The sequence below is a fragment of the Gordionus sp. m RMFG-2023 genome, chromosome 1 (genome assembly GCF_954871325.1).
Source record: "Gordionus sp. m RMFG-2023 chromosome 1, tfGorSpeb1-WG-v2, whole genome shotgun sequence".
NCBI lineage: Eukaryota > Metazoa > Nematomorpha > Gordioida > Chordodea > Parachordodidae > Gordionus > Gordionus sp. m RMFG-2023.
The window spans coordinates 81542105-81647249 of record NC_088775.1 but is presented as its reverse complement, the minus strand read 5'-3'; the positions used below and the strand labels follow the sequence as shown (position 1 = coordinate 81647249).

The 105145-nt window shown below is 27.2% G+C and overlaps 5 protein-coding genes and 1 long non-coding RNA gene across 7 annotated transcripts; 4 read left to right on the top strand and 2 right to left on the bottom strand.

The window, feature by feature from the left end:
* The first annotated feature begins 5440 nt into the window (after positions 1-5440).
* LOC135930809 (protein asteroid homolog 1-like) lies at positions 5441-9065 on the top strand. The gene is made up of 2 exons (XM_065467598.1): positions 5441-5522; positions 7144-9065. The coding sequence occupies exons 1-2, from the start codon at positions 5441-5443 to the stop codon at positions 9063-9065; spliced, it is 2004 nt and encodes a 667-aa protein (XP_065323670.1).
* Positions 9066-20224: 11159 nt separating this feature from the next.
* LOC135931748 (uncharacterized) lies at positions 20225-23416 on the top strand. Of its 2 annotated transcripts, none has more exons than XR_010573144.1 (5): positions 20225-20243; positions 20349-20562; positions 20628-20686; positions 20775-20882; positions 22271-23416. It is a non-coding gene; the product is annotated as an uncharacterized LOC135931748 (long non-coding RNA). The 2 variants fall into 2 exon arrangements; XR_010573143.1 differs by lacking the exon at positions 22271-23416 and adding an exon at positions 22109-22229.
* An 8472-nt stretch (positions 23417-31888) lies between these two features.
* LOC135930808 (ATP-dependent DNA helicase pif1-like) lies at positions 31889-51865 on the top strand. Its single transcript, XM_065467597.1, has 3 exons — positions 31889-32045; positions 32125-32664; positions 51633-51865. Exons 1-3 carry the CDS (start codon positions 31889-31891, stop codon positions 51863-51865), a joined length of 930 nt encoding a protein of 309 aa, XP_065323669.1.
* Positions 51866-55469: 3604 nt separating this feature from the next.
* LOC135922644 (protein scribble homolog) lies at positions 55470-88039 on the top strand. Its single transcript, XM_065457069.1, has 23 exons — positions 55470-55737; positions 55783-55900; positions 55947-56025; positions 67035-67124; positions 67313-67433; positions 71324-71540; positions 72732-72804; positions 72950-73079; positions 73314-73429; positions 74494-74666; positions 75525-75701; positions 76358-76467; positions 77044-77202; positions 78068-78197; positions 81654-82015; positions 82190-82519; positions 82867-82944; positions 84039-84276; positions 85891-86006; positions 86456-86590; positions 86800-86883; positions 86998-87113; positions 87663-88039. The coding sequence occupies exons 1-23, from the start codon at positions 55576-55578 to the stop codon at positions 87766-87768; spliced, it is 3420 nt and encodes a 1139-aa protein (XP_065313141.1). The 5' UTR covers positions 55470-55575; the 3' UTR covers positions 87769-88039.
* A 638-nt stretch (positions 88040-88677) lies between these two features.
* On the bottom strand, positions 88678-91987 carry LOC135931320 (N-alpha-acetyltransferase daf-31-like). The gene is made up of 6 exons (XM_065468354.1): positions 91945-91987; positions 91799-91897; positions 91699-91757; positions 91296-91502; positions 89490-89568; positions 88678-89119 (listed from the first exon to the last, which is right to left on the bottom strand). The coding sequence occupies exons 1-6, from the start codon at positions 91963-91965 to the stop codon at positions 88775-88777; spliced, it is 810 nt and encodes a 269-aa protein (XP_065324426.1). The 5' UTR covers positions 91966-91987; the 3' UTR covers positions 88678-88774.
* Positions 91988-99459: 7472 nt separating this feature from the next.
* Positions 99460-101617, bottom strand: LOC135930807 (uncharacterized). The gene is made up of 3 exons (XM_065467596.1): positions 101603-101617; positions 100526-100700; positions 99460-99764 (listed from the first exon to the last, which is right to left on the bottom strand). The coding sequence occupies exons 2-3, from the start codon at positions 100695-100697 to the stop codon at positions 99460-99462; spliced, it is 477 nt and encodes a 158-aa protein (XP_065323668.1). The 5' UTR covers positions 100698-100700; positions 101603-101617.
* Between the last annotated feature and the right edge of the window lie 3528 nt (positions 101618-105145).

Genomic DNA, 105145 nt, shown 5'->3' with positions numbered 1-105145 from the left:
ACATAATAAAATATTATTACACTGGAAAATAATTTATGATATCAATCTCTAAATAAAATGTAAGTCCAGGAAGATAGATGGAAGTAATATGGAATAAAAACGCGAAGTTAAAATAAATGATTCCACAAAAAAGTTAATAAAATTTTAAAAAATATTTTTATTTTTAAAAATTTTTATGACACCTAGAACCCTTGGACCCTCCACTTTTAAAAAGGGTCCTAGTCCGAGTTCGGGTTCAGCCAAAATACGAGGTTCAGGAGGGTTCGGGTTAACATCACTGCATTAACTTAATAGTTTTGTTTTATTAACACCAACTTAAAATGATAGTGATTGTTTTTTTATTATAAAGGAGGATGAATTGGAGAAAGAAAAAAGATGTAATTCATATTTTAACTTACGGGGATTATTGTATACATATTAAAATGTGATGCTAAATATAAAACGTAATTATTATATATATCAAATAGTGATGCGAAACATGATTATGATGAATTCAATAAAGACATCTATATACACAACTTATTCTCACTAATTCTTCATAGAGACCAAGCTATGTGAGCTATTTCAAAATTTGATATTGATTTCGTACTTTATATGCATTCTCTATAACCCTTTTATCTGAATATAATTCTTTATCGAAGGATGCCTCGAACAACCCCACCTATATGGCCGAATTCGTCCAGCTGGATTTCCCTAAATTTAGGCGACATCAGCGCTTATATAAGAAAATTGCAAAAATTTTTCGACACGAGCAAGATCTCCAACGGGGAGAAGGCCGAGTTATTTCTTCGAAGACTCCGGATGACGAATTTAACAACATTGGAGCAATCTGTAGGGAGGCAGACCTAGAGGACCCAATAGCTCTTCTCGGCAAATTCAAGCTTCAACATCCCTCGAAGACCGAGAATGCCAAACTCTCCATATTTTATATTGCCACCCAAGGCAAGGAGGAGACTTTTCAGCATATGTTACACGCGTAGCTAGACTCGACAAAAAATGCAAATTTGATGGCATTCTGCGCAATATCGAGAAGGTGAGAGTTGCTTCGATTTCCAAAGATGTCAGGAGAGCGGTCAGGATCTCTATGACGATATAAGATATTTACAATCTAGGTCTATAAGAAGACATCAGAGAGCCAAGTGACATCATAGAGTGATGAAAGTAAAAGCCATTAGAGATTAATCACATGGGCAGAGCCAAAAATAGCCATGTAACCATAAAACTCATTCAGCTAATGCACATGGTAAATCTCTCGTAAAATATGATGCTTTCATTAAGCAACCCCAGCTCATATATGACAACCGCCACGGACAACATTTCGATGAACGTTACGATGTACGTTACGACAGCTGCCGCGACAAACGATTCGATGAACGTTACGAGATACGCTACGACAACTACTGCGACAATCGCTACGATCAACGCTATGATAAGCGACAGGATAATCGCAACCCTTTCGATAATCGCTACGACGATCGATACAACAATCCGGGTACTTCCATGACAACCTCCGCGACTATCGTTGTGACCATCGTCAAAGCCTTGATCAATGTGATGATTGCTATAGAGGCGATAACCGAACCAACTGTCCACGTCGCGGTCAGCTTAGACATAGTCCATATCCTAATAATGGTTTTCCGAAATATTTGTCGAGGCCCAAACATTAATTATATCAACAGATCTTATGATTATAAAGATCGTGATTGTCAATCAAACACCAACTATACTATGAGCATCGAAGAAATCGATGATGAGGACATCACAGTAAATTCAATGCTAATGGGAATTTTTATTACAATATGCAGATTTGAAGAAAAATATTAATCAAGTTAAATTAGCATTAATGGGTCAGGTGAAATTTTAATTAAATTATAGTGTGCAGATTTGAAGTAAATTATATATATGCATTTTAGATATCAATTAGAAAGACACATCTAATGGTGTTTTAAATTTTTCACTTGTTTTTATTTTAGATAACAGGCTCTATCTTAGCTGTGATGACCGTCTCATTTATTTTTGCAAATTAATATCAATTTTATTCTGTTTTAAATAAGATCGATTATGATCTTTATTTTTTTTATATAAATAAATATTTATTATTGTTTTTCCTTAATGTCATTAATAATTTATTTATTATTTTTTTTGCATGTATTCGAAAATAGAAAATTAAAATCATTATTTTTTTTTGGTAGAATAATGAAAAAATATAATTATTATTCAAAATTAAGGGAAAATATTATTATTCAAAAATAAAGAAAAGGTCATTATGTGAGATAAAAAAAGGGGTTATTTATAAAAATAAATAAGATCTTGTACTACTAAGAACCGGTACTAGAAAATTAGCCTCCATTAATGATTATATAGATGCTGATTTTTCTGTCCTTAATAAAAAAAAAGATGGCAGGTAAATCAATCAAAATAAAGTTAGACATCTATATATATTTATTATATATATATATATATATATATATATCATAAATGGTCTTCTTATACTTTTTTACATTTTTGATTACATCTATTTTAGCTACTGATGATATTCCCACTATTTCTAGCGAGTTGAACTTAATATTGACTATTTTGCAGATTCAATGCATTATAAATTTTTAATTTTTTCTTTTGTTTTTATTTTAGAAAACAGACCCTAATCTTCACCACTCTTGATGATTTTACAAATGTAATCAACAAAATAAACATTCCTGAGATCACAAAACAACAAAATCTACCATCCATATAAAACAAAGTTAGTCATATAAAAATGCATAAATGTTTATGCGTACAAAATATTTTTAAATATATTTTTCTTATACTTTCTTGCATTCATTTTATATTACATCTATTTTAGCTTTACAAACATTTGATAATATTCCCTATATTGCTAGAGTGTTGAACCTAATTCTGACTTCTTTTCCGATTTAGTGCATTATTTTATAAAAAATAAATATTTATTTTAGATAATTAGCCCATCTTATTTCCTCTTTATAATAATATATCTGTCATTAATAAATAATGAACAAATATAAAATAAACTTTCAGTAGATCATGATAGCCATGATAAGTCCTCAACTAGATAAAATATTTTTTTGATGTAGCCTCCCAACTACTAGTGATATGCATTTAATAATGTCCCCTCTAGAGATGATTCAATACCAATTTTTCCCTGACTACACTCTCCCACCTCTGCCGAAGGCCTGGTCAGGAGATCCTTTGCTAATATATATAATAATGGACCTTCATTTAATAAGGAACTGCACCTGATATTAAATCCTTTGCAAGTTTAGTTTATTATTTTATTTAATTTTCTAGGCTAACCCTGCCTTAATTCCTCATAAGCTCAAAATCATGATTAATCTATCATAGAAAAACTAAGAGAATAATGACGCGTTAATAAACATCTTTACCTTTCTATACATATTGGTAGCCTATCTATTCACAAAGATTCTATCTTTTTTAAAGTTTACCAATTATTTTCCGGGAACAATATTCCTTTTTATTCATGCTGATTATTTTGTAAAATTCACTAATAAATTATATATGGTCACTATTTTTATTATTTAAGGATCGAAATAATACAGTAAAATAATTTTATTAAAAGATCCTACCCCTTTTTAAAGTTAACCATTTTGACGTTTCTAGCATTATTCTCTTGCATTTCTAATAATTATTTTATATGACTCAATATAAAATAACGATTGGTTTTATGATTTTATTATTTATATAAAATTTTATATCTATTTCAAAATGAAGATACATATTACGACAATTAATTATTTAAATAAGATTCTATTTATAGGTATCCTACCTTTTTAATGTTTCCAGTTAGTTTTCCGGAACAATATTCCCCCTTTTCAAAATTATATTGGATACGACTGGGCTTGGAACCTCAAAATTAATATTAGCTTGCACCTGACTTGGGAATATCTTTTAAAATTATTAAGAGTTGAGCTGGGCTTGATAAACATTTTTATAATTATAAGATTTTGGATGCTTCCTAATCATCTATCGTAAAAAAATGAATAAAAATCTTATTCCCCGTCCATTTTGACGGGCTTTCTACTAGTTTAATTAATTAATTATTATTTAATTATGATTTAATATCTATTTCTCTTTTGAAGTTTTTCAATAGATTTCCCCGGACATTATTCTATTCTAATCATGTTGAATATTTTGCAAAATTCATTAAAAAATTGACATGTTTTATTATTTTAATCGTATCTAATGAACAATACAAAGTATGATAATTTTTTATTTAAATAAATTTATATATCTATTATTAAGGCTTTTTTTACAACCTGTCATTTTGTCTGGCCGAACGATGCTCTATTAACCCTGTTGATTATTTTATATAACTCTCAAAAAAAATATATAGTACAATTAATTTAGATACTATTTTATAGGATTTTATAACTATTCCAAAAAAATGATATATAGCACAATATTTTTTTTAATTAATTAAAATAATATATCTATTCTTAAGAATCCTATTTTTTTTAATAATACTCCTTTTTATTACTGCTATTTTGTATAACTCAATAAAAAAGACTATAACTAATAATTTATAGGAAGAAACTTATTTTATTTTATTAACTGAAAAATTATATCTTTTTACACTGTATATATACAATAATATTGTATACAAATTAAGTTAGTTAAAAAATAAGTTTTTACATATCAAAAAAAGAAAAGTATAATAAGGTCATATAAATCTATTTCAAAAAACGAAAAAGAAAGAATGAATACGAAAAGGTCGTCCGAGACTTATTTGTCAAAGGTCATTTAAATTATTTTACAAAAAGAAAAAGAAAGAAAAAATACAAAAAGTTTTAACATTCAAAACATCTTTAACAATAACTATTTTCTATTTTTATTATTTAAATAGAATTTTACTCTTTTACAAAAAAACAAAACATAGTAGATATTTTTATTATTTAAATATTATTCTATATCTATTCCAAGGATCCCTTTATTTTTGAAGTTTGTCAATTGCTCTCCGAATAATATTTTATTCATGTTGATTATTAAAATTCATGGTTTACTATTGTTATTATTTAAGTCGGATCGAAAGAAATTGGTATCTCTGCACAATCCCCTCTATTTTATTTTGCACAAATCAGAAAAGGACGATATGTGGTATGCTCTATTTATTATTTAATTTAAATACCCTACCTTATAAAAATATATGAGAATTGGTTCCCCTAAACTATATTCGTCTTTATTCGCTATATATTTACCATTTGAATAATAGTAAATATATCTATTATTTTTATTTATCATTGTTCCTGCACAATAAATAAGCTACAGATAATACGCTCATTTATATTATGGCGATACATTATTTATTTTTTAATTACCTACTCTACTCTATACCTATATTATATTTTAATTTTTTATAACTTTGATGTGTGATTCATCGTTATTTGTCACTCACCACTATTTGTGATTCATGGCTATCTCTGATTTCGTGCCATTTGTGATTCCCATGCTACATTCTTCCCGGCTGAAGGCTGGGCTCTGGCAACGCCCGAGTTAATAATAATATCCATATTAGTGAACCCTCAAATTATTCTGCCAATAATTTGGAAACATCCAAATTGTTCAAATGATTCTATTGATCATTATAATATAAAGGATAACCAAAAGATCTTCTAGTATATTAACTCGTTCTCTTCAAAAATAATAGTAAATAAAAAGTTATAAGAAGATATTATAATGTTAGAAGATTTTATTTAAGAAAATTAAATAGGTTGAAAATGAAAGTTAATGAGGTTATTAAAAAAAACAAAGAAAATGATGAGTGTATAGGTGTTAAATACAATTTGGAGGGGAAATATTAGAAGTAATTGAGAAATTTCTTAGTAAGATTAAATGTCTACGAAAATGGGAAAACGAGAACAGGACTTTAAAAAATGTTAAGTTATAATAACCATTTAATTCTAAAGAAAAAAATTGATGAATTTACTTATAGATCCAAGATGAATTGTGGTATTGAAAATGGATTGGAAATTAAGAATTTAAAATAATGAAAGTGATTTATGTACGATAATTTATGAATTCAAAATATATAAAAAAAATGAAAGTGATTTATCTACCATATATAAAAGAAGTTTTTTAAAATCTATCAAATCAAAATTTAAGAAAGGAAAAATTTGGGGAAGAAAAACATAGAAAATCGTTGATTATTGATACTATCGGAAAATTCATAGAATAATAAATTCAAAATATATAAAAAAAATAACTAATTAAATATTTTAAAAATTAATAAAGTAGTTATTCTCAACAACTATATGTGGTATCAAAAAAGGATGATACGAAATATAAATTAACTGTGAAGTTTAAAGGTAGGACTTATTAAAACAAAGATCATGGTGAACACACCTAACCGGTATGAACGTGTAATGAGTAGGCCTAAAAACTATTTAGGGAACAAGGTTAAGTGAATTTAGAATTGATGGGTAAACGGAAAAGAAAAAAATAAAACTCATATGGATTCACAAAGTTAAATCCAACATCTAAGACAAATATCATAGTGAACAGACTTAATTGGTATGAACGTATGATGAGAAGGCCTAAAAACTATATAGGAAACAAGGTTAAGAGTTTAGAATTGATGGGGAAACGAAAGAGAACAAACTAAAACTCACTTACAAAGTTAAATCACTAAATATAAATTATAGAATGGATTACATGAATAATATTATATGGGAAAAGTTAGAAGTAACTTACCACCTGAAGTGAAACCTTAAAAAAAAAATTGTTTTTTTCGGCTATATATGAACATATGTTTTTTAAATTTCCCGCCAATTATTTTTACGGTTTTTAAAATATTTTTCAATTATTTACCGAGCAGCAATCTTATATTGTTCTGTTTTAAGATTTAAAGATTCGTGCAATTAATTCCATTATCCACTTGAAATATGGGAGTAAGAGGGTTTGGCTCATATTTAAAACACAACTCATTATCACTTAATGAAATTATTTTAAAAAATGATAAATTGATAATTGATGGATCCAATCTACTTCATTTTCTATATTTTTCAAATTCTATTAATTCTCATTTTAATGGCGAATATAGCAGTTATAAATTAGTGGTTATAAGATTTTTTGCTATATTACATTATAATAAAATAATACCTTATGTTATACTAGATGGTTGTTCTGATCCTTATAATCATAAAACAGAAACTAGACTTCAAAGGCAAAAAGTAAGATTGCAAAAATCTTTAAAACCTCTACATGGCAACACATTTATATTACCAATTCTTTGTGAAGTTATATTTATTGAAATTTTGAAGGAACTTAATATACCTCATTATCAATGCCTTTTTGAAGCTGATAAGGAAATTGCTGAACTTGCTAATTATTGGAATTGTGCAGTTTTGAGTGAGGATAGTGATTTTTATATTTATCCACTGACTCATGGCTATATTCCACTTTCAAGTATAAGCTTTATTAAATATTGGTATCAAGATATCCTTAATGAAAATTTAGTTTTCTACCCCTTTAAAGCAAACATATTTCGTCAAAAATTGTTATTATCTGAATACCCAGGATTAAAATTAGAGTTATTACCATTATTGGCTGCCATAAATGGAAATGACTATTCTCATGATGATTATACATCATTTTTGGAAAATATTGGTTTTAATTACAAACTAAATGACAAAAGGTATCAATCACGTATTAAATGTGTACTGTTATGGTTATCAAACTTTAAAACTATTGATTCAGCTCTAGAAAACGTTTTATCTCATTTCGAACTTAATCTTAAAATTAAAAGTCAAATTTGTACTTCAATTGAAATATATCATTTATCAAATGAAAGTTTAGTGTCTTGTTTCTTTTCACATAAAGCTATAACTATTATTAAATGTGAATATCCAGATGTATTCAAATATAATTGTTTACAAAAATTTTATCACATGAATGATAATATTCAATATAATTGTACCAATTGTCATGTCTTAAATCCAGAGTTTATCAAGTTAGTGAAGGAAAGGCTGTTTGATCAAAATGATATAAATTTTGGATCTAATTCTCATAAAGTTTTGTTATACCTTCAAAATGAATTTCATGAAGTGAATTATAATTACCAATTATTGAATCTATTATTTAAAAGGACCTTACATCTATCTACTCAAGTTGAAAACTATCATGATGAATCATCATATAATATAAGTCAAGATATCCGTAAACTTGTATATATAATTTTTTTGGGGAAAATTTTACAGCCTTCAACTAATGCCAAGAGCAATTTGAGCTTATCAATATACGAGTATAAAAGAAAGTTGGGGAATATGTTTTTTGATGATATAGAAGTAAAACCATATGGGAATTTCCTCAACTCTTCTGCACCAATAAATAACCAAATGACTTTACCAGAAGATCTGTTTACCTTTATTATTTTTAAATCTTTCGGAATAGACCATGATGCATTTAATATCATATCCCAAGATTTCAAATTATTTCTGATCAGTTTAAAATATTTTCATGCCACATCTTGTCAAAAATATGATCCTACCAATACATCGGCTGCCCCCTTCAACTTAGAATGTCATACATTTCCTAGCTCCTCACATATCTTTATAACCATAGCCTTGATATTAATGTTATTACCCCCTCTTCTTAAAAGTACTCAGTGTTTAACCCGTTATTCTAAGGAAGAAATCAAAAATTTTCATGAGCAACAGGCAAAATTTATGTCCAAGTATAAACAAATTCATAAATTCACAATAAATTCTCAACGCTGCAAAAGCATGGATATGGAGTTAATTCATGGTATAGCCCAATGGCAAACGTGCCTTTATGCATTATATTTACTCAATCAAATATCCAATTTTGCATTTAATTCTCACTCAACTTTGATACCATTTTTAGCATTTATAAATTCTTCCCAGATTTATAATTTAGCAAAACAATTTAAAAATTTGAACTATACAAATAAAAATTTGCTGAATGATGATCGAAATGTTCCTAATCCTGTTTTAGGGTTTCTAAGGACAGAATTGTTCAAGGCCGACAATGAGATATATAAATTTTTTACGAATCTTTTACGATGTATAGTTATTTAGAAAAGATATTTTACACTTTTCTATATGTTTTTTTAAATTTTTATATATAACGTTATATTTTTTATAGGATTTTATTTGAACTTGTTTTAAATTCGTTTTTAATAAAAAAAAATCGCATTCTTAAAACAGTAACGAAGCTTCCTTAGAAGCAAGGGTAACATTGCTTCCCTTGGAATTTTTCCTACAAAGTTTTTAAATAAATTTAATATAATCTTTATAATATGTTTAAAAAAATAATCTGACTTGTTAAAAAATTAATATAATTTTTATAACGTTAAAAATATTAATATTATTTTTACTACGTTAATAAGAATTATTATTATATATGCGTTAAAAAATATTATCTTACTACGTTAAAAAAATATATACATGAGGGAAGCAAATTTATTATTGCTTATTTTTTTTAATAAATAAAGAGAAAATCATGCCATGTACATTTTACATTTAAAAAAATATACATTGGGGAAGCAAATTAAAAAATGCTTATCTTTTTTAATAAATAGAAAAAAAATTTTTATATTATATTTTTTTCCTTACTTTTTTTAATAAAAAATTTTTCTTTTTTTGCAATAATTAATGCATAATAATTATTGAAAATTTATTAAGATTATTATAGTTTTCTGAAGATTGGATTTGGATATAATATTCGGAGAAAGATAAACATCAAATTAATTTTAATAAAGAATAAAATTTATTCATTGAAAATACAAATCTCAATCTTTTTATAATGAAATTTGTAACTAATATAATTCATCCACAATTAGAATTAGTGTAGTTCAATAAAAAAGAAAAACAATTTAAACTTTAAATGTCATTACAAAAACAAGTAAAGGTGAATTATAAATAAAAAAACAATTAAAACTACTTAACATTTCATTCTTTCTTTTTTTTAAAAGTTTTGCCCTCTATCTATCATCTTATCGTTTGTTCTTATCGGTTTCTTCATCATTTATTGCTCGTTTGTCCTTTGTCGATCATTGAGAGTTATCGTTAGTCATCACTAGTATATTTCATTAGTTTTGATCAAAGAAAATCTTGTTTATATAGTATAAGCTATTTAAAGTTTATTTTAAATTTAAAAATTATTTATAACAAAAAAATAGATATTTTATTATTTATTATATATATCTATTTTAATCTTTTTTTATATTATGAAATTTTAGAATTTTTTAGGCAATATTATATTTCAGATAGGTCTTTGACTGTTAAGACTCTTGTACTTGTATACTTTGATTTCTTACTGGTTCATCATCACTTCTTTTCCTTCTAAAATTTAAAGTATAAGGTATTGTATTATTAACATATGTTTTCAAATCTGTTGTACCATTATTAAGAGGTATAATATTCGTTGACCTTTTTTTAATCTGGTCTAAATGTCTTTTTATAATTTTGTTTCCAGTATCTATTTCATATGATAAATTCCAATCTTTACATGTTACCCTACCTTTGACCCAAATGTTTTCCTTGAAAGTTTTATACCAAACTTTGTCACGCATCACAATATTTCTATTTGACGATATATTTTGACTAAATTCATTCACTTTATCATCTTGTGATTTAATTAAATCCCATCTGGTTCTTATAGTTCTGGAAAACATCACTTCGCTTGGTATTTGTTGATTGTTGCGTTTGGTGTGTTACGATAACTATATAAGATATTTTCTAAAGAAGTCTATTTTATTATTAATTTCCATATTCCTTTTTATGCTTATTTTCATTGATCTTCAGGGACCGGAGTGAACCGTAAAGAACAGTTAAACCATTATAAATCGTTATAAATATCTGAACCATCTATTTAAATAACAAAAAAGCCATTAAACACTAATGAAACTTTTATGCAAATTAAATATATATATATTTTTTATTGACATATAAATTTAGGCTAATTTTTTTAAAAAATAATGAGGTATGTTGTGTATTTGATAAAAGAGCAAATCCTTGTTGACATTTTTATTTTTGATGGAAAAAGCGACAAAATAAATCTGAAGATTGTCTGGAAAGGAAATAATTGATGTACAATTTCATATCATTTAGGGTTATAGATGAAAGTAATGACGGGTTACCAAAGCAGTGTACAAAACACAATATGTCCTGATAAATTTGAGTCATATGCCTATGCCTTGGGATACTGGTAAAAGAAGAACGCAAAATGATATTTCTATCAATGTCAGCATTGGTAGCCCCCTCTAAAATAGAATCATGAACGACAATGTTAACTGAACCTTAAAAAGGTAGTAAGAATTGTTATAAAGGCCACGAAAGAACTACTGCATATTTTTCCATTAATAAAGTTGATGAAAATGGCCGTACTGCACAATCAAGTTTGAACATTCCTCTAAATATTCATGAATGAAAGTTTCTCAGAGAATCCGATAAAGTAATATTTATAATAACTCCTAGTGAAGTGAATGATAGTACGGAATTGAATGCTTATATATGTTAAAAAAATAGGCAGAGGTGGCATAGGGAATGTGGTAGTAGTGATAGAAATATCATTTGGAGGCAACTGGGTGAAAATAAAATAAACATATAAATATGAAACATAAGATAAAAAAAAAAAATAAACCTCCAGAGGAGTTAGTTTCAAGCGTAGTTTTTTATTATTTTAGCTACCAGTAACTCTAGAACTGGCAAGGCGTTTGTTTATTCGTCATTATTTTCTTTGCTTATCTTTAATAGATTCATCAAGTTTTGTAGCATTGTGAGGGATTAAGGTTGGGTTAGCCTAGACAAATAAAGAAATCAGGCAAAAATATAAATAAACATTATTATTGAAATAAAACGAACATTAAAATTCTGTAAACCAGTAGATGGGTCAATATTAGATGCATATATCTAGTAGATGGAAGGATATCATCAAAAAAAAATTTTTTTTTGGGTAGGGGGGAGGGTGGCTTATCAAGCCTATTATAATATTCTAAAGGTATATTTTGCATTTGTGCATTATTAATAGCTGTTATATCAATATTTGAACAATTATAAAGAGGAAATAAGATGGGGATAGTTTTATAAAGTAAATATAAAATAATTCTCAAGTTAAATTTATAAGGTAGGAATAGAATAAAATACCATTCGTAGAGATCAATTGGCAAATTTTTTTAAAAAATAGGATCCTTGTGAATAAGTATAGAATAATTTAAATAATATATAAATACCGTAATATGTATTTTTTTTTGAATAAATATAAAATCATAAAAATGAAAAATAGAAAATAGAAAACCCCGTTTAGTATTTTTTATTGAAAGAATAAAAAGGAGTATTGTTAAAAAAGGTAGGAACTGTAAGAATAAATATATAATTTTAATTGAATAAAAATAAATATAGTATTATATAATGATTTTTTAGAATAGATATAAAATTATATATAAAAATAATATACTATGTATATTATTTCGAGCATTATACATAATAATCAGCAGGAATAATAGAGCAATGGTGGATCCAACAAAATGGTAAGCTTTTAAAAAAGTAGGACAAAGATTGTTATATTAATTTAGTTAAATCTTAAAAATGTACTTTGTTTAATTTTCAGTTAGACAAAATATTCATCAGAGATAAAAGGGTATGCGGCCCGAGAAATGGATAGCTTAGGTTCAACTCCCTAGAAATAGTAGGAACATCATCAGAAGCTAAAATAGATGTATTCTAATAAAAAAGTATTAAAAAAAATATATACATATATAAGGCTAACTTTATTTTGCGTTGTTAGTAGATTTTGTATGGCCTCACTATCCCTGGAGCGTTTCTTTTTTTGATTGACCTGCCATCTTTTTCTTTTATTAGTGACAGATAAATCACCACCTGTACAATCATTAAGTGAGGTTAGGACATGGCTTGTTATCTAAAATAAAAACAAAAGAATAATTAAAAAACATATTAATATATTAAACCTTAAGAGGAGTCAATATTAGGTTAACCTCTCTAGAAATAGTGGGAAGGAATACCATCCATCAGAAGCTAAAATAGATGTATTCTAAAATGAAAAGTATAAGCATTTTTAGTATATATAGATGAATAACTTTATTTTGCATTTGGTAGATTTTATTGGGCTTCACGTCATATGACCCAGTATAATTTTTTTGCTTGAATTGAATTAAGAATTGAATGATTGATAAGCCCAGCTTTCGGCTGGAGTGTGTAGCCTAAGGTAGGGAAATAAGAGAAAATTAAATGGAAAGAAAATAGGGAAATTAAAAGGGAAAGGAAGGTAAAGGAAGGTAAAGGAAGGTAAAAATAAAGAAAATTAAAAAGTGAAGATAGGAAAGGGAAATGACAAGAAAGGGGAAGATAATAAAAGAAATTAAAAGGGAAAGAAAGGAAAAGAGAATTTTAGTATTTTTTAAATTTTGATTTTTCCCATATTATTTGAGACTGTTGTATGTTAGTGATATCTTTAGTAGGGATACATATGTTGTCGGCATAGCATAATCAGTCTACATTTTGTATGTTACTGAAAACTATTCTTTGAGTTAAAATATATATTTTATAAAAATATTTACATAAGACTAACAAACATTTAACATTAAAAAATCCAAATCTAGGTTCAAACCTACAATATCTGGAAAAAAATATCCGAGCATCCAAGATCTTAATAATTTAAAAAGATTTTCTCAAGCCCACCTCAATCCCTAATAATTTTGAAACCAAGCCCAGAGATATTAAATTTATAATTAATGAAGGGGAAATCTCTGATTTACCAATTAGTCTACGAATAAAATATATTACTTTATGATAATAATAACATAAGACTAACATTTAACATTAAAAAATCTCAATATAGGTTCAAGCCTACAATATTTCGAAAAAATTTCCAAGCATCCAAGATCTTAATAATTTAAAAAGATTTTCTCAAGCCCATTTCAATCCCTAATAATTTTTGAAAACCAAGCCATTATTAATTTTGATATATATTTTTTAAGCCAAGTCCAACCCATAATAATTTTGAAAAAATTTTCCCAAGCCTAGAGATATTAAATTTATTGAATTAACTCAGTTATGAATTTCTATATAAAATAATAATAATATGTAATATTTAGTAAATAATGTAATACTTTGACAATTGGTTTTAATATGGCCTCCTACAGTTGCACTAATTTTGAAAAAAATCATGTGAATTGGAAATAAGGGAAACTGTGAAAGCCTGAACAAAGCACTTATTAGTGAATCATGTCAAAATAAGATTTGCATAGAAAATTTAAGTTATAGGATCATCTGTTTGTATAAAATAAATAAATAAAATCAACAATAGTTAATAGTGCATTACTTTTTGGTTTTAATATGGCCTCCTACAGTTGCATAGAAAATTTAAGTTATAGGATCATCTGTTTGTATAAAATAAATAAATAAAATCAATAAATAAAAAATAAATAAATACGTACAATGACATGACGTAACGATGATATGACGTAGCGATGACATGACGTCACGATGACGTAGTGAGGACATCCGAAAATTATAATATAGATATTCATTTGCGTCGTGAAAATGTAGAAGTCTCATATTAATACCTAACCTTAATGGCACTATATGCGACCATAAATACGATCGTTTTAAGGTTGAGTTAACAATGTCGCATCTTCCACCACGTTTAATAACAGGTAAAATCTGTAAAAATCTCCGCCAAAAATAATAATTTTACCACCAAACGGTTAATCCAATTTTATTATCTATATTATAATTTTCCGATGTCCTTACTACGTCATCGTTACGTCATGTCATCGTTACGTCGTGTCATCAGTACGTATTTATTTATTTTTTATTTGTTGATTTTATTTATTTATTTTATACAAACAGATGATCCTATAACTTAAATTTTCTATGCAACTGTAGGAGGCCATATTGAAACCCAAAAGTAATACATTATTTACTATTGTTAATTTTTTTGTTTATTTTATACAAACAGATGATCCTATAACTTAAATTTTCTATGCAACTGTAGGAGTCCATATTAAAACCAAAAAGTAATACATTATTTACTATTGTTGATTTTATTTATTTATTTTATACAAACAGATGATCCTATAACTTAAATTTTCTATGCAACTGTAGGTGTCCATATTAAAACCAAAAAGTAATGCATTATTTACTATTGTTGATTTTATTTATTTATTTTATACAAACAGATGATCCATATTTTCTAACCTTATTTTTTATATATTTTTTATTCTTGGATTTTCTTAGAGTCAAATACAAAATATTTTTAACACTCCTTCATTTTTCTTTATTATATATATTTTTCACGATTTTTCAACAAAAAAAGAATAAATAAAAAACGCCGATTTTTACAAAATATAATATTTTTTTAATATTATTTTTTTATCAATTATTTTTATATAATAAATAAATATTTATTATAATACATGTACCCCTTTTTCAAGGTACTACATGCCACATTTAACCGTAACTATAATTTAAGAATGTATTTTTAGATTCTTTTGATTCAATCATTGAAATTCTCTTGTTATCGACGTTGAGCGAAACTTTATATCGTTGATATTTTCGGTTAATGATGCTTATTACCAAGTGAATGTATGGAAATATTCTAAATACCAACCTAATTTGCTAAATACCGACCAAAATTTATTAAAATGTAATAAGATCATTATTATTAGTGTTGTTAAAATAGCGCGCTACTTTTTTCAGTAGCGGTAGCTATAGCGCGCTACTTTTTAAAAAAAATAGCGATAGCGGTAGCTCGCTACTTTCAATTTTACATAATAAATACATCTAAAAATTATTAAAATATATTTTTTATAAAATCTAAAATTATAATCCTTATATTTAATTTAATTTTGAAATTTATATTTATATTTAAAAATATACATTATTGTTATATATTAGATATAAACAGTTGTTAAATAGCAATCTGTATTTAATTTATATTTCGCGCATTCATTAAATTATATATTTTTGAAATTCCGTTATTGGTATGTCCTTGCTTTTATCTTATTTTATATTTCATTTTACATTTTATATTAAGCATTATAAATCTTGTTATGTGTGAGATTGTTGAAGATATTGAAATTTCTTTGGAATGAGCAAAATATAGATGATCCTTTCCCAAAATTCAAGAAATACTTTAACCTTGAAGAAAAAATTATAACTGGATATCGGTTTCGGTGCAAGATGTGCCGCAAAATTATCTCTTCAAATCATACGAGCAGCTTTAGTTTGAAAAAACATTTAAAGGTAATATATTAAACAAATTTAATATCAATGTGTAGGCTAATCTTTAATTTTTAAAATAAATTAAAATCAAAAACCAATTATTTTTTTATATATTCATAAATTTTATCTAAATTATTTAAAACATTTTAAAATAGTTATTTCAATCATTTTTATGTACTTATCTCCTACATAATTTTTATTCTAAGTATTTTATAATTTTAGACTGTGCACACTTCAAATTATTAAGAGATTGAAAAATATCTCAAAAGTTTTGGGGTAATGGAAGAAGATAAACCCACTTCCAAATCAAATTTAATACAAACAAAATTAACCAATTTGGATTCATCAACACCTGGTGTATCCCAAAAATTGGCTGACAAAGTCATTATAAACTTTATAATAGATACAGTTCAACCATTATCCTTGGTGGATAATGATTCTTTTATAAAGATGACAAACACTTTTTCTCCACGGACCAAGATATTTTGCCGGCAGACATTGATGGCAAGAATTTTGGAGAGCTTTAAGGAAATGAAAGAATCTTTGATATTAAATCTATCAGATGTCTCCTACGTCTGTACAATGGCAGATTGCGGGACTCACAATAAAAGGTAAAAATGTTTATTTTCTGATTTATAATATGTCATATTTTTAGAGCTCTGCACATTGAATTGATCCTAAAAATCTTAAACGAAAATCTGTAAGCTCTAAAGAGAATAATTGGCTGTCAGACTTATGACATTCTAGCCAATATTATTGTAGAAATCCATAGGTCTTACAAAATTCAAAACAAGGTTTGTAAGATGATTACGGATAATGGGTCTAATTTCCTAAAGGACTTCAGGTTTTAAATTTATTAAAATTTTTTTATAATATGATATAAATAATATGGAATATTTGGGGAGGATAATAATAAAAACAATACTAGTAATATTCCTGAAAAAAATATTGAAGATGGAGAACAAGAAGAGGATGATGAAATGGAGTTTGAGATAATTGATGTTCATGACATCCTTGGTTTTAAATTATTTTATATTTAATTTTTCACCAATATAAAATAAAATTTATAATATTTAGGATTTTCAATAAAGTCTTCTACGTTACCTAGCCATCATCGTTCTTCCTGCCACAACCTACCTAAATTTAGTTGCGACAGTGGATGCTGAAGAAGCATTATTAAATGAGGATTTTAAAAGAGTATCAAGATCTACATTTTCTAAATGCCAAGCTCTTTGGAATAAACAAAATAATTCATCAAAGACGTCTGATATTTTCAAAAAAAAAAATTAGGACGTTATTTACACCAAACACTACAAGATGGAATAGTGTTTACAATGCTATGAAACTTTTAGCATTGTTTCTAGATGAGAAAAAAATGGAAATGAATTATATAGATCAAATGGGAATACAGTATTTTAATGTGGAGTAGCATACCTTTATTAAAGAATATACTGAAGTATTTTTAATTAACCTCTAAATGCTTTTTTTAAATCTAAAAATACTAATTTAAATATTTTTGATGATTTTTTTCATATAAAAAGTTTGTTTATTAAATTTAATACTGCGTTGCCCTCAAGTGCTAGTGCTGAACGATTATTTAGTATGGCAAAGCTTATACTTTCTAATCGTCGCTCTAGACTTGGGGATGACAGTACCGAAATGTTATTATTATTAAAGTGCAATAATAAATAAATTATATATATATGTAACAAATATAGTCATGTTTTTATATCAATATTTTATTTGTGGAAATAAAGTTACGTAAAAAAAAATATTTAAAAAAAAAATCATAGTAGCTTTAGCAACTTTTTTTAAAAGTAGCTAATAGCGCGCTACTCATTTGAAAACAATAGCGGTAGCGATAGCGCGCTACTTTTTTTATAAAATAGCGTTTTATTTTTAATTATGTGTTCATTCGGCCATAACTTGTAAAATTTATTATAGCCCATCACAGATATTGTTGCCCCTGTATCCAATAACATCAAAATCTCTTTATTTCCTACATTCACTTTTACTCTTGGACATTGATCAAAATTTTTATTATCTTCCAACTTGAAAATCGGTAAATTATTAATATGTATATTCTTTAGTGTTTCATTTTCCAACATATTTTTATAAATCCCATAAGTGTTATTTACATTTCCTTCATTTTTTCTTTCTATTTTATTATGATCATTTATCTTATTCTTATATATATTTTCTTTCAATAGATCCAACTCATTTTTTGATGTAACTCCTCTAAATGTTTTTATTTCACAATCATAGAGTCATCCTACTGTACAATCTCTCGCATAATGACCAATATTACGACATTTAAAACACGTTATATCTTCTACATTTCTTTTTTCATAAATATTATTCCCTTCATGTTTTTCTATATTCCACGGCTGGAAATGCTTTGGAATTTCCCTGTTGATTTTTATTACACCTATCCTGATTATGCCCTAACTTTCCACAATTTTCACACGCCGCTGTATTTTTTTGTTTTTCATTTAATAATTTATATGCCAGAACATAACATTCCTCAGCATTATGTCCTCGGTTTTCACATCTTTTGCAAACTACGCGTAACATTTTTTTATTTATTCCTTCATTACATTATCTGCTTATATGTCCATATTTTCCACAATTATAACACGTTCTATTTTGACCCGTTCCACTATTATACCTTTGATTTGCTTCATTCAATTTTTTAATTTCCCATTTCATCTCTTCAACTCTTTTAAGTAATTCTTTTTTTTCTTTTTCTTTATTTTCCCTTTCCAAATTTTATTTCTCAATTTTCCTTTTTTTTATATCTTCAATCTCTATTTCTTTTATTACTATATCCTTTATCATATTTGTTATTTCAATTTCATTATTTTCATTTCCTATATTTTTATTTTCCGTATCAATTTCATTTCTTTCTTTTTCAGAATCTCTAATAATCTCTGTTTTATCAACATTAATTCCAAATTTTCTTTTTTTAGAATCTCCAAAAATATCTGTTTTTAAAATTTCATATTTTTCATCAAACTATTTCATTATATAACTTTTCCATTATCATATTTTTCATTTTTTTCTCTATCCATTTGTTTTAAAAATCTTATTTTATTTGCCTCTCTATTAAAATTTCTTCTTTTATACCAAAAATAAATACTTAATATTAGACTTAGAAGTAATATTAAATAAATACATTGTGATAAATTCCTGATTTCTATATAATTATAAGCTTTTATCACTTTTTTATTAAACATAATTTTTTTTTTTTTAAATTTACCTTACAATTTATTCAAATTTTTGTGTAATTATAATAAATTTATTAAAAATTTTATTATATAAATCTTTATAATTTTAAATAAAAAAAAATACGCTAAAGCTATTAATAAAATTGTTATAAAATTCATTCAAATAAAAATATTTTACCTTTTATTATTATAAATTTTTCCCCTTTTTTTTTATTTTAAATTTTAGCCGTCATATAAGTGGTAGTAATTGGTTATGCCAAATTAATTCTCAGTGTCGTTTTTACACGGCACCACTTTTCTAACCTTATTTTTTATATATTTTTTATTCTTGGATTTTCTTAGAGTCAAATACAAAATATTTTTAACACTCCTTTATTTTTCTTTATTATATATATTTTTCACGATTTTTCAACAAAAAATGAAAACGCCGATTTTTACAAAATATATTATATTTCTTTTTTAATATAATTTTTTTATCAATTATTTTTATATAATAAATAAATATTTATTATAATACAACACTATAACTTGAATTTTCTATGCAACTGTAGGAGTCCATATTAAAACCAAAAAGTAATACATTATTTACTATTGTTGATTTTATTTATTTATTTTATACAAACAGATGATCCTATAACTTAAGTTTTCTATGCAAATCTTATTTTGTAATGATCTCTAATAAGCGCTTTGTTCAGGTTTTCTCAGTTTCCCTTATTACCAATTCACATGATTTTTTTCAAAATTAGTGCAACTGTAGGAGGCCATATTAAAACCAATTGTCAAAGTATTACATTATTTACTAAATATTACAAATTATTATTATTTTATACTCCTCTTCAGGTTTAATACATTAATATGTTTTTTAATTATTCTTTTGTTTATATTTTAGATAACAAGCCATGTCCTAACCTCACTTAATGATACAGGTGGTGATTTATCCGTCATTAATAAAATAAAAAGATGGCAGGTCAATCAAAAAAAGAAACGCTCCAGGGATAGTGAGGCCCTACAAAATCTTAAAATAAAAAGAGGGCAGGTCAATCAAAAAAAGAAACGCTCCAGGGATAGTGAGGCCCTACAAAATCTACTAACAGCAAAATAAAGTTAGCTATATATATATATTAAAAATGCATAAATGTTTTTTTATACTCTTTACATCTTATTTTAGCTTCAGATGATGTTCCCACTATTTCTAGGGAGTTGAATCTTATATGGACTCCTCTTCAGGTTCAATGCATTTATATTTTTTTAATTATTCTTTTGTTTTTATTTTAAATAACAAACCCTGTCTTAACCTCACTTAATGATTGTACAGATGGTGATTTATCCGTCATTAATGAAAGAAAAAGATGGCAGGTCAATCAACAAAAAGAATAGCTATAGGGATTAATCCCAGCAAAATATACTAACAACACATAATAAAGTTAGTGTATATATATATATACTAAAAAGGCATAAATGTTCTTATATTTTATTATATTTTAGAATACATCCATTTTAGCTTCTGATGATATTCCCACTATTTCTAAGGAAAACCTAATATTGACTCCTCTGCATGTTTAACGCATTCATTTTTTTAAAAAATTTTTATTTGTTTTTATTTTAGATAACATACCCTGCTTTATTTCCACCTTATAATTGTTTAAATATTGATATATCTACCATTAATAATCAACAAATACAAAACAAATGTTCAGAAAAACATGATAGTCTTGATAAGTCCCCAACTAGACAAATTTTATTTTTTGATGATAGCCTAATTTTTTAGTTTAAATGCAGACATCTTTTTCCCGCAAAACTACCGCAATTGGAAATCTCCCGCAAAAATCTACCGCAATTTTTTAATTTCTCCCGCATTTTTTTTTTTAGAATTTTAACATTTTTAAAATATAAATAATCATTTTGAGAGACATTAATTGATTAATCTTATATTTTAAAATAATTTTAAATATTTATTCGAAAAACATGTCCTAGTTTGATATTTAAATATTTATTATATTTTAAATGATATAATTTAATATTTTTTATTTTATAATATATTATGAAAATTAATATTTATTTGATATCTTTTAATAAAAAAATGATAAGCTGCAATGTAAGTTAAGTAATATCATTTTTGTTACAATTAATTAGTGATTTTCACGCCCAAATTTTAAGCAAAATTTGATTTGATTTGAATTTTAAATGATTTTTTCTTTTTTGTTAACAAACTTTTTTAATTCTTTTGTAAATTTTATTTAAATAAACATTTTTAGTTGAAATCTTTTATTTATAGGTTTATTTTTATCATTTTTGTAAAATTATCTATTTTTTTAGTATATAAGAACTAGTTTAAATAATTTATTTTTAAATATTTATATTAAACTTTTATAAGTTATTTTACATGATCGTCTTGACAGAAAAGGATAAAAATATAATTAAATTCATATTTTTAATTTTTGGAAGGCAATTACGCCAGGCCTTAAAGGAGGGGGATGCCAGAAAATTATTTTAATGATATACCCCCTTTAAAAATTTTAAACTATTTAAAAATTAGATTGCAAATCTTATATTGCTGATAAGTTTCAGCAGATAGAGGAATTATTAATTGCCTTCCAAAAATAAAAAATATAATGCTCCCAACACTCACGATTTCAAATTCACATCAAGCGTTGAATTAACACATCTAGGATCGCCTGTAGGAGGACACGAGGCAATATGCACCTTTCTTCATTCCACACTTGACATACTCCTTAAACTGGAGGACATCTTTACACTTCTTCCATCACACAAGTCCTTTTTTTTGCTAATAAATTTCTTTTTTATACCAAGGATTCTTTACGCACTTCGGTCAACACCAATTTTTAAATATCCCATTCCTCTCCAAACTTACGAAAAAGGAATAAAGGACTAAAATAGTAAATATCAGATTCAACCGCCTGGGCCCAAGCAACTCTTCCAACCAAATTTGGTGGTCTCGGCATCAGATCTCCACATGACTTAGCAATAACTACTTTCATATCGAGTAGTCTTTTGACAAAGCCAATAACCACCGCCCATAATTCTAAAGAAGACCTTTCCTTAATCGTGGCTATGGATATTTGGAAAACAAGGATCAATGCTGATTCTCATCCCCCCACAACCCATAGACAGAAAGACTGGGATGCACCAGTAGCTCACTGCGTTGAAACTCTCTTATCTAGCATGCAATCTACCGACCGCACCCTATTCTCTTCCCTGCTCAATGGTACGGGACATGAGTTTCTTGAGGCCATCCCATCTGCCAATCTTCAGCTTCAACTATCCAACAATGAATTTACCCACGCCATCGGCATTCGTCTAAATTGTTCCATCACTCACCCTCACATCTGCTCAGGGTGCAACTCGCCAGTTGACTCGAAGGGTAGACATAGTTTACATTGTCGCTCCTGCAATGGACGATTCATCAGACACAAGCAATGTAATACAATCATCCAACATGCACTGAAATCCGCCCAAATTCCTTCCACTCTAGAACCACGGGGTCTTTTTAGATCTGACTGTAAACGTCCTGACGGGATCTCTCAAATCCTATGGAAGAGAGGCCAACTTTTGGTATGGGACTATTCCTGTATTGATCCCTTGGCCCCATCCAACCACGCCATCAACATCCTTGACCATTAAAACTTCTAAATACACAATGAACGATCATTGCTTCATCCCAATCATATCAACCACTCTTGGCACCTTCGGCAAACTCGCCTTATCATTTTTCAAAAACTTAGGATCACAAATCAGCAAACTCTCAGAAGAACCTCGAGAGGGTTTTTTTCTTCGTCAACGATTATCCATAGCGATTCTCAAAGCTAATTATATCAGTTTCAATGGTAGTCTTCTAGCCAAAGAGCTATCCTAGACAACACTTACGTCCCTTTTTCATTTTTGTTTCCCTGCGTCACACCATCTCCGTTCTTTTTTTTAATAGTATTATTATATATTTTTCAAACATTTTTAAATATATTAAAACATAAAATATTATATTTTCGTTTTTTTTAATACTTTATATTATTTATTATTTGAAAATTGAAAATAAAGGATATAATAAGAGAAAATAAATGATATCCTTAATCATTTATATTATAAAGATGTTAAATTATAAATTTAATGGTAATGTTCCTTTCTAAAAATGACAATTATCATAATCTATATTTTTAAACATATTAGTTTATTTTTGACGCTAATGGGTAAAAACATAAATTGTAAATATGTTAAATTAAAATTTCAGTGAAGATGTACCCTAGATAAGTGACAATTGTCATAATCGTTATTTTTAAAGTTTTTTGAAATTTTTTGACGCATATAGATAAAAATATAGATTGTAAATACGTTTAAGTAAAAATTTAGTGAAGTTGTACCATAGATATGTGACAATTGTCATAATCGTTATTTTTAAAGTTTTTTGAATTTTTTGACGGAAATAGGTAAAAATATATAGTGTAAATATGTTAAATTAAAATTTCAGTAAAGATGTACCCTTGATAAGTGTCAATTGTCATATCGTTATTACTAAAGTTTTTTGAAATTTTTTGACGCAAATAGGTAAAAATATCGATTGTAAATAAATTCGATGAAGATGTAGGTTAATGATGCTTGGTACCTTAAGGTACCATCTATCAAATTTGAATTTTGATCATTTTTCATTTGGATAGGCACTACCAAATATATTTATAATATATATTTGAAAAATCGTGATTTTTGGAAAGCCTCTATGGCCTAGTAGGCAAGAGCTTGGTTTACTTATCCCATGGTCCTTGGTTCGAACCCCGGGAATGATCATGTTTTTTTTCTTATTCTAACTTGGTGGTTGCATCCTTGGGGGAATAATATATAGGAGGCCGGACTCGACCACGTGATTCCGTATTAATATATTAAATAATAATGATCTTATTACATTTTAATAAATTTTGGTCGGTATTTAGCAAATTAGGTTGGTATTTAGAATATTTCCATACATTCACTTGGTAGTAAGCATCATTAACCGAAGATGTACCCTAGATAAGTGACAATTGTCATAATCGTTATTTCTAAAATAATTTGAAATTTTTTTGACGCACATAGATAAAAATATAGATGGTAAATTCTTTTAATTAAAAATTCGATGAAGATGTATCATAGATAAGTGACAATTGTCACAATCGTTATTTCTAAAGTTTTTTGAAATTTTTTGACGCATATAGGTAAAAATTTAGATTGTAAATACGTTTAATTAAAAATTCGATGTAGATGTATCATAGATAAGTGACAATTGTCATAATCGTTATTTCTAAAGTTTTTTGAAATTTTTTAACGCAATAGATATGTGACAATTGTCATAATTGTTATTTTTTAAATTTTTTGAATTTTTTTAAAGTAAATAGGTAAAAATATATATTGTAAAGATGTTAAAATAAAATTTCAGTGAAGATGTACCATAGAAGAGTGACAATTGTCATAAACGTAATTTTTTTTAACTTTTTTCAATTTTTTTGAAGCAAATGGGTAAAATATATATTGTAAACATGTTAAATTAAAATTTTAGTGAAGATACTACAGAAAAGTGACAATTGTCATAATCGTTATTTTTGAAATTTTTTGAATTTTTTTGAAGCAAATGGGTAAAAATATATATTGTAAACATGTTAAATTAAAATTTCAGTAAAGATGTACCATAGAAAGTGACAATTGTCATAATAATTATTTTTGAACTTTTTTGAATTTTTTTAAAGTAAATCGGTAAAAATATATATTGTAAAAATGTTAAATTAAAATTTCAGTGAAAATGCACCATAGAAAAGTGACAATTGTTATAATCATTATTTGGAACTTTTTTGAATTTTTTCAAAGAAAATAAGTAAAAATATATATTATAAACATTTTATATTAAAATTCCAGTGAAGATGTACCATAAAAAAGTGTCAATTGTCATAATCATTATTTGTGAACCTTTTTGAAAATTTTTAAAGCAAACTTGTAAATTATATATTGTAAACATGTTAAATTAAAATTTCAGTTAATCGTTATTTAAAATATTTTTGAATTTTTTTGCCCAAATGATCTGGTTTTTAGCCCACGCCTTTCTATCAAATTGGGCTGGCTAGCTAAATAATTTTAAAAGTGCTAACGGACCTTTGAAAAATTTTAATAATGGGCTCGCTAATAAATAACTTTTATTTGTTATTTAAAATTTATTAGGTAAACATTAAAAAAATATATTCTTCATAACTTTTTTTTAAATACCAGATTATCGATAACTGTTGTGGATCTTATCGTCGGAAAAATTAATGAGATAAAAAAAAAACTTGTTGGATTTGATTTGAAATTATAGGGTCGAAGTATTTCGTTCAGAATTGGTCAAATTATAAGCATCAGAACGGTTTTCTGCAAAAAGAGAGTTTATTTTTAATGTGCAATATTATCCTAGGCATTTTGATAAAAATAATAGTAAAGGTATTTCTGAAAAGGCCTTGGAAAAAGCTACACAACAAATATATTGAATGTTAAATAACCTAACGAATTGTGTTCATTTGCCTGTGAATTCAAAGATTTAATAGCAAAATTAAATGAAACTGACGATGATATCGTATGAGCAGGTGAGGCATAGGCGTATCCAGGAGGGGGGGACAAGGGGACATTCCCCCCCCTTCAGAAATTTATCACTTTTTGTAAATATCATTTTTAGCTAATAAAAAATATCCCCCTTAGTCCTCCCCCCACTCCCTGACCCTCAAAAAGTATGCATATATCTTAAATAATAATTTAAAAGAAAGAATGTAAAATTTGTTATTTTTTTATAAAACTATTCATCATAATTTATAGATTTTTGGGAAAATAAATTTATAAATATATAAAATGAACCAAAAATGTTTTTTAATAAATGGAATATAAGCCAAAGATAAGTCTTAAGACAGAAGTGAAATGTATTATAATTATTAATAATAGATCCATAAAATTACTAAATAATATAATATATTTTTTTATAAAGTGAGTAATTTTAATTTATTTATCTTAATAAAAGTAAAATATAATTATAAAACTATTGATAAAATTAAATCATAAATTAAAAAAATATTAAAGCACAATACAAACAGTGGAATATTATATGTGGTAGATTAGTATATCTAATTTTATTAAATATCATATGGCAATCAAGTAATTTTTACTAATATAGCGAAATATATATTTTACAGAAAACTATAAAATATTGATAAGGACATAAGAAAATATCTTTTAAAGACATTTTGGGATAAATAATATCAAAATTAATTTTTAATATCATTTATTATTAGAAATAAATAGATGGCATTAATAATTATTTAATATCAAGAGCATTGATTAGTAAAATTTGTTAAATTATTAACTATAAAATATTCTCTAACTGTCAAATATGTCTGTAAAAGTGGAATTTTACCTATTATTTTATAACTAATTCTATATAATAGAGTAAAATCAACTATATGTCTACTTACTTTTTATAAATAAATTTCTTATAATTGTTTGGAATAAATTATTACCATGCTTTTATATTAAGGTATATACAATACAAGTAATTTATTATATTTTTATTTTATATAAAATAATAAAAATATATTTCATATTTGTTCCAGGCTTTTTTTAATTTCCCCCCCCCCCTTATGAAAATCCTGGCTACGCCTATGAGGTGAGGAGTCTAATGAAAAAATAGAATAAGATAATAACTCAGAATGTGAATTGTGATAATAAATGTAACAATTGTTTAATATGCCTATATGAAATTCTTAAAAGATACAATATGCACACAAGTGCATACACTAATTTATTTTTCTCATATGAATACATTTCTTTATCATTTACTTAAGTTAATTGCGAGAGAAAATTTAGTAAATTATTAAAAATAGGCTGAGAAATAATATAGACGAAGAAAAATTAGGGGATCGTTTTCAATGTTAGTTTTATGAGAACTTTTAGTGGAGATTGAACTAAAAGATATTCTTGTTTATTTGCGCAAAGGTTCAAAATGAGATTTATCAACATAAAAATTATATATTATCTTAATTCTTTTATTTAAAAATCATGTAATACATATAAAAGAAAAAACATTTAAAAAATTAATAAATATTGTTATTTAAAATTTTTTTAACACAAAAAATTTGGATACATTTTGCATTATAATAACAAATAATATGAGTAAATAATAAAAAATTTTTTATATTATCATAAATAGTTTGATCATAATTTTAATCGAATATTTTTTTATAAAAAAAAACTTACTGGTGCCATCGAGGCGCTATAATCATTGAAATTTAAGAATAAATATATAATACATTTTAAATTGAAATAATTTAAAGAACCAAAAAATCTTGCTATTGTTACAAATTTTAAATAACAATGGGAGAGAGAGACAGGGGAGGGATTGGTCATTTAATTTCTATTTTAATCTTTATTTTTCGGATCTTTTCTCAATTTTCATTTAATTTTTTTAGAGCAATAATTAATTTTGATAAATAAATTTATAAGTGAGTGCTCATGGCATATTATATTGATATGGGTGGAAATTTTATGTCCCCAAAAAATTTTCTGCAATTATATATCAGTACCCCCCCCCCCCCAAAAACACAAAATCTTACGAAAAAATATTCTAAATAATATTATCTAAATGTCAAGAAAGGGATTTATTTCCTGATCCATTATATATATACATGGATTTCGAAAAATTTGCTATGAGCGAGGTTAAAACTGTCATTGGTATGATCATTAATATGTTAAATTAATTATATTTGTTTTTTCAATTATGGGATCATATTATAATCAGAGGATGATTTACCATTTGTGTCAAAGTACCCATAGAAAACTACAAAAGCTATGTCTGGAAAGCCAATACACAACCGATGAAGCCCTAAGCTTCTTTTGTGGCATGAGGGGCGGCTTAGCATTTGTTCCTTTATGTGATATGGGCAATGCAATGGCATTCCTGAGATCGTTACTCCGACCAATGGTAAAGATATTCTTGAATATTTCGATAAAAATTACATCAATGGAGTCAAGGGAGGTCACAAGAAGCAATTCCCAATCCCAGACACGTCGAATTGGGCCTCGATTTCCTCCTGAAACTTGGAACGTGAATGAGAGCACCCTATCTGATAAAGAACCCACAAATAATCAATGCGAAGGTTGGGATCATCATTTTTCAAATCTTGTTGGGAATAAACGCCCATCAATTTGGGTATTGATTAATAAAATGAAATGCGAGGTTGCTGCCGATGAAACCAAACTTGAACGATGGTGTGTAGGTAGTTGGACACCAAAACAAAATCGCAGAGTTATAATACCCAGATTCGGTTAAAGAAACTTTGCGAGGAATGCCGTGATAGGGTGCAAAGCCTTCTAGATTAGATTTTATAAGGGCGATTTTTACCTTTATTTGATGTCAACCGATATAATTATTATTCTAAATTATTAAATTTGTATATATATAATGATTTTTCAATAAAATAAACAGATCTTATTGCAAATTTTTAGTCTATTTAATATAGTAATTAAGGATGGATATTGTATTTATTACTATAGCAAATAATTTTTACGAAAATTAGTAATACATGGGTTATTTTACTGGGGTAATTTTTGTCCCAATACCAATTTGAACATCAGCATTTTTTATGGAGGGTATATGAGTAATCTTTAAGTAATGAATTGGGGCCTAAAAAATTTATTATTAAATTATATTTCTATAATAATTTTTTCTAAAATACTAATTTGCCTTTAATTTATTAAATCCAAATAAAAATATTATTATTAGGTCCTAAGTATCGGAAAAAAATTTCGGGGTTTTTTACGGGAGGTTTTTATTCCGAGGTTTTTTTTCTGGGTTTTTTTCCGGGATTCCATATTTTATTATATGAAATTAAAAATAATATTGACATTATAGGGAAAATGTGCCATAAATGGCTATGTCTTTGCCTTTTTGAAAAAAATTATTAAAAGAAGAAAAGATTTGTTTTGACTTTTAAAGAAAACATGGTACGTCTGATCAATTGCGAGAAAAATTTTTTTGAGGAAGAATTATGAAAATCGATTTTGCGAAAAAAGGTTTAGTTAACTACCCCCCCCCCCCCATTTATTCTTAAATACTTTATATAAACAATAACAAATTCAGTATCATTTTGTAATATTTTTTAAAGAAAATACATGTTCACATTTTTTAGGCGTGGCGATTAAGTGTGTGAACCCCGGGTCTTTTTCAGAGGCTCATGATCAGAGCTGGTTTAGTCAATTTTTAGACCAAAACAATGGGTCTGGGGGTTACACAACTAACCAATTAACAAAACTTAATCTTTTTTTTTATTTAAATAGTTTTCAAATCAAGAAATTTATTTATACGTGTAGATTTACAAATCAATCTTCTTACTTTCAAATTTAAATGGTTATGTAATTAAAAAGTGTGCTCTCCTCCTCGCCTAATAAGATAAACGGGCGTAGGCTAAAGGTCACCTCGTTTTAACAAAAAAGTTCAAAAATAACGATTATGACAATTGTCACTTTTCTGTGGTATCTTCACTAAAATTTTAATTTAACATGTTTACAATATATATTTACCAGTTTTCTTTTAAAAAATTCAAAAAGTTGAAAAATAATATTATGACAAATGTCACTTTTCTATGGTACATCTTTACTGAAATTTTAACTTAACATGTTTGCAATAAATATTTTACCTATTTGCTTTGAAAAGATTCAAAAAAGTTCACAAATAACGATTATGACAATTGTCACTTTTCTATGGTACATCTTCACTGAAATTTTATTTTAACATCTTTACAATATATGTTTTCACCTATTTGTTTTAAAAAAATTCAAAAAGGTTAAAAGATAACAATTATGACAATTGTCACTTTTCTATGGTACATCTTCACTGAAATTTTAATTTAACATATTTACAATATATATTTTTACCCATTTGCTTCAAAAAAATTCAAAAAAGTTCAAAAATAACGATTATGACAATTGTCACTTTCTATGGTATATCTTCATTGAAATTTTAATTTAACATTTTTACAATATATATTTTTACCGATTTACTTTAAAAAAATTCAAAAAAGTTCAAAAATAATGATTATGACAATATCTATGGTACATCTCCACTGAAATTTTAATTTAACATTTTTCAGTCTATATTTTTACCCATTAGCGTCAAAAATAAACTAATATGTTTTAAAATACAGATTATGATATTTGTCATTTTTACAAAGGAACATCATCATTGAATTTATAATTTAACATATTTATAATATAAATTATATTTTTACCCTTTTGCACCAAAAATTTCAAAAATGTTAAAAAATAACATGACAATTGTCACATTAAAATATTATAAGACGATCATGTAAAATAACATAAAAATTTAATATAAATATTTATAAATTATTTAAACTAGTTCTTTTAATAAACTAAAAAAAAAATAGATAATTTTACAAAAATGATAAAAATGAACCTATAAAGGATTTTAACTAAAAGGTTAATATTTCACAAAAAAATTAATTAAAAAAGAAGATTTTAAATTCTTATCAATTCAAATTTTGCTTAAAATTTTTGCATGAAAACCACAAATTAATTGTAACAAAAATAATATTATACAATACCTATTCCAAATATTCGTCCTCTAGTCGACTTAAGTTCCCGACTCAAGTGGAAAACTCATGTTCTCGACTCAAGTCAACTTGAGTTCATGGCTCGAGTTGACTGGAGTTCACGATTCGAGTCGACTTGAGTTCATGACTTGAGTCACGACTTGAGTTCACGACTTGAGTCGACTTGGGTTCTCAACTCGAGTTCACGACTTGAGTTCTCAACTCGAGTTCACGACTTCAGTGAGTCGACTAACGACTCAGACTCTGAGTCAGATTTGGGTGAACTCGACTTTTTAAGAATACTACTTTATGGCCTCCTAAAGTTGCATAGAAAATTTAAGTTATAGGATCATCTGTTTGTATAAAATAAATAAAATAGTAAATAATGTATTAATTTTGGTTTTAATATGGCCTCCTATAGTTGCATAGAAAATTTAAGTTATATGATCATCTGTTTGTATAAAATAAATAAGTAAAATCAACAATAGTAAATAATGTATTACTTTTTGGTTTTAATATACAGTTGCATAGAAAGTTTAAGTTATAGGATCATCTGTTTGTATAAAATAAATAAATAAAATCAACAATAGTAAATAATGTATTATTTGTTGGGTTTAATATGGCCTCCTACAGTTGCATAGAAAATTTAAGTTATATCATCATCTGTTTGTATAAATAAATAAAATCAACAAATAAAAAATAAATAAATACATACATACCGATGACATGACGATGACATGACGTAGCGATGACATGACGTAGCGATGACATGACGTAGCGATGACATGACGTCACGATGACCTAGTGAGGACATCGGAAAATTATAATATAGATAATGAAATTAGATAAACCGTTTGGTGGTAAATTTATTATTTTTGGCGGAGATTTTAGACAGATTTTACCTGTTATTAAACGTGGTGGAAGATGCGACATTGTTAACTCAACCTTAAAACGATCGTATTTATGGTTGCATATAGTGCCATTAAGGTTAGGTATTAATAGGAGACTTCTACATTTTCACGAAGCAAATGAATATCTTATTAATAATAAATACTCAAAATTTCTTTTAAGTTGGTGAAGGCTATGAAACATTTGATGGCTCCAGGGATAAAATAAAAATTCCTGAAGATTGTTGTATAGCTTCTAATGATGTCGAGGATATTATTGCTTTTGTTTACAATATAGACAAAGACAATACGTCCTTTAACCGTACATCATTTGATCAAAATGCAATCCTGACCCCTAAGAACGTAGATGTCGATTCTATAAATATTAAATTGATTAACAAAATTCCGGGGGATCTAATTACATACATAAGTGCTGATAAAACGATAACCGAGGATGAAGCGACGTTTTATCCCACTGAATTTTTAAACTCTTTAAGTATATCAGGATTACCACCTCACAAACTTTTACTCAAAGTCGGGGTACCTATAATGTTAATGCGTAACTTAAATTCTGCTTCTGGTTTGAATAATGTGACTAAATTGATTATAACTTCTTCGCTACCAAATATAATTGAGGCGGAATTTGTTTCTGGTAGTTTTCTCAGTACTAAAGTTCTCATTCCTAGAATAAGTTTAATTCCTACAGATTCTGGCTTGCCATTTTCTTTTTGTTATAGTAGGCAGGGAGTAAAGCAAGATATTACAAATTTTTTTTATTATATAAATATATTTTAAAATGTTTAACTACAATATATGACTAAAAAAACTATAATTTTATCCTTTATATATAAGCAAAACTATTAAATAATTAAATGAAACTATCAAGTTAAGTTAAATGAAACTATTAAGTTAAGTTAAATGAAACTATCAAGTTAAGTTAAATGAAACTATTACGTGATACGTGATATATAGCGCTTTTGCCCTCTAGCGTTGAAGATTCAACAGAGCTACGCTAGGTTTTCCTCATTTCCATCTAATTGGAACAATTTAATTTGGGTATAAAAGTAAAAATATGAGGAGCCCTCCACACCTTTGTGGGCAAGCCGCATGTGCTTGTAGGCACAACATTTCGAAAAATGTTGCTTAAACCTCTATAGGCTTTAATTTAAAAGGAGTGGGACAAAGAAAGAGCCTATACCCAAAAACTAAAATATAATTTAATTACTTTAAGGGTGGGCGGTGGATCGTTTTTAATTTAAAAATTTTACAATTTTAATGCAAATTTTAGTAAGGAAAATTAAAGAATACTTCCAGAAAAAGTTGAATAATTGTTGATAGGGAACCTTTAGATAATATGCAGCGTCTACATAACAGGATTTTCACTGCAAACCCCCTTCAAAAACCTTTGCCTACCCCCCTAAAAAATCACCGCCGACTTCGGCGGCGATGTCTCTTTATCATTATTTTCACCTATTTATTTATTGATACTCTTTTAAAGAATTTATAAAGTATAACTTAAATTAATCTATCTCTACTACCAACTATCGATATTTTTGAATATAAATAATTTATTTTTTAGATAATAAATTCAATCAAAACCTCCAATATTTACAATGAATTTATTATTATGGCATTGTGAGCTTGCTGAAATATCTAAACCTTTATCATTATATTTAAAAGGATTGTTTATTTGGAAAACAATGTGTATGATTGTTTGCAAATATAGATTTGGTCGATAAATTGTATTATAATAATACTATAATAAAAGTATTATTTTACAGCAATAAATTTGTCCTATTTCATCTCAAAATTTAATAAATAATCCCCAAAAAAATTTATCCTACCCCCATTAAAGAAGCTTACCCCATACCCTCTCAAAAAAATAGGATGCAAACTGTTCCTATCCCTCCCGCTCATGTAAACGCTGATGATATGTGAGCAAAGAACTTCAAAATACGTTTTCATTTGAGGTAACTTTTTTTGATGCGGAAAAGTTGGATCTTTTATTGTTATTAAGTTTTATGAATTGTTTCATATTGATATTTAAATCCATTATATCTTTTATGGATTTATAGTACCATAAGGATTTATATTTTGTATATTGTTTTTCTTTATGTGTGTACAACCATGCTATGGCGTCATGAGCTAAATTGTGGTCGGAGTTCCTTATTATGTGGGCTAGGAACTAATTACGGTGGTTTTTTACAGTGATATTAATTGGCGTGTGATTAGATTTTTTCCAGAGATTTTGGTTTGATAAGACTCTTGGATAGAAAATGTCATTTATTGTACCTAGACAATTATTTATAAATGATTGTAATCGTCTCATTTCTATCTTATTTGCTTCCCAAATTTCCCCTCCATATAATAGAACCGGGACAATTGTCGAATTGAATAACTTCAGTCTGGTAAAAACAGAAATCTCTTTTGTTTTCCAAATTTTCATATACTTGTAGAAGGTACTCCTCGCCTTTTGCTTATCGTCATTTACTCTTTACCACTACCCTTGTTGTCTAGTGTTATACCCAAGTATCTAATTTTATCTACAACCTTAATTATTTTTCCTCCAAAAGTAAGATTGTCCATTGGTGGAGCATTTGGGGAGGGGAGAATAACAGTTTTTTTGAAATTTATTTCAAGCTCAACTCTTTGACTTAGGGTCTCTAGTAAGTATTGTCACAACGACAAGTTTGTCATTGTGCATCAAAACCTAAATATAAAAATAGAAAACAAATATATATATATAAAAAGGAAATTAATAATAATTAGGAATCACGAAATCATAAAATCAACTTTAATTCTTTATTCAAAATTATAATAGTAAAAATCATAAAAAAATAAAATAAAATATCATTAAAGGTAAATTTTAGTTAAAATAATAATCCCCTTTTTCGCCTCATAATTTCTCCATTATATATCCTTTTTCTTTAATCCACATTTACATAGTCTCACTAGCGAAGAATAAAAAGTTCTACATCCCACTTGTTAAAACTGTTAAAGTATGAAAAAATCTACAAATCTCACGCGTTTTTTTCTCATTTACATAGACGGGGATATTTTAATAAAACATTATTTTTGTTTACGATTTGCATAATGCATTTTTTTAAACTGCAACACCCTTCCACTTAAGTTAGACCCACCAATCTGCGAATAATCAATCTTCTTTCGATCTCGACTTATTCTTCTAACGAAGGCTTTGTCGCTTGAAATTTTTGAATTCTATCTGTCGCTTGTCACCCTGTGAAACGATCAGCTTTTTATCGCTGTAAGCCACTGACGAACTTGATACACGCCTGTTTTCCACTATCCACGATTGATAACGATTATCGATGACATCCAGTTTCCTTTCCTCTCTTGTTTTTTGCTAGTCTGTCTTAATCTTTTTTACAATTTATCATAGCTTTCTTATCAAGACTAAAGTCTCGGAATAATTGGCTATTATTGGTCAGCGATTAACGATTGCAGCATAACGTCTTGACCCTCTTTTCTATCAATTTGCTTGTTTTCCCCCTTTCTCTTGTAATTGATTGGTTGTTGCCTCTAATTCTTGTAATCGTATCTATCTTTCAGACTTTCGGGTCTTCTACGACAGTTTGTCCTTGCTGAGATATCGGGTTATCACATCTAATCTACTTCTACCTAAAATAATCTATTTACATATCTACATTTATCTCCTCTAAACTAATTCTGCCTTTAATAAATGGCGTAAATTATACTAAATCTTAAATTTTATAATACGTAGCAAAATATAATAAATTATATAAATATATCACATTCTATCACCCCTCTCCCCTTAATGAAGCCTAGACCCATATTTTCATTGAAAAATTTACTTGTATTTAGCTATTGATCTCATCTTCTTTTCAGCCATGTCTAAATTTATATCTAAAAATCCTATTCTAAAATATATATCAAAACCTATCTTTTTTTTTAAAAAAATTATCATTGTGTATTTATTTCCTCATGTACTCTTTGACACTCAGTCTTTAAAAAACTGCTGAAATATATAAATCTCTTTTCATACATACGTTGTTGAGAAATCAATGACCTAATCATAAAAGTTTTCATACTTACGTTTATGAACAACCTCTTACTTCTAATCACTATGGTTTTCACCCCACGTCTTTGAAGAACTTATGAAATTTAATCATTATAATTTTTCGCACAACCGTTGTTGAAAACTGATATGTATATTTCTAAAGCATGTTTTTGCTTTTGTATTATTAGAATAATATTGTATGATTCTTCTTAAATCTTATTCATGATTCAAAATAAAAATCCGATCTCAAATTGAGCTCGATTGCGGCATAAATTTTCTAATGACGAAAAGCCGATTCTCTCTATGAAGATTTTTTGGTTAATCTACAACCTAATATACTAATTCACATTAATCCTTGAGGCTGTTTTATCTCTCGCAGCCCTTAAAATAAAAGTTAAACGTAAATCTTCAATAAGAATTTAATCAACTATTTCCTAACAATAAAGTTATATTCTAATCTTATTCACCGAATTTTTTAATTATTATATCTCAGCAACCTATTAGTTAAATATTAACTTTCGCAATTTATGTTTCTATTTCTTTGTCAAAGTTATTTCTAGTGATCACTTGATAATAATTCTAAAATCTAAAATATCATAGTCTTTATTAGTTTCAAAATTCCATTGGTTTTTAGTTTACCAGTAACTTCATAAAATTCCTAATGTCTTTAATTTTAGATTTTATATTCCTACATAAACATAATCTTAACAACATAATTTTTCCTTTTCATCTTTATTTACATATTTTTCTTACGTTCTTCTGGAATTTTTTTTTGTATTAGAATACAGTTTGACACATCTCCTTGTTGTCCCACCGGTCCCAGACTGAAGGTTGTAAAGGGCCGGTCTCCTCCGCTCTCCAACACCATTGTCACAACGACATGGTTGTCATTGTGCATCAAAACCTAAATATAAAAATAGAAAACAAATATATATATATAAAAGGAAATTAATAATAATTAGGAATTACGAAATCATAAAATCAACTTTAATTCTTTATTCAAAATTATAATAGTAAACATCATAAAAAAATAAAATTAAATTAAATTAAAAAATTAAAAGAAAATTTTAGTTAAAATAATAATTCCCTTTTTCGCCTCATAATTTCTCCATTATATATCCTTTTTCTTTAATCCACATTTACATAGTCTCACTAGCGAAGAATAAAAAGTTCTACATCCCACTTGTTAAAACTGTTAAAGTATGAAAAAATCTACAAATCTCACGCGTTTTTTTCTCATTTACATAGACGGGGATATTTTAATAAAACATTATTTTTGTTTACGATTTGCATAATGCATTTTTTTGTAAAGTAAAACTGCAACAAGTATAATAAATTTTTGGTTTCATCTATGCTCTTGGAGATTACAATCTTGAGCATATGATATTATTCTGTTAACAAAGGATATGGACTTATCAGATCTTAGATCAACTAGATCAGCTGCCCCTAGTGCTTCTCTTATAACTTTATTAAATCATGTTGAATAGGAGTGGTGATAGAGTACACCCCTGTATTACACCTTTTTTAATTCTAAAGCAAGGAGATATTTTATCGTTTATTCTAAAACACGCCACTAATTTTGAGTAGTGGTTTTTTAAGATGAGGATTATTTGGGGTTCTATTCCGCATTCAGCCAGCGTATCCAATAGAGCTCCGTGATTAACATTATCAAAAGCTCTGCTAAAATCTATGAAAGTGTAATAGGAGGATATTTTGTTTCAAAGTTTCACTGCACAGAAACGTTTAACTTAGCAGTTTATTTTTTTTTTACCTTTTTTTTTATTAATTTCACAACAAGGAATAATATCTTCTTTTTTTTTTTAATTTCACAACAAGGAATAATATCTCGTCTTTATTTTTCTTTTAAAAGAAAGAAGAATTTTTAAAAAAAAACAATATATAAAAAAAAATATAATTATAATAATAAATTTCCACTTTTTTTTTAGTTTATATATGATTATTTTTTTATAAATATTAAATTATTTTTTACATAATAAATATTAAAAATATTTATATAATAATGTTCATGATGACTGCGCGAAACTAAAAAAAAATATTAAAAATAAAATTCCAAACAAAAAAAAAATATTTCATGACTCATACAAAAAAAATAAAACTATTTATAACACGCCCCCATTAAATGAAAACCCTTGAACATACAAAAAAAAATTAAAATTGTTGTTTAACAAAGACAAACAGGAGGGTTTTGTACATAAAATCAAAATGTAATTATTTATTATTCTCTACATATGTTAACATAAATAAAAAAAATATATGATGTAAAATATTTTAAAAGTTTTACTACATATATTAATATCATATTTTAATTATTCCCGAAAATCTATTAAGGAAAATGATATTTAAAAAAAAATTGTTTTATTATTACAAAATTTGTAAAATTTATTCTGGTCCCATTATATCCTCCAACAATTCCTGAATCTCAGAGGCCGACAAATCAACCATCGGCCACTCTTCAGCGTAATAGGCCCTGGGACTCACCTCCGGCGTTTCTTCTCGAAACGGCTCAATAATCACCACCGGTCGCCCTATCGCAGTTATGGATTGATCTTGTTGCGGCATTGCCCCTATCGTCAAAGGCGGCAAAATGGTCCTAACTGGGCGTGCGTCGCTCCTTCCCGGGCTTCGGCTTCTGTGGCTCGTCGTTTCCCTATTATCATTTAAGTCTTGCCTACGATTTGGCCCACGGGGGCACCGCATTCGCAAATGACTAGGCGAACCACACAAGTAAACGTCTCCTCCTCGAGCGCATGCTGAGGTGCCGGGGCTCCGGTAATTCGGAGTGATCTAAATTATTCGTCATTATCCCGGACACTCCCCTTTGGACCTGGGGCGATCTACTGCTCCGGCGTATTGGAGGCGATTGGTCTATTATGTTTCGGTAAATCGAAGGCGAGATTGGTCGCCCATCCTCATTAACATATCCTCGGTAAATACTTATTCTAATGGTAAAATTCTCCCAATATATACACCGATGCCTCCCCGACATTCTTTTTTAAGAAAAAGGTATAATATAAAAAAAATTAATAACAGTTTTCACTCACTTTTCTTTTGGGTCAAAATGAATAAATACAGGAAAATTTTCTTTAACAAAATTAACAATTAAACAAATTATAATTTTGCATTTATAAAATTCCCCTTTTAAAGCCCAATTATTGGAACCTTCCTTGTTTTGTGTCTCGCTTCCAACTGTCATTGCCGAAATCTTTTCCGTGTTTCAGTCCAACTTGGAACCATTTTTTATTTGTTTCCTAGTCCAATTGTCACTCCTTTTTATTCTATTCTCCAACTATATACAAGTTCTATTTCCAACTTTTGATTTACGATCCCGACATCTCCCAAAATTATCCCTTACTTTAATTTATTACTTTGGTTAACATACCCAACATTTTTAACTTTTTGTGCATTATTTATTGGCACTCTAACTAAGTTCCCCCCTTTTTTTAGAAAAAAAATACTCGCTTTATTCCCCGAATCACGAAATCATTGACTAACTGATATCATTGATATTTATTTTATTTTTTATTAAATGTGATGTAATCCCGTAATTGCGGAGGTATTAATATCTTGGGTTAATTATCATTATCGATTTTTTTTTTTTAAATTAAATTTGATTTAATCTCGGAACTGCGGAGGTATTACCATCTTGGGTTAATTATCATTATTAGTATTATTATTTTCTATGTGCTTTAACTCGAGAATCACGAAAGTTTTTTTTTTATATATATATAGCCCCTTAACCTCCAACATTATTAGCACCGGTTACCATTATTATTATTGATCCCCTTTTTTTTATTAAATGTGATTTAATCCCGTAATTGAGGAGGTATTACTATCTCGGGTTAATTAATATTTATTTTGTTTTTTTATTAATGTGATGTAATTCCGGAATTGCGGAGGTATTACTAACTTGTGTTAATTATCATTATCGATTTTTTTTTTAAAATTTGATTTAATCTCGGAATTGGGGAGGTATTAATATCTTGGGTTAATTATCATTATCGATTTTTTTTTTAAATTAAATTTGATTTAATCTCGGAACTGCGGAGGTATTACCATCTTGGGTTAATTATCATTATTAGTATTATTATTTTCTATGTGCTTTAACTCGAGAATCACGAAAGTTTTTTTTTTATATATATAGCCCCTTAACCTCCAACATTATTAGCACCGGTTACCATTATTATTATTGATCCCCTTTTTTTTATTAAATGTGATTTAATCCCGTAATTGCGGAGTTATTACTATCTCGGGTTAATTAATATTTATTTTGTTTTTTATTAATGTGATGTAATTCCGGAATTGCGGAGGTATTACTAACTTGGGTTAATTATCATTATCGATTTTTTTTTTAAATTTGATTTAATCTCGGAATTGCGGAGGTATTAATATCTTGGGTTAATTATCATTATCGATTTTTTTTTTAAAATTAAATTTGATTTAATCTCGGAACTGCGGAGGCATTACCATCTTGGGTTAATTATCATTATTAGTATTATTATTTTCTATGTGCTTTAACTCGAGAATTGCTAAGATATCTATCCCTCTCTCCTCGCCGCATCATGGCTGGATCTCAATCTTTCAGACTCTACTCTCTTCCGTATCTGTTCTACGTGTCTAACTCCTTCCTTTCCGTCAACGAATTTTACTCTCACCATTTTATGCCCCATGTTCTGTATAATTATTCCTGACTCCCATTTTCGGGTACCTCCAAAAATTCTCGCCCATATGGTCTGACCATTCACGAATTCACACTGATTATCCATTGAATTTTCCTCCTGCGCCGGTTTGGGTCTTAAGAAATCCAACTGAATACGAGTTCTACGGCCCAAAAACTTTTCTGCTGGGGACAATTCCTCTCCCTTTCGACTATTGTTATAATATGCAATCGCTATCCAAATCTCTTCACCCCCATATTTCGACTTCCTCAACCAACTTTTCACCACCGCCACCATCCTTTCCGCCTGCCCATTTAAGCTTGGGTGGGCGCCAAAATGTGTCTCGCCTCAGTTTCAGTACAAAATACTTTAAATTGTTTACTTATGAAAGCGGGTCCTCCATCCGACACGACTATTTCCGCTACCCCAAATTTTGCCCAAAGATCTTTTAACGTCTTAATTACTACTTGCGTTGTTAACCCCTTTACTTCTTGATACTCTACACATTTTGAGTAAGCGTCCCCCACGAGGAGATATATTTTATTTTCGAAGTCGAAAAAGTCTAAGTGCACTCTTTCCCATGGTCGAGTAGCCCTAGGCCAAATACTTTTCTTGTCCTTTCGAGGCATACTTGCCCATGAATTACACATTTCACAACTTCTCACCATATTCTCGATTTCTTTATTCATGCTAGGCCACCATACGTATTCCCGCCCCCATTGTTTCATTCGTTCCATACCCGGATGTCCAGCATGGATCATTGCCTTTACTGCCTCCCGTAATCTGGACGGCACCACTCCCCGACTTCCTCGTACCACACACTCGTCCACTATCGTTAGCTCTTTCTCCACTTGCTTGAACTTTTTGTCCCCATCTCGCCATTGCTTCCGACCCAATATGCACGCTTTGATTCTCGTCAACTCGCGATCTTTTAAAGTAGCATTTTTGAGTTGTTCCTGCAACTGGTCCTCCTTTAGATATTCCGACTATCGCTCTAATCAACCCGTGCTCATCCTCTTCACCCATATCTTTCGACCTACTCGTTTCGCAATCCTCTCCCGCTCCACATCTAGAAAGAATATCCGGTAAGTAATTTTCTCTTCCTCGTCGGTATTTCACTTGCACGTCGAAACTGCCTACCAGCAATAGCCATCGCTGCAACCTAGGCGACAACATGAGCTCCTTGTTGTCCTTCCTGAAAAGATGAACCAAGGGCTTGTGATCCGTATATATGACAAATCGACGTCCGATCAAGTATTCCCTACATTTAGTCAATCCAAATATAACCGCTAGCGCTTCTTGCTCGATCACTGAATATCATGTCTCGGCCTCTCTAAAGATTCTTGAGAAAAATAAAATAGGTCTCTCCAATTCGTCTATACAATGTAATAGCGCTCCACCCACACCCCTATTCGAAGCGTCAACGGCCAATATCACTGGCACATCGTTATCAAAACACACTAGTACTGGTTCCCTTCCAATCCTCAATTTCAACTCCTCAAAAGCCTCCTCCTGTTCAATCTTCCATTCAAATCTTTCTCCTTTCTTTAACAATTTATACAACGGCGCCGCTATCTGCGCGAAGCCTTCCACAAAACGGTGATAATAATTCATCATTCCCAAGAAAGCTTGTACTTCCACTTTATTATTAGGCTTCAACATGCTTGTTATATTTGCCATATTTTTGTCTAAAGGTCTGACCTCTTTCCCATTGATTTTATGCCCCAAATATACGATTTCTGATACTCCCAACACACTTTTTTCAACGCTTGCTCGCAATCCTTTATCCTTGATCCTTTTGAACACCTCCTCTAATCTTCGTTCGTGTTGCTCGAGAGTCTCTCCCATCACCAATACGTCATCCATGTAGTAAAATACTCCCTCTAGTCCTTGAAAAACTGCCGCCATCGTTCGTTGAAAAATTGGAGCCGACACGCTAAGTCCAAACGGCAATCTACAGAAGGCATACAATCCCTTCGGAGTCGTGATCGTTAATAGCTTTTGTACCTCGGGTTTCACCTTCAATTGTAAGTAAGCTTTCGAAAAGTCCACCTTTGAAAAATATATGCTACCCTTCAAATTAGCAAATATTTCTTCAATCCGAGGTAACGGATATTTTATCTCCACAACCCACGGGTTAAGCGTGACCCGAAAATCAGCGCATAAACGAAGCTTTCCATTGGCCTTCTTCACGGGTACTAACGGTGTTGCCCATTCGCTATATTCCACTGGACAAAGAATGCCCTTCTGCACCCACTGCTCCAATTCCTTGTCTACTTCATTTCGCCATTCGAACGGTATCCGACGTAATGCACAAAACTTGGGCACATATCCCTACTTTAATTTGATATCCACTTCATAATCTCGGAGACAACCCAACTTCTCATCAAAAATCTCCTTGTAATTTTTCATCAAGTTTCTCACTCCCTCTTGTACTTTGATCATACCAAATTCTATCTCTCTATCCCGCAATTCCCTCTCTTCCCGTCGTCTCGTTTCCTTTCCATCCATTTCCATTTGTTGGCTATGTGTTCCCTTAGTATTTCCTTGTTCCAAATCATCATCTTCTCTAGTTTCTTCTTCTGGCAACATTATTTTCCCATCTGCCAATTCCTCCAGCTCCGCTTCAAACTTTCCTTGATCATGAATTTCTTTCTGTTCTTTGGTATCATTTCTTTCTTCCTTTCTCCCAAAGTCGCGACAACCCCTAAAATTTCCCCCCGATATCTCCCCTATAATTCCCCCCGATACCTCCCCTATAATTCCCCCCGATACCACCCCTATAGTTCTCCCCAATACCTCCCCTAAAATTCCCCCCGATATCTCCCCTATAGTTCCCCCCAAGACCTCCCCTATAGTTCCCCCCAAAACCTCCCCTACAGTCTCTAACAACCCTATTATCCTCTCCTCTCCTTTCCCCTTCCAAAAAGGTTTCAATTCCTGACAAACTTTCTCCATACCACAAATTCATATCTCTATTTTCTTCACATCTTGCAACAGGTAAAAATACACCACACCATGCGAATACCCCCCAAAAACCACAATCTGGACCAATTCGGGTGATCCAATCCCATCCCACTACTGACTCTACTTTTCGATCTACTATCCATAAGTCCAAAATCTCCACTCTATTCTCTAATACCACCTTTAACTCCACCCTTCCCATCACTGCGACTTCTGATCCATCCAACTGACGGATCTTGATGTCCTCCCGTTTAATTATCCTTTCCGACCAAATACTCTGATATTTCTCATATCCCATCACGGATATGGCTGCCCCGGTATCAAATAACATGGATACCATATTTCCATTCAAATTTATCCAAACTCTAGGGCAAGGATCATGTATCCTTTCCTCTTGTATCATATTTATGCCCTTTGATACCCAATCTTTCTCACTATAATCTAATCTTTCCATCTCTTTCGCCCAAAGCCCCCCGATCTTTGCCGCATGCTCTTTACCATCATATAGTCACAAATACTCGCAATCTCTCGCCCCATGTCCTTCCTTCCGGCAACGGAAACATATTCTGCTCTTTATTCACAGCCAAAAATGGTATTCCTACCTCTTTATTTTTTTCACTTTCTATAATTCTAACATTTGGAGCACTTTGCCCCATGTCCCTCTGTGGAAAACCGCCTCTAGTTTTGAAATTACCCACATTGCATTCCTCCCTATTGTGACCAAATCGACCACAACCTGCACATCGTAGCTTATCACGTCTTCCTGGACAAAACGTGGCTATATGTCCATATTTTCCACATTCAGAACGCTTCTTGGCAATCTCTGACCATATGTCCCTGTCTTCCGCAATTATAACAATTCATTCTCCCCCTTACTCTAGAATCAAAGTTGGGTCTCATTTCTCCTCTCCTTCCCTGAGAACTTTCTCTAGGTCCCCTATATGTCCCCAATCTCTGATTAGTATATGAATCTCTCCTTTCAGGCCTATAGGTTAATTTATCTAATTCGCTATCTGTCCACCCATTAATTAACTCCTGCACTGGGAACCATGTTACCTTTCCCATAACATCCTCTTCCCCATTATGTCCTTCTATCGTCAATGTCTGCCCCTTTATTTTCACACTTCGACTTCTTCTCAACTTTCTTCCCCATATTAAGCTACACATCCATATTACTAATGTAACCAATGCCCCAAAAATATTATACTGTATTTCCCAGTATTTTACAAATTTTAAACTTTTCATTTCGACCTTATAAAAAATTTATAATTAATTTCAAAATAAAAATTTTGGTTATTTGTAATGTTAATAGATATGATATTATTAATAGTGTAAACAACCCAATAATACACATGTACATCTACAGTTAATAAGTCTAAAGATACAACAAAAATTTGGGCAAATTTTGTGTAACAGATTTACAACTCGTAAAATTCGGACAGCACTTCCGTACGATAAGATTTTTTTTTATTTTGAGAGAGAAGAAAAAATAAATAAATAAAATAAATGGACAGCTGATGTCGATGATGAAGACGATGTACAATTCACTTCAAGACTCAAATACCACTATATGATATTTTTCACTCGAAGACTCAAATACCACTATATGATATTTTACCATAGATGTAGATGATGAAGACGATGTACAATTCACTTCAAGACTCAAATACCACTATATGATATTTTTCACTCGAAGACTCAAATACCACTATATGATATTTTACCGTAGATGTAGATGATGAAGACGATGTTCAATTCACTTCATAAATACCACTATATGATATTTTTCACTCAAAGACTCAAATACCACTATATGATATTTTACCGTAGATGTAGATGATGAAGACGATGTTCAATTCACTTCAAGACTCAAATACCACTATATGATATTTTTCACTCGAAGACTCAAATACAACTATATGATATTTTACCGTAGATGTAGACTCAAATATCACTATATGATATTACAACAACCGCACTAACCAGGTGGTTTTGTATAAACACGGCACCAATTTCAAAGTTTCACTGCACAGAAACGTTTAACTTAGCAGTTTATTTTTTTTTTACCTTTTTTTTTATTAATTTCACAACAAGGAATAATATCTTCTTTTTTTTTAATTTCACAACAAGGAATCCCAAATTTCCCCTCCATATAATAGAACCGGGACAATTGTCGAATTGAATAACTTCAGTCTGGTAAAAACAGAAATCTCTTTTGTTTTCCAAATTTTCATATACTTGTAGAAGGTACTCCTCGCCTTTTGCTTATCGTCATTTCCTCTTTACCACTACCCTTGTTGTCTAGTGTTATACCCAAGTATCTAATTTTATCTACAACCTTAATTATTTTTCCTCCAAAAGTAAGATTGTCCATTGGTGGAGCATTTGGGGAGGGGAGAATAACAGTTTTTTTGAAATTTATTTCAAGCTCAACTCTTTGACTTATGGTCTCTAGTAAGTATAATAAATTTTTGGTTTCATCTATGCTCTTGGAGATTACAATCTTGAGCATATGATATTATTCTGTTAACAAAGGATATAGACTTATCAGATCTTAGATCAACTAGATCAGCTGCCCCTAGTGCTTCTCTTATAACTTTATTAATTATCATGTTGAATAGGAGTGGTGATAGAGTACACTCCTGTATTACACCTTTTTTAATTCTAAAGCAAGGAGATATTTTATCGTTTATTCTAAAACACGCCACTAATTTTGAGTAGTGGTTTTTTAAGATGAGGATTATTTGGGGTTCTGTTCCGCATTCAGCCAGCGTATCCCATAGAGCTCCGTGATTAACATTATCAAAAGCTCTGCTAGAATCTATGAAAGTGTAATAGGAGGATATTTTGTATTTATAACATTTCTGCATTATTATTTTCAAGGCTAATATTGGTTCTAATATATTTTTGTTCGGCCTATAAGGACAAATGAATTTGGGGAGAAGATGGGACGTCGATTGCACAATTTTGTTTTTTAATAACGTCATAAATATTTTAGATACACATGATGTCAGAGCGACGGCGCGGTAATCTGTGAATTTCCGTGGGTTTTCAATTTTGGGGAAATTGAAAAAAAATGATTTATTCCATTCCTCCGGAGTTTTCCCACATTCCCATATTTTGTTAAAAAGGGTCAAAAGGAAGGAAGAGACAGTCCTAAGTGCAATTTTCAGATACTCAGCTGTTATGTCATCAGGCCCCGGAGCTTAGTTTCTACGTAATTATTTTATTATATTAGCGATCTCATCTATAGAAAAGCCACATGGGGGTGAGACAGAGATTATATTTAAGCTAGCTGGTGGGATTGCTTTCCTTGAATCGAAGACTGTGTCAAGCCATACAGCTATTTGTTCATCTTGATCTATGATCACTTTCCCATTCCTTAAGGCAATGGAGGGGAGTTTCTTAAAGCTACCAGGTTTACAAAAATATTTTAATTTTTTATATGCGTCATATATCCTGTTTCCTTCATATCTCTGTCAATGTCAAAGGCTTTCCTCGCGATATATATATTCGTCTATCTCTGCGTAGTAGTTTCTGTATATCCTTCCATAGGTCGCTATTCGAGCCGTTCTCACTTCTTAACAAATTTATTTTCTCTAGAGTGTCATTAGCCATCCATTCTTTCCTAGAGAAAGGAGTCGCGTTTGGCAAAACGTTGTATGATTCTGTAAGATCGCTTTTAAAAAGTTTTCAACATGCTTCTAAATTTTCCTGTCTAGTTATATTTACAAAGTTAGCTACTTTCCTAATTAGCATTTGATCGAAGAGCCTCGCATCTTCTGGTGTTTGTACTTTATTGGGTTTGCGTGTTATATTTGTGCGCGAAAGATAATTATTAGGACCGATTGAAGTTTGTCTACTTCCACTGTGATAACTCCATAGGTTTTTAACTGTAATGTTTGCTCTGAGCATTCTATGATCTAATATGTTAATATTTGTTAGTACTTTTACATCATCAAACCACCGGTGAACGTTCGAAATGAAAAAGTCAATTTGAGATTTTGCCGAGCCCTTACAAAGGTGTAAGTGTTACTTTCATGGTGGCTAAAGAAAGTATTCTCGACTTGAAATTATTGTTTATACAGAAATCTAGGAGTTTCTTACTATGTTCACAATTTCTTTGTAGTATTGTATCATGCCCAATAACATTACTATTTACATACTTAGCTTCTTTGCCGATTTTCATGTTAAAATCTCCTAAGATAATTATATTATATCTTCCCGGTAGGGAGTGTATCGTGTTTATCATAGAATCAACGAAACTTGAGCTCTCATTCCTATTGGGAGGGACATAGAAATTTATGATCAAATATAACAGTCCGCATCTTTCTGATACCGGTACGAATTTGATTGTGTGTTTCTGCATACGTTTATTTATAAGGAACGTTATCCCGGACCAACTATTCAAGGTGGTGCCTGAACAGAAAATTTTATAGTCATTAAAAATAGCCGTGTTTACCCCTGGAAAGTGGGTTTCCTGAATGCCAATAATGTCGATTTTCTCAGCTGCTAACATCCTTAGGAGAACCGCCAGTTTGTTTTTCATTCCATTTATTTTGGGAGACGCTATTTGTAGCTTGCCTGTGAACTTATACTAGAGAACCAATGAATGAAACCAATAAAGAGAATAAAAACGTCGGAAGTAAGTATAAGTAAAATCCAAAATGTAATTTGGGAGAAAAGTATTAGTGTGGAGAAAAGTATATAACGGAGAAGGCTACCTCATTATGTACTACTTAGGAGCCGCATAAGATGTAATATAACATTAATTTAAAAAGAGACCTTCTAAGATAATTTACAATGGTACTAACCCAATATATAACACTATACAACACAATTTTATGGATATTATTATTATTATGAGGTGGTCGCCAGTTTCAAAAGAGCCCAGTAAATGAGGGTAAAAGAACTCCTTTAAAGTTAAAAAACTAAAAATGAACTTAAGTTTGACTAAAAATTCTGAGACTACAGGTTTAAAGGGAAAACAAATTCAAAACTAAAAAGTTAACGTTAGGCATTTTACTTCCATTTATCCTAATCATGTTACCATTTTTTAGTGCCAAATACAAATGAAGGTATATAACATTTCATAATAGTTGGAGTTTTTATAATAGAGAAACTTCCCAGAAAGATAAAATTAAGAGATAAATTTAATACCGACTAATAATATCAAAAGATATCCAAAAAATTTATTTAACTAATGTTAGAAAAATTATATCTATGATAGGTTTACCTCCATAACGGTGTACTGGCTTGAATCCAAAAAGTGTATTGACGCAATTAGGAAATTAAAAAAACAGAAACAAATAATAATATAATAAACAAAAGAAGGTAATGAACACTTAAAAATTGCCTATTTGAATTTAAATTTACAGGAAAAATTTTCAAAAATATTATAAAACTGCCAATTCATATTACATTTAAAACTAATATTAAAAGTTTTTTCCAAAAAAAAAACTAAGACAAAGGAACCAAAATGAAGAAAAATGATTATAAAATTATTTCATGAACAAAAAAATATTTTACATGAACAGAGAAATATAAATCAAATCAAAATCAAAACGGCGCCTGAAAGAGAAAAGAGAAAATAATTACAATTAACATAGGCGCCAAAAATTTAAAGAAATTATTTAATTTGTAAATTTATTTTTACACATCAACTTTGGCTAGAAATGTATAATATTAATTAACGTAAGGAAAAAACAGACATCAGGAAAGAAACTAATAACTCTATATAATGTAATATACAACACGGAGAAATTAAAATTAGAATGACTGAATATATTATTGGCTAGTTACATATAGAGTAATCGTCCCACGAGAGAAATAAACCTAAACTACTACCGATTCAAAGTAATAAATGAGAAAGTACTGTATATCAACTGTTGTTTGTTCGTATTAAATACCTGAGAAAGGATTAAAGTCATGCTTCCATAGAAGTATTAGAGCATTAAAACCACTAAATAAAATAGTAATATCTTATCTGGGAGAAATTGGGATAAATAAGGATAAAAATTAACACTCATTCGCTATTTAAGGTTCAAGTTTATCGACCGGGAACCTAAAGATTTTAAGATTGAACTTATATATAACCTAAATAATCTAAAATATTTATATCTGAAGATATGTATATGGTGTTAAAACCGATCGATGCATATAATATAATATATAAATAGATTAATATATAAAAATTGATTATACTAATACCGACATGATAATGTAAATCCAATAATATCATTGAAGGTAATAATACAAATGAATTATTTATATTTTAAGTTGAAAGTTGTTAAACTAGAATACCCAGATATAGCTTATGTAAAATTTAAAAACCTTACAACTAGCTAAAATACTAAAATTTAACAAATGTTGATTTTAACTATATACAAAAAATCCTCTGTAAATAATGTTACAAGTTTAAATCTAATTAAAGTAAATATAATAAAAGTAAATATAATTTAATAGTTGTGTTAAGGTATACAGACATTAAGAGCAAACATGACTAAATTCAGCTAATGTATAATCAAGAACCATTGAAAGCTTATTAAAGCATTTTACCAATATTAAATTTCAACTATAAAATTTAATGTCATATATAATGTTTAGGGGATATAGAGATTATTTAATTAAGAAGGTATACTAATTAAGTTTATTTGACTGGCAATCACTTCATGAAATATATTAATATGATTGATTTGTATCTATGACATTTATATCATTGATAATATATATATATGACATTTATAACATTGATAATATATAATATAAATCTCATTTATAACAGAAGGGACCTAGATTAATTAAGTTACTATGTAAATTAAAACATGTTTAAACAGAAAATTTTAAATTAAGAGAAACAAAACTATATATTTAACTACTTCTGTATTTATATTACCAGACAAAATCATGTAAATAAATGTGTAAATATTTGTTCTATAAAAGTAAGAGGATATTATAAGTTAAAAAATATCCAAATTTAGCTAATATTAAGTCAAAGTATTAAGAAATAATGAATATTAAGTTTCAATACTAACTTTCAACAATAAGAAAATAATATTTATGATAATGGTGAGTATCTTTATTTAAGAGGGGATATAAATTAATTAGTACCATGCAGATTAATATAACTTACAAACAAAATTAGTGATTTAGAGAGACAAAACATCTTTAAAAAATACAATATGAATTAAAAGGGTATATTTAATTTTATGGTGCTGAAATTACAATAATATAAATTAGAAATTAAGTTTAAATCAAACATAAGCCTTGAGTGGAGTTTAACCTACAAACTAAATAAGTATATTTATATAAATGTTTAATTGTAAAGATACTTCCAACTCTAGTCCAAAACAATTTATTTGTAGTTTCCTTGCAATGATTAAGAGAAAAATAAAATATACCTCAAATCAAAGGAATAATCTGACCTATACTAATCTACACATGAGTTGACCAATTAACGTAATCATGGAACCATTTGAAAGCATCAAAAATATAGGTAAAACCAAGTACTTAGCTTGATTTCCATCATCCAAAAATATAGACCTTCCAAGCATTATGAATGAATCGATCTAGCCAATTAAGCTTTGACCAAAATGTCTACTGGTTCACACATCGATCAAAAATGTTTTTAGGAATAAAAATTTGCCGTATCGAATTTTTAAATCCAAAATTGCACTGGAATTGAATTAACTTGCAATAATTTTCAATGTTTTCATGCTTAAATTTTATTACATTTATGAAGGTATTGAAGTATACAATTAATAAAGTTCATGGGTAATAAAATTTTTTTTATCCAAATCGCCAAGTTTAAAATAGCAAAATATTTTTGTATCCTGTTCATTCATCGAAGGGATATTTTTTTCACAATAAAATCAAATTAAGAAATTTAGAAACAAAAAGTATGAATCAAAACTATTAAGTTAAGTTAATATAAATGGTGTTAAATGAATGTAACATACAAAAATTTGCGCTATATAATATCCATTATAATAAAATAATAATCCATGTTCAACACCTTTAAACGCCGCCAATTTCCCGTGAGACCTGCCTTTGTCATGACAATTAATAAAGCTCAGGGACAAACGTTGAACAAAGTTGGCATCTATTTACCTCATCCTGTTTTTTCACATGGACAGCTATATGTGACTATGTCTCGAGTTTGTTCTCCTCATAAATTAAAGATTATAACCAATGATAAAACAAGAACTACAACCAATGTGGTGTATCGTGAGGTTATATCCGATTAATCCCGGCTTATACGAATAAGAGTGAACATTACTTAGTAGGATATTATTTTTGAATTTAAACAATTTTATATTATTTAAGCATCCTTTTGTCGGGCCGCACAATATGCCCTTTTATCTCTGATGAATATTTTGTCTAACTGAAAATTATACAAAGTACATTATGAAAATTTAACTAAATTAATATAACAATTTTTAAGGATCCTACTTTTTTAAAAGCTTACCATTTTGTCAGATCCAACATTGCTCTATTATCCCTGCTGATTATTTTGTATAACGCACAAAAAAATATACATAGTACATATTTTTTATTATAAATAATTTTATATATGATTTTATATCTATTCCAACGCTGATTATTTTGTATAATGCACTGCACTTGACATGATATTATCTTTAAAAAATTATTAAGGGTTGAGCTGGGCTGGATAAACTTTTTAATAATTATATGCTTCCTAATATTGTGAGCTTGGATCTGGCATGACATCTATCGTAAAAAAATGAATAAAAATCTCATTCCCCGTCATTTTTGACGGGTTTTCTACTAGTATATATAATATTTAAAATTATATAAAAAAAATATATATAAATAGTATTTTTTTTCCATTTTATATTTATAGATATCAGTTTAGGATTTTTTTTATCATGCAAATGAATTTATAAATCCAGCCATGACGCCCATTAATTATAGACAATACCATTAACGCATAAAATTATTTTAAACAAATAAATTTATTTAGAATTTTGTAAAATAATTTTATAGATATTCCGCTAACTTTTAATGAATAAATTATAAGTTTAATGTAAGATTTTTTAAAATTATAATTCTATTTCTGATTTCGATTGAGAAAAAAACTTATTAAAAAAAAATATAGCAATAACTTGTATAATTTAGTACTTAATCATTTTACTCAAAAACAAAAATTCATATATTTTAATTTTTTTTATTGTTTGACTAATTAATAAAAATGGAATAGAAGTTAGGACACAGTATACTTGGGTAAAAAAATACTTAGGTAATTATAGGATCATCTATATATTATCCAATAAATATGGTAAGATAAGTTTGTCAATAATATAATCAGCAAATGCAATGCTACAACTATGTATGCATGCACTGTACTATCATATCCATTGAAAACTCATTAATTCCGTCTTTAGGTGATAAATAAAAATTATAATCAATAATTTTCACTATTCTGGAAAGCTATCTCACGCCTCAATGTTTAAGTAAATGATATATATGAGCGTTTAAACTAGCACAAATTTATTATATCTAAGGGGTAAAACATTTAATTCTCTGTATTTTACAATAACTTGGAATGTAGGAAGGGCAGCGTGAGCCTTTTTTCTTCTTAATATGTTACATAAAAGCTGTTAAAAATATAGTCGTTCATTTTAATTGGGGTCTATTCGATTTTTTTGGAACTTCAATGAATTTGATCGTTTTTTTTGACAATTTGGATTTTCTTTTAGACTTTAGTTTTTTAAAAGCCCACCGAATTAATTTTAGCCCTGGTTGGCCAAAAGCCTTAAGGCTACTTTTATCATGCAATTACTATTATAGTTATGTTGATAATTTTTGATGTTTGTGTTATGGGGTCAAAAGTAATTTTTCCAGGTAAAAATATAGTTAATGCCAATAAATTAATTTGTGGGCAAAGGTTGGCTCTGCCACCAACTGATATGTTACTTCATAAGTGCAAGTGCAGGTTTTGAGAAGTTGTGCCGAGAGTGAGGTGAAACCTATCTTAGCGTCGCTCTATATTAGTTTATATTCTTTATAATTAGTCCTGTAATAAATTTTTTATGATAATTAGTTCTAATAAATTTATAATATTTGAAAAACAAATCCCCCAAGCCAATAACAATTACTAGCTGCGCAAATTTGTTTATTTTCAATTGCGTGTCATAAAGATCTGTATAAAAATTTAATATGAAGATACAGTTTAATGATATATTACTACTGAAAATCTTTATAAAATTGTATACAAAGAATAAGGTACATTATTTCCCTAATTTTCTATTTAGTCTCATTCTTGAAATACAATTATTTAAATTATACACAGCATGGAGTCTAACAGTTTATTTATTCTTCAGGTGAGCTTATATTTTATTTCTGTATAACAATATATAATAACCCTACCTCAAAGAGAGTATTGGCTATGCGAAAATGTTAATGTTTATTTCATGTTTTTAAATTCCTTATTTTTTAAAATTTTATTATTTTTTATAATTCAGAACCCAACCTATTCCGATTCAGCAAAGCTGTATTCAATTGTCAGTTTTCGATTTTAAAATCAAACATCTGAGTGTGAACACGTGTTTTTGACAAGTCTAAGACCTCTACGCGTGTTACACATTATTTTGATATGGGGTTTGCCTTACCGCATCAAAAGCATATGACATTTTTTTGTATGAAGTTAGGTTTAAAACTAGATTTATAATTAGGAATATAATTATTATGATTGAATTTGTTGGTATTATAACTATTATTCATAAAATACGTGTTTTTGAAACCTTGCTTTGGCTTGTGTTTAATGAAGTTAATTTCTACCCATATTTCCTTTTTTTCCAATGGACAGCGCGATCGCTAAACGCACGGTATCTTCTAAGCCTTCGGTGTATTTTGACCGAAGTTCTTTATCCAAATTAAGTAGCCCTACTCCTAAAATAAAATATTTCTTAAAGTTCACCAACAAGTGATTTTAAATAACCTAGTGAGCAAATACTTTTTAATTTGATCGAAAAATCTAATATAGTTCTTTAATTTCTTTTTGATGTATAAAAATATTTATATGTTGGAAAATACTAGAGATATTCTTACATATTTTCTCCAAATTATCAAATAAAATTATATAATTAATGTTCTTTAAATTAATTGGGTAATTATTGCCAATAGTTTTGATAAAATTAAGAGCTACATTTCCCAATATACCTAAGATGTTGATAACAATTGGTATGTATACTGTGATTGGGAGGCAAGCACATTTGTCTTTTTAGGTACTACTGCCTTTTCTATGAAAGAAATAGTGAGGTTAGTCTTCGCTGCAAAATCGATATAGTGTAGTCCCAGATAACTACAAGGCCATTATTAGTCTAGGAGATAAGGATAAAACCTCCCGGCGTAGGGCATTTTCATTTGAAAGGCTCACTGGTTCTAGAGTGGAAGTGATATTAACTTTTTGATGGCAACTAGGAGAATGTTGTATGTAATGGATTTATGATGCTGTCCAGAGAGAAACTTGCAATGCAAGTGATTTCGATTGAGGAGGTCGAGATTTGAACTGTGGAAGGTTTCCAACCATTCATAGATTAATTTTTCAATGATTGATGATTGAAATATAGTATTTGTTTAGAAAGAGTTAAATTATTGAGTAATAATTAGCAAATTATGCTGTATATATATTAAATATCTTTAGATTTAGAATATTAAAATTAATATATATCAACATTAATTCTGAATAATTTTAAAATTTTGATAAAGAACTAATCATCTACTACAATAAATATAAAAAAATATAATTGCTGGGTCAAAGATATTTCGAACATATTCTTTATTTATTTCAAGCATCCGCATCATTTTTTATTTTTAGCTAATCTGTTTTAAATTTTATGTTTTAAAATGTAAAAATGTGCAAAAAGTAAAATTTTTTTGAGGTTTGAGTTAGCCACGAAATACACATTTTATCGTCAATTCTCTAAATTACACGATGTTTCCCTGCATCCCAACTTTAATGGGCTGCAATAGACAGATTGAATATATAGATAAAAGACATTGCAGTTTACCTAACGTACCAGAAGATATATTTAGATATAGCAGGACTCTTGAAGAGCTTTTACTCGATGCTAATCATTTAAAAGATTTACCAAAAGTTAATATTTATTATGTATACAAGGATTGTTTATTTATTAAAAAGGGCCTGTTTAAGCTGACAAAACTACGAAAATTTACCTTTAGTGATAATGAAATTAACAAAATACCTTCAGAAATATCTAATTTAACCAATCTTCAAGAATTGGATGCCAGCAAAAATGGTAGCAATTATTGTATAGATATTGACTAATTTTACTTACATTTAAGATATAATGGAAATTCCTGAAACTATAAAAAATTGCAAAAACTTACAAACAATCGATTTTAGCAGTAATCCTATACAGTTGTAAATATAATTTTTATGTACATATTTAATTTTAAAAAACTTATAAGAATTTAATATTTTAAATAAATGTATAGAATTTTTATTTATGGATATTGGAGATATATTATCTACTTATGCCTAAACAGCATATATATGAACAGTCTGTTTGTTTTAAAGTAATTATTTTTCTATCCAAATCATGATAATATTTAAAGTAATTTATACTGATTATCCTTAAATGTTGTTCAATAAAGAACCTATATTCCCAGAAAATATAAATAATTTATTGATAATAGCCAACCTATAACTTATTTTTTTTCATTAAATTGATAAATTATAAAAATTGATCATGCTTTTTGTATATAAACTTATTTTTTTTAGCAATTTTATTACATAACATAATAAAAAATATATATTTTAAAGTTTTTATCCAAATTTTAAGATTTCATGAATGTCTTTTATAATATGACCTAATTGAATTTTTTTGAAAAAAAGCAAATCAGTTTGCATTTTTATTAATGGTTATAAATTGTGATTAATTTGTACATTTTAAATGCATTGTTTGTGTTTTACATAATGAAACACAAATGCTCAATTAGGTTACACTATTAAGGAGACAATTTTTAGAAAAACAAAAATAAAATTTAAAAAAAACCCCCCCAAAAATCAAAATTTTTTCTTACTATTTTCATATGTAAAAACAAAACATTACTAAAAAAAACAAAACAAAAATATAAGATCTTTTGGTTGCCAAATCCCAAATGTTCTAGAAGATTTTGCAAATGATAGATATTTTTTATATTTAATGATTCCCCTGAGATGTAGTGTTGTTAAATGGCTTGATTTTAGCTGATTTTTAAAAGTGGCTAACTCAATATTTTATCCAGAAAAATATTATACAAGCCTGAAGATTTTGGTCACAGGTGGTACAAAGGTTTGGACACAACAAAATCTCAAGGTTTAGTTTATATTTTCTTGGCTAAAATATTAGGTTAGCCATATTAAAAATCAGCTCAAATAGAGCCATTTAACAACACTACTGAGATGGGGGATCCTATTTTTAAAAGATCTATATAAAATTAAATTGAAAATATATTTTAGCATGGTTTCTAGGATTTATCCTATGTTAAGGCCTCATTTATAATAATTGCAAAATATTTTGCATAATTCATATAGAAACAATAGCTTATCTATATAATTAAAAATTTTTATTTTGCACTATTTTCGCACTTACTATAAAGCATAAGTTAGTGTGCAAAATTTCATACATTTTTATCTAGTGTAATTTGAGTTATTAACCTTTTCTTTTTTTTCTCCTGGGGGCATAAAATTCATTATATTTTTAAAAAATATAAATAGTAAATATTAATGGAAAAATTTTAAAAATTGCCTATTATATATTTTTTAAACAATATTTTATTAATTAATAAACATTGACTAATATATATTTAAATCCCACTATTTAAATAAATGAGTTATCAAATATTTAAGATACTTTAAGAAGTTTTGGCATGAATTTTTTTTTATCTTAAAGCTTACTATACAAAACTTTGGGCCAATCAAAATAAAATAAATGCTCTAATTCAACACCATTTTTTTTGGAAATTTTTAAAAATAATGTTTCTACAAACTACTTATTTAATATGGCGTTTACATGTTGTAAGTATACAGTTTTGTTGTATCAACAGAATCATGTAATAATTTATTGTATTATGCTATATTAATGGTTGGACCTTCTCAATAAAGATTTTCTAATTGTAAATTTAAGTTTGATAGGTTTTATATTGAGGTGATAAAGACAATTAACAATAACAATTCATTATGATTATTAAGGGTGAGTAACACACATGGCTAGATTAGTTTTATTGATATTCTTTTAAAGCCTCATAAGACTTCACAGTGGCATATCCAGGATTTTCTAATGGGGGGGAGGGGAATTTTTGGGGCTTCGCCCTCAAACCCCCCTTACCTGGCCTTCGACCAGCTTTTCCCCAGCCTTTGGTCGGGTCTTATGTTTTAGCTATTCTATTAAATTATTCATAATTTAATAATAATTATATTTCTATTTTATAACTATTATTTACTAATTAGTGCTTATGGATATTACAAGCCTATTTTTTATTATTTTAAGTTAGGTATATTTATTTAATAAAGTTAATTTTTAAATGTAAAGTTGAAATAAAGTTAAATGTCATTTTTTTATAAAATTTGCTTTAAAAACTAGCCTCAGCATAAATTCTCATACAATATAAGTAGAATATAATTTTTTTATTGAAAATACTAAAAGTAGTGTGTATAAAATATTGACTGGAAAATAATTTAAAAATCAATTTTTTTTTAACCTTTTATCAAATACAATATTATACAAATTTTTTTACTAAATACTATCATTATAATGTGATTTTTAATTTTCGTGGGAATGTTGCCAATTGAATTTTGTTTGTTGTTGGAACCAAATCTCTGTGGATATTTAACAGAGCTAACTTATTTAGCCGAGATTCGGAAGTAGTACTTTGTAAATATGTTTCCAACTTCTCAAGTTGGAAAAAGTGCTTTCATTCGTACATGTTGTAATAGGCAAACATGTAAGAATATAAAACAACTTCAAAATATTAGGAAATTGAGCCAAGGTTTCTTTACACCTATTGAGTGCATCAATAGCATGCTCAGGTAAAATAGATAAACGTAGTAAATATTTATACCACAATTCGAATTCATTGATTAAATTTATTTCAGTATCAATATCATAGGAATAAAATTTTGCTAAATATTTAATTTTACCAATAGTGGCATTAGAAAACGAAGAAGGATCTTTGGGTAATAAAATTTTAAGATTGCTAAAGACTTGTTTTTTTTATCTAAAAATCGTACTTTTATTTGCCATAAAAAAGTATAGAATGGGATGAAAATGGATATTTTATAATATTCTTCAGTTGAGCCAATATTTATTTTACATCTCAATAATTGCCTAGGTGCTAGACGAGGTTTAATTAGTGTTATATCATAAAATTTAGCCTTCGATTCAACGTCCAGATAAATATTATGAGAAAATATTTTTCTACATTCATTCTTATTGTATCTACCTGTAGATATATATATTTTTCGCCAAATCAATAACCATCTAAATTTGGTTTTCGTAAATTTCTACAAAGTAGTGAGCTAAAAATTATTGATGCAACTAGCAGCAATGATAAACGTGATTGATCAATTGAATTCAATAATGATATCGCTTCTGACGACACATTTTCATACTCAGCCTTATTTAACTTTTGTATTTCTATTTCTTCTGTTCTATGGAAGTAAAAATGAAAAATATTTAAATATAGATATTTATAAAATATTATTAAAAATACTTATTAATTCTAACTCACTAATAATTTTGAATTTAATAAAATAATTATATATAATAATAAAATAAATTACCATTTGATTTCATTCTCTTTGACTAAAATTTTTTCCATTTTATTACTATTTTGGAATAATATGTTGGAAAATTGATATTCAAATATTTGTAAAATTTTGATTAGTGGGGGGGGGGGGTGGGGGGTAAAATTTTTATTAGTTTAAAATGATATTTATAAAAACAGTCAAATTTGCGATGGGGGGGGAATTCCCCCCCCTCCCCCATTGGTTACGCGCCTGAGACTTCATCTTAATGTCATGGGAAAAAATTTGGCATTAACTTAAACAAACTCCTTTATTACCTAAAAAAATTATATTTCTTAATTAATTTATGAATCCATTATTAAATTAAATAAAACAAATTTTTGGCATTTTTCCCTCTTTCTCTATATATATTTTTTTTTAAATTTCAAGTTTTTTTTAAAAAACACATTGCAAAGTGCAACAAATAAGGTGAATTAATTTAATTTTGATACTAAACTAAAAGAATCATAAATTATTTAAGAAGGTTGTTTAATTTATATAGATTTGAAAATTATAAAATATTATTTGCCCCTTTATTGATAAATGGAGGTGGGGGGAATAAATTCATCAAAACAAATAAATATTATTGCAAAATCAATTTTTTTATTATCATGCATATTGCCATTTTGAAAGACTTGTAATTCAGAGCCAGTAAAATTAAACAACGCTTAATTAACTGAATATGATTTTTGTCCTTCCCGTTTTGGAAATACATCTTGTTTGGAAATGTCCATAGGCAGTATAATTGGGGTTTACACAATTTACACAGGTACATTTATGCGTGACGCTACGCTATAAACTTTTTTTTTCTTGACCCAAGCTTTGCATTTGTCATAGCCATTCTTTACACCATAAGTTTCTAATTAATTCAAATATATATTTTTTTTGTGCAACACTTTCATCACTTTTCTAAAAGATATGTGTTAAATTTAGGTTAAGAATTATTTGTATTTTTTGTGTTCCTCGCGAAATTTTTTTTTGTTAAAATTCGATAATATCAAATATCAAGTGATATTTCATTTTATTGATACAAATATTTTATATTTAAAGAATGAATATTTTTTTCCCAATAATATTTGGGTTTCTTATAAGCTTTTTTTTAAAATAAATTTTTAATAATAAAAAAATATATATTTTCCTTTTGTTATAAATAAAAAATAAAACAGTTTACAATTAATACAATTAATCGCGCAAATTAGATGCATTTATAAACGGAGTTTAATATTTGCTCAAAAAGAAATATTTAAAGAGAATGCGAGAATGTTCAAACAAGATTTTTGATCAAATTTTATCTTTAAATTCCGTCAAAAAATCTTTTATAAGTAAATATTTGTTTGATTTTTATGCTTAAAATATCTTTCATAATTTTCAAATGATAAATTTTTTGATCTTTAAAAAATTGCGAAAAAATCTTCAATGAAGATTTTTGTTAAACTTTGCTTATAACTTAATTCTGGAATGATTGAAAATTTAAGTATAAATGTAAATGATGAATTTTATACATTAAAAATTTGAATATGTGTAAGGGTCAAATTCAAATGTGTTATTTTTTTTTCAACAATCATTTTTTGAGCGCCTTTTTTTAAAAAAACGTTAAAATATAATTTTGCTGCAAATGTATTCCAGCATGTGTAGATTTTTTTAGAAAATTTTGCCATGAATTTTTGAAATTTAATAACAATTTATATTTTGTTTTTGTATATTTCGCCGTAAATTCGCCCTAACTGTGAATGTAGGGTATCATAAAAATTAGAGAGGATATAGTATCTTAAGTAAGACAATATCTCCTAATTTCCAATTCAAAAAAGTCGGGCCGGGCGTGGGTCTAATTTTTTTTACCCTTTGACGTTATGTGGGCGAGGGTCGAAAAAAATATTGATTTAGGAAGTCTTCTGTTCTATTACTTTAGAATTGCTAAAATGTAATAAAATTCACGGGTAATGATCTTCGAATTTGTTCACTTATATTCCAATTGAATGGATGTGAGCTAATAATTCTCTCTGAACTACTTACATGATTGTGTTAAGTTTTCACAATTATATTGGATTGTAAAATGAAATCAATGAATGTGCCTTAATTTTTATTGCTTTAAAAAATAAATTATTAATTGATTGGTTGAATAATTTCATTTTTTTCAAAAGTTTATTATAAGAAAAACTCAGCTAGGGGGATTGGGATAACCATTTTTAGAATTATAATAAGCTTAAATAATCGTGTAATCTTAAATTTATGACGTTTATGGCCGCCTTTCAAAGTTTTTCTAGGTACTTTTTTTTCCGATTTAATTTCGAATTTATAATCAAATTTCTTCTTTTATTTTGAAACTTCGTTAACGATAAAATTTGCATATAATTATGAGTTTCGGGGAAAATATTTAAGGCTTGACTATCCAAATAAAACATGAATCATTTTTTTAATCGAATCGATTTTTTGTGTCCTTATTTATTTTATTTGTCTACTATTTTACATCTAAACGGGAATGGTAAAAAAAAGGGTTTTACCGCTTGAATTACATTGTAGCTACATAACTTAAAAATGTGACGAAAGGATTTGTAAACTTTACATTTATATAAGCAACTTAGCGTAACGTTTGTTTTCGTTTACCTTATGAATATTAACCTTCCTTTTTCACAAAACTGGATGAATGATAATAAAAAAGTGAAATATTGGTTTATAAATTAGTGATCTGCATCGGGCCTAATTTGTCAAGCACGGCCCGGCCTTTTTTAAAAAAATTTACCGGCCCTAGCCCGAATTATTTTAAATATAGAAATTATAAAAAATTATAATTACCCAAAATAAAAGATATATGTCAATTAAATATTTTTTATTTTACACAAAAAATTCAACAAAAAATGATGATTTTAGATATATTTAAAAATTTTTACAAGACCCGACCCGGCCAGAATTTTTTTTAAAAATATTCAGCCGAACCCGATTTTTTTTAAAAAAATGGGCCCGGCGGTCTACTTTTACAGAATGACATTTCTTATTTTTTTACCGCAAATTTTTGAAATTAGAACCTCGAAGTGTATTTATCTTTTGAATGAAAAAAAAATAAAAGTTTTGTTGGAGTGTATTTCTTTTAAAAAAATTATTTTATTATAATTTTAATATTAATTTCCAGCCTTGTTAATTAATTTTTTTCCCTCATTTTGACTTATTATTTTATTGCAATTTAATTATGTAACGAAAAAGTTTTAATCGTTACATCTTTTAAATAACTGAATTTAATTAACCTAGAATTATCATTTAGTTATATAATTATATGATCAATGATTGCTATAATTATTATGGGAACTTTTACCTGTTTTTTTTATTGCGGGCAACACTTAGAAATTTGTTAATTTAGGAAATTATCGATTTTAAAATTTGAATTTTGTTATGAATATTTTTTTAAAGTATTTTCTATTATATTATCTACCAGCATATTAATAATTTTTTAGGTGTAAAACAAAGATTAAGGAAACGAAATATTAACTTTGTTTAGATTATTTCGAGACAGCATTTTCAAATATTTTCATGCCCGGTCAGGAATTATTTAAAAAAATATTATGAACGATTTTTACATATTTTTTCAAAGAATTTATACTTGAACCGTCCCTGAGTTTAAAACTCAGCATGGATTTTTACGATCAAATCATTTAGGTCTCTGTCTTTAGAAGTCTTCAATAAATTGACAGATGGGTGGGTTAATTTATCTTTAAAACAATGGGTGGACGGGTTAAAAAAAATTCAGGGCAAAATGAAACATTTTTATTTCATGATTTTGCATATTTTATAAGATTAAGTAAAAATATATTAAAATAAATGAGCGAGTTAAAAGGTTAAAACAACGGGCGGGCTTTCGGGTTAAGAACAGTTCTGGCTTATTTGTAATGACTATAGTTGACCGCTAACCAATGGCATATAATAATACCTAGACTAACGATATATTCATTAAAAGTGTACAACAATGTAAAACAGCTTAGTCCATTTTGGTTACGCATAGCATATATAAAAATTAAAAATTAAGGTAAGTGCCCCCCCCCCCCCATAGGAAAATCCTGGATACGCCATAATTACTACCTCACAATTATTCTACTATTCTCACAAGAAAATATGTATTTAGCAGACCAAATTGAAATAATTTAAAGTATTCTGGATCCTATACAGGTTGCCAAAATAGCGTAATATATGGTTTCCAGCTCATTTGTATTCAACGACACTATAAATGCATTATTGTGAATGTATCGTCTGGTATTATATGGCATTACCATAGCTCCATTTTTAGCTCCATGGCAAAACTAAATTTTTTTTAGCCTTATAGTTTTTTTAAAAAGATAGATCATCCTAGAAGCTAGGAAAAATGTTACCTCAATGTCAATGATTAGATCCTTTTTTTAACTTGCTTTTCCGATGTTACAGCAAAATATATACCAAATAGTGTGGTTAGGTATATGTTAGAAATATGTCTGATTTGGTTTAATTTACAGTTAAGCGCTTAAAAATTTGCCCGCCAAACATTGAGACTTGGGTTAATTTATTTCCACTTTCTTCTAAATTCAGATATATTTCCAAACAAAAAAACTCGAGGTTTAGGTCATAGTTGTTGTCTAAAATCCAAGTTTAACCATTTTTTAGCCTGAAAAAATCGGCACAAACAGCTAGTGTTGTTAAACGACTCATTTTGAGCCGATTTTTTAAAACGGCTAACTCAATATTTTAGCCAGAAAAATATTGCATAAGCCTGGAGATTTCGATAATATATGTCTAGTCATTTGTTCCTTCCATGAGCAAAATCTTCAGGTTTGCTTAATATTTTTCTGGATGAAATATTGAGTTATCCGTTTTTAACGAGCCGTTTAACAAAAACAGCTGTAAAAAATAGAGAAATCACCTACTATAATAAAAATAGCGTTGAATACTTTTTTTAAATAATCGAAAATCCCTTTTGTTATTATTTATTCATTTGATATTTTACAAAATTTAAAACTTACTCATTCCTCTCCACTTGACAATTTCCCAATTATTGATAATAAAGGATTATTTTTTTTTAAATATGCCTAATTTCGTTTCCGTTTAAATATTTTCTTATTTTCATGCACTTATTTGTGTGCTTTTTTTTAAAAAAAAGTACTAATTGAAAATGAATTATAAATATCCTCATTTTTTTTGTTATAAATTATAATATTATTATATTTTTATAAGAATAAATTTTAATTTTAAATAACTTATTAGGTTTTTCGAGGTTGATTTAAAAAAAAATTTGATAATAAATAAATGTAACCTTTTTTTTGACAAAAATGGAGATGAAAAGTGAAAAGTAGGTTATTTATGTTTTAAAATTAAAATTCTTCAATTAATGGTAAGGAGTTTATGTTCTGATTTAAAGGCCCTAATCATAGTATCACATGACATTGGAATAAATAATTATTTCCCTTTTTTTGACATTTCATTTTATAATAATTAACTTAAATTTTATAAATATCAGGGTTTTCTAATTGCTGATTTTTTTTTGCATATAATTAAATATGACAGACACGTTATGCTGTATATTATAATCAATTAGAAATCATATTTTAAAATTTTTTAATAAACTCTAATTTTGTGCTTTTAACTGTTATTTTAAAACTTTATGACAGTTTTTGCCAAGAGAGTCAAAATAAACTGCTAAAAATTATTTTAAAATATCACAATATGAATATAAAAAAAATATATACAAATAAAGTTGACGATGTAGAATGTTTATCTAAGGTTCAGATATAATAATATAATTTTTAATTAATTAAAGATGATGCATAAAAAAGTGTTCATGTGTTTAATATATCAATGGAAAAAAGTTGCACGCATAATTAAGCGGCGTCTATGCGAACTTAATCCCCCAAAAACCATTAATATATACTTTACATAAAAAATATTAAACTACTAAAAGATGGATACAAATGAAAGAATTTAATAAAAAAAATTTAAAACGATTGGACTTGTCCTATGAAGGGTTAATTGTTAACCGTAAATGTATTTTTTGTTGAAAAAATAGATATGTGCATGAAATTATATACTGGTTCCATTATTAGATTTTTTTTTCTTATCGGCGGATAAATATCTTTTTATTCTCTAGTATCGGTGAAATAAAGTTTTTTTCGTCACAAAAATTTCTTTATTTTTCCTTTTCAAAAATATCTAACCTGTTTATTGCCTAGTTAAAGATAAAAATTTAGGGTGTTAATCATCATTCGATTAAAAAAGGATATACAAAATGATTGCTTAACCTAATTATCTTGACCCTTCTCTTTTTGGAAGGTCAGATTAAGAGTTTTTTATTTCACCAAGATTTCCCATTTTAGCAAAATTTTGAAGTTCGTTATTTTTGGCCTAAATCTTGATTTCTCTATTTTTTTACAAATCAAAATTGTATTACTTCGAATTTCGATTGAAGTCTCTAAATAACTGATTCATTTCATTACCCATTCTAACCTTTTTTTTTAAACTTGAGATTTTTTTTAGCTCTAGTCATCCATAACTCCGAACCAAAGTTTTAAATTATCGAGATTTTTTTAAACCGATTTCGATCAATTTTTACCTAAAATTTCAAATCTTTTTTTGTAAAAACTCTTTCATATGTAAATATTTTCTAATTTTCATGCATAAAATAACTTTCAATTTTGTGATCTTCAAAGATTTTTTGCTCAAAATTTTTTTTTCACAAAACTTAAAAACTCAGGTATTGGGAGGCAAGTTACAAAATATAAATTTAATTTAAATATTATAACAATTTGATATAATTTATAATATAATGCCACTTATGATCATCATATTAACAATTTCTAAATTTAAAATGGCATGTCAATTTAATATATTTAAAAAAATTCCCTCTCTTGTAAAATTTTAAAAGTATTATAATTTATTACTAACGAGACTACCATACCAATTAGTTACAAAGGATAAAAAAATTAAATAGTATTTTTAGATGCAATATTGATTTTATTAAACTTTTATTTTATTTTTTCTTTCAGAGTTGGTTTAATTTTGTTTCTAACAATCTTTTATACAACTAAAACTTAGGCCTTTTTGTTCAAACGATGATCGAAATCACAACGAATTCTTCACATCGAAAATCATTTTTGAAATATACGTCGCAATATATGTTTTTCATCATAGCGTTTTATCGTTTCGCTCCTTATTTTTAAATTATACCTATTTATTGGCTTAATTTTGTAAATAAGGCGGTGTTAAATACCCCACCGCTGAAACAAAATGCGTTTACTATAAATGCGACGTTAAATTACTCGCGAAGAATGTTCTAGATTAAAAAGCATTATAAAATTATGTTTATAGTAATTATCCGAACTTCCCTTAAAATAATTATTTGATTTGCCGGTTAAAAATGTTTTTTTTCCTAAAAGAATTGTTTTTTATTAAATGCATTTATATAATTATTTGCTTATTTTATTTTATTACAATTAACACTTAAAATATAAACCTTTTCTAAAAAAGCCGCACACAATCGAATTTTTTTCCCTTTCAAGCATTTAAAATTTATAATTTACTTAGAAAGAAAGAAAGAAAAAAGAAAGAATTTTTTTAAAATCATTTTATATTTTTTATGGCAATTTTTTTTTTAGATTACCCGAATCCTTTACGATGCTGAAAAATATTACACATTTAAGCCTCAACGACATATCCTTAATCCGCTTGCCTAACGATATTGGAGAGTAAGTTTTCCTTAAATTTTCATCCACCCTGTTTATCAAAATATTATTAGAGACCATCAGAGACTATCTCTTACCGGGCCGTCCTCAATTATGAACCAGGGCACCCCTCTGCAGGTCTTGCACATCTCTAGGAGAAAATAAATATGCATATCACGTGTTGTTTTTTATTTTTTTGTTACATGAAATAGTTTGACGAATTTGGTTTCCTTGGAAGTCCGTGATAACATGCTCCACAATCTTCCACCTTCGATGCTCACTTTACCTAAATTGGAACGGCTTGATTTGGGAAATAACGAAATATCAATTCTGGTAATTACCAATCATACCCTTACCCTCCCATCCATAACCTAAAAAATGAAGTTTATTAAATCCTAGGCCACTTTTAAATCATACACTTATCTTTATACTTCTTCTTTAATGAATTTGCAATAATCCTCTTAATGTTTGACAATCAGTTTAGAACGTTGGAAAAAAAATGCGGAAAGCGGAGAAACGTTATAAACCTGGAATGTCAGATGTTTTTTTTAAAGAGAAAATAAAGAGAGGATAAAATTAATTCAAGTTTTTAAAATTTAATAGATTTATTGATTTTTAAACGTTAGGATCTTTTTATTTAAAACCTTTTTTTTAATGCAAATGATTAAATTTCATTTTTAACGGAACAATAATATAATTATATTATAAATATATTCTATAATATATATATATTTTTTTTAAAAAATAATTTAAATTTGTCTCGAAACGTTGATAATTTATGATATGTTTTATTACTTTTTTAGGAGACCTTCAAAATTTGTATTAAATTTGGCTTTAATAAAGGATATAATAAATATTATTTAAACTTATTTCTAAAGGATTTTTCAATATTAGATTTCATAGCTAATTAATTGATAAATACAATTTAATATATAATTATATATACATAATCTAGAATTTGAAATGGAATAATAATATTATTTAAACGTATTTCTTTAAAAAGGATGTTAATTGAAAAAAATTAAATATATATAATCTAAAGTTTGAAATGCTTTTCAAAATAAAAATATCCTCAAAGATTTTTGATCTGAAGATTTTTCTGAAAATTCTCCAATAAGATATTTAATAAAATTTTACCAAAAATTCCAAATATTTTTTTTGTAATATTGCATAAAAATTTTTTAATCTTTATTTTATAATCTTCCAAATGTTTATTGCTCAAAATTTTGGCCTCTTTTTCTTCCAACCCTGATAAAATCGAACATTAAATATGAAGAGTGCCAAAAGGAGATCTACTCACCTTTAGTGGAAAGATCGCACTCATAATAGCGGTACACCCCCCCCCCACCACCCGCCAATTAAATTAGCATAACCAGCTTAGGGAATCATTATGTACGAGGACGTTTCTTTTTCGGAGTAATATAATGGATTATGATTTGGGATTATCCATAATTTCTTGTTAGGTATTATAATTATAGGATAGAAAAGGCTATGCTGAAACATCTATTCCATGAACGTCTATAATCTCTTTTAATTCATCTCTATTTAAGAAATTTTCTATTGCTTCATCTTCCATATAACAAAATCTGTATTATAGTAGAATTAAACATACATATAGAGCTCTCGACCTTTTTCAAAAAAAGGTATTTTACATTTCGCTTTGCATAGTATAGTCGTTTACATTCGCGTTACCATTCCTTTCCTTTTGAATAAATTCCTTTTATTTCATCAATCGGTATTAATATTTATTTTATTGCACCATGCCAACATTTTGAAATAAATTAATATTAGAACGGTTATTGTTTTTGAGATGGTTTATCTCCCAGCGACTCTTTTATTGTACTAAACAACCGTTCAATCAGTATGAGCAGAGTTATTAAAATATACTTTTTAAAGGGATCAAGATAAGATATACATCGTCTAAAAGCTTATCTAGACATAGATACAATTTTATAGCTGTATCTTGATACAGATTCAATTTTTATTATACTTATATACAGGGTTCGTCGTTGTTCTTGAACAGACTCTTATTATGAGAACACAAGATACGTAAACAACATTTTTATATTTTGTTAACATTCAATTCGAACAATATAAAAAAAATTATTAAAAATTTTAATACTCCTATTTTTATCATTCTCTCGAGCAGAATCTCATTAAAAAGAGTAATAATTTAAAAAAAAGTTTTTACATTATACTTATAATTTATTCATTAAAAGTTAGCTGAATATCTATAAAAAAATTTAAAAAAATTCTAAATAAATTTATTTGTGAAAAATTATTTTGTTTATCAATGGTATTGTTTTCAATAGTTAGTGGGTGTCTTGTCTAAGCAAGGATTTATATATTCCTTTACATAATAAAAATATCCTTCACAATTTTGAACTGTATAGATATAAATAGGAAACAGAATAATATTTATATCTTTTTTTTATATAAGTTTTAATATTATATATATTTTTATTATATTAGTCCAAATATGTTTTAATATATATTTATTTAAATTATATGCTCATATGAGATAAAAAAAAATGAATTTTGCATTCAAACATTAATATTTTAAAGATAAAAAACGTTAAATAAAAGTATATGTATCTTGAAAAGTATCTAATACAGATACCTATAAAATAATATCTAGATACAAATACTTTGAATAAAAGTGTATCTAGATACTGATACGGCATTTTTTTATCTAGATACTTTAACAACTTTGATGATGGGGATGGTATGGGCGTATTATATTTTATAAACATCAAAGTCAAAATGTATAAATGCGAGAATCATAAATATTTATTTTGGAAAATTTTTTGACTTTGGACATCCACTTAATGCTGAAAAATGTTAAGGTTTTAAAAATATATCTTTTTTCTACAAGAATTTTGAAATTTCATTATCCGATCAGATATATTTTCTTCCTTGAGAATGAGTTTTGGCATAATTTTTTTACGAGATACGCGATATAAAGCGCCTAGCCCTGTGCGTTATATTCATAGCAGTTATTTATACAACAGAGCTTGGTTCTCTCAGAGTGACACGTTTATGATTGAGAAACAGGGAAATGAATAATTTTTTTTAAGAATCGATATAATGAATCACATGGTTTGGTCTTTGTACATTTTTGCCATCCTCATCCATTCCTATTTGCGACATTTTTATATTTTTGATCAATATCTAGAATTAGATTTACACATTTTGAATATTATAAATTTATTAAAGTTCAGGTGTTTTAATACGTTTATAAAAATATTTTCCCATTTTTCTCGCGTTTTTTAGAAGAAAGATAAAATTGATAAAAATTAATTTTCTTATTTTTCATAACGGGATTGTAATATCCGATTTATAAATTTTGTATAAACCATCATTTTTTGAAATTTACCATATAAAACATTTTTCATTTAATCGTAATTTTGGCAGATTTAATAATGTTTCTTGAGGATTTTTTTTTTAAAATAAATATCTTTTAAGTTTTAGTATATTTATCAAGAATCCCTACTTTTTCCCGACTTCTAATAATAATGGATAAAAAACCAAAATATATATTTATTATTTTAGAAATATATTTAAATTTCAAGTAATAATTTGAAATTTATAATAAATAAACTAACTAGGAGATGCATCATATCATTCCATTTATTGAGGTCTTACAGTTTGAAAGTTGGTCTGGAATTAATTTTGATTATTACAATATTGCTGTCAATACACGCACCCATATTAAATAACTAAAATATCTGGCCGTCACTTTAGCTAAGTAGCTCTAGAGCAGAATTGAGAAATCATATACAAAACACGAGAGGATGGACCTTTTTTTTAAAAAAAATATCTTTCAAATTATAGCGTAATATCTAGTTTACCTCACGGCTACTTATATTTAATATACCTATTTTGATGGAAGACAAGAGAATACAGATCTTCATGAATATATGACAAAACGGCTTTCTTCTATCCTTTTTTAAAAATGAAGAAAATATTAAATTATGTACTCCAATTCATATTACTCTTAAAAAGAGGCTTATTAATTGAATTTATTTTTTATAGTAAATTTAGCTTTTTCTACTTCACATCACAGTGTTGGGAATTAAAATCCCTTAAGATAAGATATTGTCCTAAATTTAATTTCGCAAAAAAGTAGTTATTTCTTATGATTATTCCGTTAATTAGGATAATACAATTGACTTTATAAATAAACATTTATTCCTTATATAATTATATTTTTTTAATGAAAGCCCGAACAGTTAGTTCTACCAAGTTTGCAAGAATTATGGTTGGACGGCAACCAGCTGGCCTCCTTGCCATCTTCCATATGCAATTTAGCCAAATTAAGTTGCGTAGATCTATCCGAGAATCAATTAACCACTCTGCCCAACAAAATTGGGAAATTGGTCAATCTGACCGATTTGGATGCCAGTAAAAATGAGCTGATAGACATTCCCTCGTCTATAGGTTTTTAATAATGAAAACAATATACTTAAATATTTAGAAAATTCGTCATACATTTACTTATAAAAAATTATTGATTATCTAAAATATCAATTTTTTTTTCACCTTCTAAAAAGAAGTTCATTGAGGCCGTGTCCTGTGGTTTGTCTTATTTTTGAAATATGGCGAAACAAATTTTGAACTGGACACTCTATTTCGGTGTGTTTTAAGTTTGTGCATTTCAATAAATGTTTTTTGTTTAATGTATAATTTTTTTTCGGTAACAAAAAAACAAAGACGGGTGGTCATTTACATAAATCTAAATAGTTTATTTTTTAGGCTGTTTACAGGGTTGCAGTAACAAAGACCATGTGGTATTTTAAATAAGTTTGAATTTTAAGGCTGTAGGTCTGGCGAATACGGATTGCTTTAGGTGTATTTCGTCGATCGGGCTATTTCCCAGCCCTTTTTTTAGACCATCCTATTTTTTAAAATACATCTTCAGATAGTTCCCTCATTTTTGGAGAGACCGGGAAGCACATTTTCTATGATATCATTGATATTAAACGTTGTTATTACCTATTAAAAGATCTATCACGTATTTCTTTCGATTTCAAAGGCGTCTTTTTGCATCCCTTTTTTGAATTTGATATTGCTTCTAAGATCCCCCCCCCCCCATATATTCTGGGAAGATTTCTTGTTTTAATGTTTGCCTAAGCTATAGAAATATCGATATGTTTAGCAATATTTTTTATCTTTATTTTTTCCATTTCAGGCTGGGATAACAATTTGGTTATTATTTTGATTCTCTCCTTATTCCAACAATTATATTTTCTTACTGGGTTTTGAATCAGCTATTAGTTTAAAGGGTTTATTATTGTAGAATTAGTACTTATGTCAGATTGTGAAAGTGCTGGTTATTAAATTTTTCTTCTATTACATATAGACTGCTAAAGAGGGGGCTCTTTAGAAAAGACTCCTAAACAGTACGACTATTTAGAAATAAGATGAAATAAGACACGGCCTTAGAGATTATATATAAAATTAATCATATATAATTATGAGATGTTGTGATTGACGTTTTAGTGATTATTTTAAGCATCAGTGTAAATCAGATTATTAATTTTCGCAATGTTTGTGAATATAAAATTAAGATTATATATAAAATTAATCCTGATATCATTATTAAATATGTTCATATTAAATTCATGGTAGGCGAATTGAAAGATCTCACCATTTTGAAATTGGAACAAAATAAATTAACCACGCTGACGGAAGATATTGGAAAGTAATTCATTTAAACAAATGAATTAATGAAATCGTAATAATTTTTAAAAATAATAGTTGTCTAAATATCTTTAATAAATTACTGTAATCTAAATAAAACTTTCTGATATAATTAAAAATCAAACGAATGTTTTAAATAAAAATAGCTGCAAAAATCTCCAAGAATTAGTGTTGACAGAAAACTCCTTAACCCAAGTACCGGCTTCTATTGGTCATCTCAAACAACTCAACACCCTTAATATCGATAGGAATAAACTTTCTGAATTGCCCACTCAAGTAATACATTTCTAAAATGACATTAAGCCAATCTTTAATTTTAAACTTTCAACAAAATGTTTCTAGTTTTTTATATATTCAAGTATGTAAAGTGAAACATGTTACTTAGTATATATACTTATGGTTTTTATAACCATTTATTATACCTTATATTATATCAATACAAAACATATTTTTAAATAAACAGAAAAAAACTTTTTAATTAGTGTTTATATTGTTTTAAAAAAAAATTAGATCGGGGATTGCATTCGATTAACAGTTTTGTCTACCCGCGAAAATGAGTTAACTAAACTGCCCGAAAATATTGGGTCTCTCAAGAATTTGTTGGTCCTCAATCTCTCAGGAAATAAGTAATTAAAAATTTTTTTTTTATGATTTCAACATTCAATAAAAATAAGTTTATTTGTTAGTAAATTGTCTCAAATTGACCTCTGGGCATCTGGATAATCCTTATTTTCAGTGCTTTTCTAAATGTTTAAAATCTTGATTATTTTAACCTGACCTACATTTAAAATAATTTTGTCGGAATTATATAAATAGTTTCAAGGGGAAATATGAAAATATGTGAATGTTTATCGTTTATATATTTAAGAGGTCCAGGTTTGTAATATTGTTTTTAGTCCTACCTTTATTTTTTTAAAATCATACGATTTACATCCCAAATCAAGGGCAGAACCAATTGTTAGCTAAAAAAAGATCTCTCAAATACACATCCATTCTCCTCCACCTCTACGGTTGCCACGTCTTTAATTTTTGATTCCCCACTTTAAAACTTACTGCAAGTTCGAGGCACTATTAATATTTATTATTGGTTTATTATAATTCAAAATAACACAAAAAGACAGAAGAATATATAAAACAATTATGTATTTTCCTCTTTCTTTCTGGTTAATTTTAGAGCAAATTGTGACAAAATTTAATTTTAAAAACGATTATATATCTGAGTTTATCCTGATATTTTATTACATATAATAGATCCTATAAAGAAAATTATTCAATTTATTATTGGTTAAATTTAAGGAGATGTGAAGAATTTTTTTTAATTATATTAGTTTGCATAATAATAATTTATATTATAAAGTACTTCTAAGTCAATCCAGTATATCTAGTTTAGTCATAAGAAAAATAATAACAGATATTTTATTGTAATAAAATAAATGCATATTTAAATTAATAACTCTTCCCCTCTATTTATTTTTTTTCCAGGGCAATATTTATAAAACTAGATTTAAATCAAAAAAATTATTAAAAATTTTTTTTTAATATTAAAATCATGATTTTACCAACCCTACATACCTTCCCTTTAAATTATAGCTAATTGATAATGGCTTAAACCAATTCAAAATTATATTCCAATTTCCATCCTCTTCAAATAATAGTTTATGCTAAAAAAAATGTTATATTTTCTTTTAAGAATCAAAAACTTACCAATGTCCATAGCCAAACTAACGCTAAAGGCTTTGTGGCTTTCCGAAAATCAAAATCAACCCATGCTAAACCTGCAAACTGATATAGATGAGGCGACAGGCAGTAAAGTGCTTACATGTTACCTCCTACCACAGTCAAATTACTATCCCACCAATTTTGGTAACGGGATTATTGCTTGTTTAAATTTTTTTGAACCTTAAAATCTATCATAAAATATTTCAGAATGGTAGAGTCGTGTTTAATTGGTCGGATTTACTTTAACACATTTTTTTAGGGATGTACCGATATTTTATATAGGATCGGGCCGATATTTCGCCCATTTTAAAATATCGGTTATCGGCAAATATTATAAAATTTTCTGATCCGATATAAAATGGCGCTTTTAACAAAATTTAAAAAAAGTTATATCTAAAAATCCATTTATTTTTATAAATAAAATCGGAATATATTTTTATGCTTAATTATTTTAATAGTAATAATTAGTTAATAAACATTCTGCAATATAGTTATTTTTTTCGCATTCTGTTTAAAAAAGTGTTCATTAATCTCTTCAGAATCTGTTTTTAGTGATACTAGTGATATTAACAGTCCCCATCACGGCAGACCGATCTCTGATAAATTGGAAATTTTGGTATTTCTAAAAAGAAATCTTCGATAAATTAATTTTATATATAAATTTCAAATTTCAATATATTTGTTTATTACTAATTATGTAAATAGATTAATGTTATTACTTATTATATAAATAATTGCAATTGAATTGAATATAAACTATAACTGATCATTATAATATATTTAAATGCCATATGTTATGGTATAGTAAAATTATAGATGTTGTACTAATAAAAAGAATATTAAAAATTAAAACCGGTATCTTTACAGAATACAAAATTAGATATGATATCGGATCGATTATCGGCCGATATCAATTAAATATCGGATCGGATCGGCCTCCAAAAAGTGGTATCGGTACACCCCTACATTTTTTTGTTATAAATTTTTCCGATAAATATTAAGATACTGAAAATAATCACGATAATCCTTCCTCGAACCATGACAAATTTATGGAGAGAAATATCAAAAATATAAATTTAAACGAGTCCTTGAGAAGTAGCGTTTTCAGTGCTGGAACCGATGAAAATGACCAGAAATCTTTTCCTCCTAAAACCACCTTCAATCTTACTCCCAAAAAAGGTTTTCTTTTACAGATTGATCCTATTTTCGATATTCACAATAATTAAACGTAAAAAGAATTATATGCTCTAATATTAACTCTTTAATGGTATTTTATCTTTCAAAACCATTTTAAGATTGGTATTATATTTATGAAGATATAAGTTTAGCCTTTTCCCTAAAATATTACAGCCGAATAAGATATAATGACAACTGTAACTTATTCTTGACAAAGTTGCGGGTGGCCAAATAATTTGCAAATTATAATTTGTTTACTAAGGTGAATAATGATAAAACTTATTTTTGTTAGTTGATATAATTTAGAAATTGATTATTAAGGGAAAAATTTTAAGACTATGAAAAGAAGGGAGGGGAGGGATATCTTGTATAGATTGTGGTACAGTAACTAATATTAAAATAAAAAACTACCCGTGATCATTGATTGCTTAAATATATTTTGACAAAAGACGCTTATTTATATAGTAACAAAAACGATAAATAGAAAATGTTTAATTTTTCTTATTTTTAACTTATGCTCTTGTGAATCTTTTTTTTGTTTTTGAAATTTATACAGGAAAGTTTAAAAAAAATACATTTAATATTATAGCACAATCTTGTATACTTTTAAAATGACTGTCAAATTAAATTAACCTAAAAAAATATTTGTAAAACCATAGATGAAAATTCTTCTCTCTTAAATAATTCAACTGAGGATTCAGGAAAAGTTAGAAATTCTATCGTGAAATTCCAAGAAAGCGATTACGATAGCGAATATGAAGATAAAAAGGTTATACATTGCGTTTTAAAAAGTTTAATCTTACTTTTCTTATTTTTAATAATTTTTTTGTTCAATTTCTTGAAATTATAAAAAGTAGAGAGTTTTTGTAATAAACATCATATAATTACTTTACCTTTTTTTGTGGAAAAGTAAATTTTGTACATCAACTCAAAATTAAATTTTTTAAAAAAATTTCTCTATCAATTCAAATTGGGTTTTATTTTAAGAATGGGAGTATTTTTTCGAGTGTAATAAACAGAACGGGCTTATATTTATTGAATATTTTTTAAACAATGAGTAAAAAAATCTAAGGGTTAGCAGGCTAAAATAGCTCATTGCAGATCTTACATACGTGATATTTATTTGTCTCATTTTTAAAAACGAAAAAAAATAATCGTAACTGAAATTTTCATAAACAGTGTGGGGATTAACTTTATCGATAAATTTTTAATTTAGCTCAGTTTGTGATGGGGCCTAGTAAAATTCACAATTATTTGTAAAAAATTTTCATTATATATATATATATACATATTTAATAAAAATTTTAATATATATAATCTCCAATTCTTCTTGGAATTTTGCCAGTCTTTCTTTAAAAGACACGATACGCCTCATCCCAAAGAATTTAAATCTAGACATCCAAGATTATTTTTCGGCAAAAAATTGCAACAAAAAGAATCCTCTAAAAGCGCAGATTCTCAAGTTAAGAATAAACGGAAAGAAGACAAGGAACTTAAAATACAGGTTAGGTATTAATTAGTTTTATTTAATATTATGGATATTACAGACAAGCGAAGTTTGTTACAGCATGGATTAGAAGGCGCCATTTTTAATAAATGGTTACCTTAACAAAAAATTGTTTGCATTGCATTTTTTTTAAAATCCCCCCCCCCCTTAGTAAACTATGAAATTATCAACCAATACTAAACGATACCGCCATTATTGGCTCGGTATAATGAATATTGAATGTAGTACTTATAAATAACTACCCAATACATATTCATATGTTGGTAATATTTTACGAGTGAGGCTGTGCCGATTCACAAATTTTTCACCGATCCGATCCTATATTTTTCTATATTACTAAAAACCTATACCGATCTGATATTTATATTGATTTATATTTACTATCTATCTCCGAACTGATCCGTTTTTAAAATTTGGCTAAATCGAGTCCTTTAATAATACTAGCTATATATTTTAAAAGCTTTTTCTTGTTGTACAATTTTTAAATATTTTTTTTAAATATTCTATACAAAAGATAAATTGTATTTTCATTAATTTATTATTATTTATAATAAAAAAACATGTTCAATCATAAAATAACCAATAACAATTATAAATATCGGCAGGTCTGATATTTTTTGAAAACGCTAAATATCGCCACAGCCCTATTTAGTAAAAGAGTCGTTGACTCTAATTACGATTACAATGTCTAATTTCAGATCGTCCAAACTTTACAGTAAATAATCGGATAAACCTAGGTTTGATTTTTAATTATAGAATATTATCTCTTGATAATTTGTTAGCCAATTTTTTCGATATCCAACTGATGATTAGCCTTCTTTTAAGATGAGTCATTTGTAAAATAAATTCCAACATACAAAAGGCTAGAAAACTCAATGCCGAATTCGAAGGTAACCAGATACCCAATAACGTCAACAAGGAATATATTAAGCCTCACCCCGTCCCTAAAACAGCTGTCGACGTCAATACTTCAAATAGATTTCTAACCGAAGGTAACAAAGAAATTTGTTATGAATGTTTTTTTTGAAAAAAAAAATATATAGAGGTTTAAATCTTCAAACTATATTAAATAAATGAATATTTTGAGTTTGTGATTTATTACCCTTATGCACTCCTTTTTTTAAAAAAAGAAGTCGAACTGGGCCTGTGTTTCAAATTTTATTTTGCGTTTCGAACCAGAACTTGAAACGCTCGGAACCGTGTCAAATTTAGAAACGGAACTAAAACACATTTTTTTAAAAAATATTCAGAATAGGATCTTTTTCTATCAGGTCCCAAATTAATATGAAAATGACTTATAAATCGCGATTCCCCAGACCCCCTGGGATTCGGGGAAAATTTTGTATACAAAATCTCGATCTCGCTTAGAATTTTTAAGATTACACAAAACGTACCACCGATCTTATTAAATACCATTATTGCAGTGTTCAAATTTTAGCATTATTTCATATTTTTGGAGATATCATCAAAAGGGACGAAATAATTGGCAAATAACCTATATTTGCCCTTATCGATTGCCATTCAATTAAAGATTAACTAAAAATCACAGAATTTATGAATAATGATTCTAATAATAATAAAGATTTAGACATATTATTTTTATTTTTAATGTGAGGGTCCATTTAACCTTATAAAAACCTTCTAAGAAATAATAAGTTTCTCCAATTTTTATATAAATAAATGTCACCAAGATCATTCTATATCTGCATAAAAAAATGGAATGTAAAGTTTTCGCTTTCATTGGGAAATCAGAGATTCAAACCTTATTATTTACAGAACCGTTAAATTATGTGTCACCTGAATCTCTAAAAATGCCTGCGGACTTGTTTAACTTAATAATATTTTAACTTTAATAAATAGTAATTATTTTTAAGGCATGTTTTTTATATTTCTATTTGACGGTGCTGGCTACTCAAGTTATCATATCTAAATGTTCTCAGTTTTTCCACCTTACAGATATAATATGACAAGAGAATCTTGAAAATATTTTAATTGACGGCTCAACATTATTTTTTTAGAGAATAGTGATAAAAAATTTTTTTTTCTTTACCAAACTAGTATGCGAAAAGGTTTGAACCGGTTGATAAAGGTTTTAGGCCGAACCTATATTATTATTTTTAACGAATCCAACCCTGAACCGTTGTTTTTTTCTGAATCAAACCAATATTCTTTACAGTTTGGACCCTGAGGTAAATCGATAAAAACATTAAAATAAACAAAGGTTATTTTTTGTTCATTAGGTAATATAATATAATTAATTGTTTTAATATTATTTAGAAAGTATATATGATAGTTTTTATTTCAGTAATGAATCTTATAGTACATTATAAAAAAAATTAAGATTTAAAAAAATCTGAGGTTGGAAAGTTTGAAAAATATTTTTTGGAAAAATGATATAATACATATTATTTATTTTATTTTAAATATTTTCTTACCTATAAAAATTCAAATATTGCCTAAAATATTTATTGCTGTTACTATAATATGAATATTATATATATATATGCCTTTATATTTAGAACAATTAATTCTATATTATGTTTAAAAAAATATTCTTTGTTATTAGTGTTTTTTTTAAATTTCGGCATTAATTTATTTTAGAGGTAGGTCTTAATGACATTTGTTTAAAATTTATAAAAATCGGAAAAATTGATTATTTTTTTACAAGGATTTTATGCTTTTAAAGAAAAATGAAAATATTTTCAAAAAATAAGAATATCATTTTATTTTAATATTAGAATCCTTATTTATAGTGCTGTAAACATTTCTAAAAAAATCGAACGCGTTCAACGTTCATTGACAAAAATCAAACACGTTCAAGTTCATGTTCAAAAAAAATGAACGCGTTCACGTTCATATAACCGTTCAAAATTTTATGATATTATAAAAACTTATATTTTTAAGTACAATTTATTTTAGCCATGTTAAAAAATAATATAGTTTTATTTTGATAATATAATATAATATAGCGAATAAAAAGATATTTTTATTTATAAAAAATTTTTCTTATTAAATTTATAAACAATTGTTTTCAAAATATTTATCTGATAGACAGGAACACTTGGCAGTTAATACGGCATTAGCAAACCAAAAACGCGCTCTACATGGGCAGATGAGGGGATTGTGGTATTATACTTAATAAACAGCTCTTTTAACGTGGATAATTAATTAAAAATATATTGTTTTATTATTTGCAAAAAATTGAGATAAGTTATCCTCCTTTAATCCATTCTCTACTCTACAAAAAAAAAGGATATCTCGAAATTAACAGTTCTCTAGGGTTTTCATAGCAGTTTTTTCAATGACGCTATAAGTTTATTTTTAATAGGTTCGTTCTGTGGAAGTTTTATCCATGGCCATTGAAGTTTGAATGCTGGATGTACAATTTCAGAAAGAACATATTGATCCTTATATATATGTTCAAATCTTTAAAAAAATAAAATATAAGTAATAATTGAGAGTGATAGGTTTAATACCTTTTATTAATCCCATTTAATACGGCGTCTATCAATGGTTGACCAAATTTGAGGCCACTAATTTTTTTAATTTTAAAATAACTATCACTATTGTTGAAGTCAAATATCCCAAAAGTATTATTTCTTCAAATTTAATGATTTAACTTAGTTATATCATATAAAATCAAATAATTAATATTAAAATCAAATGTCGTTTTAAATTGGAACCTAAAGATTTTGACAATATAATACTTTTTGGTCACAATTTACACTTGGTAAGCATTGGATTAGTTTCTTCAATAGAGGATGTTAGTAAAACATTTATCATATTTGGACATAGTAATGATAATTCATCTGATTTTGGATTTTCAGAATCAGATGAGGAGGATTAAATAATAATATCCATGCTTATGCTAATCTATTAAATTAAAATATAAACAATAATATTTAAATTAATAAACTATGTGTTAAAAAAATTGAAATGTGAAAAGGAAATACACAGCCGATTAAAAAATATAAATAATACATTTTTTTAAAAAAATTCGGAAATATAAATTTTTCAAATAAATAAAATATTTTTAAAATTGAACGAACGTTAAATTCGAACGCGTTCGTCGTAGAAAAGGAAAGCGTTCACGTTCAAAGTTCGTCAAAAATAAAAGGAATGCCGTTCATCATTTTTTTTCAAAAAAAACGAACTTCGTTCCCGAACGCTTTCATTTTGAACGCGTTCGTTTACAGCACTACTTATTTATAATGATGTAGTTTCTAGTACTTAGTTATCTTTAATTGAACGACAATGGTAAACGTAAAAATAGGTTTTTTATTTTGACTCTTGATATCCCCCAAAATTATAAGAGCTAGAATGCTAAAATTTAAGAACGCTGTTGTTACATACATATACTTTAGTTTATATACAAAATGTTTGCCCATGACATACGGACATGAAATAATAGGACAAAATATAAAGAAATTATGTTTAACTTACTACAGAAGACCTAATCAAGGAAAACTCCCTCGTAAGAAACGCGGATCCGGCCAAATGGTCCCAGGCCTCTATAACCTCCTCTTCGTCCTCTACGAATTCTTCTTCCCCTCGCCTATTAAACCCCCACAATCCATCCCCGCAAAACGTCAAAAAACAAACTAAAAACGATAAAATGTCTCCCAATTCTAAATTTGTCGCCTTTTCTAATCTCTCTTCGACCCAATCTCGTGATTTGACAGATGGCGATAAAATGGTCTACGAGGAAGGGGAACCAGTTCTGAAACGCATAGACACTCCCCATCCCCTCAAGAATAAAAGAGTCAACGTGCCATTGAATCTGGAAGGAGGAGACAATTTAAAAATTAAAGTTTCAAATTTTTTTTACAGATTTAGATAAAAATCGAAAGGAAATAAATATTTATTAAATATGTTCCTAAGAATAAAATATTAAAGATTCATTGTTTTTATGGGATAGAAAAATTTTGATAACTTGTTACAACTAATTATTTAACCCTCTGTATTTTAAAATTTTATATTTAAGCAACGAGATAAGGTAATAGAAAAGATAATCGACTCGGAAAGACCTTTCATAGGTTGTCCCGATGTGCAGCAATTGGTTGAAAAAATAAACATAGAAGATAGACTTGCCTTTTTAAATCCTTACCAAATTTCGGAAACAGAAAAGGAGACCCTTAAAAGGAACTCTGTCCGGGAAGGTTCACAACTTAAAGAAATCTTTCATAAAGATTTCGATGTTGTCCATAACAACGCCCTAAGATTTGTCATCGATAGAGAGGACATAACTCTTAATGGATTCGGGTTAAGTATAGCTGGCGGTATTGGGTCTGCGCCTTACAGAGATGACGATCAGGTAATTACGCAAATGCTTATAATAATAATAATTAAATAACAACATACCTTAATTTTTGAAATATGCCAGATTCCTCCCAGGATTAAGAAGGACGAGCAATATTTTTGTCGGGACTTTAGCTATTTTTTTCTTACCCTACATTTTTATAATCCCCCCCCCCTCTAAATTGATTGCACAAATGAATAATGTTAAAAAAGTATAAAAGTCTATTATTTTTATATAGGGTCCTTTCGGACATTTATTTGATAAACTAAGGGTAAAAAAGAGTATCACACTAATTTGCTCATTTTTTAAATATATTATTTTTTTAAAAATGCAATCTAATCGATATTAACATATTTTTAAAGGGCGTATTCATATCAAGAGTAACGATCGATGGGCCAGCTTACAAAGCCGGTTTGAGAACAGGAGACAAAATTATCAAGGTTTAGTTTTTTTTCTAACATTAACAACCGTTTTAAAGAATTCACAATTTTATATAACTTTGCAAGAAAAAGATTTTCTTAATTTTTATACAAAATTTTAAATATCTATGTGATTATACCCCAAAATCTAGAAAATATAAAAAAACTATCAAAAAAAAATTATGTTCATGAAAGTATTTGGCCAAAATCACGAAAATATTTTAGAAATAATATTATTGATAAAAATTTCCAGTTTCAATTAATAATTATATATTTAGATTCCTCATCAAATTTGCAGTTTAATGATGTTTTCAATATATAATAGAAATTTTTTTGATTAATTAAAAATACTTTTGTAAAATTTTTAAGATTATATAGAAATCTATATTTATTTTATGTGTCGAATTATATATCATTAAATTGCAAATTTTACAGAGATTCTTAATATATATAAATTTCTATATTTACTTTATATTAATTGAAATTGAAGATTTATGCTAGAAAATTATTTTATGGCTTTATTGTTTTATCTTTCAACTCTAGGTCTTTTAGCTTGATTAAGTTTTTCAGTTCCTAAAGTTATGAGTATAACTAATTGACCACCTGTTAAGGTAATCAGTTTATCATTACCGTTTTCTTTAAGTGTACTTAACAGTATTTCTCTATTTCGGGAATTTGTCATCTCAGCCCAGTTTTGATAAATTGATGAAATATTTAATACCTTTGTAAGATCATTAGGACCCAATCCTATTATCGCACTTTCAATGTCTTTTTCTTGTATTATAATGTCATTTATTTTATTTATTGTAATTGATTTCAGATTATTTTTAATGCATAATTATACATTCACAATTATTAGGGTATAGGGTGTTAAAATTATTTTATTTTTTAGAGGTATATATACCATTTTATGAAATTTATCTATTAATGATTTTCTAAATATTTTACAAATTTAAGCAAAATTGTTTATAAATTATCAATATATTTTTTTAAATATTTCATCGGTTATTGAAAATAATTCCATCTTTATTGAAAATTAAATAATAATTGATAGTAAAATTTTACCTGTAAATTCTCATTTTAATTACACCTGATTTAAATATTTCCCTTTGAAGGTAAACAACTCTGATTTCACTGTCGGAATATCACATGCTAATGCCGTCGAAACTTTGAAAACCTGCGATAAATCTCTACCATTGACCTTATACGTTGTCAGATCGATTGCGTCCGAATCCATATTACCCAAGGACATAGTAGTTAAAAATCCTCCTATACCACCCAAACCTTTATCTCTGCCGTTAAACAATAATCTCATCCTAACTCCTACCTCTACCACGAACATTTCCAATATCTGTAAATTATATTTTACATTTCCACTTCAAACTTACTTTTTTTAAGTGCCGTGAACGTTAAATTGGTCATAATTATCAGAATATTAATAAACAATCTTTTTCGATTTAATTTTAAGACAAACTCTAGGGTTTTGGACTCAGGTTCTTATCATTTGAAATTATTTTTTGGTGGGAATTGTCCAAAAATTTAATAGTGACCGCTTTTGCAGATTAAGTTCGCCGCCCGGTTTGGAAATGTCTCGGATTAGTTTGCTATTAAAAATTAGGTCCATCATGTTTGTTCCATGTTCACAATATTGATCAAATTTAAAATATTTTGAACCTTATACCTGGTTAATAACTGCAAAAATTATTTTATTTTAGATTTTTAATGATTGATTTCAAATGTAATAAAGGAAGTAGCTGGATTTTAAAAAATAACCCTTTTATCTTAAAAAATTCGGTTAAAATTAATAATTTTTATTTTCATATAAATAAAAATAGGAAGATTTTTTTAAAAATTTAGTGAACATGAACGCGAATGCATTCGTCAAAAATAAAAGGAAACGTCATTCAACATTTTTTTCCACAATAGAACTTCTACATATTACAGACAGTTTTCACTAATGACATACCGGATTTATAAAAAAAAATATTTATTGACACCTAATTTATACACGTGGAATGTAAATTTAATTCAATTAAAAATATATTAAAATATCAATCGACTTTTAATAATTTTATACATTTAAATTTTTTTGGTTGTTACTTTAAATAATACTTTATATTATATAAAAAAAAGAACCGGCCTTATCAAAAGAACTAAGATCCAGGCCCCTGGTATTAGTGTTGTTAAATGGCTCGTTTTGAGCCGATTTTTTAAAACGGCTAACTCAATATTTTAGCCAGAAAAATATTGCCGAGGTCTCGAGATTTCGTTAATATATTTCTAGACCTTTGTTCCTTCTATGAGCAAAATCTTCAGGTTTGCGTGGTATTTTTCTGGATGAAATATTGAATTAGCCGTTTTTAAAAATCGGCTCAAAACGAGCCGTTTAACAACACTACCTGGTATATCTCTATTTACATACCGATATATAGCAAATAAAAAAGATAGCTATAAATTTTAATCCAGATTATTTTTTAAACATGCAGGATACCCCAGGTTTGGATAAATAGTAGATTAACTCTTTACTTTAATTATTATCAACTCTTGTTTATTCACTATTAATTAAAATAATTCTTTTATCTTTTTTATATTGTCGCAAGAATTTCTCAATAATTTTTTTTTTTTAATTATCCAAGAAATTAAAAAATATAGTATATATTTTTTGGATAATGATAAAAATGATCTCTATTTTATAAAAAACATATTACTGACTTGATATAAAAATAATAATTATTAATAACCTTCAAATATAAATAAATTTTATAAAAAATTAACTGTCAATAAAAATTGAATAGTCAATTCCTTTTTGAGAAAAAAATATTCGAGAAAGCATACCATAAATTTCTTATTTCAATTTACAGAAATAAAAGTAAGTATAAAATTGGATAAGGCTTAAATAATTAATATATCTAAACAAATATGCCTTACTCTAATTTATACAATAACTAGTTATTTTTCACATTATAGCGCAGAAATCTCAGCATTCACCATTAGATTCGATAAAAACTTCGATGCCTTCTAAAATTAATACTCCCAGTATTTTCAACAGAATTTCCCCTTCCCGACACAACAAAAACAAAAAGGTGAAATTTATTTTTCGAATATACTATTTATATAGCAGAGGCTTGTTTCAGAGGTTATAGTAACACTGCCAAGCTCATATTTGAAAAAAATTATTTTTCATGGAAAGTTCCTGGCCAAGCCTGGATTTTTATCTTTGATCATTTTATGGCCTGATCTAGAATTTATAAATGTGGATTTTGAATAATTTTGGGTGTTGTTATTTGTTTCAAAGGGAAAAATATGAGTTAAATGATTGTAAAGCCCTCATATATTTTTGCAAATTTATTGATGTTAAAAATTTTTTAGGGTCGTGCTTATTTTTTTACTACGACCTAAGCAAGCCAAGTCTGCAATAGTCATAAGGGAATTATTATTTTTTTGAAACTTATAAATAAAATCAAAATATTTGCATTAGGCGTATTCTGTTGATATTAACGATAAGTTTTTGAAAATAAAACTAATATAAAAGCTTATCCATGTATCTCTACTGAAAACAAAAACGGGCCTCGGATTTAGTATAGCGGGAGGTAAAATGCATCCCACCGCGACTGCTTCTATTCTTCAAGCCTTACACGAAACAAACCAAGATATTATCACTGATGATGTAATGATTTATTGTCTTAAATTTCTTCCCATTGTTATGATTATGAAGATCAAAACGATTTTATAAACAAAAATTATGTACAAATTTTATAATTCTTTAAAATATATTTCTCTCAAATATTTTCATTATTTCATTATGCAAATTGTTTTATTAGAATTTATGCATGCAGTATGTTACATTTATAGCTAATTTAAAAAAAATTCTAATAGCAACCAATCTACATATCAGACATTGTTCCCGGAGGTGTGGCTGATAATTCTAAACAACTGAAAATTGGGGATCAAATCGTAACTGTAAGTTTAATTTTCAAATCTAAAATTTACTCTTTATCTATTCTTTTGAGATATTACCGTAAATGCCTTAGCAATTTAATATTTTAAAAAAATTGTGCAAAACAATCTTATCAGATAAATGGAATAGATATGATGGATGCGAGGCATGATCAAGCGGTAACATTGTTAACTGCCAGCTTTAGTCCTATTGTACGTTTAACAATATCTAGGGATTTGGATGGTATTTCCGAGTAATTATTTTCTTAAATTCTAGTTATATTTTTTGTTACAAAAGGAAAAAATATGAAACGGTTGAAAACGTTTCGAAATATAATACGGAAATTTGTATTGATATTATAAATATATATTTAGATTTCAGTTTAATTTACAATAATAATACTATACTATTTTAGTATTATTACTAGTGTTGTAAAATTGCCCGATTTTTGCGACCCTTTTAAGTTTTTAACTAAAATAATATTACATAAACCTGGAGATTTTGCTCATAGGAAGCAGAAAGATTTCGGCCTCTGCCAAATCTTGAGGCTTACATTATATTATTTTGGTTAAAATTTTAATCGGGCCTAATTCTTACTACAAATTTTTTAAGAATCAAATTTAAAATAATTTTAACTTTTTTTGCTTATAAAATTAATATAAGTTTGCAATTTAAATATTAGAAAAATATATGATATTATTTTCAGAAATTTGTAAGGGAACCTAAAAATGCGTCTATTCAAATCCGCTTTTAATAAGATTTTTGCTCTAATTTAATTTTTTGCTTTCATGCTTTTTTTTAGGCCTAACTTGGGCAATCATATGGACCATGGATTGAATAATCCCTCTAAAATTAACAGGATACTTAGCGAGGAAAGATACATGCTAAATCACGGATCTCATAAATAACCTAAATGACTATCTAGAGGGAGATCATTTTTTTAAGAAAAGTTTATAAATCAGAAATTACTCATTCCTTTACATTAAATTCAGATTAACCTACTCGTAAAATTATGGACTAAATTATTCAAACGTGATTTCTAATAATTCTTGTTTTTTTAAAATAGCAATACATCGAATTTAAAATTTTAAAATCAAATTCGCATTCCCATTTATCAAAATCTTAATTGTAAATAAAAATAATTTAATTCTTAAAATTATGCAATGAATATATCCTTTTTTAAAAAATATATATTTATAGGATTATATTATGTATGTTAGTTTTTTTAAAAAGAACCTTCATTAAATTTTTAATTGTATAAAATTTTGTAAACTTTGACTCTTGCAAATGTTTTCTATATTTATTATAAGCGAACTTTTACATTTATGATATTTCCTATTTATTTATAGACGATACATATAATAATAATAAATGATCCTTGAATTCATGTATTTAATTCTATTAAATCATATTTATACAACCTATTTTTTTAATGGATATGAATTAGTATAGCTGAGTAATCACTCCAATTTCAACCAATTCTAAAAAAAAACGAAAATGGGTTTTTTCTAAAACTATAACCTACCTCCAGGGATAGGCAAATTATTTTAAAAAACTTTTTATACAGGGGAGTTTTTTCGGCAAGTGCCTGTTCATTAATCCATCTAAGGACATAAAAAGGCCCTGACAGATTAACACTAATTTTAACAAAATATTTAAATTAGAGTATTTTAATTTTGTCCAGTGTCTTTTTTTAAAATATATCTAATTTTTGTAAAAAATTAGTTGCATAAAATTTTTAAATAAATTATCAATTTTCTAGCAAATTTTTTTAATAGTAAATGCATTTCACTTTTATTACCTTAAAATATTAAAAGTGAAAATATATATAATGACATATTTAATTTAACTATTTTCTTAAATATCCGTAATCCAAATTAAATCAAAAAAACGACTTAGTAAAAAGAATACATATCAAGCATCAGGTTCAATAATTATTTTTTTCTTATTTTTCTTATTCTTCTTTTTGACCACTTTATCGCTATTGGGAAGCAGTAATTGATGAGTATTCGTATCCTTAACTTGATCGGGTGTTGTTGAGTCATCGTGATCTCCAGAATCATTTATATTTAATTTGTCTCCCATTCTTTCCGACAATATCTGAACGTTAGTGTCATGATTTTTAGATTTTTCTTTTTGCTGTTTGCGCATAATAGGACATTTGTTCAAATCGTTTAAGAGTTCCGGCAATATATTGGCCATGTTTTGCCTCATAGCCTCATTATCCGAGTCTCGTTTTGTGGATTGCATCGTTTTGAGCTATACATTTATGAAATTTAAGTAATTAGTTCAAAATTACAATTATAGTTGAATATTTTTTTTAAGAAAAATATATTAATATCAGATCTGCAGAGGTACCACCAGTCCGGATTTTAAAAATTGACATGGCCCAATTTTATATTTTCAGGCCCGGCCCAGATTCTTTTAAAATATAATGGTGCGAATCATGTACCAAGGCTTAGGGCCGGATCTGCAGTCTCTGACTAATGTAATATCGATTTCTTAAAATGATCTGTTACAATTTTTATGGTAATTTTCGAACTATAGTATAAATATATCTAAGGTATATATAAGCTAGAGAACAAGATAAAGATTAACTATCAAAATTTAATAGTGAAAATTAAAATACCTGAAATGTTTCCAAATTTCTTTTCATTGAATATGCGTCCTCACCGTCTGCATAATATTTTGGTTCTATTTCTATAACACTTAAAATATAATAACATTTTTTAAAATATGTATATGTTAGCGTCAATGCGTTTTTTCTGGCAATGTGTTATTTTTTTAACTTTAAATCATTTTACCGGAAATGTATGCCGTCATGTTTGGAATGTCTAACATGAATTTCAGACAATTTTTCCATGAACTTTTAAGCTTAATACAATTTATATTAAATATTCCATACATTTTTTTTATATAAATTATAAATGACTCAAAAGACAACAGCAAAATTGTCTATAATTCATAATGATAGAATATATTTCCGGTAAAATCAGATTTTTATATTTTTAAAAACGCGCTCAAAAAATGATTTATAGTTGTAAAAATAATACATTGCCGGAAAAAACACAGACGCTAACATATATAAATTTAATTAATACACAAGTTAAAAAGAAATATATTTTCTTTAGGTTCTTTGTGCTATAGTAGAGGTGGCTCCGAATTTCCTTAGATATTTTATTAAAATACAAAAAGAAGATTTTTTCTTTAAAAAAAAGGCATAGGCCAAAAATATTGGCTTATTGCCATATAGGTTTTATAACATCAAGGAATTTGCCTTTAAATTTATCTAAAAAATCGACAGTAGATAGGGTTACATATTTTTTTAAAACTTTAAAGGATAAGAATTGTATATTATTGATTTAAAATTATTTTCATTTTTTGGGGGGTTAATTGCATTTTATCAATTTTTTATTTATTTTAGAAAAGTTCTTCTTTTATCACATATAGTTACAGATCTAAAAACTGGAACCCTTAGAACTGCATTAAATTTAAAAATCTACTTTTCAAAATTTTAGGAACCAGAACCCTGTCCAGGTTCTTAACAAAATATAAAAGAGAGAAAAGAAAAAAATAACAACAAATGCAAGAATCCATAAAAATGTATATTGAAATTTTTACAAAAATATTTTTTAAAAGAATCTGTGTCTTTTGTCAGTGAAATGAAAAATATATATGGGTATATGTATCTTATAAAAAATACAAAAAACAATAGATATTATATCTTAGATACAAGTATTCAAACACTGCCCAATTTTAAAAGCAATTAATTTATACAGTGTTCAAAATCAATCCAAAAGATATAGGTGCATTTCAAAATCAAATAATTCATTATATTTACATCAAATAATTAGATTCCTACATTATTTGGGTCAAAAATTAAATTTTTTCAAAAGATAATTTAATTTTTGAAAATGATTGGAAAAAATGGAATAAAGAGTTCAGCAAGGAACTTTTTAAATATATTTGTATTGTATTAAAATAATTTAATTTTATATTTGAAAAATAAATAAATTGAATAATTTGTTTTTGACTTAATTAAGGATGTAAAGTGGCTAAAAAGTGAAGAAATATAATTCCAAGATTTGTAAACAGTCAAATTTCCTAGAGTTGTAGGAGATAGTACTGTTAAACGGCTCGTTTTGAGCCGATTTTTTAAAACGGCTAATTCAATATTTTAGGCAGAAAAATATTGCCTAAGCTTCGAGATTTCGATAATATATGTCTAAACCTTTATACTTCTGTGAGCAAAATCTTCAGGCCTGCGTAATATTTTTCTGAATATAATATTGAATTAGCCGTTTAAAAATTGGCTCAAAACGAGCCTTTTAACAACACTAGTAGGAGAGCATTTTTTTTAATAAAAAAATATTAAAGTCTTAAATTAAAATATTCTGTACTAATATATATATATTCATAATATTCTAGTTTTTACTTGAAGCCTAATGAGTTGATATATAAATTTAAAGCAGCTCTGTTGCTCTTTCTGACATGTAAAGAAACATATTTAGCTTTAAAACATTCAACCATTGCAAAAGAGGCTTGGTCCATCAATTTTTGAGCCAATCCCAAGCGTCTAAATGGTCTTTTGACAGCTAATGATGTTATGTGACCGTGAGGGTCATCTTCTGAATCTTCTTCCCTTAAATATAATTAAAAAAATTACCAAGGTATAATCAAAATGATATTTCTTGACTATCAAATGAAATAAGTTTTTAATTAATATATTTTAAATTGTGATAAAGTAAAGATTATAATTTGTTATGCAAAGTGTTTCAGTCTGAATAAATATTTTTCTATTTAAAAATGAAATCAATAGATTTTAATTATTGTAATACATTTTAGCCAAAACATAACCAATAATTTTTCCTTTTTCATCTTCTGCAACATAGGATAACTTGGAATATATATTATATTATGTTTAAATGTAATAAAAACTTGAGGCCAAGATAAAATATGATATAAATAATATTTCATCTGATAATTTTCAGGTAAACATAAAAGATTACAGTTTTGCATATTTATTAAATCATCAGGCTAAAAAATTGACATAAAATTAGCAAAGGTTTTAAGGTATTATCTACCCTGGCATTTCTAATATTCATTTTATACAAGAATTGTAGAATATCTGACGTGATATGAATAATATTTGATTGGCATATTACGATATACTGTCATTAATTGTCGCTTTAACAGCTGATTTATTTAAATTTTTTCATCTATTTATAATCATATGACCTTAGATTTGATAAGTTATAAAGATGTTATTGATTTTTTAAAATATTAACATGATATTCAAAATGAATCTATTGAAAATGATGGGTTCGGTTCATCCGGTGGTAAATATTATTTTATTTTAATCATATTTATTTACAGATATAACTTACATTAAAGAAATTAAGCTTAAAATCAGCCATTACCCACCTTTAAAGTAATTAAATTATACTGTAGTTCTCGGGTATAGGCTTTTCTTTGTCCCACTCCTTCTAAATTAAAGCCTATAGAGGTTTAAGCAACATTTTTCGAAATGTTGTGCCTACAAGTACGTGCGGCTTGCCCACAAACGTGTGGAGGGCTCCTCATATTTTTATTTTTATACCCAAATTAAATTGTTCCAATTAGATGGAAATGAGGAAAACCTAGCGTAGCTCTGTTGAATCTTCAACGTTAGAGGGCAAAAGCGCTATATATCACGTATCACGTAAAGATGTTATTTTTTTTATTATTTTTGATGAAATATCAAAGATCAATTTTCATCAAAATAATCGCGTGCCTCACAAGATAAATAACATTATCATTTTTTTTGCTTTTGCTTAAGGCAAAAGAAAAGAAATTATATTAATAAAATGATTCAATGTCACAAGAAAATACTTTTTTAAAATAAGCACTAAAATTTTATAAAGAAGCTATTTAAGTAAGAGATTGATGTATTTTAAATAGGTTCCAAATATTATAAAATTGGGTGCTATTCGATTTTTCTAAATAGGGTACTAATACATTTTTCAAGATTGTCGCTTTGAAAAGGAAAGTGCTTTAACATAAAAGCACTAGCTAACGAGGCCCCTAATACAGAATTGAAAGATTAAAGGATCGGTGATTCCGAATTCGATCCTCGATCTAAAAAAATTAGGATCTAAATCTTTTTACTATTGATCCATCATTTATTTATTTTTAATATTTTTTGCTTAATATAAAGATAAATAAATAAAACAATAAGTTGAATTGAAATCTTATTAATTATTTTTTTAAACAGCCCATATATTAAATTAGGGTCTATGAAAATTTAAAATTGTAATTTACCACATATTTTTATCAACATTTTGAACTCTGAATCCAATCAAAACTATTTAAAACAATGACATATAATACTACTTGGACTGACACTCCAGTTATTTAAATGTGTATTACAAATCAGCTAATGACATGCCATTTTGGTTTCTCCCACAAATTATATAGAGTGTCACACCTCCTGATTTTGATTCTATGACATTTCAAAATGCACTATATTAAATTAATCATTAGTCTAGGTAATTATTATATGTCATTGATTCAGAGCGATTTTAAGATAAAAATTTTTTATTAAAAATTGACTTGGTAAAAGGGCTGCTTGACTAAAGTTTATAAGCTTCTTGTTGATACATATTAAAAGAAATTGTTTTTGCTGATAGTAAATGAAAAAAAAAATTCAATTAAAGTATCGCAATTCCTAATTATATCCTAATTATCAAATATAAGAATATAATAAATTAATTAAATTGGGCTTTAGGATAATAAATCTAATAGGAATATAAAATTGACTGAGTGATATTGCCTTGCTAAAGACGATGGCATATGTTTATAAATATGAATGGATCCGATCCTTTTTAACATAACGAAACCTGTTATGTATATTAAAGTAAAAAACATAAATCATAGAGTTATAAAAATAAGATAACTATTTAGTAGAAATATATCTTCATAATGTTAAACTGTTTATTTTACTAAGCCTGGTCTGAATTTTTAAAATGAATTATAAAATTTTGTCATTAAATTATTTTGACTGTAATTTGTAAAATTAAATTTAATTTAAACATTGAGCATCCTGCTCTGAGCTTGACCGAATATGCAGCTCTGATTTAGAGACAGTCTTGGTCTTACACTTCTAAAATATGTAATTTTTTCTTTAGGCTGTGACCTAAACATCGACATTATTAATTTTAATAAAAAAAGAGCAAAAACTATTTTTAATGTATAAATAAAATAGTGGTCTAAATAATCTTTTCGAATTTACAAAAATTTATTAATTTTTAAAAATTCTAGATATTAATAAAATTTATAAAGTTGTTAAATTTTTCCTAATATATTATTGTTTATATTTTTGGGCAGTTTTATTAATCAAATTTGCAAATATTTAAAATAAATGGGAAGTATAAAAATAATTAGTAGCAATTATATATTTCAAAATTTACAAAATTTTAAAAAATTTATATTAAAAGATTTTGGTTATATTTATTTATAAAGTTATAAAAATTTACTAAGAGATTTTTTAAAATATTTAGGTCATAGCTCCATAAAGATCTCATTTTAATTTAATTAAGTTATTCTTATATAATTTTTGAACTATCGTCTGCTCTTTGGTTTTTATTTATTAACAAAAGAAATGAATACACTTAAAACTTCGCAAGAGATTTTTAATTGTGAGAACGTAGCCTCTGATATTTTCGCTTCTGATTTCAATCTTTTTGATCAAAATGAAAATCAATGGCAAACTAAAACAAGTAAAGTTCTTATCTTACATCAATAATTTGTTATAAATAAAATTTTATACAGAGAAAAATTATAACTTTGAAAATAGTAATCTATATAAATTTCATGAGAAAATGAATTATCTAATGAATGATCTTAAATTAAAAAGAAGAATTAATCAAAAATATGAACAAGAAATTGAAGAATATAAAAGAGACCTTAAAAATTTTGAATTAAAAATAGTATTATAATAATATTTAATAAAAAAAATATACATATTATATAAACAAGATTGAAAACGAAAATAGTTATAAAGTATCAATAGAAAATGAAAAAAGAATTAGAGAAGATATTCCAATTCAGAATAACCATAAAATCGAAAATTTAGAAAGAGACATTCATAAATTGAATGCTAAAAATGATTTATTAAGCAAGGATAATAGCATGCTAAATCAAAAAATAATAAGAATCCAAGTATAATACTTCTTATTTTGTATTAAATTCTACCCTTATGATATTTATAAAGCAAATGAAGGATGAAGATAGTTCAAAAATATCGGAATTGGAAACAAAAATTAGTAACCAAGAGGCATCTAAAGGAAAAATAAATAACGAACTTACACGATTAGAAAATGAATTAATAAATATGAACAAAATGGTGCATACGGTTTATGAATCCGAAAAAAATATAAAATTAAAAGGTAATTTTAAGATAACGTAGGAAATTATTTTGAATAAATATATATATTTGGTTTTATAGTCAAAAACTTAATAATGATCAAGGAGAATTTGGAAGAAAAATTCAATTCCCTCACTATAAAACATGAAAAATTGAAGTCCGATCTCTACAAATTGGAATCTGAAAATATAAATCTTTTATCCACCATTAAAAACTATGAGATGCATTTCGAAAAACTAAATGATAGCGATGAAATTAAGATAAATATTTTTAAGAGTAATGAACAAAAGGTTTGATATAAATATATTATATTATTATTGGCATAAATTTTTAAAATTAATTTATCAATTTTTTAATGGCTTACCCAGCATTAATAGCGCGAATTCGCGGCTACCTCAAAATATGCTATATTTTTGAATTAGTCGCGGAAAATTTTGTATTGGAATTCACACTAACTCTGTATTTAGGGTTAGGTGAGTTTAGGTTTTCCTGAATATTTTTATAGGCTGGGACAAAATCTCGCCTTTTTAAAGTTTAAAATTTCGTAAATTATATCTTACTCCTTTATAAATTTGTAATGGACCGGGCTGGACAACTTGTAAAATATTTTCGGCCGGTCCAAAATAAACATTTTCAAAAATTTTTTACTGAACGGCTCGGGCAGGGCGGGGCCAATTTTAGTTGTTATCTCTATTTTTCAATAGATAGAAAATATCTTTTCAATACATAAAGATGACGGCTCTTTATTCAATCTCAAACCTTTCGATTTCAAAAAGTATAATTAGTGCAAAGTGAAATGAGATACCACTCGATACATTTTATACTAACTTAATTTTTATATATTATGGTGAACATTTATGCCAAACCATATTTGGTGAACATTATGGTTATATAAATATCTATATTTACACGAATAATTATTATTTAATATACAAATACAATTTAAAAATGAAATTCTTTCTCACATTCACATGGTTATATTTTTATTTATACATTTTTGTTACAACCTTTTTAGATTAACTATTATGGAGTCGGAAGTGTAATAATTTAATATTTATATATCAGTTTTTTAAAATAGAAATAAAGGCTCCTAAAGTCCGAAGGGCCACCCTTCAGCCTGACCAGACCGGTGGTAACATCATAACCAAAATATGGGCCCAGCCCGTAACGTGAATTATTATTATTTCCTATTTTTCCATTTTTTATTGTCTGAATTGAATATAACGATCTATAAAATGAATTTTAAGAAAAAATAAGAAAAGTTTTTAAAAATAAATCAGGAGATTAAAAATATTTACTATTTCATTCTTATATTTTTTTATTTTGTTAAAGACATCATTAAATTATGAAAGTATTTGCTGAATATTTAAAATATAATGCGTAATATAAAATAGTTACTTTCTATAATCTTCCTTTTTTTAACATTCGGACCATGGGTTGGGTTCCTAGATCTATATAAATTATTATCGATAGCAGGGGGTTGGGAGTAAAATTATTAATTTTACAGTTCTAAGAAAAACTACTAATCCTTAGAGGATTCCACCCTAAAAGTTAAGATAAAAGGCCATTATAAAACACATATTGGCAATTCTCAAAAGAAAAGTAATTAACCTATAGTCATATATTTTGATAATCCCTATAATTTAATTTTACAGTTTGTTTTAGTTGAATGATAACTTCTTATTCTCTGATCAAATAATTTAAAATTTTAGTAATTTTTTTAAAATTATATATCATATATTATTAGCACAAAAAAATCATCGAATTATTAAATGCGAATCTCTCCGAGGAAATACTAAAAACACAAGTATATAATAATAATAAGAAGTAGAAAATGTATTTTATTATAATATTTTAGAAAGTTTTAGACACTTTATCTGCAAATAATAGCATTAGGCAAAAACAATATGACACTATATCTCTTATGAAAAACAATGAACAACTTATGAATGCTAAATTTTTAGATTTAGAGACCAATATAAAAGATTTCAGGAATAATCTGCAGAACGCTGAAAATAATCTGGCAAAAATGCAGTCAGAATACGAAATCATCATCAACGATCATATTTTAAAGGGCGTGGAAATGGTACCTCCTCCCCTATTACTAATTTTAAAAAGAAATATTTTTTTCTATAATATTACTTAGAGTAAAGAAATTTTAGGATTAAAATCTGAAATTGAGGAGGATAAAGCCAATTTAAAGATATTGGAAAGTATTAACAAAGATTGGGCTCAGCAAAATACGGATTTGAAAAATGAAGTTGAAGTGAGTATTCATATGCATCTTATTTTTTTTAGTAATTATTTTATTTTTTAGAAATATAAATTATTAATGTCAACTACCGTTTAATTATGATAAAATTGTGAGAATATCAAGTAATAAATATAAAAGAATATTTTAATTCTTATGTTTAAATAATAAATTTTAAAAATATTTTTGTTCCAGATTATTAATTGATGTTTAATTTTTAGACCAATAAAATAAAAAATTATATTAAATCTGCATTAAATTGGTACTGTCAAGGCCAACAACAGGCATTTCCACAAGTATTCACTACTTTTTTTGAAAGGAATGTTTCTTTGATGAGTTGATTACCTTGGTTTTTATTAATTATTGCTTTTTTTCAAAAAAAATAGTTCCACTAATTATGAGCTGATTTTTTTTAAAACAAAAAAAGATTTATATCGTTAATAAATACGATACATATCTTGTAAATGGGGTAGGGTAAGGAGTAGGACAATCTTAGATAGCTAGAGGTTAAATATTATACTCACAGTCGCGATAGTTTGTAAACGACTCGATTTTGGTAGAATTAAAAACGGCTCGATTAAGATTTTAGCCAAAATATTATCGTGTAATCCTCGAAACATGGCAAATAGAGGTCCAAACCTTTCTGCCATCTATGAGAAAAATCTCTAGGCTTACATAATATCATTTGGGCTAAATTATTAATCAGGCCATTTTGAAAAACAAGGCCTTTTAACAACACTACAAAATAGAAAGCCTTTGTCTGGATATAATTTATTTAGTTGTGTAGTCTATAAAAAGTTGTTTCTTTCCCGATTAATTTTAAAAAAAAGGATAAAAAAGCTAATGGAAAATAAATCTTTCAAACTCTAGCTATTATTTTATAAAATAATACTTAATATATGACTAAAATATTTTTATTCTCCGTTGCTTTAAATTGAATTATACATTTGGCCAGGAATTATGACTAAATTCATACATTCTCATTAATAATATTAGTTAAAAAATAGATATCCGTTAAGATTTTATAAACTTGATCAGCTGTTTAAATCAATTTATATCGCGCTTATTATAAAATTCAACGAACACATATTGAAAGCATGTATAGGACTCCGCCATTTTATAATAAAGTTATTTAAAATGCTCTGAACTTTTTCAAGAATATTCGAATCCTGTAATGAAAAATGATATCTCATTTTTTTTTCAACACTGACAAAAGCAAATCATATATATTTTTATGATTTTTCATTATGGCCTGATTTGATACATTATTCATTCAAATTATTTACAACTATTTTTTCGAATAATAGAAAAAAGACTAAAATTAACTTATGAGTGCAAAATTTATTATCTGCGGACAAATTATAAAGTGTCATAATCAAATCACCAGCGTTTCTCTGAAACATATGAACGTTTATAAAACATTTTGTTTCTCGATCTCATTATTAAGATATTCTTTTAAGATGACACAATAATATTATCAGTTTTAAAATAATATATCTACTGAAAATAGGATCAAAGAAATATAAAATCTAGATAATTAGCTATAATAGCATTTTAATCGATCTTTTTATAATATCCATATTATTGATCAAATATACTTTTTTTTCTACAAAAGTTTTTTATTCCACAATATTTATATTTACTTCTTTTTCAAAAAAATTAAACTTTACAATAATGTAGAAATTATTTGGGGAAAAAATTACATATGATTTAATACAAATCAAAATAAGGCTTTGATAGTAGTTTATTTTTATTATAATTTAAATTTATTTTAAAAAAATATATTTCAGAGAAATTATGGCTATTGGCTACAAAAAATAAGAATAATCATTAAAAAATGACATTCGTCATTTCAAATTGATTCGTATTAAAGCGGTGAAAGTGCGAAATATACAATTATTATAATTAATATATCCAGGAATATCGCGTATAATATAAGATTGATTAATAATTACCGCCAAAGCCTCCTCCCCAACTTTTTTGACTTTGACCCCCACCTCCTCCCCAACTTTTCTGACTACCACCGCCTCTGCCTCCTCCCCAACTTTTCTGGCTACCACCGCCTCTGCCTCCTCCCCAACTTTTCTGACTACCACCGCCTCTGCCTCCTCCCCAACTTTTCTGGCTACCACCGCCTCTGCCTCCTCCCCAACTTTTTTGGCTACCACCGCCTCTGCCTCCTCCCCAACTTTTTTGACTACCGCCCTGAGATTGGCCTCCTCCTCCCCAGCTTTTTTGACGACTTCCTCCTTTAAAATATAAAATATATATTATAAATATATAATATATTATATATAATATTTTTTTTAGGGAGGTTAAAACAAATGGATAATAATTTATGCTTGCGTTTATATAAAGAAATCTTAGAGACGACCTACAGGTCCAGCCTATGAACCCGACCCGGATCAAAATGGACTAAAAATGGTATGAATTTCCAAAAATCCGAGGCCGTGCTGGGCCGATTTTTTTTTAAAAAAAAATTAATTTGAATTCCAAATTATTCAGTTAGAAAATTTATAATAATGGAGCCTTTAATATTTATTTAATGCCTTATATTTTTCAATTTTCTATTTTGAAACAATTTGCATAAATTACAGTCAAAATTTTTATAAAGGAGGGATACTTTTTTGGGATGACATTTCTCCCCATAAATTTTATTGGAGGACTTGGGCTCTCTTTTTATACTCTGATTTACTTTTCAATTAATCAATAATATACGATTTAACTGTACAACAAAGATGGACAATGGCATCATAATACATTCTTGCTTATAAAAGGAAATTAACTTTGGATTTTACATTAATTTGAACTTACGCATATTATTAAATGCCCTTTCTGATCGATTACTGATTTTTTATTTTGTAAATCAAATAATATTATTGTAAAAGTTTGTTAAAAAAAATCGTTAATTAAGAAGAATGAAAAATCTTTCTACAAATAAAATCTAAAAATTACTCAGGAGTTGCATAAGGTAATAATATATAAAGGATCAATCCAGAAAGTTTTAAACCTTGGCCACCACCGCCCCATCCACCACCACCACCACCCCATCCACCTCCACCCCAGGGGGATCTTCTTTCTCTGCTAACTATGTTGTTTTCCGTCAATTCGTCCGTTGGCCCATTTAGTTCCGCGTTTACATTCGTGAATAACAAACTATTAATTATGGTTGCGGTTATCATTCCCTAATAAATAAATATTAAAAAATTCATAGAAATAATTTTTTTTTATAAATTTACAAGTAAATATTTTGATTGGTATTTTCAAATAGAGTAATTCATTAAATTATTATTGTAAGTTAAAATAAATAAGGATTTTATTTCATCCTTAAAATACCATATAAAAGACTTTCTTTTTTTCCCATGGCATTTAAACTTATAAGAGAATTTATATTAAATTACGAATCTATTCACAATAAAAATCTTGGCTAACTCAGCACTCCGGGAAAGTGGGGCTCATGACTTAACTGATATCTAACTCTACTCTCTTTCTTCCTAAGTTACCTACCTCAATATTAGATATCAGTAAATAAAATTGTCTTAAGCTGAGTGTTCCGAACCCGAAATTGCGGTTCTTAAGTTCAGTTCTGTAACCTCTGAGCTAAACACCTGCTATTCAAAAAGGGATGTATTTTTTTTTTGTATTTACAAATTTTAAAAACTTATATTTTAGAAAGAGAAGTAGCCAGCCATCAAATACATTAAATCATATCTATTAGGGACAAGTTTTCATTAAAATGTTTAATCAAAATATATTTTATATGCTTATATTTTATTTTTCAGTAAGTTATTTGATAAATTTCGATTATATTGATATTAAAAACGAATAATCCTTTTTTCATTGAATCATATTTTTTCATCGATCGAATGCGAATATATTTTCACCCTCTAATAAGAAATAACATAATATTGTATTTATTTAAAAATAAATCCGAATATTTGTGAGGTCTCAGTGGAATGGAACATTAATTTTAAATTTTTTTTAGATATTTGCTCCTATATTAAAACCAGGCAATTTTATTAAAAATTTTGTACGATTACAAATAAAACGTTCGCCAAAAAAAAATATATATAAAAAGATAGCTTACCCAACATAAAAATTTAATAATCATCATAGAATTGGATTTCATTTTGGTAAATATTTTTTTCTTTCTTTCTTTGATATTTAAATATGGAATGGAAAAATAATTGCTTTTTTTAACCCTTATATACCCCCCTTATACAGAATTCTCCGAAATGTAAATGCTTACCTTGATATATTTTTTAAAAGGAAAATTGAAATATCTTTTTTTTTTAAAAAAAGGTGACTTTCTTTCCTTGAAAATCTATAAGTTTAAGACACAATCTTTTGTTTTCAATTTTTTTTTCATCTCAAAAATGTGATTTTTCATTGTCAAGCGTATTTTATTTATTTACTATATAATTAATTTTTTTCAAATTTAATTTTTTTTTTACACATTCTATTGTATTTTTAAAATTTATTTGAATTCGAACCTTGATTGAATAATAAATGTCGATAAATTATATTAAATAAAAGATATTTTTTAATTGATAACAAATTGATTAAAATTTTTGATTAAAAATTGCAATATATACTATCGAACCCAAATCCATTAGTATATTTTAACCCATAAATTTAATTTATTAAAAGTATATTATTTTAAAACTAAAGGTTGTGAGGTTGTATTATACATCTAGAATTCATTTAGAAAAAAAGTCCCAAGACCTATAATACTTTCTTGCAACTTAATTTTATCCTTAAATCCCTTTTTTTTATCGGATACTATAGATTCTTCTACTTAATACGACCTATCTACATTCCACAATTTAACACCAACAAAATACTTTCAATCGAAATATTCATTAATCAATGGGATAATTTTATGATGTTTAGTTATTTTTTATTTTGTACAAAAATATGATATGAATATTCCCAAATGAGGCATTTAGGAAATTAATTCAAACTGATTTAAAATCAGATCTGGAAACCGAACCTAAAACCTTTTATCCATGGGAACTGAGATAAATTTAGGAATCCAAGACAGAACCCGATACTACTTTTTTTAAATTTGTAGGACCGGAAACAGAACCTGAACCCATTTTAAAATTTCCAGAACCGATCCTAGAAAAATGTAATTATATATTGTTTCAAAATATTGCGTGATTCATTTGCGAGTGTTTAATTCTTATTAAATTTTTTTCATTGCTTTAACAAAGTTTGAAACCGAGCCAGAAGCTGTAATTCTCTGAGCCAGGCTCAATTTTTAAGAACCAGAATGCCATTTTAATTTTTTTTAGTAACCTAAACCTCTTTTTCTTAATAGAGCCTAACCTCTTTAGTTCAGTTCCAAACTATGTTTATAACCGATTTTCAAGTGTGATATAAAAATAATAAACTCGAATGTAATAGGGTTTAATCACCTTCTTATGCTTCTAAAATGCGACCGGAAGTTAAAAAATTATTTTCACTTCTTACTGATCGATATAGCAAATAATTTTCTGGTTACAGATCGTTCTTCTCTTGAATTTTTTTAAAAATATTTTATTGTTACTTTTTATATTAATTTTTCTAATTGTGATACATAACAAATAAATAAAGAAAGAATTGGGATATATAAAATTTTTAAGAAAACTCGAGCTCCTGGGAAGTATTTAATTATTGATATTACGGACGGACTAGCTAGCTGACTTTGTAGGACTCTAATTCTTAGTGGGGACACTGTAATTTGGGTTTATTTTATGAGGTAATCCCCAAATTGGTGCTTTCTCACAGAAATAATTCTTCCTTTCGAAAAATTTCCTACATCTCTACTTTTTTTATGCGCTTCATTCAACAGCTATATTTAACTATCCTTTCCCTCTTAGGTATATATCAAAAAGGAATAGATAACGGAAATAAGGCCCAGCCTATATTGACGCTCATGTAATAGTAAAATTTGAATTCTAATTTACATAAAAATTTATAAAAATCTGAAAAATGAAGTTAATAGCGATTTGTTTAAGGTCTCCTGAATTGAAAATTATCCCCTCCCTCAGGAAAACTTATATTTAAGAAAATAATCTCTTTCATTTAAATATATTAATTACTAATAGACATTGATAATATCAATATGAAATGTATTATAAAAATTTATATGGGTTCTACATAACTTTGAAAAAACGACACATTAAGGTGTGAATAATAAAGAGGCAGAAAACATTTTTTGAAGCCAAACTTAGGATAATTACATAGGAAAGATCCAAATATAAACAGTGGCGTAGACAAGCGTCAGAAATTTCTTCTTTCATTTACCAAGTGCGTGAAAAAATATATGAATAAATAAATAATATACTTATTGATCAAATGATGTTAGCCACTTAATATATTAAAAAAATTTTTACATTTAAAAACAAAAATCAATGAGACGCTTCCCAAAAACGTTCTATTTAATTTGGGATCGACGATTGACTTTTCATATTTCCAAGTATAAAAGCGCACTTAGTATCAGTATTAATTTACTTTAAAAAAATCCTTAGCTCTTAAAAGTAACATATATATTGTAATCGTTTAACCAATTCATTTTATTTTGGTATCATTTTCCAAAAATTACAAACCTATTTAATCATTTTTTATGCTACAGCTATAAAATAAAAACATATATCAAAGCTAAGGTCAGAGACCCAATCTCATATTTTAAAATACGATAAAAAGTTTATTTTTGATAATAATTCTTTATATATTTAATTTATTCAATCTTTATTATTATAATTATTTTTAGTGTTTTTTTGGTGATGTAATCGATTAAGTCAAGTTGATTTAGTCAAAAACTGGAGCCAAGTTTTGGGTCGATCAAGTTATAACTCAAGTCGTGAACTTGAGAACTAGAGGACGAGTATTATAAATTAGTTATAAATAACAAAATATTAGTTTTGTACTTTTTTAAAATTTTTTACCGTAGACTTCCAACTTGAGTGGTGAATGCGAATTATATACTTGATTCGATTAGAAGACGAGTAGTTCTTATTAACTTAAGTTGTCAACTTGAGTCGGCTAGAGGACGAATATTTCAAATACACTATTAACTCGAGGCGTGAATACAAGTTGATTAAATTATATTTATTATTAACAACATCGAAATGATAATAATGAATTCAAATTAAAATCCATTCTTACCAATTGTTCCTTCTATTAATCTTCAAATATTGTATATTTATTTTATTTATATACACTAGTTGCAGGGTGGGGGTGAGGGTCAAGGCGATATTCTCTTCTTCGAAAACATGTATGTTCTCATTTTATAAATTAATTAAAAAATAATTTTACCACTATACATCAACCACTCCCCCTCCTCCCAAAAATTTTATGATATATATTTCTTCACTATAAAAAATCTGGAAAGCCCAGCCCGTTAGACTCTGGTAAGAATTTTTGCATATATAGCCCTGGAAAAAGAGAAGATTGAAGTTACCTAGAAATTAATTCCAAAATCATCATCCTTTTATTTTATTTTATTTAATTTTGGAATTTATATTTAAAAATCTGCTTAATAAATCTAGTTTTAAAAGTAATTTAAAAGGTCGTCGATGATAGATATTGATATCGAAGAAAATTTAAATCTATGAAAAAATAGATGTAGCGATAGAATAGAGCT

What these genes read in the sequence shown, in the direction of transcription:
- LOC135930809 (XM_065467598.1), top strand. Translation starts at nt 5,441, where the DNA reads ATGGCTATCTCTGATTTCGTGCCATTTGTGATTCCCATGCTACATTCT. An exon ending in TGGGCTCTGGCAACGCCCGA is followed by an intron (nt 5,523 to 7,143) that starts GTTAATAATAAT and finishes ATGTTATACTAG; the next exon opens with ATGGTTGTTCTGATCCTTAT.
- LOC135930808 (XM_065467597.1), top strand. Translation starts at nt 31,889, where the DNA reads ATGAAATTAGATAAACCGTTTGGTGGTAAATTTATTATTTTTGGCGGA. An exon ending in TATAGTGCCATTAAGGTTAG is followed by an intron (nt 32,046 to 32,124) that starts GTATTAATAGGA and finishes ATTTCTTTTAAG; the next exon opens with TTGGTGAAGGCTATGAAACA. An exon ending in AGATTCTGGCTTGCCATTTT is followed by an intron (nt 32,665 to 51,632) that starts CTTTTTGTTATA and finishes CCATGTTCAACA; the next exon opens with CCTTTAAACGCCGCCAATTT.
- LOC135922644 (XM_065457069.1), top strand. Translation starts at nt 55,576, where the DNA reads ATGTTTCCCTGCATCCCAACTTTAATGGGCTGCAATAGACAGATTGAA. An exon ending in TTGCCTAACGATATTGGAGA is followed by an intron (nt 67,125 to 67,312) that starts GTAAGTTTTCCT and finishes TACATGAAATAG; the next exon opens with TTTGACGAATTTGGTTTCCT. An exon ending in ATAACGAAATATCAATTCTG is followed by an intron (nt 67,434 to 71,323) that starts GTAATTACCAAT and finishes TTTTAATGAAAG; the next exon opens with CCCGAACAGTTAGTTCTACC.
- LOC135931320 (XM_065468354.1), bottom strand. Translation starts at nt 91,965, where the DNA reads ATGAATATTAGAAATGCCAGG. An exon ending in GGTTATGTTTTGGCTAAAAT is followed by an intron (nt 91,503 to 91,698) that starts GTATTACAATAA and finishes ATTATATTTAAG; the next exon opens with GGAAGAAGATTCAGAAGATG. An exon ending in ATCAACTCATTAGGCTTCAA is followed by an intron (nt 89,569 to 91,295) that starts GTAAAAACTAGA and finishes TTATATTTTAAG; the next exon opens with TGTTATAGAAATAGAACCAA.
- LOC135930807 (XM_065467596.1), bottom strand. Translation starts at nt 100,697, where the DNA reads ATGATAACCGCAACCATAATTAATAGTTTGTTATTCACGAATGTAAAC. An exon ending in ATGGGGCGGTGGTGGCCAAG is followed by an intron (nt 99,765 to 100,525) that starts GTTTAAAACTTT and finishes TATATTTTAAAG; the next exon opens with GAGGAAGTCGTCAAAAAAGC.